General features: G+C 46.8%; 3 protein-coding genes and 1 long non-coding RNA gene across 8 annotated transcripts; 2 read left to right on the top strand and 2 right to left on the bottom strand.

The window, feature by feature from the left end:
- Positions 1-2495: 2495 nt before the first annotated feature.
- Positions 2496-4611, bottom strand: COX5B (cytochrome c oxidase subunit 5B). The gene is made up of 4 exons (XM_005891622.3): positions 4454-4611; positions 3860-3933; positions 3585-3684; positions 2496-2694 (listed from the first exon to the last, which is right to left on the bottom strand). The coding sequence occupies exons 1-4, from the start codon at positions 4554-4556 to the stop codon at positions 2582-2584; spliced, it is 390 nt and encodes a 129-aa protein (XP_005891684.1). The 5' UTR covers positions 4557-4611; the 3' UTR covers positions 2496-2581.
- A 14956-nt stretch (positions 4612-19567) lies between these two features.
- On the bottom strand, positions 19568-29302 carry ACTR1B (actin related protein 1B). Of its 4 annotated transcripts, none has more exons than XM_070380004.1 (12): positions 29042-29116; positions 26470-26534; positions 25496-25705; positions 25251-25326; positions 24158-24297; positions 23495-23619; positions 23053-23269; positions 22844-22936; positions 22590-22764; positions 21133-21194; positions 20862-20902; positions 19568-20667 (listed from the first exon to the last, which is right to left on the bottom strand). In XM_070380004.1, the coding sequence occupies exons 3-12, from the start codon at positions 25496-25498 to the stop codon at positions 20565-20567; spliced, it is 1035 nt and encodes a 344-aa protein (XP_070236105.1). In that variant the 5' UTR covers positions 25499-25705; positions 26470-26534; positions 29042-29116; the 3' UTR covers positions 19568-20564. The 4 variants fall into 4 exon arrangements, with proteins under 4 accessions (XP_070236105.1, XP_070236107.1, XP_005891685.1 ...); XM_070380006.1 differs by having other exon boundaries at positions 24158-24283; positions 29042-29107; XM_005891623.3 differs by lacking the exon at positions 25496-25705 and having other exon boundaries at positions 24158-24283; positions 29042-29301.
- Positions 29303-29459: 157 nt separating this feature from the next.
- Positions 29460-69142, top strand: LOC138990012 (uncharacterized). The gene is made up of 4 exons (XR_011466203.1): positions 29460-30139; positions 50066-50128; positions 62499-62582; positions 69049-69142. It is a non-coding gene; the product is annotated as an uncharacterized lncRNA (long non-coding RNA).
- A 33132-nt stretch (positions 69143-102274) lies between these two features.
- On the top strand, positions 102275-141958 carry ZAP70 (zeta chain of T cell receptor associated protein kinase 70). Of its 2 annotated transcripts, XM_005891624.3 has the most exons (13): positions 102275-102403; positions 122438-122885; positions 123643-123803; positions 130482-130620; positions 130721-130802; positions 130883-130929; positions 131141-131192; positions 132159-132351; positions 132854-133060; positions 134801-134993; positions 135083-135223; positions 135323-135435; positions 139929-141958. In XM_005891624.3, the coding sequence occupies exons 2-13, from the start codon at positions 122484-122486 to the stop codon at positions 140050-140052; spliced, it is 1854 nt and encodes a 617-aa protein (XP_005891686.1). In that variant the 5' UTR covers positions 102275-102403; positions 122438-122483; the 3' UTR covers positions 140053-141958. The 2 variants fall into 2 exon arrangements, with proteins under 2 accessions (XP_005891686.1, XP_070236104.1); XM_070380003.1 differs by lacking the exons at positions 102275-102403; positions 122438-122885 and adding an exon at positions 123204-123329.
- The last annotated feature ends 250 nt before the right edge of the window (positions 141959-142208 follow it).

Raw genomic sequence — 142208 nt, 5'->3', positions numbered from 1 at the left:
TCTCCCACCCTCCTGCTGGGCCTGCCCACAGGATCTGCCAGTGTGTAGAAGGTGCTCAGGGTTTAGGGAGCCCCAGAGTCGGACACGACTGAAGCGGCTTAGCAGCAGCAGCAGCAACAGCATGGGATGGTGAGGACCAGGGCGGGCCTCGGTGGGATGTTCTGACCAGCTGGGCTGGGTGGTACTGGCACCTGTGAGGCTGTAGCAGCAGGGGGCGCTGTGCCCTGACCAGAACCAGGCAGAAGGGGTGGGGTGGAGGAGCTTTCTTGCCCAATCTCTCCCTTTCCATCCTCCTCCCTGCCCCGCTGCAACCAGAGGGTAAGAGAGTCCCTTGATGCAAGCCATGAAGGTCAGTTCCCCAGGCAGAGAGAGGGGTGGAGGGTGGATCTGGAGGATAACGTAGAGAGCGACCAGCCTGCTTCTCCGGCTGGGACAGCCCGGTCAGATGGTTCCACCAGTCACTGACATCCTCAGTTCCTTTCTCCCTTGCCCAACATTAAACTTGCCCAACCATTTGCCTTCTATTTTCCTGCTTCCAAGGTGGCTGGAGAATGTCATACACTTGGACAGGCTTGTGGCAGTTGCCCTTGGCTGAGCCGCTGGTGTTGGAAGCTTGGCAGTTCTCTCGCTCATTGCCCTGAAGCCCCAGCCCTGCCTACTTGTATTTCACTAAGCCTCCCTTCCCTCCTCTTTGACCCTCCCTTCTCCCCTTCCCTCTGGTCTTGGAGAAACTGGGTCTCTCTCCAGGGCTCTTCCTCCCCTCTGCATTGGGCACCCTCGGCTGGCCCTCAAGGATGCTCAGACAGGAGTCTTTTTCTCACACGGTGCCTCTGTGCACTCAATCTGTCTGCTCAGGCAAGCTGCCTCTTCCCCTTGTCTGCATCATCAGCAACCACTTGCACGTGTTCTCACCCAACCGGCCTTCCGACTGCACTGTGCCGAAACTGTCACCCTGTAGGCCTCCTATATGCCAAGCCCCAGCCTCTCTTTACAATCTTGTTTTGATAAGACACCTTCTTGTTGTTAACCCTTCTCCTTGCCTCCCCAAATTAAGCTTCCTCGACCTTGCCTTTCAGCCTCTTGGCTTTTCTCCCTCTGCTGGAGGTTGGATCTCAGCTCCATTTCCATCACTCAAGTCCCACTGGAGCCTTCTGCTTCCAGCCAACTCTCCCCAGCTAACCTGTCCATCCCAATATGCACCTCATGATTCTTTAGGGCCTGCAAAATCAAGTTATCCAGACTCACCTTTCTCCTCCAAGTGTCCCCTTCCTCTCCTTGTCTTCTCTGCTAACATACCTTCAGGGACTCCCCTTCTCCCAGATAAATGAAGGCCAAATACCCTTGCAAGTCTTTGGCATTCCAACCACAACTTATTCTTTGCTGTTTTTCCAAAGGCCTCTCTGCTTTTTCCCTTTGGAGATTTTAGGACCAGTCCTGACACCTGCCTCCTGGGGTGGGAAGTTAATCGTTCTCCCCATCATGTATTCTCACAGCACTTTTGACAAATTCTAAGGAGCTGGGTTTGGATCCGGTGTTTTTATTAGCTCTGTGACTGTGGCCAAATAGCTTAACCTCTCTGAACCTCTGTAAGGTGATAATCTGAGTCCAGAAATAACCTTATACGTTAGTGGTCAATATTCAACAGGGCACAAAGACAACGGGAAAAATAGTTTTTCAACAAATAGGAAATGTCCAGAATAGGCAAATTCGTAGACAGAAAGTAGGTTAGTGGTTGTCAGGAGCAGATGGGAAAGAGAAGAGGGGGTGAATGCTAATGGGTACTGGCTTTTGAGAATGTTCTGGAATTAGTGATAATGACTGCAAAACTTTGTGCATTTACTAGAAACCACTGAATTGTACACTTCGAGAATGAATTTTACAGTATATAAATTATATCTGAATTTTTAGAAATTAAGTACACAAAGAAAGAGAAAGGTCCATTTCACAGGGTAGTTGTGACAGTCAACTGATGCCAAGTATGGGAGTGCCTGTGCTGCCTTTAATGCTGAAAGGGTGGCTGTGTATTCACCTTTCTCTCCCACTAGAGCGTCAGCTAGGCTTCTCAGGTGGCTCAGTGGTAAAGAATCTGCCTGCAATGCAGGAGACCCGGGTTCGATCCCTGGGTCAGGAAGATCCCCTGGAGAAGGAAATGGCAACCCATTCCAGTATTCTTGCCTGGAGAATTCCATGGATAGAGGAGCCTGATAGGTTACAGGCCATGGGGTCACAAAGAAGATACAATTTAGCTCCCAAACAACAACCCACCCTCAGAGAACATGATCCCAGTGACAAAGCTAGAAGATGAAGCCAACATTACAAGTCCAGTCAGCCTGACTGTTTTCCCCATACCGACTGTCATCACTGCATTAGGGATCGACAATCTCAGTGTACAAAAGCAAGGGGATAGGAAGCTAATATTAACAGATAGCTATTTCTGACATAAAAATTATCCACACTTCCCCCAAAAACACAGGAAAAAAATAAGACCAGCCAACTATGGGAGGAGAAGCCAATGTAATGGCTAGTCTTTACTGGAAAGAAGAAATTCCACATCATATTCTGAGTGCATTAGTGCAGTGGCTCAGTGGGCCAGCTGGTGTGGCACCAGCTTGTAATGGGTTCCACAGCTGGGGCATCGCTGGGCCTCGCCTTTGTGCAGCCAGAACCAGATGACAGTACTGTTGTCTTCTTCACCTGAAAGAAAAAAGGTAGCTGAAGGCCATGCAGCCTAGAAGAAGGACTTTCACTGTTAACCTACTGCCCTCAGACACCTCTGAGATGCAAATAGTTATGGTTGACACCTTAAGGTCAGTTCAAGCTGATCCCATTTTTCAGATGAAGGAACTGAGGCCAAGTTTACCTCTGAGTAAACTGACCTCTGACCAGTTCCTTATTAGGTCCTCACAGTTTCCTGCCTGTGTAGAACCCCAAAGCCGGGTCCGTTTTGGCATGTACAGCTAGTGCCTGACGTGGTGTCTGGCAAAGAGAAAGTACGGTATTTTCTAGATGAATATTTCTGCACGCCACCTCTCCACTGAGGCAGTATTATTCATGTTCCAGGCCTCTTTACAGTGAGGGTGACCTACTTTGGCAAAAGGGCCTGAGGGTCAAAACCTTTAAAACATTTATCCACGTATCTTTACACATATACACTCGTGGACAACAGATGTGAAAAAACTAGTAGACATCTTCCATACTAAACAGATATTAAATTAAACAAATGGGTGAGACTTCCTGGTGGTCTAGTGGCTAAGACTCCATGCTCCCAATGCAGGGGGCCTGGGTTCCATCCTTGGTCAGGAAACTGGATCCTGTATGCTGCAACTGAAAGATCTCACACGCGGTAACAAAGATCCCGAGGGTCACAACTAAGACCTGGCAGAGCCAAATAAGTAAATGTTAAAAATAAGTAAATACATAAACAGAGACTTCCCAGGTGGTTCAGTGGTTAAGATTCTGTGCTTTCAATGCAGGGGCCGTGGGTTCCATCCCTGGTTGGGGAACTATGATCCCACATTCTAAACAGCCAAAAAATAAATAAGCAAACAAACAAAAGGGTAAGAAAATAGTAGAGAAGCACTTACAGATGCAGCCCACTATCCGCTTGTTGGTGATGGAGGGGACTAAATTAGGGTCCTCCTTGGTACCTGAGGTTGCCTTTGGGGCAAGTATATTGTATGGGTCCTGAAAAAAACAAAATAAAGGGTCTATTATGCCAAATGATTCCTACCCTCTAGGGACTACCAATACTGTTCCCAAAAGCCAGGTTTCCTGGAGGGAAGGCTCCCCAGAGAGAAGGCTGCTCTGATCCCATCCAAGGCAATGAACTCTCCCAGAAGGCATGGAACATTCTTCTCACCTGTCCCTTGCGAGCAGCCAGCATGACCTCCCTCTCTAGCCCAGTCGCCTGCTCTTCATCAGTAGGAACACCACCTAAAGGAAAATAAAATAATGATGTCGGCTGAAATGATAAAGAGGGAAAACGCACATAAGTCAATTTTTGCTTACAGTCTTAGCGGGCCCAGAGGCTCCCACAGTCTACCAATAGCCACTGTCCCTTAAGAACCAGTCACGTTACCCAAAAGTGGAACACGGGGTGATCTTATCTTCCTTCAACCACGGAGGCCGATTTTTCTGCCTTTTTTTTTTTTTTTCTAAAAGCAGGTTAATCAACATCCAACTGGAGACGGGCGCAGGTCTGAAGGGCGGCTTGGCCCCTTCACGCCCCGGTTGCAAACCCTGCCCACCAAGGTCACCCGGCAACTCCGTTTAGGAATTTTTCGCAACCCGGTCACTTTGGTGGTCAGCAGCAGCTGCGGTCGAGAATAACAGGGAGAGGTCCGCAGAGCCTCAGGGCTTTGGGGCCGAGGAGATGAAAGGCCTCCCCCACCCCGGCCTTTGCTGACCTAACACCAACCGCGGGAGGGCAACGGCGCACGTTGCCGGCGAGTACCTCCAGACGCCATAGAGCGCACCACGGAGACTCCATTTGGACCCCGGGCCCTCAGGGCCTGGGACGCCAAAGCTCCAAATCCACGGAGTAACCTTGACGCCATCACGCCCGCTACAAACACCAGCACTTCCGGGAGCAGGCTCCTGAAACAGAAGGGATTTCCGGGGGAGGGCTTTTTTCCCCTTCCGCTTCCTTCCGGCCCAGACTCCGCCTTGTTCACGTGATCTTTCAGGGGCGGGACATCAGGAAAGGCTGCGCCTGTGCACCTCTGCCTCATTGCCCACTCCGTGCAGCCGGCTAGGGGCGGGGCTAGTAACGGTTTCAGTTGTGGGCATCTGGACACCTGCCGTTTGCTAACGCTGAGGTTGGGTGGAACTTGTTTTGCGCCTGTGAGACTCAGTGTCGTCGTCCGAATGGGGCAACCCCACTGTAGTTCATATGCTTTTTGGCTGACAATTGTGCTCGGGCGACGTGGAGGCTGCTGATGGAAGACATGAAGCCAGTGCCCGTCAGGATACTTGCCACACATCAAGTGGTCCCCATTTAGCAGTAGCGTCCCAAAGGCCACAGTATTAATTGTGATGGAGACAAATTGTGAGGCTGGGTCTCCTGGCAGTGTGACAGCCACTGTGAACGTGGGGCCCGACTTATAAGAACTTGGACAGAATCTGCCGGCAGACCTAGCATCATTTTCCTGTAGCTGTGGCTTTGAGGTGGTGAGATCCAGGTCTGAGGCGAGGCTGAGGAAGGGGGAAAAGGTAGGGCCATGTTGTGGGCCCGTCCCAGAACCAACCCTGGAGGAGGGCACGGCAACCCACTCCAGTATTTCTTGCCAGGGGAATCCCATGGACAGAGGAACCTGGTGGGTGGCAGTCCATAGTATCGCACGGTCGGACACGACTGAAGCGACTTAGCACACCCAGAACCAAAACCCTTGGTGATGTGAGGTAAAGGGCTGGCTACCTCCGGAAGCTGTTAGCTAAGAAGAGGATAAACAAGATTCCCCCGTGGGAAGCGGAGTTGTTACTGGTAATGGAGTCCCAGAATGTACTAGGACGAGTTCCCCGTTGAAAACTGGAAAGATCTTCCATAGCTCCCCCCGCCCCCACTTAACCACGAGCTCGGGTGTGCAAGTTTCTTAGGGTGGGCTTTGTAACACTGCCTTCCATGGGCTCCTAGGCCCTAATTCCCATGGTCAGTATAGCCCTGTCACAGTCTGGCTACATGCAGTGTCTGTTTCCCTACCTGATTTAAAAAACAAAACAACCCTTTAGAGCAGAAATTATGTTCTATTCATCTTTGAATTCTCAGTGTCTTGCAGAGGCTCAGCATGTAAGAGGATCAAGGGAACTTTAGTAAATTTATTTCTTGGAGAGAATCTACAGAATCAGTTTTGTAGGGCTTCCCCTGCCCCAAGGAGATAAACTTGAGGTAAATTTGGGAGGGTTGAAGTCCCAGGTGTTCCCACCTGCCCTGTGCAGGTTATATTTTCAAAAGGATCAGGTGGAGCATCCCTTCACATGAGCACAGTCTTCATGGGTGCCTCTCCATCAAGGAGAAAAAAACATCTCTAAGACCAAAAATGTCTTGATTCTATTGAAAGGCAAGTTTTGCTTTGAATGACTTCCACCGTTCTATCTCCCTTGCCCCCACACCAAATTAAATTGGAAAAAAAATCCCTTAAGTCCTAGAATGTTTCCCAAGAATTTGATTTGTAACTATGGTGAGATGTTTAATGCTGGGGTGGGGAGAAGCAGTGGTCTAAAAAACAAGTGTTCTGAGTGAAACCCACCAGCCAACTCAGTCACTTTTTGTTTTGGCCACCATTTCCTAATCTGTAAAACTATCACTAGACTAGGTTAGTATTTCCTGAAGTGTATTCCATGGATTCTTGGTTTCAGAAGATGCTCTCAGTTTAAAAGACTTGGTTAAGATAGGGAGGGCTTCCCAGATGGCTCGGTAAAAAATCTGCCTGCCAGTGCAAGAGATGCAGGAGACGAGGGTTTGATCCATAGGTTGGGAAGATCTCCTGGAAGAGGAAATGGCAACCCACTTCAGTATCCTTGCCTGAAAAATTCCGTGGACAGAGGAACCTTGTGGCTATAGTCCATGGTGTCGCACAGAGTCGGACACGACTTAGAGTCTGAGCATGCACTTTGTGTGAAAGAGAGGGAAGTTCTGCATTTGATAACTGCCCTTTTGGGGATGAACACACTACTACGTTAAAGACTCTGATTAGACCTGCAGCAGAGAATGCTATTTTCGTTTTTCCACCTTAATTGACCATTCTTTGCCAAGAAACACCTGCTAATTCAACTCTCAGCAGACCAGGGAGAAATTCCCTTCTGATGTGTTACAGTTCTTGATCATAAAATGGTTTATTCAAGCCTATAAAATGGAAATAGAGTTGAGGCTTGTTTCTCCCTCTCACAGTACGCTTTCCTAATCATAGGAAATTTTTTTCAGGTCCCTATTCAACTCACAAAAGCACTGGGATTGTTCACTCTAAGCTGGTGAGCTCCAGTGTCAGGGCCAGGCTCCAGGGCATCCCCATCCATCCCCTCCTGCCTCCAGCTCTCATTACCCTCAGTTTACACTCCTGCCCCTAGATCTCTTTCTGAGAAACAGCTTGGCTTGGGCAACAGTCTCCCACTCCTTCCTGCTCCATTGTCTTTGCCATAAGAATAAACTTTTATTTGAGTATTATTTTTTATTTTTATAGGATAATTCTTAGAGGTCAAAATAAATGCTCATTGTAATAAACCAAATGACATATAGGTTTTAAGGAACAAGTTGATTGTTAATAGTTTCGTGTTTATCCTTTTTCTTTTCTCTATGCCAGGGTTTCTCAACTTTTGTGCTGTTGACATTTTGGACTGGAAAATTCTTTGCAGGGTGTTGAGGGGGGGAGGTGCTTTCCTGTGTGTATTGCAGGATGTTCAGCATCTACACCATTAGCGCTCCCCAGTGGTGACAACCAAAAATGCCTTCATAGTTCACAGTGAAGTTGCTCAGTCGTGTCCAACTCTTTGCAACCCCATGGACTGTAACCTACCAGGCTCCTCCATCCATGGGATTTTCCAGGCAAGAGTACTGGAGTGGGGTTCCATTTCCAAAAATTCCTTCAGCCATTACCATATGTCCCCTGGAGGGCAATGTTGCCCCTGATTGAGAATCTCTACTCTGTGCTCCTATGGTCATACTCAAGCACATGCACATATTGAGATATTTCTTAAAAATGTACAGACATGTAAATGAACATAAAATAGAAAAATCACTACTATACAAATTATAAGTTGCTTTTTATTTTGTGGGCATCACAGATCAATACAGAGGTCTAACTCATTTTATGTAATTACTACATAGTAGTCCCTACTATCGGAGAAGGCGATGGCACCCCACTCCAGTACTCTTGCCTGGAAAATCCCATGGATGGAGGAGCCTGGTAGGCGGCAGTCCATGGGGTCGCTAGCAGTCGGACACGACTGAGCGACTTCACTTTCACTTTTCACTTGCATGCATTGGAGAAGGAAATGGCAACCCACTCCAGTGTTCTTGCCTGGAGAATCCCAGGGACCGGGGAGCCTGTTGGGCTGCCGTCTTTGGGGTCGCACAGAGTCGGACACGACTGAAGCAACTTAGTAGCAGCAGCAGCAGTCCCTACTATGAGAGTAATACCTATGAATTTACCTAATCATTTTCTGCTTGATGGATATTCAGATGGTTTATACATTTTTGCCTCTCAAGCAATGCTGCACTGCACATCTCTAGTACATGCAAAGTTGCTTCAGTCATGTCCAACTCTTTTCAACCTTATGGACTGTAGCCCACCAGGCTCCTCTGTCCATGGGGATTCTCCAGGCAAGAATACAAGAGTGGGTTGCCATGCCCTCCTCCAGCGGATCTTCCCAATCCAGAGATCAAAGTCTCTTATTCTCCGGCATTGGCAGGTGGGTTCTTTACCAGTGCCACCACCTGAGAAGCCCAATTATATAGCCATAAATTCTGGAGCCTTCATTTCTGAGGAATAGGATCAGAATTCTGAGGAATTGTGTGCATCAAGCATAACAATAAGTTCTGTCAAAAATTTTAAAAATTACTGCAAAATATAATATAAAAAATACTACAAACATTTCTGTACAGGGTAACAAATCTATGTGCTTCCAACCAGGTCAAGAGCTTTGATAGTATCTGTACACCTTTTTTTTTTTTTAAGAAAGCTTTGAAGAAAATATGACAAAATATTAATAACTTAAAAATCTACATGGTGATTAAAAAAAAAAAATTCTGCCAGACTGTGTTCCCAAAAGTTTGGAGCAGTTCCTGCTCCTGCCAGCTGGGTATGTGAGTCCTAGTTCCCAACTCCACATGTGAGCGTTACCCATGCTGTGCCCTGCTGTGTTGTCACTTCAGTCGTGTCAGACTCTTTTCAGTGGTAGCCTGCCAGGCTCCGGGCAAGAACACTGGAGTGGGTTGCCATGCCCTCCTCCACATGTGAGGGGCACCCACCTTTTGCCGAATCTGTCCACTGTTGGATGAAAACTGAGATGCTGCTGGAGTCTGCGTTTCAGTTCCCTGACCTCTAAGAGAGCTGGACTTATTTTCATAAATTTAGTGAGTATTTGCATTTCATCCACATCTTTGTCAAACTAGTTATTTGTGGCCTTGTTGATGACAGCCATTCTGACATGTGTGAGGTGATATCTCATTGTGGTTTTGATTTGCATTTCCCTGATGATTAGTGATGCTGAGCATCTTTTCATGCATCTGTTGGCCATCTATATGTCTTTGGGAAAATGTCTGTTAAGGTCCCCTGCCCATTTTTTAATTGAGTTTTTTTTTTTTTTTTTAATGTCGAGTTGTATGATTTCTTCAAGTACCTTGGATATTAACCCCTTATTGGATATGCTGCTGCTGCTGCTGCTAAGTCACTTCAGTCGTGTCCGACTCTGTGCGACCCCAGAGACAGCAGCCCAACAGGCTCCCCCGTCCCTGGGATTCTCCAGGCAAGAACACTGGAGTGGGTTGCCATTTCCTTCTCCAATACATGAAAGTGAAAAGTGAAAGCAAAGTCGTTCAGTCGTGTCCGACTCTTTTCGACCCCATGGACCGCAGCCCACCAGGCTCCTCCATCCATGGGATTTTCCAGGCAAGAGTACGGGACTGGGGTGCCATTGCCTTCTCTGCTTATTGGATGTATCTTTTGCAAATATCTCCTCCCATTCAGTGGGCTGCTTTTTATTTTGTTGATACAAACCTGTTCTATTGATCTGTATGTCTGTTTTTGTGCCAGTACAATACTGTTTTGATTACTATATCTTTGAAGTATAGATTAAATCAGGGAGCATGATGCCTCTGTCTTTATTCTTTTCATGATTGTTTTGGCTATCAGGGTATTTTGTGGTTCCATAAAAATTCTGGAATTATTTGTTCTAGTTCTGTGAAAAATGCCTCTGGTATTTTGATAGGGATTGCAGTAAGTCTGTAGATTTAAGTACCCCTTCTTTTTCTCTGTCTTTTAAAAATTTTAACCAGTTTTCCCTTAAGAAGAATCTCCATACATTTCCAGACTGCAGTAGCTGAATACTGGTTCCCCAAGGATGTCCAATACTTTGCCCATGTGGTGCAAAGAGCTGACACATTGGAAAAGACCCTGATGCTGGGAAAGATTGAAGGCAGAAGGAGAAGGAGGTGGTGGAGGATGAGATGGTTAGATAGCGTCACCGACTCAATGGACATGTATTTGAGCAAACTCAGGGAGATGGTCAAGGACAAGGGAAGCCTGGTGTGCTGCAGACCATGGGGTTGCAAAGAGTCAGACGCGACTTAGCAACTGAACAACAACAACAAAAACGACAAAGATGTCCATGTCCTAATTCCAGAATCTGTGAATATGTTAAGTTGAACGGTAAAAGGTTATTAAGGTTGCAGATCCTTAATTCCAGTTAAGGTTGCGTATCAACTGACCTGAAAATAGGGAGAGTATCCTGGATTATCTAGGTGGGCTCAGTAATCACAAGGGAGGCAGAAGAGGGTCAGAAGGAGATGTGACTGTGGAGGAATGTTCAGAGAGATGCAATGTTACTGGTTTAAAGATGGAGGAAGGGGATCACAGGTCAAGGAATGCAATTAACCTCTAGAAGCAGGGAAAAGCAAGGAAAAGATTCTCCCCCAGTCTCCAGAAAGAAACACAAACTTGGTTGTCATAGTGATTTCAGCCCATGAGACCCAGGTCAGACTTCTAAAGAACTGTAATGCTTCCATGGCATCAGTAGATCAGTTAACTCCTGTATCCTGGGTTAGTGGGTCTCAAATTTAGCTGCACATTAATTAGAATCACCTGTAGCCAGTACTTTGGCCACCTCATGTGAAGAGTTGACTCATTGGAAAAGACTCTGATGCTGGGAGGGATTGGGGGCAGGAGGAAAAGGGGACGACAGAGGATGAGATGGCTGGATGGCATCACTGACTCGATGGATGTGAGTTTGAGTGAACTCCGGGAGATGGTGATGGACAGGGAGGCCTGGCGTGCTGCGATTCATGGGGTCGCAAAGAGTCGGACACGACTGAGTGACTGAACTCAACTGAACTGAACCGGAGCTCTTTCTGTTCCCAATACCCAGATCGTATCCAGACCATCCAAGCAGAATTTCCAGGGGTGAGATCCAGGCATTATTACTTTAAAGTTCCTCAGGTATTTTCAACATGCAGCCAAGGTAGAGAACCTCCACCTCAGGCTAACCAAAAAAGCATGGAGAAGCTCTTTTTCTTCCCTCTTGGTAACTGGGACCCTGGGGTCAGAGAGGAAGTGTAAAACTACCGCCCCCCCCCCAACCCCAACTAAGAATACCAAACGTATACTTTTGGATAGAAATGGGCTCCATTTGAACCTTTGGCCATTTAGTAGCTTAGAAATTGGATCCCATCTCTCCTCATTAGGCAAGAATGCAGATAGCTCTCTCTTTTCATATTTATTATTCATTTTTGGCTGCCCTGGGTCATCATGGCTGCGCACGGCTTTTTCTAGTTGCAGTGTGGGGGCTTCTCATTACAGTGGCTTCTTTTGTGGAGCATGGGCTCTAGGCACACGGGCTTCAATAGTTGCAGCATGCAGCACACTGGCTTAGTTTCTCCATGCCACGTGGAATCTTCCTGGACCAAGGATTGAACCCACGTCTTCCAATCCACATTGGAAGGCAGATTCTTAACCACTGGACCTCCAGGGAAGTCCACAGGCAGCTGTCTGATGGTATTTATTAAACAATCTGCAAAGACAGAACAAAGATTTTTTTTTTTTTCCTGGAACAATTTGAGCAAGTCACTGATCGGATGCCCCATCACAGGAGAATGGGTGTTTCCTACAGACGTTCTCTTGTGTAACTCCAGTATGACTATAAAACTCAGGATATTACAACTTGTACTTTTTTTACCATTTAATCCTCAGAGCCTATTCAGGTTGTGCTAAATGTTCCAAGAATGTCTTTTATAGCAAAGATCCAGTTTGTGGTGCCTTTAGTTGTCATGTCCCTTTAACCTCCTTCACACTGGAACATTTCTTCAGCCTTTCTTGATTCTTATGACCTTGACACTTTTAAGGGCTTCCCTTGTGGCTCAGTTGGTAAAGAATTCGCCTGCAATGTGGGAGACCTGGATTCAATCCCTGGGAAGATCCCCTGGAGAAGGGGAAAGCTACCCATTCCAGTATTCTGGCCTGGAGAATTTCATGGACTGTATAGGAGATACCCCACGTCCAAGGTCAGGAGCGGCGGTGGCAAGGAGATACCCCATGTCCAATGTAAGAGAAACCCCTCTAAGATGGTAGGTGCTGAGAGAGGGCATCAGAGGGTAGACAGACTGAAACCACAATCATAGAAAACTAGCCAATCTGATCACATGGACTACAGCCTTGTCTAACTCAATGAAACTAAGCCATGCCGTATAGGGCCACCCAAGAAGGTCAGGTCATGGTGGAGAGTTCTGACAAAATGTGGCCCACTGGAGAAGGGAATGGAAAACCACTTCAGTATTCTTGCCTTGAGAACCCTATGAACAGTATGAAAAGTCAAAAAGATAGGACACTGAAAGATGAACTCCCCAGGTCAGTAGGTGCCCAATATGCTACTGGAGATCAGTGGAGAAATAACTCCAGAAAGAATGAAGGGACGGAGCCAAAGCAAAAACAACACCTAGTTGTAGATGTGACTGGTGATAGGAGCAAGGTCCGATGCTATAAAGAGCAATACTGGACAGGGACCTGGAATGTTACATCCATGAATCAAAGCAAATTGGAAGTGGTCAAACAGGAGATGGCAAGAAAGAACGTCAACATTCTAGGAATCAGCGAACTAAAATGGACTGGAATGGGTGAATTTAACTCAGATGACCATTGTATCTACTACTGCAGGCAGGAATCCCTTAGAAGAAATGGAGTAGCCATCATAGTCAACAAGAGAGTCTGAAATGCAGTACTTGGATGCAATCTCAAAAATGAAAGAATGGTCTCTGTTTCCAAGGCAAACCATTCAATATGGTTTGTAATCCAAGTCTATGCCCTGACCAATAATGCTGAAGAAGCTGAAGTTGAACATTTCTATGAATACCTAACGACCTTTTAGAACTAACACCAAAAAAGATGTCCTTTTCATTATAGGGGACTGGAATGCAAAAGTAGGAAGTCAAGAGACACCTGGAGTAACAAGCAAATTTGGCCTTGGAATACAGAATGAAGGAGGGCAAAGGCTAATAGAGTTTTGCCAAGAGAATGCACTGATCATAGCAAATACCCTCTTCCAACAACACAAGAGAAGACTCTACACATGGACATCACCAGATGGCCAACACTGAAATCAGATTGATTATATTCTTTGCAGCCAAAGATGGAGAAGCTCTATACAGTCAGCAAAAACAAGACTGGGAGCTGACTGTGTCTCAGATCGTGAACTTATTGCCAAATTCAGACTTAAATTGAAGAAAGTGGGAAAAACCACTAGACCATTCAGGTATGACCTAAATCAAATTCCTTATGATTATACAGTGGAAGTGACAAATAGATTTAAGGAACTAGATCTGATAGAGTGTCTGATGAACTATGGATGGAGGTTTGTGACATTGTACAGGAGGCAGGGATCAAGATCATCCCCAAAAAAGAAATGCAAAAAAGCAAAATGGCTGTCTGAGGAGGCCTTACAAATAGCTGTAACTAGAAGAGAAGCAAAAAGCAAAAGAGAGAAGGAAAAATACACCCATTTGAATGCAGAGTTCCAAAGAATATCAAGGAGCGATAAGAAAGCCTTCATCAGTGATCAATGCAAAGAAATAGAGGAAAATAATAGAATCGGAAAGACTAGAGATCTCTTCAAGATGATTAGAGATACCAAGGGAACACTTCATGCAAAGAGGGGAACAATGAAAGACAGAACTGGTATGGACTTAAAGGAAGCAGAAAATATTAAGAAGGGTGGTAAAAATACACAGAAGAACTGTACAAAAAAGATCTTCATGACCCAGATAATCACGATGGTGTGATAACTCACCTAGAGCCAGACATCCTGGAATGTGAAGTCAAGTGGGCCTTAGGAAGCATCACTACGAACAAAGCTAGTGGAGGTGATGGAATTCCCAGTTGAGCTATTTCACATCCTAAAAGATGATGCTGTGAAAGTGCTGCACTCAATATGCCAGCATATTTGGAAAACTCAGCAGTGGCCACAGGACTGGAAAAGGTCAGTTTTCATTCCAATCCCAAAGAAAGGCAATGCCAAAGAATGCTCAAACTATCGCACAATTGCACTCATCTCACATGCTGGTAAAGTAAGCTCAAAATTCTCCAAGCCAGGCTTCAGCAATACATGAACTTGAACTTCCAGATATTCAAGATGGATTTAGAAAAGGCAAAGGAACCAGAGATCAAATTGCCAACATCCACTGGATCATGGAAAAAGCAAGAGAATTCCAGAAAAACATCTATTTCTGCTTTATTGACTATGCCAAAACCTTTGACTGTGTGGATCACCACAAACTGTGGATAATTCTGAAAGAGATGGGAATACCAGACCACCTGACCTGCCTCTTGAGAAATCTGTATGCAGGTCAAGAAGCAACAGTTAGAACTGGACATGGAACAACAGACTGGTTTCAAATAGGAAAAGGAGTACATCAAGGCTGTATATTGTCACCCTGCTTATTTATCTTATATGCAGAGTACATCATGAGAAACGCTGGTCTAGATGGAGCACAAGCTGGAATCAAGATTGCTGGCAGAAATATCAATAACCTCAGATATGCAGATGACACCACCCTTATGGTAGAAAGTAAAGAACTAAAGAGCCTCTTGATGAAAGTGAAAGAGGAGAGTGAAAAAGTTGGCTTAAAGCTCAACATTCATAAAACTAAGATCATGGCATCCAGTCCCATCACTTCATGGCAAATAGATGGGGAAATAGTGGAAACAGTGGCTGACTTTATTTTTGGGGGCTCCAAAATCACTACAGATAGTGACTGCAGCCATGAAATTAAAAGACGCATACTCCTTGGAAGAAAAGTTATGACCAACCTAGATAGCATATTAAAAAGCAGAGACATTACTTTGTCAACAAAGGTCCGTCTAGTCAAGGCTGTGGTTTTTCCAGTAGTCATGTATGGATGTGAGAGTTGTGGACTCTAAAGAAAGCTGAGTGCTGAAGAATTGATGCTTTTGAACTGTGGTGTTGGAGAAGACTCTTGAGAGTCCCTTGGACTTCAAGGAGGTCCAACCAGTCCGTCCTGAAGGAGATTAGTCCTGAGTGTTCATTGGAAGGACTGATGTTGAAGCTGAAACTCCAATACTTTGGCCACTTGATGTGAAGAGCTGACCCATTTGAAAAGACCCTGATTGAGGGCAGGTGGAGAAGGGGACTTCAGAGCATGAGATGGTTGGATGGCATCACCAACTCGATGGACATGAGTTTGGGTAAACTCCGGGAGTTGGTGATGGACAGGGAGGCCTGGCGCGCTGTGGTCCTCGGGGTCGCCAAGAGTCAGACATGACTGAGCGACTGAGCTGAACTGATAGTCCATGGGATCGCAGAGAGTTGGACATGACTGAGCAACTTTCACTTTTGACACTTAAAAAATTACAACTTGGGTTTGTCTGCTGTTCCCTCATGATTGGATTCAGGTTATGTATCTTGGGCAGGAGTAACAAGAGGCGATACTGGACCTGTCTCAGTGGGCATGCAATGTTGGTTTGTCCCACTGCTGATGAAGGGGCTTTCCTGGTAGCTCAGCTGGTAAAGAATCTGCCTGCAATGCAGGAAACCCCCGTTCAATTCCTGGGTCGGGAGGATCCCCTGGGGAAGGGATAGGCTACTCACTCCATTATTCTTGGGCTTCCCTGATGGCTCAGATGGTAAAGAATCTGCCTGCAATGAGGGAGACCTGGGTTCTATCCCTGGGTTTGATCCCTGGGTTGGGCAGATCCCCTGGAGGAGGGCATGGCAACCCACTCCAGTATTCTTACCTGGAGAATTCCATGGACAGAGGAGGCTGGCAGGCTACCGTTCAGGGGGTCGCAGAGAATCAAACATAACTGAGCGACTAAGCACAGCATTTTGCTGATGAGGTGTCCCCTTTGGTCACTTGACTAAAGTAATGTCTGCCAAGTTTCCCCACTGTGAAGTTGCCTTTTAATTATTATTATCAGAACTTAAAAAAATACTTATCTATTATCTATAAATAGTTATTTATTTACATATACATATATCCACTTTTTCAGAGAAGGCAATGGCACCCCACTGCAGTACTCTTGCCTGGAAAATCCCATGGATGGAGGAGCCTGGTAGGCTGCAGTCCATGGGGTCGCTAAGAGTCGGACACGACCGAGCAACTTCACTTTCACTTTTCACTTTCATGCATTGGAGAAGGAAATGGCAACCCACTCCAGTGTTCTTGTCTGGAGAATCCCAGGGACAGGGGAGCCTGGTGGGCTGCCATCTATGGGGTCGCGAAGAGTCAGACAAAACTGAAGCAACTTAGCAGCAGCAGCAGCAGCATATCCACTTTTCAGATTCTTTCCCCACATATCCCATTACAGAGTATTAAGTAGAGTTCCCTGTGCTATGTTTTATATATAGTAGTGTGTATATGTCAATCCTGATATTCCAACTTATCCCTCCCCCATCCCAATAAACATGTTGGTTTTCTACATCTGACTCTACTTCTGTTATAATTAAGTTCACTGTAGCCTTTTTTAAGATTCCACATATACGCAATATCTCATTTTGTCTTTCTGTGTCTGACTTACTTCACTCAATATGATAATCTCTGGGACCATCCATGTTGCTGCAAATGGCATTATTTTGTTCCTTTTTATGGCTGAGTAATATTCCATTATATATACATACCACATCTTCTTTATCCGTTCCTCTGTTGATGGCCATTTAGGTTGCTTCCATGTTCTGGCTATTGTAAATAGTGCTGCAATGAACACTGGAGTACAGGTATCTTTTTTATTTATGGTTTTCCCTGCCCTTTAATTATTAATAAGTATCTAATTGGAAAAGACTCAGATGCTGGGAGGGATTGGGGGCAGGAGGAGAAGGGGACGACAGAGGATGAGATGGCTGGATGGCATCACCGACTCGATGGACATGAGTCTGAGTGAACTCCTGGAGTTGGTGATGGACAGGGAGGCCTGGCGTGCTGCAGTTCATGCAGTCGCAAAGAGTCGGACACGACTGAGCGACTGAACTGAACTGAACTGAATGGGGTAATACTTTGAGATGTCAATATCCTATTCTTCATCAAACTTTCAATTTATTAACCTATGTCAGTATAGACTCATGCTTTTATATTGTATTCAATAAATCATAATTCATAACTGTCATTATTTTTTGAAGTTTAATTTGTTCCAGATTTGACCACTGGAACATCTTCAGGCTGGCTCATGGTCTTTTGACAGGTCCCTATCAGTCTTGTAGCACTTCTTCTATCCTCTGACACAAAATGTCCCAGGCTGTTAATAAACCCATGAGGTAGGTGCTATTATTATCATCCCCACGTTAGAGATACAGAAACCTAGGAGCAGCTCAGGATTATGCAGCTAGTGAGTTATGGTAGCAGAATTGTGAATCCAGACCATTTAGCTCAGGCCTGAGTTTTTCTCCCTAACTTTTTATTCTGAAATAATTTTAGGCTTACAGAAATGTTGCAAAAATAGTACAGAGTTCCTGACTACCTTTCACCCAATTTCCACTGACATTAACCTGTGACATTAACACACAGTGCTGTTAATGGAAACCAGGAAATTCATGTTGATGCATTACTGTTAAGTGATTTTGCCAGCTTTCTCAGTAAGGTCCTTTCTGATCCACTGCATTTCATCATCACAGCCTCTTTTGTCTCCTCCAACCTGTGACAATTCCTTAGTCTGTCTTTATATCTTGTCACTTTTGAACAAGACACCTGGTCCATTCATTTGTAGAATGCCCTCAGTTTGGGTTTGCCTGCTGTTTGTTCCTCGTTAGACTGAGGGTATCCAAGAACACACAAGTGACATTGCAGCCTCTTAATTTATCACATCAAGAGAGTGACTCATTACCTGGGATGTAAACTTGGATAATTTGATTAAGGTGATATTTACTAGGTTCCTCCCCTGTATAGTTACTACTTTTTCCTTTTTAAACTAGTAAGTACCTCACGGGTATATACTTTGAGATAATGCAAATGTCCTTACTTTTGCTTACTAGTTTTTGGATCCATTTCTGCCTGCACCAGTGGTGACTGGGATGTTTGCCTAAGGGTGATTTTCTTTTCCTACCATTCCTTCTACATTCATTAACTAATTTAGTAAGAATGAACTGCCCCTGCTCCCCTGTGTATCTATTTATTCAATTATTTTTCTCAGACTAGACTCATGATTAATGACTTACCATCCATTACAGACCTGACTACTGGTTGCTCCTTCAAGTTGGTCCCTGAGTCCTTTAGACAAGCCCCCTCTTTTCTGAGCACTTTGCTTCCACAAGATATCCCAGGTTCAGATCTCTGCCCCAGATCTGCAATTTGTCCAAGGAGCTCTGACTCCTTCCTTTGAAGAATTGTATTTAGAAACCAAGACCTGGGTATTTTATGTGCTTACTCCTACTGGGGTGTCACTGCCTTCAACATACATCTATGGTAACCATGCACCCCCAGCTGACTGCCCATCACCCAAGACACTGCTAAAAGCCCTCTCAAGAGCCCTGACACGCTCGCTCCAACTTACCCCTTTGGTTTACCTCACATCATGGCCAGACCACTCACCCTGCCCTGCTGCTCTGGCATCACTCTGGTCCTTGTCTTTTTTTCTAGCCCCATGGGCCCCAGGCATTTCTTTGAACTCTTACCTCTCCCAGGAACATGCCCTGTTTACCTGGCTAACCCCTCCTGGATAAAAGCAAGTCAGCCTGCCCCACCTCCTGGCTTAGACATAGCAATTCTGTACTGAAACAGGCTGTTTACCTTTCTTCCCTGATATGTATGTTTTGGGGAGCAAAGATATGTCTTGTTTACCATTGGCTCCAAACACATAACACTTCCTGGACCTACTGTATGTGTTCAAGTGTTTGATGGAGGCGGAAGAGGGCAGTCACTCCAAACTCACTTCTCACGGCTCCCTCCTCCTCTACCGCCCTTCCTCTCCATGCTGCTCAGCTTCTCCCTTCAGAACCCAGCTCATTGGCACAGCCGTCTACATCTCTCCCATCACCCGCCCTTCTTGTCTGAACTGGGAACTTGCATCAGTGTTGGTGTGTCGGCCTCAGCTTCATCGCAGCCAGGCAGCAGAGGTGCTCCAAATAGAACAGGTGAGAACACGGGCCCACTGAGCCCCACCTGCCACAAGGCCCCATCTGGGAATAAGGGGGAGGAGGGCAGCATGCCACCTGCTTCTCCTGGTGCACTGCAGCAGGCGTGTAAAGAGCCTGGGGAATTGTGCCACCAGGCTGAGAGCCCAACCTCCGGGGCCTCCCGTGCTGCGTCGCCCCACCAACCGCTGAGGCTGCAGGCTTCTGAGCCGCCACCAGAGCCCCACTGCTTTGGTCCCCAGGGATGTGTAAGCAAACAGTGCAAAGAAACACATGAAAACAGAGCCGTGCGCTGGGCCTTTTCCATAATTATTACTATAATGACTTACAAAAAAAGTTTTTTCAGGCAACTGTGTTGAGTTATTGTACATATGTGGGAGAGGGAGATGGGGGTCCTGGCCATAGGGTAAATGAAGACCTCTTTCGTGGGAGAAGGAAATGTGCCTCCCCTCTCCCCCACTAGGTCTGACTCCTGATTAAGTGGCTTCCCCTCAACAAATGAAGACCATTAACCCTTCCTGTCCCAGGTACTGGGGTAGAGGAGAGGGAGCAGCAAGTCCATGAAGTGCTTTGATGGGGAGAAAGCACAACCCGCTGTGGCTGCCCAAACCCCATGCATCCTGTCCTGGTTCCACAGGGCTGGACCCTGGCCCACACCCCCTCACTGGGGTCAGAAGACTGCCCAGAACTCAGTCTACACCAAAGCACCCACCTGGGAAGACAAGAGGACAGAGCGTGAGGGGGTCAGGGACGCCAAGGTGTGGCCTTCTGGGCTGCCCGGTTGGGTCAGGATAAGGATGTGGCACAAGGAGCGGTCACACAGCAGAGGGAACTGCTGGTGCCCACCCCCCAGCCCACCCCCCCCGCCCCGACCCCGCCACTCCCCAGGGCTAGTCACCCAGGCATCCAGGCACTCTCGGAGGGGTTCTGTCAGAGGCAATGGGGGCGTTCCGGTGTCTGGCCTTGGAGCTTGGGGAAGCAGAGAACCATGGGCCTAACTGGCTCTGCCAAGGGGGACACCCAGAACCATCCAAAGCTGGGCCCCTCAATTCCTATCTTCCAGCTCCAGCCTCCCATCCATGCAGCTAACTGTGACCGTGTGTGTGTATGTGTTATGTGTGTGCACGTGTGCACATGTGTGTAGGGGAGGCTTAGGGAAGCGCTGTGGCACCACTTGCCCAGGGTTCAGGGCGTGCAGGGGGTCCAGGCCTCATCTGTGAACCCAACCACAGAGGGTTAAGGACTCTGGTTCCCCCTTCCTCCCAGAGCTACGCCTTCCTCCTTGGCCACTAGAAGGTTTTTCGATGAATAGCCCGGGAGCCGTCCTCTTCATACTCCTTTTTGGATACCCACATCTTCTTAAAAGTGTCCAGTGAGGCCAGGATAGAGCCCCTGTGAGGAGGGAGGGACAGCATTCTTGGGGACCTGAGGGCTGAGCCAGCCACCCGCCCTGGGCGCCCAGGACTCCACTTTTCTAACCTGCGGGGGACATCCCCCCGCCTCCACCTGGCCTGGACCAGCCCAGGAAAAAGTGTCCAGAGCACAGCGGCCTCCTCCTAGGGCCTCGGCTCTGGGTCCCGCCTTACCCGATCCACGTGGAGTACAGCCGTTCCTGAGGGGCTGAGATCTGGAGGGAACAGCACAGTGTAACTGCCCTGCCCTCCCAGCACCCCCATCCCAGCCTTGGGGGCATTTCCCCCAGTGCCTGCAGCGAGGCCTCAGCCAGGAGCCGGAAGGGCAGCAGGGCTGGGCTGGGTGTGAAGTCAGAGGACATCTAACAGTGCTTCTTGCCCTTCCCTCCCCAGGTCAAAGTTGCCCAGCACCCCCATGCCCTACAGGGACTCCACACAACCTCACCTTGATTTTGACGTCCTTTGGGGCAAGCTTCTTTACTTCACTTAGTAATCGATCACCAAAGCCTGTGAACACAAGGCTGGCTGAACCCAGGGTTCACATCTGACCTTTCATCACTAGCTCCCTCACATCCAACTTCTGGTGCCTCAGCCCCAGCCACTTTTTTTTATTTTTTAAGCTACTATTTTATTTTTTGGCCATGCCATGCAGCATGTGGGATCTTAGTTCTCTGACCAGGGATCGGACCCATGCCCCCGGTAGTGGAAGTGTGCAGTCTTAACCACTGGACTGCCAGGGAAGTCCTTGTTTTAGTCATTCTTGCCAGGAGTAAGGGTGGAGAGAACCACACCAAAGGCAGAAAAGATCCAGCAGTGTGCCTGCAGGTGGGCCCGCTTCCCTCTTCAGGAAGGAAGGCAGCAGGAGATGGGACCCCGAGTCACCCACCACTGCCTGACCCCTACCCTCTCCCCCTTGACACTCCAGAGCCAAAACCACCAGAAGCAGTCAAAGGCAAATGATGAGTCAGGAGAACAAGCAGTCACTTCCATCCAGTAGACAGGCAAACGTCTCGCACAGTGCTGGGACGGGGCTGGGGGACTGCCGTAACTGGGGGAGCCTCTCAGGAGGGAAACTTGTGATATCTACCAGGTATCAAGTGCACACATGTGTACCCTCTGACTCAGCAATTCCATCCCTAGGATTTATCTTTCAGGTATCTTCCCATTACGTGAAATGATAGTGCATGCAATCACCCAGTGGAACATTTTTGTGATGAGAGAGAATTTCACCACCTCCAAGGCCATCAGCAGGTTAATGGTTCAATGGCACATCCAGCCCTCAGGGCCAGATAAAGAGAACCTACACAAACATCTGCCGTCTGTGGAGCAAAATCAACAACACAGGAGCTGGAGAGTATGCTCGTGTTCCTGCTCTGTCGCTAAGTCAGGTCTGACTCTTGAAACCCCATGGACTGTAGCCCGCCAGGCTCCTCTCCATGGAATTCTCCAGGCTAGAATACTGGAGTGGGTTGCCATTTCCTTCTCCAAGGGATCTTCCTGAGCCATGGATTGAACCCATATCTCCCGCACTGGCAAGCTGATTCTTTACTACTGAGCCACCTGGAAAGTCCAGAGAGTAAAGTCCAGGGCTAAGTAAAAAGGATGCTTTATCTAGGCACAGATGTTACCTGAGAAACTAACAATAACTGTGGGGAGGGAACTGGGTGACCAGGGCAATAGAAGGCAGACTTCATCGAATACATTTTAGACCTCATCAAACTTACCATCTATTTGTAAACAAAATTTAATTTCAAATCTATCCCTTAAAAAAAAAAACAAAACTCACTGAACATCAAAAAAACCCACAGAAAATGGGCCATGTCCCAGGATTTCAGGAATTGGGGTGCAGTCTGAGGGCCACACTACCTGTGGCCTCCAAGCCATACCATCCCAACTAGGTACCTTTGAAAAGCGTGGAGCCACCAGAAAGCATGATGTTGGCAAACAGCGTGCGGCGCAGATCCATGTCAGACTTGTGGATGGCGAAGACCAGCACCTCATGGAGTCCCTCACTCTCATCCCCTATCAGGTCTGGCTGGAACAGCAGCTCAGGGGCCCGGAACCGCGCTGGTCCCACCTTCGGAACACAAGATGAAGTTAGTCCCGCCTCCTCCAGTCCCGGCATCATCACCCGCCTGCGTCCGGCCTGAACTTACGTTGAGCGTGCTGCCGTCTGGCAGGGTGTACTGCACCTTCTCTGTCTCCAGAGCCTCATCCTTCTGCGGGTTGATGGACAGGTAGCAGGCCCGCTGCGGTGGGCAGAGACAGGGCTCTCAGGAGGTGGCCACAGGGACCTGCACACCCAGGGCTCAACCTCATGCTGGGTCCGACCACCCCCGCTTCCCCACTCCCTGCCCCGAGTCACCTCTTTGATGGTCCGGACGACCTCAAACTCAGCCGAGGTGTGAAAGTCCGCCCCCTCCTTGCGCAGCAGCAGCCGGAGGTAGCGGGAGACGTCGCGGCCAGCAATGTCCACCCGCATGATGGAGTGGGGCATGGCGAAACCCTCGTAGACGGGGACGGCGTGTGTGACCCCGTCCCCCGAGTCCAAAACCACTCCAGTCGTGCGTCCTGTGGCGTACCTGTCACCAGGTCAGCATCCCTTCACCTCAGCCACTGAGGCACTGGGACCTCCGCACCCCTGGAAGGGACCCCGGGGCGTGTGCATTATCTGGTCTGAGAAAGGGACCCACAGGCCCCCCAGTAGGGATCGTCATCGGAAGGCTGTTTGTACAGGGAAGTCAGGCGCCACGGCATCCCAATCAGGAGGCCAGAGATGCGAGGACCAGGGCCAAGGGAGCACTCACAGGCTGAGCACGGCCTGCATGGAGATGAACAGGGCCGGCACGTTGAAGGTCTCAAAGAACACCTCCGCCGCCTTCTCCCGGTTCTTACTCGGGTTGAGCGGCGCTTCCGTAAGAAGAACAGGATGCTGCAGGAGACGGCAGGGTTGCGGGCAGGTGCAAAGGCAACGTGCAGGCCCCGCCGGGATCTTTCCAGAGAGCCACCTACCCGGGAGCACACAAACCTGCCGTCTCCCATCCCTCCCGAGGGCGCCAGCACGTCATCTGCCAGCAGTGAGTCTTCCAAAGACCCAGCGCCCCCTGTAATATTCTACCTGGCAGCCGCTAGCTGTGTGGACCCACACCCACACAATGCGGGGCGGCAGGGACCCACACCCACACAATGCGGGGCAGAGGGGTGGCAGGGACCCACACAATGCGGGGCGGAGGGGCGGCAGGGACCCATACCCACACAATACGGGGCAGAGGGGCGGCAGGGACCCACATCCACACAATTTGGGGCGGAGGGGAGGCAGGGACCCCCACCCACACAATGCGGGGCAGAGGGGCGGCAGGGACCCACACCCACACAATGCAGGGGCTTCATGCCAGACAAGAGCCAGAGAAAGTGTGGAAGCCTGACGCAGACGCCGCAGGCGGGGCAGGGAGAGGGCGCCGCGGCCCCACCTCCTCCGAGAAGGTCTGCAGCTGGTCCTTAGAGTAGACGTACTGCCAGATCCGCTCCATGTCGTTCCAGTCCCTCACCACGCCGTGCTCCATGGGGTAGCGGATGGCCAGCAGCCCCCGGTGCTCCTGCAGACCGGAGGCTGGAGGTGGCAGCAGACACTCACCCAGCAGCTGTTCTCTGCCCTCCGGGGGGCCACCCCTTCATCCGCTCACCGGGGGTCCCTGTGCCCCTTACATCCTTAACCCGGCATGGGTTCATCTGCCCAGTTGTTTCCCTGGCTCTGAGAGTCCAGTCCAGGACCACAGAGGGTGGTGGCATGCTCCCCCGAACCCCAGAGTGCCCCCATTCCTTTCCCCACGGCCCGTGTCCTCTACGGTCACTACTAGCACATCCTTCCCTTCCAGCCTCACACACAGCCTGACCTCCAGCTCCACCGCCACTTCAGTTCCTGTCCTCATCAGCGCCAGGAGCCTCTGTGACGGCCGATCCTACGACAGCCATCCTATGTGGCCCCTCCTGCGGCCACGTGCTGCCACCTCTCCTCCCAGCTCTTCAGCCAGTACAGGTGTGTCTCGCAGAGACCTGCCCTTCAACGTCCCCCCACAACGCGGTCCTTCTGTCCAGTACCATTCTCTCACCCACAGCTGCGGCTCCTGCTGACCGCATTTTCTGGGTCCTCAGCACCCCTTCCTGTCTTCCCCAGGTGCCTAAACTGCACTTGCTGGTCAGTCCCTGCCACCCCCGCCCCCACTCGCTCCTCCTCCCAAGGGCCTCACCTGGCTGTGCAGTCCCTTCCCCACCCCCTCAACCCCCCAGCTGGAGCACAGAGCTGGCCTTCTCGATCAGTCATCAGTCCAAGTGACTCATTTAACCAGTTCTTTCCTCTGTGGCTTCTAAAGGAAGGGGCAGGAAGTAGTCTTACTGTGTCGCCTTACACAGGAACCCTGGACCATCTCACAGAGCAAATGGACCACAGTGCTTATGACACCCAGTAGATGGTCCCAGAGAGGGCCCAGGGCCCTCTGACCACCAGTCAAGGCTCCTAGGACAGAAGACCTCAACCCAGGCACAGACAGGCACCACAGATGTTACCTCTGCTTTTGGTCCGATAAAGAGGTCTCCTTCCAGGGCTCCAGCCATCACCCGCATGTGCTTGGGGCGCCCGACACTGCAGGGACAGAAAAGTCAGGGAGATGGGCAGGGGCCATAGTCGAGCCTAGTCCAGGAAAACCAAAGTCCGACTCCAATGGTCAGAAGCTAGGCCTACAGGCCATGGGACCACAGAGCAGGCCTTGGAAGGACAGAAGACTCAGGGTCAGAAGAAAAGGGGTTCCCACCATTTCCCATCAGCCCTCCCAGAGAGGGCCAAGAGGTCTGGAATGTCAGCCCTGGCAGAGGGTCTGCTTCTGCAGCCATGATGACTCAGCCCTCACTGTGGATTTCACGGGGGTAGAACAAGGTGGGGTGGCCCCAGGAAGCAGGGCCATGGCTCCTTCGTAGACCCCTCTCTCACTCAGTCAATCCCGTCCTTCTTCCTGCCAGGGCTTCTGAAACACAGATGCAGCTCTTGGCAGAGTGGACGAGCTACCATTCCAAAATCTCACCCAACTTCCCTGCACATCAAGAGGAACCTTTAATTACACTCCAGGTGAGTTCAGAAAGGACAGCTGAGGCCTGGATACCCCATGCAGGCTTTGTCTTGACATGGCCAGTTACTTCAGGGGCCTGAGGACTCCCCTACCCTGGCTTTGGCCACTAAGCTCTAAGGCCCGCAGGATTTGAGACAAAAGACCATCAAGGGAAAACTTCCCAATGGGCTTGAGCGGCCAGTGGAGTGCCCCCAAATTTCCCTGGGTTTCACTCCCCTCTCTCCTCTGCCATCACTGGCATCATGCAGGGAAGGATTCCCCCTGACCGCACAATGTATCTTCTAGAGTCTGAAAATAAATGAGCCCTGAAGAGAGCATTTCCTGGGGGGAAGGAGCAGCAGTAACTCCCCATTCTTTCTCCTCTGGGTTTAGGTCTCTCTTGTGTTCTTGCTGCTGCTACCATGCCCTGTTCCCAGGGGAATGCTGGTGGTAGCTCCTCCTTTCCAGCTCCAGGAGGGACCAAAACCAGACTCAAGAGGGGTGGGGGAAGCCCAGAGCACCTGTCTTCTTCCATAGCCCTTCACAGCACCAGCTTCACAAATCTGGTGCTTTCCCTTACAGGCAGGGGCAAGAGTTAGCCTCAAAGAGAGTTGTGACACAAGACCCATGTTCTCCCCAGAAGCAAACCAAAGGGTTAGGAATACTGCCTGAGCAACACTTACTAGTTCGGAAAACAGTATTTGGGAATCTGGTCTCCTGCAAAGCCAGCCTTGATCACCCCGGAACCCTGCAAAGAAAAACAGCAGCTAGATTCCAACATTCATCTCCAGATGAAGGTGGTGCCCTGCTGTGGAGAGGGCTTCCCCCGACAGTAGCCTGGGAAGGAAGCCCGAGATCCTGCCAAGAGGGCAAGGCCATTTACACATACACCAGTGGTTCAAAACTAGGGGCAACTTTACATCTCATCCCCCTAATTTGAGGGCTTCCCAGGTGGCTCAGTGGTAAAGAATCTGCCTGCCAATGCAGGAGATGTGAGGTCAATCCCTGCGTTGGGAAGATCCCCTGGAGAAGGAGATGGCAACCCACTCCAGTATTCTTGCCTGGGAAATCCCATGGACAGAGGAGCCTGGTGGGCTGCAGTCCATGGGGCCGTAAAGATTCAGACACAACTTAGCAATGGAGCATGCATGCAGCCCCAAATCTGACAATGTCTGAAGACTGGGGGCAGAGGCTGTTATTGCCATCTAAGTGGGTAGAGGCTAGGGATGCTGCTAAACATCCTACAGAGCACAGGACACATCACTAAGCATTATCCAAGCCGGAACATCACCAGTGTGGAGATGGAGTACACCCTCCTAGGCACACTTGTGGGTCGGCTCCAGGCAGGAGGACTCCTTAGCAAGAAGCAACCCTTAAGGTTGGTTGCTTATGGGTTTTTTTCCAGATGTTTGAAAAAGCACGGCCCACTCCCCTCAGCAGCTATGGACCACAGACAGGACTGGCTGGGGAAGATACTGGGTGCATGGGGACCAACTAGCACTCCTCTTCAAGTGGCTTCCCCAGAGACAACAGGAGGAGAGCTTGGTCCTGCCACTGCTCCAGCATGGAAGCTGGATGGAGACTTTTAAAGGGATCCTGGTATCTAGAAACCTCCCACCCACAGCAGGAATCAGCATCTCAACCTCTCTCTCCACCACCCATCACCACCCCTGGGGCCTGGAGAGCAGAAATAAACATCCCCTAGAGTTTGGGGGAGAATGGATACATGTGTACATATGGCAGAGTCCCTTTGCTGTTCACCTGAAACTATCAGAACATTGTTTTTTAATTGGCTATTCTCCAATACAAAATGGGCTTCTTGTGTGGTGTTCATGGTAAAGAACCCGCCTGCCAAAGCAGGAGACAGAAGAGATGCAGGTTTGATCCCTGGGTCAGGAAGAGCCCCTGGAGGAGGGCATGGCAACCCACTCCAGTATTCTTGCCTGGAGAATCCCATGGACAGAGGAGCCTGGTGGGCTACAGCCCATAGGGTCACAAGGAGTCAGAAATGACTGAGTGAGTGAGCACGCAGGCAATACAAAATAAAGTTTTTTTTTCAAAATAAAGTTTTTTAAAAAGAGAAAGAAACAGCCCAGTGGGACCAAGCAGGTTGTTCTCAAAACTCAAACTTGTTGAGTAGCCTGCCAAGAAAGGAAGTGGCTGATCCTTCCTGAAGCCTGATGGAGAGCATCCCCAAGCCCAGCTTCAGCTATCTTATTAAACACCCCTGCTGTGACTCAGGGCCCTCACATGGTTACTCCAAAACAGACAGCCATTCAGAGATTACATGGGGATCATGTGCAAGGGAGACAGATCCCAGAAAGAGCAGTGAGTCATTATTAAAAACTCCAAGGCCCACTGTTCAGAGGTAGACACTCAGCTAGGGGCAGATCCACTGATCCCTGCCCTTTATCTTCTTCCTATAGACCAGAAAGCATGCTGAGCTGAGCTACGGTGCTGAAGGACAAGACCACGATGGAGCCAGGCAACTTTCCTCTGAGGTTTCCAAGCCAGACCCCCAAACTGCTTACAGGTCCTGGGAAGAGTGGTCCTGAATTCTCTCCACTGCCCTCCCAGCTGTGGAACATCCCCTTGGCTCAGGGAGCACTTAAGGAAAGGGTCAAAGCAGGCGAGTGCCCAGTCAGGCAGCGGCGGGTATATGGTTGGCAAAACTTAACGTGCATTTCCGCAGTCCCAGGAAAAGGGCGTAGTGGGGCCTGCCTACCCTGGAAGTGCTGCCTCGGGGTGCAGCACTTGGGAAGAGCTATTGTAGAGGCCCGCAGGTTAAGCGTCCCCAAAAGATGGGGCCAGCAGTGTGCAAAGGGGCAAACACTGTCTTTCCTCCAGTAGGAGGGCAGCCAAAGCCTGAGGAGAGGTAACGGGGCTGGGGTCGAAACCCATCCAGTGAGCCTACTCTCCACCGAGAAGGGTCCGGGGTGAGTCCCCGGGCCTGGCATATCGGTGCATCGGTCGGTCGCCCGGCTGTACCCCGGCTCTCTAGATGCTGATCAAGCGCTGCCAGACACATGGGACCCCTTCCTCTCCCGACCTCCCCGCCTGCTCAGGGAGCGCTGGGGCTGGGGTTCTGCCACGCTTGCGGGGGGCTGGTCCCGCGGCTCGGGATACAGGGCCAAGTGGGGACAGCCCGCAGGAGTGGCGGGCCGGCAACGAGCCGAGGACCAGGCAAGACGGGCGGGGGTCCCTGCGGACCTCGACTCGTCCACCCCGCCCTCCCCCCCGGTTGCCAAGCCTCACGTTGTCGATGACCACGGGCTGGTTGGCGATGATATCGTAGGACTCCATGGCCGGGCCGGGCCGGCCCTGCCCAGCAGGCGGGCTGCAGTAGTAACCAACGGCTGGCAGGCAGGCAGGCGGGCGGACCGGGACCACCGCGGCTCCTGACGCGCTGCTGCGCCCCTCCCACCCCAAGCACGCAGCCTACGCGAGCCCGGCGGAGAATTTCAAGAGGGCGGGCCCCGCGGCCAGTCACCGCTCCCACCTAGGCAGATTGACACCCGGAGCCGGGGGCCCGCGAGGGCAAAGGGGCGGGGCCGTCGGGTGCTGGCCAGCCAATGGAGGCGCCGGGAAGAACTGCCTGGGCGCCTCCAAGGTAGGCTGCAGCGCGTGCGGGTGACGTCATCGCTCCGCGCTTAAAGAAGGCGCGGTCGGAGCCGGCGGGCTGGTAGTTTACTCGTCCAGGACTCTTGTTTCTTCAGCGAGCAGTCCCCAAGGAGGCCGGCGGTGGATTTTTCACACAAAGCATTTCTTTATTGAGCACTGAGGAAGATCCTTTTCCTTATAAAAATGATAATTTCGTGATAACGGTAGCACGTTATCACGTGAAGTGAATGCAGCACCAGCTTAGTGCTTGCGCAGCACTTCTGCTCATTTTACATAGATGATTATATTACACCCTTGCAATTACTTAGGTGTTATTTTCCGATTTTACAGATACGGGAACCGAGGAGCCTCAATGCGTGTGTACCTTGCCCAACAGTTATCCTGTTGGCAGCAGCTGGGAAGAGCACGCGGGGAGCCTCCAACGGCTCAGGGGTCCACAGGGCAAGAAGATACTCAGTCCTGAATTCATTGAGCAGACTGAGCTATAGTTATTTGCCGCTCTATAGAACTTTCCCACTAGACTATGAGATTAAATTTGGCCAAGTTGAAGCACAACATCATACAGGAAAGTGCAGAAATCGTTAAGTGTACATTTCAATGAATTATTAACTTGTGAACACTGAGCTTAAAAAACAGCATGAGCAGCACTCCAGAAGCCTCCCACCCCTCTTGCTCACTGCCCTCTTCTTCCTCGAAAGGGACTGCTATCCTCCAGTCTACAGGTCACCACAGGTTAGTTTAGCCTATTTTGGAATTTTATGCAAGTAGAATCATAGTTATGTGTTCATTTGTATCTGGTGTCTATGCGTTCATAAAATGGGTCAGCGTGCAACTGTTTAAAATAAGGAAGGAGTTCTATATAATCTGATATGAAATACATCAGGACATATGGCTAAGTCAAAGCAAAGAAAGGCAGTCACACTGTCCAGAAGGTTTTATGTGTGAATGGCTCTGAAGAATGTCTGAGGAACCTTCAAGACTTTTTAATATGGGGAAGGGGGACCACTGGCAAAGGTGGGGGAATGAAGAGCAAATTCTTTGTACAATGTGAACTTTTATTTTAATTTTTTAATTTGTTCATGTATTTGTGCATGGGTGCTGGGAAGCCTGGTGGGCTGCCGTCTATGGGGTAGCACAGAGTCGGACACGACTGAAGCGACTTAGCAGCAGCAGCAGCAGCAGCAGCTGAGTTGCTCAGTTGTGTCCAGCTATTCTGTGGCCCCACGGACTGTAGCCAGCCAAGCCCCTCTGTCCATGGAATTTCCCAGGCAAGAGTACTGGAGTGGATTGCCCTTCTCTTTTCCAGGGGATCTTCCTGACTCAGGGATCGAACCTGCATCTCCTGCGTCTTCCGCATTGCCATGCAGATTCTTTACCACTGAGCTACCTAGGAAGCCCCTGTTCATGTATATATTACTTTTTCCTTATTTTTAAGTTGTGGTAAAATCCATGCAACATACAATTTACCATCATAACCCATTAAATTCTCTTAATTTCGGGTATAGTTGGTTTGTAATGTGCAGTTTCAGGTGTACAGCAAAGTGAATCTGTTATACATATGCATATATCCACTGTTTTTAAGATTCTTCTTAACTCATTTTAAAGTATATGGTTCAGCAGTATTAAATAACATTTGTAATATTGTGCAACAATTATCACTATCCATCTCCATAACATTTTTCACCTTATAACACTGAAATGCTGTACTCATTAAACAGTAACTTCCCATTTCCCATGTGACAGAATTTCCTTCCTTTTTATGGCTGAAGTATATCCCATTGTATGTACATACTATATTTTGCTTATCCATTCATCTGTTGATGAATTCTTGGGTCTCTTCCACATTTTAGCTATTGTAAGCAATACTGTGAACATTGGTGTATAAATACTTCTTCAAGACTCTGCCTTCAATTCTCTGGGATATATAACACGATATGGGATTGGACTGGATTAAAGATTTACTGAGCATGGCCCCACCCATCAGAGCAAGACTCAGATTCCCCACAACTAGTCCTTCCCATCAGGAGGCTCCCATGAGCCTCTTACCCTTATCCATCAGAGGGAAGATAGAATGGAAACCACAGTTACAGAAAACTAACCAAACTGATCACTTGGATCACAGCCTTGTCTAACTCAATGAAACTATGAGCCGTGCTGGATAGGGCCACCCAAGATGGATGGGTCATGGTGAAGAGTTTTGACAAAACGTGGTACACTGAAGAAAAGAATGGCAAGCCACTTCAGTATTCTTGCCTTGAGAACCCCATGAACTGTATGAAGAGGCAAAAAGATATGATACTGAAAGATGAACTCCCCAGGTTGGTAGGTGCCCAGTATGCTACTGGAGAAGAGTAGAGAAAAAGCTCCAGGAAGAATGAAGAGGCTGAGCCAAAGCAAAAAAGAACACCCATTTGTGGATGTGACTGGTGATGGAAGTAAAGTCTGATGCTATAAAGAACAGTATTGCATAGAAACCTGGAATGTTAGGTCCATGAATCAAGGTAAGTTGAAAGTGGTTAAACAGGAGATGGCAAGAGTGAACGTAGACATTTTAGGAATTAGTGAACTAAAATGGACTGCAATGGGTAATTTAATTCAGATGACCATTATATCTACAAGTGTGACCAAGCATCTCTTAGAAGAAATGGAGTAGCCCTCATAGTCAGCAAAAGAGTCCAAAATGCAGTACTTGGATGCAATCTCAAAAATGACAGAATGATCTCTGTTTGTTTCCAAGGCAAACAATTCAGTATCACAGTAATCCAAGACTATGCCCCAACCAGTAATGCTGAAGAAGCTGAAGTTGAATGGTTCTATGAAGACCTACAAGATCTTCTAAACTAACACCCCAGCATATGTCCTTTTCATCACAGGGGACTGGAATGCAAAAGTAGGAAGTCAAGAGATACTTGGAGTAACAGACAAATTTGGCCTTGGAGTACAGAATGAAGCAGAGCAAAGGCTAACAGGGTTTTGCAAAAGAACGCACTGGTCATAGCAAACACCCTCTTCCAACAACACAAGAGAAGACTCTACACATGGACATCACCAGATGGTCAATACCGAAATCAGATTGACTATATTCTTTGCAGCAGAAGATGGAGAAACTCTATACAGTCAGCAAAAACAAGACTGGGAACTGACTATGACTCAGATCATGAACTTATTGCCAAATTCAGATTTAAGTTGAAGAAAGTAGGGAAAATCACTAGACCATTCAGGTATGACCTAAATCAAATCCCTTATGATTATACATTGGAAGTTTCAGATAGATCCAAGGGATTATATCTGATAGATAGAATGCCTGAAGAACTTTGGACAGAGGTTGGTAACATTGTACAGAAGGCGAAGATTAAAACCATCCCCAAGAAGAAGAAATACAAAAAGGCAAAATGGTTGGCTGAGGAGGCCTTACAAATTGCTGAGAAAAGAGCAGAAGCAAAAAGCAAAGGAGAAAAGGAAGGATATATCCATCTGAATGCAGAGTTCCAAGAATATCAAGGAGAGATAAGAAAGCCTTCCTAAGTAATCAGTGCAAAGAAATAGAGGAAAACAATAGATTGGGAAAGACTAGAGATCTCTTCAAGGAAATTAGAGATACCAAGGGAATATTTCATGCAAAGATGGGCACAATAAAGGATAGAAATGGTATGGACCTAACAGAAGTAGAAGATATTAAGAAGAGGTGGCAAGAATACACAGAAGAACTGTACAAAAAAGATCTTCATGACTCAGTTAACCACGATGGTGTTATCACTCACCTACAGCCAGACATCCTGGACTGTGCAGTCAAGTGGGTCTTAGGAAGCATCACTACGAACAAAGCTAGTGGAGGTGATGGAATTCCAGCTGAGCTATTTCAAATCCTAAAAGATGATGCTGTGAAAGTGCTGCACTCAGTATGCCAGCAAATTTGGACAACTCAGCAGTGGCCACAGGACTGGAAAAGGTCAGTTTTCATTCCAATCCCAAAGAAAGGCAATGCCAAAGAATGCTCAAACTACTGCATAGTTGCACTCATCTCACACGCTGGTAAAGTAATGCTCAAAATTCTCCAAGAAAGGCTTCAACAGTATGTGAACCGAGAACTTCCAGATGTTCAAGCTGGATTTAGAAAAGGCAGAGGAACCAGAGATCAAATTGCCAACATCCGTTGTTGGATCATAGAAAAAACAAGAGAATTTCAGAAAAACATCTACTTCTGCTTCATTGACTATAGCAAAGCCTTTGACTGTGTGGATCACAACAAACTGTGGAAAATTCTGAAAGAGATGGGAATACCAGACAACCTTACCTGCCTCCTGAGAAATCTGTGTGCAGGTCAAGAAGCAACAGTTAGAACTGGACATGGAACAACAGACTGGTTCCAAACAGGGAAAGGACTACATCAAAGCTGTATATTGTCACCCTGATTATTTAATTTATATGCAGAGTACATATAAATGTGGAATGCTGGACTGGATGAAGCACAAGCTGGAATCAGGATTGCAGGGAGAAACATCAATAACCTCAGATATGCAGATGACACCACTCTTATGGCAGAAAGGGAAGAGGAACTAAATAGCCTCTTGAAGAAAGTGGAAGAGGAGAGTTAAAAGATGACTTAAAATTCAACATTCAGAAAACTAAGATCATGGCATCCAGTCCCATCACTTCATGGCAATAGATGGGAAAACAGTGGAAACAGTGACAGACTATATTCTGGGTTCCAAAATCACTGCAGATGGTGACTGCAGCCATGAAATTAAAGGACGCTTACTCCTCGAAAGAATAGCTATGACAAACCTAGACAACATATTAAGAAGCAAAGACATTACTTTACTGACAAAGGTCCATCTAATCAAAGCTGTGGTTTTTCCAGTAGTCATGGATAGATGTGAGAGTTGGACCATAAAGAAAGCTGAGTGCCAAAGAATTGATACTTTTGAACTGTGGTGTTGGAGAAGACTCTTGAGAGTCCCTTGGACTGCAAGGAGATCAAGCCAGTCAATCTGAAAGGAAATCAGTCCAGAATATTCATTGGAAGGACTCATGCCACCCATGCTTTGGTCAGTTTGTGAACAACTGACCAATCGAAAAAGACCAAGACCATGATGCTGGGAAAGATTGAAGGCAGGAGGAGAAGGGGATGTCAGAGGATGAGATGGTTGGATGACATCACCGACCAGATAGACATGAGTTTGAGCAAGCTCCAGGAATTGGTGACAGGGAAGCCTGGTGTGCTGCAGTCCATGGAGTTGCAAAGAATCGGACACGACTGAGCGACTGAACTGAACAGACTGATGGGATTGCTGATTTATATTAAAATTCTGCTTTTGATTGCTTTAAGAACTGCCAAGCTCTCTTCCATAGTGGATATGTTATTTTTCATTCGCAACAACGGTGCACAAGGATTCGACTTTCTCCACAGCCTCATCACGGTGGTTATATTCGGTTTTTGTTTTGTATTATAGCCATCCTAATGAGTATGAGATTGTAGCTCATCATTGGTTTGATTTGCATTTCTGTAGTGATTCATGCAGAGAAGGCAATGGCACCCCACTCCAGTACTCTTGCCTAGAAAATCCTATGGATGGAGGAGCTTGGTGGGCTGCAGTCCATGGGGTCGCTGAGGGTCGGACACGACTGAGCGACTTCACTTTCACTTTTCACTTTCACGCAATGGAGAAGGAAATGGCAACCCACTCCAGTATTCTTGCCTGGAGAATCCCAGGGACAGGGGAGCCTGGTGGGCTGCTGTCTATGGGGTCACACAGAGTTGGACACGACTGAAGTGACTTAGCAGCAGCAGCAGTGATTCATGATGTTGCATAGCTTTTAATTTTCTTATTGGCCACTTATGTATCTTCTCTGGGTAAATGTCTACTCAATTCCTTTACCCATTTTTTCAAGTTTCTTTTTAAAAATTGTTTCCTTGTTTGTTTATTATTTTTGGCTGTGCTGGGTCTCTGTTGCTGTGCGCAGGCTTTCTCTCTTTGCGGCGGGTGGGGGCTACTCCCTTGTTGCAGTGTGCAGGCTTCCCATTGTGGTGTCTTCTCTTGTGGAGCATGGGCTCTAGGTGTTCGGGCTTCAGTAGCTGCAACACAGGGGCTCACTAGTTGTGGCTCGCAGGCCCTAGAGCGCAGGCTCAGTAGTTGTGGCTCGAAGGCCCTAGAGCGCAGGCTCAGTAGTTGTGGCACACCGGCATGTGGGATCTTCCTGGACAGGGGATTGAACCTGTGTCCCCTGCACTGGTGGAGATTCCTAGCCACTGTGCCACCAGGGAAGTGCTTTTGATATGTTGCTTTTTAAAATGAAATATGAAATGGAAATGAAAAAGTATTTGCATACCAAACCTCTGAGCTTTAGAAGTGCCAGGGTCCAGCTTGTGAAGAGTCCTCAGGACTCTTGTCAGCAGGACAGTGGTGCTGGAGAAAGAGTGCCTGAGGCAGGGCCCCCAAGGTACATTCTGTTAAAGGTCATTTGGCACCTTTGTTAGTTATTAGTTGACCTCGTGCGTATGGATTTATTTCTGGACCCTCTGTCCCATTGATCTGTATGTCAGTACCACATGGTCTTATTCATAGTAGGTTTCTCTATCTTGAAATCAGATAATGTTAAGTCCTCTTTTGTTCTTTTTCAAATTGTTTTGAAAAATCTGGATCCTTTGACTTCTGCACAATTTGGGGATCAGCTTCTCCATATCTTCGAGGAAGCCTCTTGGAATTTTGATTGGTTTTGCATTGAATCTATAGGTCAGTTTGAGGAGAGTTAACATCTTAACATAATGTCTTCTGATCCATAAGTGTGTCTCTTCTCATATTAGATCTTTTAAATTTTATTATTATTATTATTGAAATATAATTGGTTTACAGTGTTGTGTTAGTTTCTGGTGTACAGCAAAATGACTCAGTTATATATACATATATGTACATATAAAGAAGTATATATTCTTTTCCAGATTCTTTTTCATTGCAGTTTATCACATGATATTGAATATAGTTTCCCGTGCTATACAGTACGACCTTGTTATTACTTTATAATAGTAGTTTATATTTGCCAGTCCCAAACTCCTAATTTATTCCCCCCTTTCCCCCTTTGGTAACCATAGGTTTGTTTTGTCTTTCTGTTTTGTAAATAAGTTACTTTGTATTATATCTTAGATTCTACATATAAGTGATATCATATGATATTTATCTTTTGTCTGAATTACTTAATATGATAGTCTCTAGGTTCATCTGTGTTGCCGCATTATTTCACTCATTTTTATGGCTGAGTAGTATTCCAGTGTGTGTGTGTGTGTGTGTGTATATGTGTGTGCGTGTGCTCAGACATGACTGACTCTTTGCAACTCCATGGACTAGCCCTCCAGCTCCTCTGTCCATGGGATTTCCCAGACAAGAATACTGGAGTGGGTTGCCATTTCCAGCTCCAGGGGATCTTCCTGATCCAGGAATCCAACCTGCATCTCCTATGTCTTCTGCCTTGCAGGTGGATTCTTTACCACTAATGCCACCTGGGAAGCCAATATGAAGCAAAAGTGAAAGTCATTCAGTTGTGTCCGACTCTTTGCAACCCCATGGACTATACAGTCCATGGAATTCTCCAGGCCAGAATACTGGAGTGGGTAGCCTTTCCCTTCTGCAGGGGATCTTCCCAACCTAGGGATTGAACCCAGGTCTCCCACCTTGCAGACAGATTTTTTACCACTAATGCCACCTGGGAAATCTATATGTATAGGACCAAATCTTGATGGATATTTAGGTTGCTTCTGTGTCTTGCCAATTGTTAAGTAGTGTTGCTGTGAAGATTGGGATGCATGTTACAACATTATTTCTGTTTTATGTTTTTTGGTGTTTTGCCCATGAGGCATTTGGGATTTTAGCTCTCTGACTAGGGATCAAACCCATACCCCCTGCCTTGGGAGGTGAAGTCTTAACCACTGGATCACCAGGGAAGTCCCTGTGATCCATATATCTTTTCAAATTAGAGTTTTCTCTGAATGTATGCCCAGGAGTGAGATACATTTTATTACTTTTGAAAGTTTTTGGTGTATAGATTTTAGAGTCTTCCATCAGGTTTATCCCTAAATAATTCCTATTTTTTATGCAAGGATCAATAGTATTGTTTCTCTAATTTAAACTTTAATTATTAATTGTCAATAGGTAGAAATAAAATTGACTTAAAAACAATAATAGATTTTATAGTTAGAGCAGATTTAGGTTTACAGAAAAATTGTGCAGAAAATACAAAGTTCCCCTATACCTCCATAAATGCCCACCCTTCCTTGCTGCAATTTCCTCAGTTCTTAACATTTTGCATTACTGTATGCATATGTTGCAACTGATGAACCAATATTGATACATTATTATTAACTAAGGCCTATAGCTTACATTCGGAGAAGGCAATGGCACCCCACTCCAGTACTCTTGCCTGGAAAATCCCATGGGCAGAGGATCCTGGTGGGCTGCAGTCCGTGGGGTCGCTAGGAGTCGGACACGACTGGAGCGACTTCACTTTCACTTTTCACTTTCATGCATTGGAGAAGGAAATGGCAACCGACTCCAGTGTTCTTGCCTGGAGAATCCCAGGGATGGGGGAGCCTGATGGGCTGCCGTCTATGAAGTCGCACAGAGTCGGACACAACTGAAGTGACTTAGCAGCAGCAGCAGCATAGCTTACATTGTTTCCCCTGTGGCTTAGCGGTAAAGAATCCACCTGCCAATGCAGGATATGCAGGAGACGGGGATTGGATCCCTGGATTGGGAAGATCCTGGAGGAGGGTATGACAACCCACTCCAGTATTCTTGCCTGGAAAATTCCATGGACTGAGGAGCCTGGTGGGCTACAGTCCATGGGGTCACAGACAGTCAGACACAACTGAGCGTAGTGACTGAGCACAGTGTAGCACATGGGTTACATTAGGGTTCACATTTTGTGTTTTACTTTCTGTGGGTTTTTGACAAATGCATAATGTATCCACCATTACAGTATCATTCAGAATAGTTTATGGCCTTAAACAAATTCCCTGTTTCCACATATTCATTGTTCCCTTCCTCCCCCTCCTTTTTTTTACTGTCTGTATGATTTTGCCTTTATACATAATGTCGTACAGTTGGAATCATGCAGTGTGTAGTCTTTTCAGGTTGGCTTCTCTCACTTAGAATTACAATTTAAGGCTCCTCCATACCTTTTTGTAACCCGATAGACTCATTTCTTCTGTTGCTGAATAGTATTCCATTGTCTGGATGTATTGCATTTTTTTTCTTCGCTGCACCCCTCAGCACTCAAAACTTCCCTAACCCAGGATCGACCTTGTGCCCTTTGTGTTGGGAGCACAGAGTCTTAACCCCTGGACCACCAGGGAAGTCCCTTGCAGTTTGTTTATCCGTTCATCTATGGATGAACATCTAAGTTGCTTCCAGTTTTCGGCAATTATGAGTAAAGCTGTGGTAAACATCCATGTGCAGATTTTTAGGTGGACATACAATTTCAACTCATTTGTATAAGTACCTCAGAATATAACTGATGGATGGTAAACCTATGTTTAGCTTTGTAAGAAACTGCTAAACTTCGTTGCAAAGTCGTTGTACCAGTGTTGCATTCCCATCAGTAATGAATGAGAGTTCCTGTTTCTCCACATCCTCTACAGCATTTGATGTTGTCAGTGTTTTGGACTGTAGCCATTCTAATGGGTGTGTAGTGGCATCTCGTTGTTTTAATTTGTAATTTCTTAATGACATATGATGTTGCACATCTTTCATATGAATATTTGCTACCTATATAGTGTAGGAAATATGGTGAGGTGTCTGTTCAGGTTTTGCCCATTTTTTAATTGAGTTGTTTTCTTGTTGAGTTTTAAGAACTCTTTGTAAATTTTAGAAGCAAGTCCTTTATTACATGTGTATTTGCAAATATTTACTCCTGGTTTGTAGCTTGTCTTTTCATTCTCTTAGTACAATTGGTTTTAAAAACGTTTAGCTACCCTGCTAAACTCACTTATTTTTTCCTTAGGAATTCTTAGATTTTTTAACCTAGATAAATCAAGTCAACTAAGAATAAAGACAGTTTTACTTCTTCCTCTCTAATCTGTATGCCTTTTATTTCTTTTTATTGCCTTACTGCATGAGTAGACCCTTTAGGACAAAGTTGAATGGGAGTGGTAAGAGTGGACATCCTTGTTTTGATACTGAACTTAGGGAGAAAACATTCAATCTTTTACCATCTTGTTTGTGATGATGTTACTTTAGGTCTTTCATAGATTCTCTTTATCAAACTGAGAAAATTCTCTTTGTTTTCTAGTTAATGGGAGTTTTATCCTAAATGGATGTTGGTTGGTTTGGTTGGTTGATTTAGTCACTAAGTCGTGTTTAGTTGCTAAGACTATTGCAACCCCATGGACTGGAGCCTGCCAGGCTCCTCTGTCCATGGGATTCTCCAGGCAAGAGTACTAGAGTGGGTTGCCATTTAGCTTTCATCAAGTGCCTTTTCTTTAATATGGGGCTTTTTTCTTTTTTAAAAAAGATAAGTGCTTTCTGTCTTACATTACTATTAAGGTTATTTATTTCTTCTTGAGGAGGCTCTATTAGTTTGTGTTAAGGAATCTGTACATTTTATCTAGTTGTTGAATCTATTGGCAGAAAGTTTTTTTAAAATAATTGTACACTTATCTTCCTTTAAATCTGTAGAATCTCTAGTAATGTCTACTTTCTCATTCCTGATATTGTTAATATGTTTTCTGTCTTTTTCTCTGATCAGTCTGGCTACAGTTTTGTATTTTATTGATTTTCTCAAAGAACTAGCTTTTTGTTTCATTGATTTACCACCCCCCGCCCCAGTTGTTTTTATGTTTTAAAAAGGTTATAAAAAACAACAGCAAAGGAAAAACAAACATAGTCTGCAAAACTTGAAATATTTTCTATCTGGCTCTTTACAGAAAAGATTTATTGATTCTTACTCCATACTTGGATGAGTATGTAAATATAGATGTTGTTGAACTGAAAGTAGACTGCTGGTAATTTCTCCAGGAAAAAAGAAAAAAAGAAAAGGGACTTATTTTGGGATCCACAGAGAATTCCAATCTGGGGTCTTCAATCATGGTGTGCTACGGTTAAGTCCCTGCACGGCAAGAGAGGGAGAACTCTTTTATAAAGGAGAAAAGCAAGTTGGGGGCGGCTATAGCAAACAAAGAATCCACAGCTTTTCACTGGCGGAGCCCTTGCTGGAAATGAAGAGGAACGGTTTCTTCTTCCTGTTGGGCTCTGAGAGTAAGAGCTCCCCCTTGTGGTCTCTCAACTCTAAATAGAGCTGAGGTTTGTGTTCATTAATTTCTTACAATATTTTTCTGTCATACCTTGGTACTTAACAGTTCTGCCTGGAAATAAGAGAATCAGGGAGGATAAAGTCTGTTGATCATGTAAAGGCACCTGGTAGAGCACACATTGTGTCCTCAGGTTGCAAAGCAGCCCATATTCTCTTCCTCCGGTGATGTGAGCACATAGAAGGGAAAGGAGGGGTAAGTGGGAGAGGAGGTGGTGAAGACTTTGGGAATGACCTGTTGGGATCAACAGTGGCCTCTCATTTCACCCGCACTGAAGTGAGGATGGGATGCTGCTGGCTGGTGTCTGCTGTGGCAGTAGAGGTGAACCAGCTGGCCAGGTTTGGGGACGTATTTGACAATCAGAGGATTTGCTCATGTGATGCGTGGTGAAAGAGAAAGAGGAGAGTCTGGGGTGTACTCTGGATTTGGGCCTGAACAAGTAGAAGGATTCATTTGTTGCTGAGATGGGGGAAAGTGGCAGGAGTGGGCTATAGGACTTGAAAGACGGATGCTTGTGCATCTGGAATTTGAAGCTAGCCATTGCTTTGGTTTTCTTGACCCTCAGCATTGTGTGAAATCTCCTTGGTTACAGTCCCCCAGAGGACTCCATCTCCAACCTACTTCCAGCCCACGCCCAGGCCCTTCCAGGGTCTTGCTTGATTGAAGCCTCCCCAATCTCTTGCCCAGGTCTTTTCCACCTCTGGGAATTTAAGTAAAGCCCAATTCTGTAAAGAGCAATATTGCATAGAAATCTGGAATGTTAAGTCCATGAATAAAGGCAAATTGGAAGTGGTCAAATAGGAGATGGCAAGAGTGAAGATTGACATTTTAGGAATCAGCGAACTAAAATGGCCTGGAATGGGTGAATTTAACTCAGATGACCATTATATCTACTACTGTGGGCAAGAATCCTTTAGAAGAAATGGAGTAGCCATCATAGTCAACCAAAGAGTCTGAAGTGCAGTACTTGGGTGCAGTCTCAAAAACAACAGAATGATCTCTCTTCGTTTCTAAGGCAAACCATTCAATATGGTTTGTAATCCAAGTCTATGCCCTGACCAATAATGCTGAAGAAGCTGAAGTTGAATGGTTCTATGAAGACCTACAATACCTTCTAGAACTAACACCCAAAAATAGATGTCCTTTTCATTATAGGGCACTGGAATGCAAAAGTAGGAAGTCAAGAAATACCTGGAATAACGGGCAAATTTGGACTTGGAGTACAGAATGAAGCAGGGCAAAGGCTAATAGAGTTTTGCCAAGAGAATGCACTGGTCATAGCAAACACCCTATTCCAACAACACAAGAGAAGACTCTACACATGGGCATCACCAGCTGGTCAATACTGAAATCAGATTGATTATGTTCTTTGCAGCCAAAAGATGGAGAAGTTCTATATAGTCAGCAAAAACAAGACTGGGAGCTGACTGTGGCACAGACCATGAACTCCTTATTGCCAAATTCAGACTTAAATTGAAGAAAGTAGGGAAAACCACTAGACCATTCAGTCAGTCAGTCAGTCAGTTCAGTCACTCAGTTGTGTCCGACTCTTTGCAGCCCCATGAACCGCAGCATGCCAGGCCTCCCTGTCCTTCACCAACTCCCGGAGTCTGCCCAAACCCATGTCCATTGAGTCGGTGATGCCATCTATCCAGCCATCTCATCCTCTGTCGTCCCCTTCTCCTCCTGCCCTCAATCTTTCGCAGCATCAGGGTCTTTTCAAATGACTCAGCTCTTCGCATCAGGTGGCCAAAGTTTGGAGTTTCATCTTCAACATCAGTCCTTCCTATGAACACCCAGGACTGATCTCCTCTAGGATGGACTGGTTGGATCTCCTTGCAGCCCAAGGGACTCTCAAGAGTCTTTTCCAACACCTATGACCTAAATCAAATCCGTTACGATTTTACAGTGGAAGTGACAAATAGATTCAAGGGATTAGATCTGATAGAGTGCCTGAAGAACTGTGGATGGAGGTTCATGACATTGTACAGGAGGCAGGGATCAAGATCATCCCCAAGGAAAAGAAATGCAAAAAGGCAAAATGGTTGTCTGAGAAGGCCTTACAAATAGCTGTGACTAGAAGAGAAGCAAAAGGCAGAGGAGAAAAAGAAAGATGCACCCATTTGAATGCAGAGTTCCAAAGAATAGCAAGGAGAGATAAGAAAGCCTTCCTTAGTGATCAATGGAAAGAAAGAAAGGAAAACAATGGACCGGGAAAGTCCAGAGATCTCTTCAAGAAAATTAAGGGATACCAAGGGAACATTTCAAGCAAAGATGGGCACAATAAAGGACAGAAATGGTTTGGCCCTAACAAAAGCAGAAGATATTAAGAAGAGGTGGCAAGAATACACAGAAGAACTATACAAAAAAGATCTTCATGACCCAGATAATCACGAGGTGTGATCACTCACCTAGAGCTAGACATCCTGGAATGCTAAGTCAAGTGGGCCTTAGGAAACATCACTACAAATAAAGCTAGTGGAGGTGATGGAATTCCAGCTGAGCTATTTCAAATCCTAAAAGATGACGCTTTGAAAGCACTGCACTCAATATGCCAGCAAATTTGGAAGACTTAGCAGTGGCCACAGGACTGGAAAAGGTCAGTTTTCATTCCAATCCCAAAGAAAGGCAATGCCAAAGAGTGTTCAAACTACCGCACAGTTGCACTCATCTCACATGCTAGTAAAGTAATGCTCAAAATTCTCCAAACCAGGTTTCAACATATGTGAACTGTGAACTTCCAGATGTTCAAGCTGGATTTAGAAAAGGCAGAGGAACCAGAGATCAAATTGCTAACATCCGTTGGATCATCAAAAAAGCAAGAGAATTCCAGAAAAACATCTATTTCTGCTTTATTGACTATGCCAAAGCCTTTGACTGTGTGGATCACAACAAACTATGGAAAATTCTTCAAGAGATGGGAATACCAGACCACCTGACCTGCCTCTTGAGAAATCTGTATGCAGGTCAAGAAGCAACAGTTAGAATTGGACATGGAACAATGGACCGGTTCCAAATAGGAAAAGGAGTATGTCAAGGCTGTATATTGTCACCCTGCTTATTTAACTTATATGCAGAGTACATCATGAGAAATGTTGGACTGGATGAATCACAAGCTGGAATCACGATTGACAGGAGAAATATCAATAACCTTAGATATGCAGATGACACCACTCTTATGCAGAAAGCAAAGAAAAACTAGAGTCTCTTGATGAAAGTAAAAGAGGAGAGTGAAAAAGTTAGCTTAAAACTCAACATCCAGAAAACTAAGATCATGGCATCCAGTCCCATCACTTCATGGCAAATAGATGGGGAAACAGTGGAAATAGTGACAGACTTTATTTTTGGGGGCTCCAAAATCACTGCAGATGGTGACTGCAGCCATAAAATTAAAAGACTCTTGCTCCTTGGAAGAAAAGTTATGACCAACCTAGACAGCATATTAAAAAGCACAGACATTACTTGGCCAACAAAGGTCTGTCTAGTCAAAGCTATGTTTTTTCCAGTAGTCATGTATTGATGTGAGAGTTGGATTATAAAGAAAGCTGAGCGCAGAAGAATTGATGCTTTTGAACTGTGGTGTTGGAGAAGCCTCTTGAGAGTCCCTTGGACTGCAAGGAGATCCAACTAGTCCATCCTAAAGGAAATCAGTCCTGAATATTCATTGTAAGGACTGATGTTAAAGCTGAAAGTCCAATACTTTGGCCACTTGATGCAAAGAACTGACTCATTGGAAAAGACCCTGATTCTGGGAAAGATTGAGGGCAGGAGCAGAAGGGGACTTAAGAGAATGAGATGACTGGATGGCATCACCGACTCAATGGACAAGAGTTTGAGTAAACTCCAGGAGTTGGCGATGGAGAGGGAGGCCTGGCATGGTGCAGTCCATGGGGTCACAGAGTTGGACACGACTGAGCGACTGAACTGAAGCAGGACATACTTGCAGCATTTGCGTTCATAGGGTGAGTGTTCTCTTTCTACAGGAGATTTTAGGTCATTTGGGGGCCATTGTGTTTCCTCTCCACCAAGACATGTAGCAGAAGCCAGAGAATCAGTGCCTGGGCTTAGGACTTCTTTTTACATTTACCGGAATTTGAAGCTGGACATGTTCTGTCTTCCAGTTATGCTGAGGATGTGAGTTTTGTCTTGTGGTATATGTTATTTTTGTTGTTTTTGTTTTCTTGAAGATATTTTAGGGAAGTAACATTTTTGCTGCTTCAATTACCTCCTGTTATGGGTTGAATTCTGTCCCCACCCCAGATGTATATGTTGATGTCTTAACCACCAGTAGTTCAGAAATGAGGTGCATTAGGGTAGACTATAATTCAATATGACTGATGTCCTTATAAGAAGAGAAACTTTGGACACAGGTGATTGTGGAGGGAAGTCACAAGGAGAAGACAGCTGCCTACAAGCCAGGTTGAGAGGCCTCAGAAAGAACCAACTCTGTCTCAGACTTCTGGTCCCTGGAACTGTTAGATAATAGACTGATGTTGTTTAACCTCACCATTTTGTGGAACTTTGTTAGGGCAGCCCCAACAATCCAGTACATCTGAGCTACTCAGAATTCGACTCTATAACTTTTTCTGTAACTTCTCCCTCCATCCCATCCCCTCCTCAGATTTCTTTCACCCTGTCACTGCATACAAAGCAGGACTGGCTACATAACTTGTAGGACACAGTGTATAATGAAAATACAGGAAGGAAAAGTACAGTTAAAGGTGCTAAAATATAAAGACATTTTCCCCCTTTGGAAATACTTTAATCTTATGAAATGTAATAGGGGAAATAGTGACATATGAGTGACAGCATCAACTTATATTTTTATTTATAACATTTTTGGTGCTATACTTCTGTTAAAGAAGAGGGCAGCAGAGGATGAGATTTAGGTAGCATCACGGACTCAATGGACATGAGCCTGAACAAACTCCAGGAGATAGTGGAGGACAAGGAAGCCTGGTGTATCATAGTCCGTGGGGTCGCAATGAGTTGGACACGACTTAGGGACTGAACAACAACAACAATTCTATTATGTGATGCAATAAATAACGATACTTTTGTAATGTGATATGTTGATTTGTCCTAAGATTTTTCTGGCTATTCTAGCTACTTGCAGTTCATTTAAGTTGATTTAATTGAGTTTTTGTCAGTTGCAATAGAAGAGTTCTGGTTGCCTCCAGGAGGCGGTGCCTGGGGATGAAGGAAGGCAGTGCAGAGCCCAGGAAAGTGAGTGGAGAGGCTGTTGCCTTATGGCGGCCTCTCCCTTTCCGGTCCTGGCCCATAGACACCGCCCCCTCCTTCCCACCGTGCACCTGCCCAGCCCCTCGCTTCCGTTTCCGGGCGTGACGTCACAGACTGTGGGTTCTGAAGTATCCTGGAGTTAAAGGCTGTTGTGTCTGAAGTGTTTTGGGAGATTGCTCCTCTGTAATGGTACACAGACAATGGCAAAGAAGAGGGAAGCAGAGGCCCTCTTCTTTGTTCTCTTCCTGGATTACTGGCAAGGTGCAGAGCCACCCCCCCCGCCCCCACCTTTCCATCTGACCAGAGGCGCCACCCGAGGTGTATTGTGGCAGGTGGAGATGCGCGTGAAGACTCACCGTGAGCCTGAGTCAGGCAGGAGACGGCGCTTGCCTCCCATGGGTGCTGGAGTGAACGCAGGGTTTCTCCTCGCTCTACCTGCTTGACCTCCCCGGATTTATCTTAGGGATTCTTTGCCAAGGAGAAAGGAGAAACGTTAACAGTATTCCTAACTTTGCACATTACTCAAAATCCAGAGCTCCGTGCGAGAGTAGCATACTTGCACATTTTAACTTTTCCTTGTGAAAAATTTCAAACAAACAAAAAATTCAAACATGTACAAAAGGAGAGAGATTAGTATTAATATAGTGAACCTATATGTGCTAATCAGTCACATCTTGTTTTGTCTATCCCCTCATATACACACACACACACAGTTTTATTTTTTAAATTTTTATTATTTTCACACTATTTTTTTTCCTTAATTTACTTACCTTTGATTGAAGGATAATTGCAACATTATGTTGGTTTCTGCCATATAGCAACATGGATCAGCCATAAGTCTACATTTGTCCTCTCCCTCTTGAGCCTGTCTACCACTTCTCATCTCATCCCACCTTTCTAGGTTGTCCTGGAGCCTGAGTTTGAATTCCCTGAGTTTTATAGCAAATTCCCATTGGCTATTCACACACTGTACTTTAAACAACAGCTTGATATATTGGTCACATAACACAAAATACACCCTTTACAGTGTATATTCATGGGGTTGTGAGCCACCACTATCTAATTTTAGAACATTTTCAGCACTCCCCAAAGTAATATCAAACCCACTTGCTACCAATCCCCATCCCCCATTTTCCACAGCCCCTGGCAACCACTAACCCACTGTCTGTCCTACGGATTTGTCTATTCTGGGTATTTGTATATGGAATCACACACGATATGGTCTTTTGTGACTGGTTTGTTTCATTTAACACGTTTTCAGGGTTCATCCACATGGTAGCATGCCTCAGGAATTCATTCCTTTTTATGGTTGAATGATATTCCATTGCATGGACTTACCCCATTTGGTTGATCCATTTATCAGTTGATGGACGTTTGGGTTGTTTCCACCTTTTGACTATCTGAATAGTGCTGTTATGAACATCTTATGAGTGTGGCTTTTTCAAAGTGAACATTAGATTTCCATGCTCCACTTTTAGGATCTTATTGCAATTGGAAGCACTTGTGCTATTTACTAAACTGATTGGCTGACCACATTCTGGGACATTCTCTCAATGTAAAGAAATTGGGTCTGTGGAGAAAAGCAGTAGACACAATCCTTATGATGGAGGAAACTACAGTACTGTTTTCCAAAAATGCAGTAGACCAAGAGTACAAAACAGTGTCATCTGTCATGAAGGACAGAAGTACATTATACAGCAGTCAATCAGGGGTGAATTCAAGGAAAGGGAAGATAGTAACTCCTCTTGTTCTTGTTGTTGTTCAGTCATTAAGTCCTGTCTGGCTCTTTGTGACCCCATGGACTGCAGCACACCAGGCTGCTCTGTCCTCCACCATCTCCCCTAGTTTGTTCAAATTTATATCCATTGAGTCGCGCATACTGTCTAACCATCTCAATCTCTGCCAGCTCCTTCTTTTGCCTTCAGTCTTTCCCAGCATCAGGGTCTTTTCTAATGAGCCAGCTCTTTGCATCAGGTGGCCAGAGTATTGGAGCTTCGGCTTCAGCATCCGTCCTTCCAATGAATATTCAGGGTTGATTTCCTTTAGGATTGACTGGTTTGATCTCCTTGCAGTCCCAGGGACTCTCAAGAGTCTTCTCCAGCACCACAATTTGAAAGCAACAGTTCTTCAGCGCTCAGCCTTCTTTACTGTCCAACTCTTACATGCATACATGACTACTGGAAAAACCATAACTTTGACTATAGGGATCTTTGTTGGCAAAGTGATGTCTCTGCTTTTATTTTTTAATGTCCCTGCTTTTTAATACACTGTCTAGGTTTGTCATGGCTTTCCTTCCAAGAAGCAATCATCTTTTAACTTTGTGGCTACAGTCACTGTAAAGGGTTTTTGTGAACAAATATTTTAATGCATGGGCTTACTTACACTTCCACCTTAGTGATTCTTAGTGATTCACAGCTGTCTCAGCAAGAGGAAAAATTTTGTTCCCTTCATTCACCAAAAAGCCATCATATCCACGCACTATTAACCACTAGTCAGCAATTTCCCTGCAGAGTGGGGACCTGTCATGTGCACATACTACTCAATGTCTTTTCAGACTGTGAGGAAACCATGAGGTAGAAGTTCAGATTCTTGAGGAAACTTCATAAATACTGTGTGGAACTCAGAACGGGGTCAGGGGGTTGGGCACTGTGCCCTAAAACACTTTCATTAAAGCACAAGTTTCTCCTTCCTGATGGGTTTGCCCACTCCTTAGGGGCCAGACGGAGAAGGTGATGGCACCCCACTCCAGTACTCTTGCCTGGAAAATCCCATGGACGGAGGAGCCTGGTGCGCTGCGGTCCATGGGGTCACTAAGAGTCGGGCACGACTGAGCGATTTCACTTTCCTTTTCACTTTCATGCGTTGGAGAAGGAAATGGCAACCCACTCCAGTGTTCTTGCCTGAAGAATCCCAGGGACAGAGAAGCTTAGTGGGCTGCTGTCTGTGGGGTCACACAGAGTTGGACACGACTGAAATGACTTAGCAGCAGCAGCAGCAGCAGGGGCCAGAAAAAGGGGCTGACCTTGAATCAGGAAAGTATGTCACAGACATCATGACCTCCAAAAAGAAAAGCCTGATATTGTGCTCAAAGGGCTTCCACAGTGGCTCAGTGGTAAAGAATCTGCATGCAATGCAGGAGACGTGGGTTTGATCCCTGACTTTGGAAAATTTTCTGGAGGAGAAAATGGGAACCTACTCCAGTATTCTTGTCATAGAAATCCCATGCACAGAGGAGCCTGGAGGGCTACAGTCTGTAGGGTCGCAGAGAGTGGAACATGACTGAGGGACTGAGCACACACACGCATAGCTCAAAATCTCCCCAGGCTGTTACAGTCTTTTTGCACCATTAATTCATGTCCTTGACGTAGCCACATGTGGGTCAACAGGAGTCTTAACACCCATTCATGCTGTCCCAGGGGAGATGGCTGACCTGGTCCATCTCTGGTTGCATCTTCATTTTTTCAATCCTGAATGACAACATCAGGAATTCCTTGTATTTATCAAGTCAAATTAGGATAACCTTAGGCCCTTAAGCCCCTCCTAAATACAAAATCCTCAGGATCAGTGCAGAGTATGCAGCAGGATTGTTCCCTTTATTCCAAAACAAGAAAGCATCACATTTCCAGAATGGTCAGGCACTGCCCATTGACCTCATTACTTGTGGAGGGGAGACTTTTTGTTGAATATCTCCTGAGACGTGTGTCCATTTGTCTCCGTTCCTCCCACAACTGAGTACTGAGCATACCCTTGCTTGGAACCAGCTCTGTTTACTGTCGTCCATCATAGATAATAGCACAGAGTTGGGATGAAGGGTGAGCATTCTTAGTCTGAAGGTCACATTGGTGAATTTCCTCCCCCTCCGCACAGCCCTCCTGTGGTCCGTAGCTTTCCCTCCAGCCTCAGAGGAGAAAACCACATCCCACGGAACCTCACTGCCCAAGGTCATGCAGTGTTCAAATGTCATACCAGAACCCAAGTCCAGTGCTCTCCCTCTAGAGCAGGCCAAGTGCAGGATGCTCCTCTCAGAATACCATCCCAGAGAGTGACGATTTCAAAAGAATCACATGCAGCTCCTAAGTGAAATACTGACTCACAGCTGAGGCTTATTTTCCCCACAGGTTCAAATGCTGAATCTTCATCACATTCAAAAATTTTGGACAAAGGACTGGCTAAACTCTTTGGTAAGTACCTCTCTCATGTGAAATGGTCAGGCTGTATTTGAAGAGTCTCATGCTTGTCCGTGGTGGTCTCCTGGATAACCTGCCCCTGCTGCTGCTCTGATGGGAAGGAAAGTGCTTTGCCTTGAGGCTAGAACAGATTTTCTAGATGTCAGAATCTCAAGATTTATTTAATCTCAAATTAAATAAATCATTGAAGATAAATAGTTGGAAAGGATTGTGCTCCTTAAAGAAGGGTCTATGTAGCAGTAGCAGGGCCCCCATCAGGGAACTCTACTGGAAATGCAGTGTCAGACCCCAGCTGAGACCAGCTGCGTCCATCTGTTCAGAGGATTTTTGCTTGTGTTAGGGATGGGCAGGGCTCCCTAGGTAGCACAGTGGGAAAGAATCCATCTGCCAAGCAGGAGACATAAGTTCAATCCCTGGGTTGGGAAGATCCCCTGGAGAAGGAAATGGCAACCCACTCCAGTATTCTTGCCTGGAAAAATCCCATGGACAGAGGAGCCTGGTGGGCTACAGTCCATGGGGTCACAGAGAGTCGGACGCAACTGAGCACAGCACACAGGGATGGGCAAGGCCCCACGGCTAAGATAATCCTCCTTCTAGGTACTCAGCCCTTACTGCACATGAGAATCCTCTGGGGAGATTGGTAGAAAGGGACACCCAGGCCCACCTCCAGTGATCAGATTCCTTGGTTTGGGGTGAGACCCTTTCATGAGTAGTTTTCTAAGCTCTTCAAGGGATTCTGTGCTGGGACTTACTGGTCTACTCCAAGCCTCTCACTTAATATTAGAGAAAATCTGAGGTTTAGGGAAGTCATCTTTAGCAGAGCTGAGACTGACGAAAAACACTAAAAATCACAGTCCTCTGCTGAAAGAAGCCGTCTAGATTCTAGAGAAATCTTTCCTCTCTGGCAGCTGTGTCATCATGAGTGGACACTGAGAGTCGTCTCTGGTCTGAGAAAGAGCTCCCAGGTGTGTAAGTGTTGATGCTTCCTCTGGGTTAGGAGCTGGGAAGGGGGACTTCTGTCTACACGAGATGTGGATTGTTTTTCCTGTCTCATGTCAGGAATTCTAAGTTTGGCCTTTTCCCATGTGTGCTATTACAGAAGCTTCATTAAATCTTCACTGTCTGGCTGATTGATCGATGGTCTGTGACCATGATTGAAGGGCTTTCTCCATGGCTCAGCGGTAAAGAATTCGCCTGCCAATGCAGGAGAGGGGGGTTCAATCCCTGGGTTGGGAAGATCCCCTGGAGGAGGAAATGGCAACCCTCTCCATCTCCAGTATTCTGGCCTGGAAAATCTTATGGATAGAGGAGCCTGGCGGGCTACAGTCCATGGGTTGCAAAAGAGTTGGACATGACTTAACAACTAGACAACACCATATATGTACATATACACACCCTGTAAGTTAGGAATATGGAATTAACAGATACACACTAATATATATTAAAATAAATAACAAGGATTTACTGTATAGCACAGGGAACTATTGGACTAGGAAATGGCAACACACTCTAGTAGTCTTGCCTGGAGGATTCCATGGACAAAGGGCCCTGGCGGACTACAGTCCATGGGGTCACAAAGAGTTGGATATGACTGAGCGACTGAGCACGCACACAGGGAACTATATTCAATATTTTGTAATAAACCTATATGGAAAAGAACCTGAAAGAAATATGTATAACTGAATCACTTTGCTATGTACCTGAAACTAACACAATATTATAAATCAGCTATACTGCAATTAAATTTTTTTTAAAAGGGAAGGAGAAATTAATGTATTTCCAACATGTAGCTATGAAAGAGTACTAACACTTTATAACTGTGGGGACTAAGTAGGGGCTGCCGTATCTGACTGATACCTTATGTCTATGGACAGGAGAGACCTTGAGGGGGACCTTATTAAATATTGTTGTCAGCTGGATTCAGAGCTCAGCCTGCCGGACAGGGCCCACTGCTTTCTCCTGCAGGCCACTCAAACTCGCGTCTGTCCTCTGCTGCCTTGGCTGAGCTGACTTTCCTCTCCCATGTGCTGCTGACCCTTGTCTCATTGCTCTTGGGTGGCTGCGTTGGTGTGTCTGGGCTTGTCTCTGTGTATTTATGCCTCTCCTTCGTGTCTGAGTGGCTCAGGGACACAGACCAGGAGGCAGATCTGTCCTCTTTGTTTTGTTTGCTTTAAAATATTTTATCATTCATTCAGTGCCTACTATGTATGTTATACAGAGTTTATTTGTCCAATTTATTTTCTTATTCTTTTTAAAACATTAGCCATTTTATATGTATTTTTTTTTAATTTATTTACTATTTATTTGGCTGCATGGGGTCTTAGCTGTGGCATGTGGAGTCTTCCATCTGCGTTACAGCAGGCGAACTCTCAGCTGCAGCACACGGATTTAGTTCCCTGACCAGGGGTTGAACCTGGGCTCCCTGCATTGGGAGTGCAGAGTCTTAAGCACTGGGACACCGGAGAAGTCCTATTTGTACAATTTAGATTTCAAATGTTTATTTTGACCTTGTTAGTTTGAAGTTAGACCACATTTCACCTCCAAACAGTGCTACTAATAGTAAGCCATTTCCCATGTAGGTTCATAAACAGACAATCACCTTATGCACGTCCAGCTTTATGAGCTATAACTGATACATAGTATCATGTAAGTTTAAGATGTAAATGTGATGATTTGATACATTATACATTGCAAATTCAGTAACACCATAGTGTTAGCTAATTCTTCCATCATGTCACATAATAACTATTTCTTTTTTTGTGGTGAGAACATTTAAGATCTACTGTCTTGGCAACTTTCAAGTATCTGATATAGTATGATTAACTGTAATGACTACACTGTATTTTAGATCCCCCAAACATACTCATCTTATCACTGGAAGTTTGGACTCTGACCTATATCTTGCCATTTCCCCCACCCCTGACTCCTGGCAACCACCATTCTACCTTCTGTTTCTGTGAGTTCGACTTTTAAATTCCACCTATACATGAGATCACATAGCATTTGTTTTTCTATCTAACTTATTTCACTTAGCATAATACCCTCAAAAATCCATTCAGGCTGTTGCAAAAGGCAGGATTTCCTTCTTTCTCATAGCCGAACAATATTCTATTGTGTTGTGTGTATAAAACATATTACCTCTTCTTTATCCATTCATCCACTGATAGACACTTAGATTGTTTCCGTATCTTGGCTATTGTGAATAATGCTGTAATGAGAGTGAAAAAGTTGGCTTAAAGCTCAACATTCAGAAAACGAAGATCATGGCATCTGGTCCCATCACTTCATGGGAAATAGATGGAGAAACAGTGGAAACAGTGTCAGACTTTCTTTTTTGGGGCTCCAAAATCACTGCAGATGGTGACTGCAGCCATGAAATTAAAAGACGCTTACTCCTTGGAAGGAAAGTTATGACCAACCTAGATAGCATATTCAAAAGCAGAGACATTACTTTGGCAACAAAGGTCTGTCTAGTCAAGGCTATGGTTTTTCCTGTGGTCATGTATGGATGTGAGAGTTGGACTGTGAAGAAAGCTGAGCGCCAAAGAATTGATGCTTTTGAACTGTGGTGTTGGAGAAGACTCTTGAGAGTCCCTTGGACTGCAAGGAAATCCAACCAGTCCATTCGGAAGGAGATCAGCCCTGGGTGTTCTTTGGAAGGAGTGATGCTAAAGCTGAAACTCCAGTACTTTGGCCACCTCATGCAAAGAGTTGACTCATTGGAAAAGACTCTGATGCTGGGAGGGATTGGGGGCAGGAGGAGAAGGGGACAACAGAGGATGAGATGGCTGGATGGCATCACCAACTCGATGGCCGTGAGTCTGAGTGAACTCCGGGAGTTGGTGATGGACAGGGAGGCCTGGCATGCTGTGATTCATGGGGTCGCAAAGAGTCGGACACGACTGAGTGACTGAACTGAACTAAACTGAACTGAACATGGGAGTGCAGCTATCTCCTTGAGATACTGTTCTCATTTTCTTTGGATGTATACCCAGAAGTGGGATTACTGAATTAAGATAGTTCTATTTATAATTTTTGAGAAACATCCATATTGCTTCCCACAGCAGCTGTACCAATTTACATTCCCACCAACAGTGCACAAGAATTCCCCTTTGTACACGTCCTTGTCAGCACTTGTTATGTCTTGTCTTTTTGATGAGAGCCATTCTAACAGGTGTGAGGTGACATCTCATTGTGGTTTTGATTTGCATTTCCCTGATGGTTAGTGGTGTCAAGCACTGTCTCATGTATCTGTTCATCATTTGTATGTCTTCTTCAGAAAAATGTGTCCCATTCCTCAGCCCATTTAAAAGCTAGATGGATAATTTTTTTTGCTATTGAGTTGTATAAATCCTTTATATATTTTGGATATTAGCCTCTTAACAGCTCTGTGATTTTCACATATTTTCTCCCACTCTGTAGGTTGCCTTTTCATTTTTTTGACGGTTTCTTTTGCCGTGCAGAAGCTTTTTAGTTTGATGATGTCTCATTTACTAATTTTTGCTTTTTTGTTGCCTATGCTTTGGATATATCCAAAAAATTGTTGCCAAGACCAATGTCAAGAAACTTTTATTCTCTGATTTCTTCTAGATTTTAAAAAATGAATGAATGAATGAATGAATGAATTTTTGCCTGCATCAGATCTTAGTTGCGGCATGCAGTATCATTTGCTGTAGCACTTCATCGTGGCACTCAGGCTTCTCTTTAGTTTGGCATGGGCGCTTAGTTGCCCTGTGGTTCTTTAGCAGCTATATAGTTTTAGTTCCTTATGTTTAAGTCTTTAATCCATTTTGAGTCAAATTTTGTGAGTGGTGTTAGTGATCAAGTTTCATTCTTCTGCGTGTGATTATCCAGTTTTCTCAACACCATTTATTAAAGGACTGTCTTTTCCTTGGCTCCCTTGTCAAATATGAGATGACTGTATACGCTAGGGTTTATTTTGGCTCTTGATTCTGTTCCATTGGTCTCTGTGTCAATATGTATAATAGTACCATACTGTTTTGATTGCTAGAGCTTTATAGTGTAGTTTGAAATCAGAAAGTGTGATGCCTCTAGCTTTGGTCTTACTTCTCAGGATTGTTTTCGCTATTTGAGAGCTTCTATGGTTCCAAATGAATTTTAGGATTGTGAAAAAATGCCACTGGAATTTTGATAGGGCTTGCATTGAATCTATAAATGGCTTAGGGTTGTGTGGACAATTTAATAATGTTAATACTTCTCATCCATCAACACAGGATATATGTCAATTTGTTTGTGTCTTTAAATTTATTTCATCAAAATCTTGTACTATTCACTGTATAGATAGATCTTTTACCTTCTTGGTTCATTTATTCCTAAATGTTTTATTGTCTGTGATGCTGTTGTGAATGAGACTTTTTCTATATTTCTTTTTCAGATATTTCATTGTCAGTGTACTGAAATGCAACATAATGTTGATTTTGTATCCTGCAACTGTATTGAATTTGTTGATTAGTTCTAACAATTGTGTGTGTGTATACGTGGAGTCTTTAGAATTTTTCTGTATATGATCATGCATGCTAAATCGCTTCAGTCATGTCCAGTTCTTTACAACCCTGAGGACTGTAGCCTGCCTGTCTCCTCTGTCCATGGGATTCTCAGGGAAACATACTGGAGTGGATTACCATGCCCTCCTCCAGGGGATCTTTCCAACCCAGGGATCCAATCTGTGTCTCTCACAGATGCATTGACAGGCAGGTTATCACTAGCACCACCTGTCAACTGTGAAAAAGGAGATAATTTTACTTTTTCTTCTATGATTTGGATGCCTTTTGTTTCTATTTCTCGCCTGGTTGCTCTGGTTAGACTTCCAGTACTATGTTGAGTAGGCACGATAAGAGTGGCCACCTTTGTCTTGTTCTTAATCTTAGAGGAAATGTTTTCAACGTTTCATGGTTGAATATGGTATTAGCTATGTGTTTGCCACATAGAGCTTTTATAATGTTGAGATATGTTCCTTCCATACACAATTTGGTGAGTGTTTTTATTGTGGGATGATGATGTGTTTTTTCAAGTGGTTTTTCTGTATCTGTTGAGATGATCATGCAATTTTTGTCTTTGATTCTATTAGCATAATATATCATGTTTATTGATTTACATATGTTGAACTATCCTTGCATCTCAGGGATAAATCCCACTTAATCCCCTTGCTTGATCCTTTTCATTTGCCATTGAATTCAGTTTAATATTTTGCTGAGAATTTGACATTTGTATTCATTCATCAGTGATACTGGTCTATAGTTTTGTTTTTGTTTTGTAGTATTCTTATCTGGCTTTGGTATCAGAATAATGCTAGCCTCATAACATAAGTTTGGGAGGGTTCCTGCCTCTTAAATTTTTTGTAATATTTTGAGGAGGATTGGCATTATTTCTTCCTTGTTTGGTAAAATTCAACAGTGAAGCCATCTGGTCCTGGGCTTTCCTTTGTTGGAAAGGTTTTGATTACTGATTCAGTCTCCTTATTCATTATTTGGTCTATTCAGATTTTCTATTTTTTTCATGATTCAGTCTTAGTAAGTTTATTGCTAGGAATTTATCCATTTCTTCTACGTTCCAGTTGATATATATTGTTCATAGAGATTTCCTATTATTCTTTGCATTTCTGTTGTATTAGTAGTAATTACTACATTAGTAGTAATGTCTCCTCTTTTTTGATCTTGAGTCTTCTCTGTTTTTCTTGGTTGGGTTAGCCAGAGGTTTGTCAGTTTTGTTTATCTTTTCACCAAACTGACTCCTATTTCTGGTAAAATTTTCTGTTATTTTTCTGGTATCTATTTCATTTACTTCTGCTGTAATCTTTGTTATTTCCTTTCTTCTTCTAACTTTGGGCTTACCTTGTTCTTCTTTTTCTAGTAACTTAAAACATTTTTTTTAAATTATTATTTAAAACTATTTTGGCTGTGCCATGTGGCTTACAGATCTTAGTTCCCTGACTGGGGATTGAACCTGGGCCCCTGGCAGTGAAGGGCTAACTCTTAACCAGTGGACTGCCAGGGGATTCCCCTTTTCTAGTTTCTTGATATGTAAAGTTAGGTTGTATTTCATTTCACTTTATGTCATTTCCACTTTTATGGAGATATAATTGACACATAGCGCTGTATAAGTTTAAGGTATAGAGCATAATTATTTGATTTACATGCATCATGAAGTGATTATCATAAGTTTAGTGAACATCCATCATTTCATAAATACAAAATTAAAGAGGTAGAAAAAAATTTTTTTTCTCTTCATGAGAACTCTTGGACTTCCCAGGTGGCTCTGTGGTAGAGAATCTGCCTGCCAATGCAAGAGATTCAGGAGACAGGTTCCGTCCCTGTGTCGTGAAGATCCCCGGAGAAGGGAACGGCAACCCACTCCAATATTCTTGCCTGGGACATTCCATGGACAGAGGAACCTGGCGGGCTATAGTCCATGGGGTCTTGAAGAGCTGGCCACGACTGAGTGACTGAGCACAATCTGTATATATGTATGCACACACACTATACCTTCTTTATCCATTTATCTACTGATCGGCACTTAGGTTGTCTCCATGTCTTGACAATGAACATAGGGGTGCATTTATCTTTTCTCATTAGTGCTTTTGTTTTCTTTGGATCAATACCCAAGTGTGGAGTTGCTGGATTGTATGGTAGTTCTGTTTTTAATTTTTTCCCATACTTTTTTCTGTAGTGACTACACAAATTTACTTTCCCATCAACAGTGTATGAGGGTCCTTTTCTCCACGTCCTTGCTGACACTTGCTGTTTGTTGTCTTATTTATTTGGCTGTGTTGGATCTTTGTTGCTGCGTGCAGACGTTTCTCTAGTTATGGCAAGCAGGGGCTACTCTCTAGCTGTGAGCAGGGACTTCTCACTGTGGCATAGCACGGGCTCCAGAGCTTTCAGGCTTCAGCAGTTGCCTACGTGGGCTCAGTGGTTGCAGCTCCCAGGCTCTAGAGCACATGCTCAGTAGTTGTGGCACACGGGCTTAGTTGCTCCGTGGTATGTGAAATCTTCCCCGACCAGGGGTCAAACTCGTGTCTCCTGCATTGGCAGGCGGATTCTTTACCACTGAACCACCAGGGAAGCCCTTGTTGTCTTTTTGACAATAGCTGTCCTGACACGTTGAAGTGATATCTCATTGTGGCTTTGATGTGCATTTCACTGACGCTTAGTGATGTTGAGCATCTTTTCACATGTCTGTTGGTCATCTGTGTGCCTTCCTTGGGAAAAAAATCCAGTCAGGTCCTCTGCCCATATCTGCTCCCAGGACAGGAGGTAAAGGAGTGTGGAAGTGCAGCCCCAGCATTACCTTTGCATCCATCTGAAGGTCTAAGAGTCTTCCAGGGTCCCAGGGGTCTTTGGAGGAGATGTGCATGTCCCACTGCCCTCCCTCCTGCCAGGGAGGGTGGAAAGGAAGTGTTTTTCTGAGGTCTGGTTCCTTTGGCTCTAATCATAATTAGGCATGAAAGGAGGTGAAAGTGGCTGGTGATGGAATGCTGTGGAATCTGTGGCAGATATCTCTTTTTTCTGTCACATACTAACATCTTTGTTTTCTTTGTGTTTTATGTCTTTCTTCTTCCTGCATATCATTCCACTTGCACAGGGTTCCAATGAGCAGAAAGCAAGCAATTAATACTAGCTGATCTGGGCAAGGGGGGGGTCTTTTTTTTTTTTTTTTTTTAAGTTTTATTGATTGATTTTTGCCTGTGCTGGGTCTTCGTTGCTGTGTGGGCTTTTCTTTAGTTGTGGAGAGTGGGATTACTCTATAGCTGTGACGTGCAGGCTTCTCTTTGCAGTGGCTTCTCTAGTTGCGGAGCACAGACTCTAGGGTGTGCGGGCTTCGTTGGTTGTGGCACCTAGGCTCAGTAGCTGTGGTTCCCGGGCTCTAGAGCACTGGCTCGGTAGTTGTGGTACATGGGCTTAGTTGCTCTGCGGCATGTGGGATCTTCCCAGATCAAGGATCGAACCTGTGTCTCCTGCATTAGCAGGTGGGTTCTTTACCACTTAGCCACCAGGGAAGCCCTGGGGGTTCTTATAAGTAAGATGATGATCAGTAGTTTCCAAATACTTGGGCTTTGTTGCATGGTCCTCACACTGGCACTGTGTGTTAAGTGCTTTTACAAACATCGTTTTATTTACTTTTCACAAACATTCTATGTATTAAGTGATCATGTGCCCATCCTTCCAGTGAAGGAATAGAAGCTCAGAGAGGTGGAGTTATTTGCCCAGGATCACATCTTGGTAAACAATAAAATCAGGATTTGCTTCTAGGTCTGTGCCAAAAAGGGTCTCACTGTGAGAAGGTTTCTGGGAGAGGCATTAGGTTTCAGTGGCAGAAAATGATGTGTATCTTGTGGAAACAGGGAAGAGTTTGTTCTTATAAAGGGACAGCTTGGGGACAGTCTTGGAGGAGGGGAGAACGGCAGCAGCAGGAGCAAGAAGAAAAACTATGACATTAAATATAATGAAATCCGGGGCAAAATTTGTAGTTGCATATTTACAGAGGATAGTGTTTCCTGAATCAACCATCTAGTGTAATCACAATGATTCAGAAATGCTTTAGATAGACCAAGTTCCCCTTTTTAAGACAAGGCATTGTGTTGCATTTGCATCATTTATTCACCATATTTGTAGACTACTTGAGGTACTTACAGAACAGAATATGCTAATCCCAGATTACTGGTATTAACATACCTTTCTTTGCTTCACTTGAGATGAAATTCTACTGCAAGTGTTTTCCAAAGTTCCATTAGAAGAAACAAGAAGAACAGCAGACAGATCAATTACAAAGAGAGACATGCAAGAAAGCAAGTATATGTCTTTAAAACTCTAAGTACACACATTTCTAAAGGCTGATGTACCGGCCAGACCTCTTATTATTGCGCTGTGCTTTACTGCTTTTGGCACATACTGTGTTTTTACAGATTGAAGGCTTGTGGCAACTCTTCATTGATCATGTCTCTTGGTGCCATTTTCCCCAACAGCACGAGCCCATTTAGTGTCTCTGCATCACATTTTGGTAATTGTCACGATATCTCAAACTTTTTCATTATGATTGTATCTGTTATGGTGGTCTGTAATCAGTGGTCTTTTATATTATTACTACAACTCATTGAAGGCTCAGATGATGGTTAGTATTTTTTAGCAATGAAGTTTTTTAAAATTAAGTGCATGATTTTCTTAGACAATGCTACTGCACACTTAATGGATTACAGTGAAGACATAACTTTTACACACACTGGAAAAAAATCCTGGTGACTCGCTTTATTATTACATTAGCTTTATTGAAGTGGTCTGGAATAATTCAACCTGCAATGTCTCAAGGTGTGCCTGTATTGTATTATTTTTACTCCTCTAGCATTTTAGCATTCCTTAAACCGGGTAGGTATGGGGCAAAAACAAATTGAGATACGGAAGAAAGAATTGCTGCCTATGGAATTTATGGTCTTAAGTATGAATCGCCTTGTATTTAGGGGTGATCCCTGAAGTTTAAAAGTCAGACAGGTTCTCTCACTCTGGAGGCTGTTCAGGGGACAGGAACTAGACTTTCTAGTGGTGTCCTTTATTTCTGGTAGAATTTGTAATGACTCTATTCAGCAGCCCTTCATAGTTTAGGGCGCATGTGCTCCACTCACTGGCTTCTGAGAAGGAAGCCCTCCCACATCCCTTCCCATCACTGCCCCCATTGTAGCCACTGGAAAACATTTGCACTGAGAAGCCAAGCTGATTTCTCTGTTCACACTGATGCTCAAATGCGAAAGCTGAGGGAAAGAAGCTGGTCACAAATGCCCAGAACATGGACATTAGCCCAAATCAGACAAGGGACTGAGAAATCCTTTAAGGTGACACTATGTGCATTAGGATAATATTAAACTTAGGTAATATTTATTGGAATAAGCCAGGCATGCATGCCATGTTGAAATTGCAAAGCTGTTGGCAAACCTGTTTTATAACTAACACCCCTCCTGGTGCATTTTATAAACCACATGATTAAATCAATGAATTTGTACTGTGTAATAGTGATGGTGTGTCCCGCACAATATCTTATTATGCCATTGACTGACACTGTGTGTTAAACACATTTTAGAAAGTGCTTGAGTGTGTCTATTCCTAGTAATCACCAGTGTCTCATGAACAGAGATATGGGCATTTGTCATTCACTGGATCATAGTAGTCATACTTTAATCATTTGGCATGCATGAGGTAGGCCTTCCTATTGATTATTTCTTTGTAGAGTTGAAAGTTGCCATGTGCACAGATTACTCAATGGCTATGCAGATTATGAGGAAACCATGAGAAAACTGGTGTTATCGCTGGTTTTGAGTTAAAAGTTCATATTCTTGCAGACACTTCATGAATGCTCTGCGGCATTCAGAATAGATGGCTTCTGTGGCCTGAAACACCTTCATGAGGGCACAAATATAGCCTCCCTGATAGGTTTGCCCTCTCCACAGGGGCCAAAGAAAAGGATTGACCTTGATCTTGAATCAAGAAAATGTGTTCAGACCCTGAGACATCACAACCTTCATTAAAAAAGCTTGATAATATAGCTCAAAATCTCCACAGGTTGCTATAGTCTTTTGGCACAATTAGCTCATGTCCTTGATGTAGCCACATGTGGGTCAGTAGAAGTCTTAACACCCATCCATGCTGTCTTAGGGGAGATGGCTGACCCAGTCCATCACTGTTTGCAACTTCATTTTTTTCAATCCCAAATGACAACTTCAGGAATTCCTTGTGTTTATCAAACAAGTCAAGTCTGGATGACCTCAGGCCCCCAGGCCCCTCCTAAGTGTAAACCTACAGTGAGGTTTAGTACAGAGGATGCAGCAGGATTGTTTTCGTTCTTCCAAAGCAAGAAAGCATCACATTTCCAGAATGGTCAGACACTGACTGTTGGCCTTATTGCCTGTGGAGGGGAGAGTTTTGGTTGAAGAGCCACTGAGACGTGTGTCCATCTGCCTCCCTTCCTCCTACAGCTGAGCACTGAGCATACCCTTGCTTGGAACCAGCTCTGTTTACTGTCGTCCATCACAGATAATAGCACTGAGTTGGGATGAGGGGCGAGCACCCTGAGTCTGACGGTCACATCGGTGTATTTCCTCCTCCTTCCCACAGCCCTCCTGTGGTCCACATCTTTCCCTCCAGCCTCAGATGAGAAAGTCAAATGCCACAGAACTTCACTGTCCAAGGTCAAACAGTCTTCAAATGTCATACCAGAACCCAAGTCCAGTGCTCTCCCTCTAGAGCAGGCCAAGTGCAGGATGCTCCTCTCAGAATACCATCCAAGAGAGTGTCGATTTCAAAAGAATCACACACAGATCCAGCAAAAGATTGACTCACAGCTAAGCTTTATTTTCCCATAGGTTATCCTTCACGAAAGAGCTCAAGAGAAACCGACTTTGCACTGAGTTCAAATAAGCGAGATGAACATTTGGCTAAATTGTTTGGTAGGTATCCCTCCCATGTGAAATGGTCAGGCTGTGTTTGTAGAATCTCATGCTTATCTGTGGTGGTCTCCCAGATAACCTGTCCCCGCTGCTTTGATGAGAAAAAAAAGTGCTTTGCCTTGAGGCTAAAACAGGTTCCCTGGATGCCAGAATCTCAAGAAATTAAGCAAAACATAGAAAATAAACAGCTGAAAGGATTCTGCTCCCTGAAGAAGGTCCCATGTAGCAGTGCAGGGCCACCATCTGGGAGCATTGGAAGTGCAGTGTCAGACCCCAGCTTGGACCCGCTGTGTCACACCAGTCTGGATGAGGTCCCCGGGTGACTTCTGCACATGTTAGAGATGGCAAGGCCTTGAGGCTGAGACAGACTTTCTCCCAGGACCCTAACTGAGCATGAGAATCTCCTGGGAGATCATTAAAAAAGAGACAAGTGATCAGGTTACTTGGGGTGGGATGAGATGTTTGCTTAAGTAATTATTATAGCTCTCCAGGTGATTCTAGTCTGGTACTTATTGATCTCTTCCAAGCTCCCCTGTAACATTTGAGAAAAACCAAGGCCTAGGTAGAAGATTGGAGAAGGCAATGGCAACCCACTCCAGTATTCTTGCCTGGAAAATTCCATGGACAGAGGAGCCTGGTGGGCTGCAGTCCCTGGGGTCATGAAGAGTTGGACACGACTGAGGGACTTCACTTTCACTTTTCATTTTCCTGCATTGGAGAAGGAAATGGCAACCCACTCCAGTGTTCTTACCTGGAGAATTCCAGGGACGAGGGAGCCTGTTGGGCTCCCGTCTATGGGGTTGCACAGAGTTGGACACGACTGAAGCGACTTAGCAGCAGCAGCAGATAGAAGATGGTGGGGGTAGGAAGTTCTAGGAATACATCTCTTAACCAAAGCTACACCTGAGCTGGGAAGAGCTATCTTAAGCAACTAATTTGGAGCTGCTGCTGCTGCTAAGTCGCTTCAGTCATGTCTGACTCTGTGCGACCCCATAGACGGCAGCCCACCAGGCTCCCCCGTCCCTGGGATTCTCCAGGCAAGAACACTGGAGTGGGCTGCCATTTCCTTCTCCAATGAATGAAAGTGAAAAGTGAAAGTGAAGTCCCTCCAGTCGTGTCCGACCCCTAGCGACCCCATGGACTGCAGCCTACTAGGCTCCTCCATCCATGGGATTCTCCAGGCAAGAGTACTGGAGTGGGGTGCCATTGCCTTCTCCAATGTATGAAAGTCATAAGATATCAATTGAACACTTGCATTGTCCTGAAGAGCCTAATACATTTTAGTGAATTTCAGTGTTCCATGTAGAGTCTACCATTCTCCACCCTCCAGCCCCATGGCAGGTACCCAGGTGGTTGGCAGCCCACATTCTCAGTGTGCTTGCTGGTGCCAGAATGGGCAATTGGGAACCTTTTCCTTCAAAAACTTGAGTGTATGTTGATCACTGCCTTTGATCACTGAGGGCTGGCACTGAGGCTTGTAGTCGTTTCCCTTTCATGACCTGAAGAGGCTTCCAAGAAACTCTGTCAAGGATGAAAGAGATGGTGTTTTTGTTTTTCTCCTTTGGAAATACAGACACTTAAGGCTAGCTTTGTCAGGTCACTGAGTGACAGCAGACACAGGGAGCTGGAAACTCGGAACCCAGACACAGTAAGGAATACACACTTTGCCGGAACAGTTCAGAGAGGCCAAACTAAGCCTTAGCCCAACTAAGGCTGTAGCCCTTGAAAGCAGAAACTGGCCATCCCTGAGGACTGGGAGAGGTAGATTTCCAAATTTATCAAAATATAATACTCAGCGTGTTTAGCTCTCAACAAAAAATTTTACAGAACATACAAATAAACAGGATAGAATGGCCCCTTCACAGGGTGAAAAAAAAAAGAAATGGATAGAACTCATCCCTGAGGAAGCCTAAAAATTGGAATTATTCATCAAAGATATTAAATTAACTGTCTTCCATATGTTTAATGAGTAAAGGGAATGATAGACAAATAACTTGCAGAAACCAGGAAAACAATGTTTGAACAAAGTAGGAATATCAATAAGCAAATAAAATTATAAAAAAGAGCCAAATAGAAATCTGAAGTTGAAAAGTACAGTAACTGAAATGAAAAACTCACTGGAGGGATTTGACAGCAGATTTGAGCAGACAGAATTAAGGATCCTTAACTTTGACCTGGGACATTTGAAATAATCCAGTCTGAGAAGGAGAGAGGAAAAGATGAAATGAATAAACGGAGCACAAGAGACCATGAGACACCATCAAGAATACCAGCATACATTAATACACCTTAGAAGTCCCAGAAGGAGAAGCGAGCAAGAGACCAAAAATGTCAGGAAGCAATGCTCTAATAAAGCTTCCCAAATCTGATGATTATTCACATTCAAGATGCTCTACAAACTCCGGGCTGGGTAAATGGAAGAGAGCCACGCTAAAGCACCTTATAGTCAAATTGTTGAAACCAAAAGACAAAGAGAATCTTGTGAGCATCAAAGAGAGAAGCGACTCATTATGTACAAGGGATCCTCAATAAGATTAATGGCTGACTTCAACACAAACATCTTGGAAGCACGAAGCAGAGATATGACATAACTGAAGTCCTAAAAAAAAAGTACTGTCCCCCAAGAATTCTGTATCTAACAAAACTATTCTTTGATGATGGAGGGGAAATCAAGACATTTCTGGGTAAACATAAGCTAAGAGATCTGCCCTGATAGAAATACTAAAGAGAGTGCTTCAGAGTGAAATGAAGGAATACTAGACAGTAACTCAAAGCCATAAGGAAAAAATAAAGAACGCTGGGAAAGGTGACTATATAGGTAAATCTAGAAGCCAATGTTATTGTCATTTTGGTTTGGTTTGTGACTTTCCTCTTTTTCTAGTATGATTTAGAAGACAAGTGGGTAAAACAATCTATGTAATAGATTTATAACAAATGTTTGTGACAAGATTTATAACAATCTATGTTAATAGGCATGCAGTGTCCATAGATGTAATCTAGGATAATAACAACATAAAAGGGGAGGGATAAAGATGTATTAATATATGAGCAGTGTGTTTGTATGCTATTGAAACTAAGTTGGTACTTTAGGTTGTTATAAGTTTAACATCTTAATTGCGAGCCTCGAGGTAAATATGAAGAAAATTTAAAAATACAGAAAAAGGTATGAAGGTGCAATCAAAACGTAACATTGCAGAAAACCAAAGAACTCCCAAAGAAAAGTAGTAATGGACGAACTGAGGGATAAAAAATATATAAGTGGAAACAAATAGTTAGATGGCATTAGTAAAGTCTTCCTGGTCAGTAATCACATTAAATGTAAATGAATTAGATGCTCATTAAAAGGCGCAAAGTAGCAAACTGGATAGAAAGAAAGGATCTCTTTGCTGTCTACAAGGACTCAGGGCAAAAGGATACAAAGAGGTTGAAAGTAAAACAATGGAAGAAGGTATTCCATGCAAATATTCACCGAAATAATATAGCTGGAATGGCTAAAAACAGATTTCAAGTAAAAATGTTTACAAGAGACAAGGAAGCACATACACTGATAAGAATTTCAGTACAGAAAGAGGACATAACGGTCATAAACACATATGTACACAGCAGCAGAGCCCCCAAATATATGAACCAATAATGGACAGAATTGAATGAAGAAATAGTTCTACAATAATACTTGGAAACTTTAATATCCAAGTTTAAATAATAGATAAGACTAGATAATCAATAAAAAATAGAATACTTCCCTGCTATAAGCTAATTAGACCTAACAAACTTATACAGAACATGCCACCCAACAACAGCAGAAAATACATTCTTATCAATTTCGTATGTAATATTCTCCAGGATAGACCATATGTCGGCCACAAAACAACTCCTGAATACATTGAAAAAGATTAAAATCATATAAAGTATCTTTCCTGATCACGTTGGAATGAAACTAGAAATTTATAACAGAAAATTGGAAAATGCACAAATATATGAAAATGAAACAATGAAAAATTGAAGAGGAGGGAAAACTTCCTAACTCATTTTAAAAGACCAGTATTACCCTGATACCAAAGCCAGATAGAGACACTGTAAGAAAACTACAGAGCAATATCACTTGTCCATATAAATGCAAAAAAATAAATGCAAAATTCCTCAACAAAATGCTAGGAAACGGAATATAATCCTATTAAAAGGATTATACACTAGACCAAGTGGGATTTATTCCTGGAAGTTAGAACAGTTCGGGCTTCCCTGGTGGCTCCCTGGTGCAGAGGTAAAGAATCCTCCTCCAATGCAAGAGACGTGGGTTCGATTCCTGGGTTGGGAATGTCCCCTGGAGAAGGAAATAGCAACCTACTCCAGTATTCTTGTCTGGGAAATCCTAGGGACAGAGGAGCCTGGCCAGCTACAGTCCACAGGGTCACAAGTGTCCCACGTGACTTAGTAACTAAACCAACACCAAAACAGTTCAACATAGGAAAATCAATCAATCAATGTAACATACAATTATACATTAAAAGAATGAAATAAAAAACCACATGATCATCTCAACTGATGCAGATAAAGCATTTCAGGAATTCCAGGTTTGCCCTTATTTCGTGTGTGAGATAAGGATCAATAAGTCTGGCTAATTGATCGTTGGTAAGTGACCATGATTGAAGGATTGAGTAGATGCAGATAGCTCTTGGAGTCACTGTATCCAGGCTTTCAGAAATTCCCATCTAGGAATGAGAGCACATTTCTCTTCTTAGCAGTTCCCCTGTGTCTCTGAATCCAGCCCCGCCTGTGTGAAAAGGGAGTGGGTGCATCTGAAGACGGTGTCTGGTGCAGAGTTTGGAGGGGTCCCATCTCCCCCTTGGGTCGACTGACATGCCCACTGCCAGGCCAGTGTTGATTTTGGCATTGGTGAGCCACCAATAAACTTGCCAGTCTCTCTGAGCAGTCGTTCAGGAGCCGGTAGGTCATTGCATTCATCAAGGAAGGGGCTGTGAGAACTCATCATCTTGAATGAGTGCATGTGATGGCTAAACCTGGCATCCTTATTGTAAGCATTTAGCCCATCAGGTGAGTAGACCCCTCACCAATGTACCAATAGCTCTTGAAAAAGGATTCAGAATATACACAAAATAAACTGAATTTGTGATAACTATTTTCTGTGGCTTTGCAAAGTCAACCTAGAAGGACAGACAAAGCTGCTGTCCCCAGGGAAAAGTAGAAGACGGGAAACTTTTAAAAGGGTAGGAGAGGGACTTCCCTGGTGGTCTAGTGGTTAAGAATCTGCCTTGCTATGCATGGGACATGGGTTGGTCGCTGGTTGGGGACCTAACGTCCCACACGCTGAGGAGCAACTAAGCCCATGCTCCACAACTAGAGAATCCACCTGCCGCAACTAAGACCCAGTGCAGCCAAATAAATATTGTTTAAAAAATAAGGGGACTTCCCTGGTGGTGCAGTGGATAAGAATCCACCTGCCAACGCAGGGAGCGTGGGTTTGATCCCTGCTCTGGGAAGATTCCATATGCCATGGAGCAACTAAGCCCATTCACCCCAACTACTAAACCTGTGTTGTAACTACTGAAGCCTGCATGCCCTAGAGCCTGTGCTCCACAATAAGAGAGGTCACTGCAGTGAGAAGCCTGTGCACCACACCAAAGAGCAGCCCCTGCTCGCTGCAACTAGAGAAAGCTCTTGAGCAGCAACGAAGACCCAGCACGGTCAAAAATACATGAGTAAAAAATTTAGGAAGTGAAATGTGTTAGTCACTCAGTCGTGTCAAACTCTGTGACCCCCATGGACTGTAGCTCGCCAGGCTCTTCCGTCCATGGGATTCTCCAGGCAAGAATACTGGAGTAGATTGCCATTCCCTTCTCCAAGGAATCATCCCAACCCAGGGATTGAACCCAGGTCTCCTGCACTGCAGGCAGATTGTTTACCATCTGAGCCACCAGGGGAGCCCTAAAATGGAAGAAGAAGTGCATATATTAAAAAACTGTAACGTGAAAAGTTAGGAACAGTTTATAAACAGATTTCTTTTAAAAAACTTTTTATACACAGAGAGGTTTTTCTGGCTTAAAGATCTATTCTGCTTTATTTTTACCCTCCAGACTTCACCCATTTTTATGTGCTGTCCTGGGGAAAGTGTCAGAGGTGGGTCAAAATGACAACAAGAATAAGAAGGAAAATTATGACTCCATATTATGAGATTTGGGAGAAAGTTTCTAGCCACATATCTTTAGTGGACAATTTTTACTGCCCAGGACATCTAGTGGAATCACAATTTTTCAGAAATGATTTATATCATTAGAAGTTCCCTTTCTAACAGAAAGACTTTGAGAGTGTAATTTCATATATTTGTTGAGTTTGTATTATTTATTCACTGTATTAAGAGAGAAAAATTGTAAAATTTTTTTACAAAATTTTTACAAAAAATTATAACACCACTGCTGATATTAATACGCCTTTATTTACTTCTCTTGAGATGAAATTCTACTGCAAGTATTTTCCAAAGTTCCATTAGAAGAAACAAGAGCAGCAGCTGGCAGATCAATTACAAAGAGAGACACAAAAGAAAGCAAGTATACATGCTTAAAACTCTTAAGTGTGTGTTTTTCTGTTGGCTTATATTCTGTGTTGGAGGCACTGTGCTATCATCTTACCGTTCTTTAGAATAGCTACTTGTGCGGCAAAGACAAATTGAGATGTGAAGGAAAGAACTGTCTGAAATTTTCTCTATAAACCTCCGAGATGAAAGCGTGACTATCCCCCTATTTGGGGCAAATCCCTCAAGTTCATGGGCCAGACAAGTTCTTACTTTCTGGAGGCTGTTCAGAGGACAGAGACTGGAATTGCAAATGGGGTTTACCGTTTCTAACTTTTTGCTGAACACGCTTCATACTTCCACGTGCGTGACATGGCTTGAGGGAAATCCCAGGCCTGGGTGAGAGCTGGTGCAGTCGTTAGAGCCTCATTCCATGGATAAGATCAAGGACAAAAATCACTTGCCCTAGGGACATCTGTAGAAATAACAAAAGTGTAAAGCAGCTTCATAACATTATTATTTTTGAAGGAACACTTTGAGGATTAAGGCAGATCACAGGTCACAAGGACGGAATTGTGTGTCAGAAACTGCCAGCAGGGCCTGGCAGCGGAGGAGTGAGTGCTGTGTTGAAATTTTTGCATAAAGATGTGAACTTCGATTTCTGAGGTTCCATTCCCATGGCCTCTGCACTCAGCAACTAGCTGGTGCTTCTCTCCACAATAACATACAAACTTCCAAACACACATTCCAAGTACAATTTGCTTTCTACATTAGCATTAGCATTTGCTTTCTACATTAGCTCCCTGGATTGGGAGCTGCTTGGGATTAGTAGATGCAAACTAGTATATAGAGGATAAATAAAAACAAGGTCCTACGGTATGGCACAGGAAACTACATTCAATATCCAGTGATAAGCCATAATGGAAAATAATATGAAAAATCCTTTTTAAAAAAACACTGAAAATAGGGGCCTGAGGTGCTTTTAAGGATATACTGATAAATTTTTTTCAATTTTTTTCATGTGTTTCATCATCACAGGAGCAACTGTTGATGGGAATTCTCATGAACCAGAATTTTTCTTTGACAGCACAGGCAGAATGTCCAATAACGGTAAATGCAGATGGATAAAATTGGAGTTAGGGGTCAGTAAGTGATACCTCTTCTTCCCGTTGCCCAAGTTCAGAACAGAGTGTGAAGCTGAAACTAAGCTGAAGCTCCAGCAGATGGAGCTCAGACCATCTTCTCCAGGAATACTTGGCTGGCTGATGGGGTGCTTCCCCTGGAACCAGGAAGAGTGCTGTGACCACTGCTAAGGTTTGGGATACCCTTGCCTTCTCCAGTTCCCCTCCGCGAGAGATGTGGCTTTTGTAAAACTCATAGCATAGAGGAGCAGATCAAAATGTTTGCTCTCTGCAGAGAGACAGAGGCAGAGAGCTAGAGAGAGAGGGAAGGAGAAAGGAGCCAGTCACAAGCCCCTGAATCCTCCCAAACTTAGTAGTGAAGTCCCTCCTCTACCCCGGGGGCAGGGCTAGTGAGGGGCTGAGCACTTCCTGGAAGCGGTACCCGGAGGGCTCTCTCGATTCTTCAGAGGATGAGCAGACTCATCTCAGATCCAATTAGGATGAACGCAAAACGGGATGAAGACAGGATAAGGAGCTAGAATCCCACGCAGCATTTCTTCCCTTGACAGATTTAAAGATTTAAAAGGAAAAATAAGGACTTCCCCTGGCAGTCCAGTGGTTAGGCTCAGCACTTGCAGGGGCACAGATTTAATTCCTGGACAGGGAACTAAGATCCCAAAAGCTGCATGGTGCAGCCAAGAAAGAATCAAAAACAAAAAAGGCTAAATATGTCACTGTCTGAGCTGGCAACTCTGTAGTCTTTCCTGGGTGCAGAAATAGAAACTAGGTCAGTGGTTCCCAATCCCAACTATGCATCAGCCACAGGGAAGAGGCTGTGGAACGGAAAGAGCTTGTTCAATATCCTTCTTCTGGGACTTTCCCGGTGGTCCAGTGGTTAGGACTTCCGCACTTCCAATGCAGGGGATGAAGGTTTGATCCCTGGTCAGGGAACTGAGATCCCACATGCCGCCCCCGCCTCCCCCTGCCAAAAAAAAAAAAAATCCTTATTTCCAGAAAGTAGAAAGTGTTAGTGGCTCAGTTATGTCTGGACTCTTTGTGATCCCCTGACTTGTAGCCCGCCAAGCTCCTCTGTCCATGGGATTTCCCCAGGCAAGAATACTGGAGTGGGTTGCCATTTCCTTCTCTGGGAGATCTTATTTCCAGAAGTGACCAGCAATCTCTAGAAGTGGAGTCCTGGTTCTGCACATCTTTTCATATTCTCTGAGTGACTTGGCTATAGTTGGTTAGACACCAGCCCCTGGCATTTGGAACCATTGGCTTAGATGGTTTTCGAAGATCGATTTACCACAGAATTCTCTTTAAAATAAATAGTTCTAATATCCCTGAATTTGCCCTACACATTTCCTTCTGTAAATTGCTTGATAGTCATAAATTAGATATGGTCGGGCATCTCTTTGGTACCTGGGTCTCCACTGAAAGCAGCGAGAGGATGTCTTTGTGCTGAGGACCACACTTGGGCGAGAGTGGCCTTATCGACACAGTCCACGTCATCCTGTTTTTCTGTGAAATGACTACCCAGGGTTCCTTTTAAGGACACCTGGGAGAACTTTTAGGTAAAAGAGTTTCACAGACACGACACTGAGCAGTGATTTGACATTGCTCGAGTCCTTACATTTTCTCACTAGACTAGCTGCCCAGTATCCCCAGGCCAGGACCTCCTTCTGTCTTCTGCTGAGTGGGCTCCCCCTGCTGGAAACATTACCAGTGGAGAACAGTGAGGGCAGCGTTTTCCTTTCAACTGATTGCCATGTGAAAGAACTGTCAGATGCAGACCCTGACAGTGAGCACTTGCTGCCTCCCTGTTATGACACAGGAGTCCCTGGTGCCCAATTAAACTTGGTCCCCTGGGAAAAATGTGCCGCCCCCTCAGACATTTGTGGCATATCCCTACTGGTCCTGTTGGTAGATTTCAACTTTTGTGTATTACCAAAAATGACATCACCTCTAAAACTGTCGATCGATCATCAGCTTTATTGCTTTTTCTCCTTGAGAAGAGCTTGACTGGATGTTTGACCACTTTCTAAGTACAAAATGGACTTATTTTCCTCTCTTTTCCCAGATCCCCAAGGTGTGCAGTGATCGATCTAAACTTGGTGTGAAGCCAATTCTGTATTTTCTTTGTAAACAAAGGATCACATTACAAATTGATCATCACATTTATCTTGCTAATCCTTAATGTTGGGTTTCTAGGAGTCTCAAAATTAGAAGAAATATGTAGACTAGAAAACTTCCCTTGGGACTCTAATGTTAAGTTGAATCATTTGAACTTACTGTTTTTACAGGTCAAAAATTGTCAAAGATCTCCGGTTTCATGCGGTTCAATCTAATATCTTGGGAATCCTTCAGGGGTCTCTGCTTAATGGTACAGGTTGTATACCTAGATCCTGGCTTCCTGCAGAGTATAGACGCCTCTGTAAGGATGTTACTTCTCTCCATCCACAATTCTTACACCAAACCAGAGGCAGCTGATTAACATCCCCATTTATATAGACACAAGTGAATGTTCCTTTTTTGTTCAACGGTTTTCCTTGGAATTTCATTCTTACTGTGATTTTAGGTAGAGCAGTGATAGGAGACACAAGAGATGCAGTTTCAATCCCTGGGTGGGGAAGATCCCCTGGAGAAGGGGATGGCAACCCACTCCACTGTTCTTGCCTGAAGAATACTGTCTCCCATGGACAGAGGAGCCTGACGGGCTACAGTTCATGGGGTCACAAAGAGTCACAAAAACTGCAGTTTTAAAATATGTCCATAAATTTTTTGATACCCCTCCCTTCAAAAAATGGAGCTTCATCTCCATTCCCTTGCTTGTGGGCTAAACGTAGTGACTTGCCTCTGATGACTGAATATGGCAGAAGTGATGGGCCACTCTTGAGATTAGGCCATAGAAGACATTGGGGTTTCCGCCTGGCTGTGTCTGGGATTGACTGGGGGTAAGTTGGCTGTCATGTTGTAAGGACACTCCAGCAGTTCTAAGGGGTCCCCTGTGATGGGGAGCTGAGTCCTCTTGCCTACAGCTGGTGCAGAGGTGAGACCTTCTGCCAACAGCTGTGTGAGCCATCTTGGAAGCAGAGCTTCCAGTGCTTTTCAGCCTTCAAATAACTACAGTCTGGGCCAACAAGACAGGCATAACTGGTGGCTCTGGTTCAGTGTCTTTCACGAGGTTGCTTGCAGTTGCAATCTCAGTTAAGACCTACCTATTGCTCTCCTTGGGAGAAGGCAATGGCACCCCACTCCAGTACTCTTGCCTGGAGAATCCCATGGACAGAGGGGCCTGGTGGGCTGCAGTCCATGGGGTCGCTAAGAGTCGGACATGACTGAGCGACGGCCCTTTCACTTTTCACTTTCATGCAGTGGAGAAGGAAATGGCAACCCACTCCAGTCTTCTTGCCTGGAGAATCCCAGGGATGGGAGAGCCTGGTGGGCTGCCGTCTTTGGGGTCGCACAGAGTCGGACACGACCGAAGCGACTTAGCAGCAGCAGCAGCATTACTCTCCTTCTCAGTGGTCAGCATTGTGCCAGGAATTGGGGATTGGAGGGGGCATTTTTGTCTTCCAAAAGCTCACAGCTAGTAAGAGAATCAGTGTCATTAATAATTCCTGGACAGAAACCTGCTATAATTGAAGGTATTTAAAAAATGTTTTAGGGACTTCTGTGGTGTGAAAGTGCTGCACTCAATATGCCAGCAAATTTGGAAAACTCAGCAGTGGCCACAGGACTGGAAAAGGTCAGTTTTCATTCCAATCCCAAAGAAAGGCAATGCCAAAGAATGTTCAAACTACCACACAACTGCACTCATCTCACATGCTAGTAAAGTAATGCTCAAAATTCTCCAAGCCAGGCTTCAGCAATATGTGAACCGTGAACTTCCTGATGTTCAAACTGGTTTTAGAAAAGGCAGAGGAACCAGAGATCAAATTGCCAACATCCGCTGGATCATGGAAAAAGCAAGAGAGTTCCAGAAAAACATCTATTTCTGCTTTATTGACTATGCCAAAGCCTTTGACTGTGTGGATCACAATAAACTGTGGGAAATTCTGAAAGAGATGGGAATACCAGACCATCTGACCTGCCTCTTGAGAAATCTGTATGCAGGTCAGGAAGCAACAGTTAGAACTGGACATGGAACAACAGACTGGTTCCAAATAGGAAAAGGAGTACGTCAAGGCTGTATATTGTCACCCTGCTTATTTAACTTATATGCAGAGTACATCATGAGAAACGCTGGACTGGAAGAAACACAAGCTGGAATCAAGATTGCTGGGAGAAATATCAATAACCTCAGATACGCAGATGACACCACCCTTATGGCAGAAAGTGAAAAGGAACTAAAAAGCCTCTTGATGAAAGTGAAAGAGGAGAGTGAAAAAGTTGGCTTAAAGCTTAACATTCAGAAAACGAAGATCATGGCTTCTGGTCCCATCTCTTCATGGGAAATAGATGGGGAAACAGTGGAAACAGTGTCAGACTTTCTTTTTTTGGGCTCCAAAATCACTGCAGATGGTGACTGCAGCCATGAAATTAAAAGACGCATACTCCTTGGAAGGAAAGTTATGACCAACCTAGATAGCATATTCAAAAGCAGAGACATTACTTTGCCAACAAAGGTCTGTCTAGTCAAGGCTATGGTTTTTCCTGTGGTCATGTATGGATGTGAGAGTTGGACTTTGAAGAAGGCTGAATTCAAAAGAATTGATGCTTTTGAACTGTGGTGTTGGAGAAGACTCTTGAGAGTCCCTTGGACTGCAAGAAGTCCAATCAGTCCATTCTGAAGGAGATCAGCCCTGGGATTTCTTTGGAAGGAATGATGCTAAAGCTGAAACTCTAGTACTTTGGCCACTTCATGCAAAGAGTTGACTCATTGGAAAAGACTCTGATGCTGGGAGGGATTGGGGGCAGGAGGAGAAGGGGATGACAGAGGATGAGATGGCTGGATGGCATCACTGACTCGATGGACGTGAGTCTGAGTGAACTCTGGGAGTTGGTGAGGGACAGGGAGGCCTGGCGTGCTGCGATTCATGGGGTCGCAAAGAGTCGGACACGACTGAGCAACTGAACTGAACTGAAGTGTGGTGGTCCAACGGTGAAGAATCCGCCTTCCAATGTAGGGGACTCAGGTTCTATCCCTGGTTGGGGCAGGGATCCCTCATGCCCATGGGGCATCTAAGCCTGCTTGCCACAATTAGAGAGAGGCCCTTGTGCCACAGCAGAGACCTAGCACCACACACTCCCTGCCACCTAAACAAGTGTTTTCGGTTGTACTTGCATGGGACTTTGGAAGGTCAAACGAGAAGCAGGTCTGCTTCCTAAGGTGTTTCGAGTAGGGGGGTGTGAAGAAAGAAGGGGTCTGAGGAGCCCCTGCGGACAGTGGAGAAGGTGACACCCCACAAGAAAAGGAGGCTGACTGGACCCCTCTTGAGAGGCCAGGAGCCACTCTGGGCTACTCTGTGGGGACCAGGAAATCCCAGACCACACTGTCCGAATCTCTTCCTTAGCAGACCTTTCAAAAAACCAGAATTAATGGTAAAAAGTAAGACAGCTGGCTAGGAAGAGGGATGAAGAAATTATCCTTTTGAGAAGTGAAGTGTCTTGGAAAGAGTGTGCCCAGGTTTGTGGAGAGTTCAAGCCCTTAATGATTAGTAGTAGCTCCACTGAAGTGAGTTTAGTCTTCAATAACAGTGTAGCAATACATTGTTAACACAAGCAAAGGCTCATTTCTATGCAAGAGCCTCCTGAGAGTAAAACAAACGAAACCCAAAGAAATTCTAAAGATGTAAAACTTCAGCTTTTCCGTAAGGACAAAGTCAAAATTTCTTGGTTCTGGGCTCGTTCAAGATGATTTTTACCAGGTCTAGGATGTTACTGATGGACAGCTTGGATCAAGTCTCCACCGTGGAAATGCGGCCCGTGGGGCAGGGGGAGGGGGGGTTGTTCCTTGTACTTGCTCTTGTAATGGATTGCTGCTTTTCTCACAGTTAATGGCTTTCTAAAGTTGAAATAGAGCTTGAAAATTGACTGTATTTGGCGAACCTTGGTAATCGTGCTTATTTTTTGTCTCACAGAAAACAATCCAGCAGATGATCAGAATCACAATCCACCACATGTGGAAAACATCTCCCAAACTCTCCGAAGATCGTCAGGTAAATGAGAATTTATGACCATATTGGTGATAAGTGTAGATTGTGGCTCCTGATTCTGCTTTTTGTTTTTGTGTTACAGAGACAAGGAATGTCAAAATTTGTGTTTAAGTGGCAAGTCCATCTTTTTTTTTTTTTTTTTTTTTAACAACGCTATGGAAGAGCAAGGCAAACACAACCCCTTAGTAGATTAAATCTATGTTATCCAGAGTTTTCTGTCTGTAGTGGTTAATTTCTCAACTCTGATTGGACAAGCTGGCATTTCCAAAGTCAAGTAATTACCAGTCATATCAATCTGCACATTTTCTCTCTTTTTCTAAGCCAAATTGAATAAAGAACAAGTTTCTTTCTTTCTCCAGAAATAATTTAACCATGTGAGGCTGTTATCACATACTTCCTGGACAGATTCATCTGCAGAGTTAGCTGTAGATTTTCAACCCTGTCTGTTTCTATTAAACCATTCTGTGGTCCCTCTACCAATAAATGAATATTTGGGTGTATTTAATCTTCTGCATTGCCCTTGCAATTCAAGAAACATTCTTTTTAAAATTGAAGTATAATTGACTTAAAATAATCATATTAGCTTCAGGTATAAAATATAGTATTCCAATATTTTTATACATTACAAAATGATCACCATAAATTTAGTTATTGGGCTTCCCAGGTGACTCAAGCGGTAAAGAATCTGCCTGCAACGCAGGAGACCCAGGTTGATCCCTAGGTTGAGAAGATACCCCAGAGAAGGGAATGGCTACCGACTCAGGTATTCTTGCCTGGGGAATTCCATGGACAGAGGAGCCTAGCAGGTTATAGTCCATGACATCGCAAAGAGCCAGACGTGACTGAGCAACTCACACTTTTCAAGTTTAGTTGCTATCTGGCACCACACAAAGTTGCTACAATATTACTGACTATATTCCCTGTGCAGTGCATTACATCCTCGTGACATGTTTATTTTATAACTGGAAGTTTGTTCCTCTTAATCTCCCTCATCTGTTTCACTCCTCTGTTTGTGTGTGTGTGTGTGTATGTGTGTGTGTGTGTGTGTGTGTGTGTGTGTGTGTATTTGTATTATTTTTTACATTCCACATACAAGTGAGATCGTATAATATTTGTCTTTGTCTGTCTGACTTACTTCACTTAGTATTATAATCTCTAGGTCCATCCATTTGCCACAGATGGCAATATTTCATTCTTTTCTTCATACAAATTTTAGAATTATTTGTCCTAATTCCTTGAAAAACGCCATTGGTATTTTGATAGGAATTACACTGAATCTGTAGATTCCAAGTGTTTATTTGAATTCCTCATTTTTTTTTTTCTTGTCTGGTTTCTCTGGCTAGGACTAATACCGTGCTGAATAAAAGTGGACAGAGTAGGCATACTTGTCTTTTTCTGATCTTAGAGGAAATTCTTTCAGCTTTTCACCATTGAGTATGATCTCTTAAGTTCGAATGCATTCTGATAGTCCTGCATTTCCACTCCTGCATCCTCGCCGTATTTAACGTTTTTGACGTCAGATTTTACACCTTTTTGTTCTGTGTATCCTTACTTTTTGTGGCCGTAGATGATTTTACTACTTCTGTCTTTTAACCTTCCTACTAGCTTTATAAGTGGTTATTCCACTACCTTACTGTATGTTTGCTTTTACCAATGAGATTTTTCCTTTTGTAATTTTCATATTTCCAGTTGTGGTCTTTTTTTTCTTTCCCTGCTTAGAGATGTCCCTCTAAGTTTTCCTGTAAAACTGCTTCAGCGCAGCCTTCGCATGTCTGTAAAACTCTTTATCTCTTTCTCAAATCTGAGTGATATTTGCGGGGTAGACTATTCATGGTTGCAGGTTTTTTCCTTTCACCACTTTGAACGTCGTGCCACTCCCTTCTGGTCTGCAAAGTTTCTGCTGAAATGTCAGCCGATAGCCTAATGGGAGTTTCCTTATACATGACAAATTGCTTTTCCCCTTGCTGCTTTGTGGGTTTCCTCTTTATTTTTTTCTTTTAAAATTCTTTTTATTGGAGTATATTCTTTATCTTTAATTTTTGCCACTTTAGATCTTGGCGCAGACCTCTTTGGATTCATCCTGTTTGAGACTGTGCTTTTTGGACCTGGATGCCTGTTTCCTTTCCCCGATTGGGGAAGTTTCAGCTATTATTTCTCCAAGTGAGTTCCCTGCCCCGTTCTTCACTCTTCTCCTTCTTGTTCTCTGCAGTGTGAATGTTAGTTTTCTTGATGTTGTCCCAGAGGTTTCTTAAACTATCCTCATTTTTTGGAAACATTTTTTAATTTAATATACATATTAATATATTCCAGGCTTCCCTGGTGGCTCAGTGCTTACAATGCAGGAGACCTGGATTTGATCCCTGGGTTGGGAAGATCCCCTGGAGAAGGAAATAGCAAACCACTCCAGTATTCTTGCCTGGGAAATCCCATGGACTTGGAGTCTGGTGGGCTACAGTCCATAGATTTGCAAAGAGTTGGACATGACTTAGTGTACACAAACACATTAGTATATATTAAGGGCTTCCCTTGTGGCTCAGCTGGTAAAGAATCTGCCTGCAATGTGGGAGACCTGAGTCGATCCCTGGGTTGGGAAGATCCCTTGGAGAAGGATATACACACTAATATATTAGCATATTATATTTAATTTAACACAATATATTAACATGTTATATTTTAAAATTTACTATCCTCATTTTTTGAAATGTTTTTTAACATAGTATTAATATATTAACATATCCTCATTTTTGAAATATTTTTTATTTAACATACATATTAATATATTAACATATCCTCATTTTTGGAAATATTTTTATTTTACTTTACTTTATTTTTAAAAATTAATTAATTTATTTTAATTGGAGGCTAATTACTTTACAATATTGTGGTGGTTTTTGCCATACATTGACATGAATCAGCCACGGGTGTACATGTGTCCCCCTGTCCTGAACCCCCTCCCACCTCCATCCCCATCCCACCCCTCTGGGTTGTCCCAGTGCACTGGCTTTGAGTGCCCTGCTTCAGGCATCGAACTTGGACTGATGATCTGTCTCACATATGGTAATATATGTGTTTCAATGCTATTCTCTCAAATCACCCCACCCTTGCCTTCTCCCACAGAGTCCAAAAGCCTGTTCTTTACATCTGTGTCTTTTTTGCTGTCTCACATATAGGGTCATTGTTACCATCTTTCTAAATTCCATATATATGCATTAATATACTGAATTGGTGTTTTTCTTTCTGACTTACTTCACTCTGGGTAATAGGCTCCAGTTTCATCCAGCTCATTAGAACTGACTCAAATGTGTTCTTTTTAATAGCTGAGTAATATTTCATTGTGTATATGTACCACAGCTTTCTTATCCATTCATCTGCTGATGGACATCTAGGTTGCTTCCATGTCCTGGCTATTATAACAGTACTGCAGTGAATATTGGGTACATGTGTCTCTTTCACTTCTGGATTCCTCTGTGTGTATGCCCAGCAGTGGGATTGCTGGGTCGTATGGCAGTTTTATTTCCAGTGTTTAAGGAATCTCCACACTGTTCTCCATAGTGGCTGTACTAGTTTGCATTCCCACCAACAGTGTAAGAGGGTTCCCTTTTCTCTGCACCCTCTCCAGCATTTATTGCTTGTAGACTTTTGGATCGCAGCCATTCTGACTGGCGTGAGATGGTACCTCATTGTGGTTTTGATTTGCATTTCTCTGATAATGAGCGATGTTGAGCATCTTTTCATGTGTTTGTTAGCCATCTGTATGTCTTTTTTGGAGAAATGTCTGTTTAGTTCTTAGGCCCATTTTTTGATTGGGTCGTTTATTTTTCTGGTATTGAGTTGTATGAGCTGCTTGTATATTTTTGAGATTAATTCTTTGTCAGTTGCTTCATTTGCTATTATTTTCTCCCATTCTGAAGGCTGTCTTTTCACCTTGACTAGAGTTTCCTTCATTGTGCAAAAGCTTTTTAAGTTTAATTAGGTCCCATTTGTTTATTTTTGCTTTTATTTCCATTACTCTGGGAGGTGGGTCATAGAGGATCTTGCTGTGATTTATGTCAGAGAGTGTTCTGCTTATATATTCCTCTAGGAGTTTTATAGTTTCTGGTCTTACATTTATATCTTTAATCCATTTTGAGTTTATTTTTGTGTATGGTATTAGAAAGTGTTCTAGTTTCATTCTTTTATAGGCAGTTGACAAGTTTTCCCAGCACCACTTGTTAAAGAGATTGTCTTTTCTCCATTAACATTAATATATTAACATATTATATTCAGTTTAACATAACATATAAACATTATTTAATATAACATATGAATATATTATATTTTTTAATTTGCTATCCTCATTTGTTAAAATTCTTTTTTCCCTTTTATGCTCAGCTTGGGTGACTCCCACCCCTCCATCTTCCAGTTTGTTGACCCGTTCCTCTGTATCACCTAATGTACTGTTGGTTCCCTCTAGTGTATTTTTTATTTCAGTTATTATTCTTCAAGTCTGTTTGTTTCTTCTTTATATTTGCTGACTCTTTGTTAAACTTCTCACTGTTCATCATTCTCCTAAGTTCACTGAGCATCTTTATGATCCTCCCGTGACCTCTTTTATCTGCTAGGTTGCTTCTCTATACTTTGCTTAGTTCTTTGGGGGTTTTGTTTTATTCCTTCATTTGAAATATCTTCATATGTCTCCACATTTTACATAATTGTGTTTATTTCTAAGTGTTAAGTAAATCAGTCATGTTTCCTTTTCTTAGAGAAGTGGCCTTATGTATGAGATTTCCTAGGGGGCCCACAGCCCACTTCCCTATGGTCTCCCAAGCTATGTGCTCTAGCAGTGCCTGCTCTGTGGGCTTGATGGGCTCTTTTGTTGTGACAGGGCTGGCTACTGTGGGTGCTGGTAGATGAGGTTGGCCCTTGACTTAGTTGGCTGCCAGGCCCTGCTGGGCCCTCTGGTGTTGCGGCACTGGGTCCTGGGGTGGCTGGCTGCAGAGCCCAGGAGTCGTGGGACTGGTGCCAGTCCAATGGTGGGAAGGCAAGCCCCCAGCACTGATAGACTAGAGGGAGGACTCAAAGACTCCACGATGGTGCTTGCCAGTCCCAGAGTCCTTGTGGAAGAGCAAGTCCCCCAAAATGGCTATGCCAGCGTCCGTGTTCTCAGGGGGGTCCCTATTGCGTCCTCCCTCTCTGGGAGCCTCTCTGAGATCAGCAAGGGGCTCTGACCAGAGTCCTTTCAAATTATTGCCTCTGTGCTGGGACTGAGATTTTGGGTGTATTCTATAAGAGCAGAGTCTCTGTTGGTTTTTGTTTATTTGTTTTGTTTGTTTTTTAATATTTATTCATTTGGCCGCACCAGGTCTTAGTTGTGGCAGGCGAGCTCTTAATTGTGGCATGTGGAATCCAGCCCCCGACCAGGGATCGACCTTGCCTTCCCTGCACTGGGAGCGTGGAGTCTTAGCCACTGGGCCGCCAGGGAAGTCCGTGGTTTTCTACAACTGTTTATCTCTTCTGTTTGCAAACCCTGCTGGTCTTCAAAGCCAGGAAGCTCATCTTCCTGGTGCAGGAGCCCTGGGCTAGGGAGGCCAAAGTGGGGTTTGAACCCCTGCTCCTTGGGGAGAATATCCACGGTTGTGATTATCCTCCTGTTTGCAGATCACCTTGCCTGCGGAGTAGGTCCTGATTATACCCTGTTTCACCATGGTTCCTTCTTTACATCTCCAGTTGTGGGAAATCTTTTCTACTGGTCTTCAGGTCATTCTCATAGATGGTCGTTCTGTAAATAGTTGTAATTTTGTCATGCTCGTGAGAAGAGATGAGCTCAGGGTCTTCCTATTCTACCATCTTGGCCACATACCTCAAGAAACATTTTTTAAATAGTATTTTGTGGTTATGAATTGTTTTCACGAACATCATACTATCAGGGAGATAGGTCTTATTATCTCTTGTTTTATACCAGTCGACCCTGGGGTCAGAGAGGCTCGGCAGCTAGTCGAAAGGCTCTTGCTAGGTCCTGTAGGTGTGGTCCCTGACCAGTAGCACCAGCATCACTTGGGGTGCCACACCCCAAACTTACTGAATCAGAAACTCTAGGGTGGTGCCCAGCAGTCTGTGTTCTAACAGGCCTCCTGGTGATTCTGATGCACACCCCAGAGTGAGAACCACGGCCTGGGTCTATCCAGGAATGTGTTAGATTAAAAAAATAAACAACGCACGCTCTGGAGCCTGTGTGCCTCATTAGAGAAAGCCCACACGCAGCAACTAAAACCAAGTGCAACCAAAAATGAATAAATTTAAAAATCCCAAAACACTGATGTACATTTTGACCTTTCTCCTGACTCCTCACTTTGACTCTGGAGGCATTAACTTTCATCATGAAAACAGAACTAGTCAGAGGCTGCTGGTTGTTTTCAGATGAACACGTTTTGTGTTTGTGTTTTGCAGATCACATTGCAGAGGAGCAGAGGGATCAAGAATCCTCTCTATTCAACAGGGATGTGAGTGATATGCAGTCAACGACCATCAATAAGGGGACACTTCAAGAAGCAGTCAGTCCAGGTATTAATAATAATCTGCACAGCATGAGCTAAAAAAGATGCCTCAGTATGGATGTCTTCAGAAGGCATCTGTTTGCCCTTCATGGTATTTTAATGGAACAGACTAAATGTCAGCACACCTTTAATTTACTCACAAAAGCATACAGACAGCAGTTAAAATTATGAATTGAATTAACTCCAGGAAATTAAAAAAAAAATCTGTCTTTTGGCCATGCCACGAGTCATTCGAGACCTTAGTTCCTTGACCAGGGATTGAATCAGTGCCCCCTGCAGTGGAAGCACAGAGTTTTAATCACTAGACTGGTACGGAAGTCCCTAACTCCAAGAATTTGCCCCTACCCTTTCAAAAAGATGGTCTTCCACGGTGGCTCAGATGGCGAAGAATTCTGCAATGCAGGAGACCTGGGTTCCATCCCTGGTTCGGGAAGGTCCCTTGGAGAAGGGAATGGCAACTCATTCCAGTATTCTTGCCTTGAGAATCCCATGGACAGAGGAGCTGGTGGTCTATAGTCCGTGGGGTCGCATGAGTCGGTCATGACTGAGTGAGCAACATTTTCACTTTCACTTTCAAAAAGATGCTACTCTGATGTTGTTTCTACACAGCTAGGGTCACTCATAACATAGGCATCATGTTCACAGTCCTTGACATTACTGAGCACTGATGCTTTCTAACAAGCAGGAGGGATTACATGCCAAAGGTTAACCTAGTCCTTGATCTTCACCTTGGATAGCCTGAGCTGGGTCCATTCAGAATGGATAGAAACTTACCCATCATGGCAGTGTGCTGGTACCAAGCCCAGGATACTCCCTTCACATAGCCACCCACTATCAAAATCATAGCTGGTTGTCACTTCCTAACTCTCAGGGATTAAATGCTGAATCATCCCAGCAGAGCCCTTAGAGCTGCTTGCTGCTGCTGCCTTTTGACATACAGCTGATGAAGGTGGGGAGTTGGCGGTGCCCCAGTTGACTCCCTGTATCCCAAGAAGGCCCTTGGCCAGCATCCTCCTGCCTGCATCACTAAGCTCCCCTCAGCAGCTCTCCACATCTGACTCCTATCACTCTACCTCTGTGCCCCATTTCCCTGGTTCCTGTGTCTGTTTTGGGTCACGTTACAAATGGGGTAACCGAAGCTCTGAGTCCCCAGTGTCAGCTGGGACACCTTCCTTTGAGCTCTAGCTAAGATTGCCTTGTAGTCCCCAGCCCACATGCAGGGACATTCCAAATCTACCCTCAAGCTTTCTGCAAGTCCTCAAGAGTCGAAAGAGCTTGGCATCATGCTTGCCTTATGTCATGAAATTCCCGCAAACCCACACACACACAAGGCAGATAGTGTGCATGGCAGAATTTCCTGAAGCTGGGAGTGGCAGGCAGCAGAGAAGAGACTGTATCTTTGCCCTATGAAAGCCTCGGACTGAAGACTTGACTCTGTTTTTCTTTTTTTGTTGATTGAGGTATAGTTGATTTACAATGTTGTACCAGTTTCTGGTGTACAGCAAAGTGATTCAGGATATAAACATATATATATACACACACACACACACACACGCACACGCACACACACGCACACATATTCTTTTTCAGATTCTTTTTCACTACGGTTTGCTATAGGACATTGAATATAGCTCCCTGTGCTACACAGTAGGGCCTTGTTGTTTATGTAGTTCATATGTAATAGTGTATACCTGCTAATCCCAAACTCCTGATTTATCCCTGCCCCTCCTTGGTAACCATAAAAGTTTGTTTTCTACTTCAGTCTGTTTCTGTTTTGTAAATCAGTCCACTTGTATCATTGTTTGTAGATCCCACATGTGAGTGGTAGCATGTGGTATTTGTCTTTCTCTGTCTGACTTATTTCACTCACTGTGATCACCTCTAGGTCCAGTCATGCTGCTGGGACCAGCATTATTTCACTCCTTTTCTATGGTTTGGGCTGTCTTTCTTAAAAGCCGTCGCAGCAGGACTTTGACCTCCTATGGTGGTCCTACCTCCTCCCTCCGTCTTCACTCTCACCTTTTTCTCTTCCTCACCTCCTCCAAACCGGCCGCTTGGCTCCTCGCTAACTCGTAGCCTCAGCATCTCACCTTCACCACCAAAGAGGTCATGAATGTCTTTCCCTAAACATAGCCCATTTCTTCCCCAAGAGGACTCCTGGAGCCAGCAGCTGAGGTTTTCATCTGGGTTCCAAGCAGAACCAACAGGCTGTGCTCTGGGTGTGTATGGGACGGCCGCTGTCTGCTGACTCGGCTCTGTGTCTTCTCACATAGATATTCCGAGCAGGGGCATGCCGTGCTCACAGCTTCTGCAGTTCCTCCAGAAGAACATCATCGTCGCTGCCGTCTCAGTGGTGGGAATCGTCACGGCCACGGGGCTGCTGCTGCTGGCACTGGTCATGTACATCAGGAAGAAACAGTCACTGTGAGTGGCTCTCAGGGCCCGCCTTCCTCCCAGGAGCCCACAGGTGTTTGTGCCGGCGTCGGCCCGGAGTGTCCTCTGACCCCGGATCCGGAGGAGGGCGGGGCCTCCGAGCCTGGCTGTGTGTCCGCACTGGTTGGCGTGCGTCCTGGACACCCTGCCTTTGGTTCCGATGCACAGCTAGGTTTGGGGTTTCCTGGTCTGGGCCGTCCTGGCCTCTGAAGGCCACCACAGCTCAGGCCACACCGCTTCTTATACTGAGGGCCACTGAAAGAGGAGACGGGACAGCCTCTGGCAGAAAGGTCAGAAAACAGGAACGTGGGGTAGAAAGGAATGGAAAGGCCCAGCTCCGGGATTGTGGGGAGGGAGGCTCCGGAGGAGAGGAGAGGACGGCTGACGTTCAGCTAGCTCACGCTCCTGCAGCAGCGCTGGTTGTTAGAATATTGAAATATGCCTCTGCTGGTTGGTAAACAGCCCCTTCCCAGGGACCTCCCCAGACTTCCCAGTTCCCCATGAGCCAGCAAAGGAAGGATTAATGTCTGGCACATCAGGGAACCCTCCAGGACTCTGTTCCAACTGTGGCCGTCTTGACTAGTCAGTTTCCTCCTGTGCTACCTGTTAAATCCCTGGTTATCCCCCTGATGGGAGAGCTCAAGCACAGTGGCTCTGACCAGAAGCAGGCGTGACAAAGGGTTTACAACCTTATGCATTTGCAGTAACGGTACCTCGAAATTATCTGCCTCAGTCTGCATCCCTTGGGACACACACGGGGAAGATCAGCTCCCTAGGGCCGCTCAGGTCCTGCCCACCACTGTGTTGGATACTGAGCCTGTCCACAGGGAAAAGAGGGCCATGGTGTGTGGTGACCCCACCCGCCCCCATCACTGCAGTATTTACATTTCCCTACAACAATGGCATGGCTTTCCCTAAAAGTGTCCTTTAAAATGCCAAGGCTCCCAGGACCAATAACCCTTTCAGGCCAACCACCACCACCTCACACCCAGCAGTGGGTCCCTTGAAGTGAAAGAGGAGCCCTGAATATGGCAAATGTTAAGAGAGAAGATTTAAAGAGCTCCTGGGAATAACTTGACCCGTTTCGTGGTTCTGACCGGGGCCTGTCCATCAGATTCGCCATTTCCCTCCTGGGTCTTTCAGAAGTATCAAAAGAAGTAGTGAAGGCTGCGGCTCCATTCCAAAGACAAGAAGCAAAGCTGTGAAGAGCCTGGGTTGGTTATGAGAAAGTTGAGGGTCGGGGGGGGACATTTCCAGAGGCTCCATAATTCCCAGAGGCAAAATGAATTTCACATGTGACACACCTTCCTGACGGGTAGTACTCAGACTCCTCCCCGCTCAGAAATGTCAGCCTCTGTTGCCTCCCAGGGAATAGACCTTAGGAATTGCTACATATTTAGTTGTGGAGTACAGCTTCTGTGTGTTTTCTTTTAGACATTCTCCGGCAGACATCACATACAATATTTTTATAATGAATGGAAAGACTTGGTGGCAGAAGTCTCAAGACAAGAAGACCAAAAAGCATGCAGGAAAACAGAAACGGTTGAAGTTAAATGCCGGTATCTAAGCCAGGTGGTGAGCCCAGCCACCAGCACCTAAAGCTGTGACGTGAGGTGCTTCTCCATCCAGACGCGTGGAAAGGCATTTGGATTTCTGGCTGTGAGGTGCACCCTAAAAAATGTACCTTTTCCTCTCAATTTTGAATGGACCAAGAAAACAGTTTTGACCACAGATTGCTCATATGGTAACAGCATTAATGGCTAATACAGGAGGCTTAGCATGTTTCCCCAGAGACTAACCTGACAAAATAATGGATTGATTTATTTATTAAAACATTGGTTCGTTTTTTTCAGCCATTCATTGAACAGATATGAATTGAACAACTAATATCCAGGTGGTATTAAAATACACGAGGCAGTCAGAAGTATTTGAATCAGGCATGGCTATCACAGGTTTCTGAAGACAAGCAAACAGCCAGCTGAAGCTCTCTGGTAGTCAATTTATGCCTCTGTGTCTCCACTGCTGAAGGGGCCAAGGGTCTGAGGCTTGGGGTCCAGAGAAGAAAGGAGGGGAGAGGAAACTTATGCTGGTCTTTCAAGAGCAAGAGAGTGGCCATTATAGCTCAGGCTATTCTTGCCCCTACATTGGAAGGCAGGGGCCGGAGAGAAGGATGCTACCTTCCTGTCTCCTGGAAGGGGGTTCCTGAGGCTGGAGGAGGTTGCCCTGCAGCTGCGTGTGTGACCACAGGGGTCCCTCAGGTGCTGTCCATGCCTTCCCATGTCACTTGAAGGGGACGCACACCTTACGTCTGGGAATGTGAAAGGGGCGATGGAGGAGCCCAGCCAAAAGCACACTCTTGGGGTTGGGTCTTAGTCATTCTGGGAAGGACAAGGACAGGAACGAGATCTGAGGTCAGAGGTTCAAGAAAGGGCTGTGGCCTAAGCAAAGTTCCCAATCAAGGGATGAGGGGACCTGGCCCAAGACATCTATGAGGAGCATGTTATTTGTAGACATTTTAATGACGGCCATTCTGACCGGTATGAAGTGGTACCTCGTTATAGTTTTGATTTGCAGTTCTCGAATTAGCCATGTTGAGCATCTTTTCGTGTGCCTGTTGAAAGTGAAAGTGTTAGTCACTCAGTCATGTCCCACTCTTTTCGACCCCATGGACTATAGCCTGCCAGGCTCCTCTGTCCATGGAGTTTTCCAGGCAAGAATACTGGAATGGGTTGCCACTGCCTGTTGGCCACATGTGTTTCTTTTTTTGCAGAAATGTCTACTTAGATCTTCTGCCCAATTTTCAATTCAGTTGTTTGGTTTTTTGTTGCTGAGTTATATGAGCTGCTTATATATTTTGGAAATTAAGGCTTTATCAGTTGCATTGCTTGCAAATATTTTCTCCCATTCTGTAGGTTGTCTTTTCATTTTATTTATGGTTTCCTTTGCTGTGCAGAAGCTTTTAAATTTAATTAGGTTCCATTTGTTTATTTTTGTTTTTATATCTATTGTCTTGAGAGACCTAAGAAAACATCGGTACAATTTATGTCAGAGAATGTTTTGCCTATGATCTCTTCTAGGAGTTTTATAATGTCATATTTTCGGATTCCCAGGTGATGCTAATGGTAAAGAATCCTCCTGCCAATGCAGGAGATGTAAGGGACATGGGTTCAATCCTTAGCAGGATCCCCTGGAGGAGGGCATGGCAACTCACTCCAGTATTCTTGCCTGGAGAATCCCATGGACAGAGGAGCCTGGTGGGTTGCAGAGAGTTGGACACAACTGAAGCAACTCAGTACGCACCTTATATTTAAGTCTTTAAGCCGTTTTGAGTGTCTTTTTGTGTATGGTGTGTGGGAGTGTTGTAACTTCTTTGATTTACATGTGGCTGTCCGACTTTCCCAACACTACTTGCTGAAAAGACTTTTCTTCCATTGTATATTCTCACCGCCTTTTTGAAGATTAATTGACCACAGGTGAATGGGTTTATTTCTGGGTTCTCTAGACTGTTGCATTGATTCACGTCTGTTGTGCCAATACCATGCTGTTTTGATTATTGTAACTTTGTAGTGTTGTCTGAAGTCTGAGAGAGTTATGCCTCCTGTTTTATTGTTTTTCTTCAGGAGTGCTTTGGCAATTCTGGCTCTTATATGACTCCATATGAATTTTAAGATAACTTGTTCTAGCTCTCTGAAAAATGTCATGTATAATTTGATAGGTATTGCATTAAATCTGTAGGCTACTTTGGGTAGTATGACCATTTTAGCAATCATTATTAATTCTTCCAATCCAAGAGCATGAGATTTCTTTCCATTTCTCTGTTCAGTTCAGTGCAGTTCAGTTGCTCAGTCATGTCTGACTCTTTGCAACCCCATGGACTGCAGCATGCCAGGCCTCCCTGTCTACCACCAACTCCTGGAGTTTACGCAAACCCATGTCCATTGAGTCGGTGATACCATCCAACCATCTCATCCTCTGTCATCCCCTTCTCCTCCTGCCCTCAATCTTTCCCAGCATCAGGGTCTTTTCAAATGAGTCAGTTCTTTGCATCAAGTGGCCAAAGTATTGGAGTTTCAGCTTCAGCATCAGTTCTTCCAATGAATATTCAGGACTGATTTCCTGTAGGATGGACTGGTTGAATCTCCTTGCAGTCCAAGGGACTCTCAAGAGGCTTCTCCAACACCACAGTTCAAAAGCATCAATTCTTCAGTGCTCAGCTTTCTTTATAGTCCAACTTTCATATCTATACACGAATTCTGGAAAAACCATAGCTTTGACTAGATGGACCTTTGTTGGCAAAGTAATGTCTCTGTTTTTCAAAATGTTGTCTAGATTGGTCACAACTTTTCTTCCAAGGAGCAAGCGTATTTTAATATCATGGCTGCAGTCAGCATCTGCAGTGATTCTGGAGCCCAAAATAATAAAGTCTGTCACTGTTTCCCCATCTATGTGCCATGAAGTGATGATGGGACCAGATGCCATGATGTTAGTTTTCTGATTGTTGAGTTTTAAGCCAACTTTTTCACTCTCCTCTTTCACTTTCATCAAGAGGCTCTTTAGTTATTCTTCACTTTCTGTCGTAAGTGTGGTGTCATATGCATATCTGAGGTTATTGTTATTTCTCTCAGCAATTTTTTTCAGCTTGTGCTTCATCCAGCCCAGTGTTTCTCATGATGTACTCTGCATATAAGTTAAATAAGCAGGGTGACAATATATAGCCCTGACATACTCCTTTCCCTATTTGGAACCAATCTGTTGTTCATGTCCCGTTCTAACTGTTGCTTCTTGACCTGCATATAGATTTCTCAGAAGGCGGGTCAGGTGGTCTGGTATTCCCATCTCTTTCAGAATTTTCCACAGTTTGTTGTGATCCACACAGTCAAAGGCTTTGGCATAGTCAATAAAGCAGAAGTAGATGTTTTTCTGGAACTCTCTTGCCTTTTTGATGATCCAGCGGATGTTGACAATTTGATCTCTGGTTCTTCTGCCTTTTCTAAATCCACCTTGAACATCTGGAAGTTCACGGTTCACATACTTTTGAAACCTGGCTTGAAGAATTTTGAGCATTACTTTACTAGCGTGTGGGTTGGGTGCAATTGTGCAGTAGTTTGAACACTCTTTGGGATTGCCTTTTTTTCAGATTGGAATGAAAACTGACCTTTTCCAGTCCTGTGGCCACTGCTGAGTTTTCCAAATTTGCTGAGTCATCTTTAGTTTCCTTTATTAATATTTTATGGTTCTCAATGTATAAGTCTTTCACCTCCTTGGTCAGGTTTATTCCTAAATATTTTATTTGTTGGGGTATGATTTTAAAATGTATTTTTTTAAAATACTCCCTTTCTGATATTTCATTGTTGGTGTAAAGAAATGTGACTGATTTCCATATGTTAATCTTAAATCTTGCTACCTTGCTCAATTCATTGTTCAGTTTTACTAGTTTTTGTGTGGCTTCTTTAGGATTTTCTGTATATAGTATCATGTCATCTGCATATAATGACAATTTTACCTTTTCCTTTCCAATTTGAATACTTTTTATTTCTTTTTCTTGTCTGATTGCTGTGGCTAGGAAGGACTTCCAATACTGTGTGAATGGAAGAGGTGAGGGCATCCTTGTCTTATTCTAGATTTTAGTAGGAGGGCTTTCAGCTGTGAGCCATTCAGTATTTTATTGGTAATGAGTTTGTCGTAAATAGCTTTTATTGGTATATGTTCCCTCTGTACTCACTTTGGTAAGAGTTTTTATGAATGGATGTTGAATTTGGTCAAATGCTTTTTCTGCATCTATTGAAATGATCCTGTGGTTTTTGTCTTTTGTTTATGTAGTGTATCGAATTTATTCACATATGTTGAACCATCCTTGTGAACTTGGGATAGATCACACTTGGTCATGGTGTATGATCTTTTTTATGTGCTGTTGGATTCAGTATTTGCTAATATTTTGTTGAAAATTTTTGCATCTATAGTCATCAAATTTAGTGGTATATAATTTTTTTTTGGTGGTGTCTTTATCTGATTTTGGTATCCGTGTTATGGTGGCTTCATACGATGTCTTTGGAGAATGTTTCCCCCTCTTCATTTTTCTGGGAAGAGTTTGAGCAGGATCAGTATAAGTTCATCTTTGTATGTTTGGTAGAATTTGCCTGTGAAACCATCTGGTCCTGGACTTTTGTCTGTAGGAAGTTTTAAAATTACAGATTCTTTTTTTTTTTTTTTTTTTATCCACAGTGCATGGCTTGCAGGATATAAGTTTCCTGGTCAGAGATTGAACCCAGTTCAAAGCAGTGAAAGTGCCAAGTCCTAGCCACTGGACCACCAGGGAATTCCCTACTTACAGATTCTGCTTCACGTCTAGTGATCAGCCTGTTCAAATTACCAGTTTCTTCTTGATTCAATTTTGGTGGGCTATTTGTTTCTAGAAACTTATCCTTGTCCATTTCTTCTAGGTTGTTGAATTTTTGGCATATAATTGTTCACAGTATTCCCTTATGGTTTTTTGTATTTCTGAAATATCAGCTGTTATGTCTCCTTTTTTGTTTCTCATTTTGTTTATTTGAGTTTTCTCTTTTCTTCTTGGTAAGCTGGCCAGAGGTTTGTCAATCTTGTTTATCTTTTAAGCATGATAGTCCTCATCTTATTTAGAGAAAAGGAAAACCCAGACAGATAAATTCACTAGCTAGAGGTCATATGGAGAAGGCAATGGCACCCCACTCCAGTACTCTTGCCTGGAAAATCCCATGGATGGAGGAGCCTGGAAGGCTGCAGTCCATGGGGTCGCTAGGAGTCAGACACGACTGAGCGACTTCACTTTCACTTTTTACTTTCATGCATTGGAAAAGGAAATGGCAACCCACTCCAGTGTTCTTGCCTGGAGAATCCCAGGGACGGGGGAGCCTGGTGGGCTGCCGTCTATGGGGTCACACAGAGTCGGACACGACTGAAGTGACTTAGCAGCAGCAGAGGTCATATAGCTAAGGGGGTATCCTGGCCTCTAATCTGGATCCAGAGTTTGTGCTGTAACCATTGAGTAGCCCAGCCCCTGTCATCTCCTGAGTCTCCAGAAGGACCCTTGGGACCTGCTGAGGAGGAATGGATAGGAAGGATTCTGATCTCCTTTTTTTGGGGAGGCAGAGTGGGTGAAGCAGCCCCAGGGGAACAGAGGTGGTTCTGAAAAAGCAGGCCTGGTAGATGGTTTTCCCAGCTCTGTGGTTTTCCTCATTTGCCCTCCAAAACTGGGGAAGCCCCCGAAGCTATGAGCCACGGGGAATGGGGGAGGGTCAAGGCCAGGTTGGGTATGAGTGGGACATTCTTGGCACCTGTGTCTCTCCAGTGAAATATCAGCCCACTTTCTTCTCTCTGAAGCCTACTGGGGCTGCCCAGGCCTTGGCCTCGAGGATGGACCAGCTCAAGGAGTCATTGTGACCCTTTAGGTCCAGGTTAATATCTCTGGATAAACTCCACTGACTTCAGCTATGGGAGAACTCTTTAGACTCTCTAACCTACATCTCAGTCCAGTCCCACAGGACTTCCCTTTGGTAACTGGGATCGTCTGTCCTCTTTAAAAAAAAGGTTACAAGGAAGCACCACCCATGTAACCCTCCCTTTGAATCTGATCCACCCAAGCTTTGAGAACTTGGAGTTTGACCAGTGACTGTAAGAGGGGACCCTTCCAAAGACAGTCCCTGAGTGAAACCGGCTCATGGTAGGTTTGCTGGGTTTTCTTCAGATCTGCTCCATCCCCCCTGTTCCAAAGAGTCCCTGATTTCTGCCCCCTCATGCAAGGCATTTCTTGGCTAAAATCTCAGCCTGGTTTTCTGACTTCACTTGGCTGGTGTCCCCCCGAGCAGTTCTAAAAATGTTAACCCTGCCTCAGATCCCACTTTTGGCAACTCATTCAAAGACCTGACTTATCCCAGCTCTGCCTTAGGCCCCCTCTCCACAGAGAGGCCGGAGAAGGCAATGGCACCCTACTCCAATACTCTTGCCTGGAAAATCCCATGGACGGAGGAGCCTGGTGGGCTGCAGTCCATGGGGTCGCTAAGAGTTGGACACGACTGAGCAACTTCCCTTTCCCTTTCCCACAGAGAGGCACTGTGGTGTAACTAGATAAACCTTGGCCACTCTAGGAGACCTCACCTCACCTCCCCTCTGTGGGCCTTTCCTCTTCTACACAATGGACAGCCTGAGGTTTGCCTTGTTTACACTGCAAAGCTGAGACAGGCAAGTGTCAGAGTCAACATAAAAGTCCACATTGCCTAATATGAGTAATAATGACCACATCTCTGTGGATCGGACCTAGGCCTGGCACTTTACATCTGTTAGCCAGTTTGCCTTGCTAAGTCACTTCAGTCGTGTCCGACTCTGTGCGACCCCAGAGACGGCAGCCCACCAGGCTCCCCCGTCCCTGGGATTCTCCAGGCAAGAACACTGGAGTGGGCTGCCATTTCCTTCTCCAATGCATGAAAGTGAAAAGTGAAAGTGAAGTCGCTCAGTCGTGTCTGACTGTTTGCGACCCCATGGATTGCAACCTACCAGGCTCCTCCATCCATGGGATTTTCCAGGTAAGAGTACTGGAGTGGGGTGCCATTGCCTTACCCAGCCAGTTTATAGATAGCAAATCATTTCCCCCTTTGCTCTTAGGGACAGAAGATGTTTCTTCAGAAGATAAAAGAAAGACTGAATTCAGTATGGTGCAATACCCACTGCGTGTGCCAAGCTGTCTGTGCTTGGGCTTCTTGCCCCCTTGAAAGCCCCTCTCTTTTTTCTGGGTATCTTAGTATTATCATCAGTGTTAGGGTAACCAAGGCACAGAAAATGCTTGGGGGTAGCTTCAGAATTCTTTAGAAATTCATTAGAAGGCTCAGTGGTTACCAACCAAGTTAGGGTCAGCAGTAAGCATGGAATGACAATTAGGTATAAATTGTTCCAGAGTTTGTCTCTCACCCAGCCCTAACCCCACTGGCAGCTGCTCAACATTTGTGAATAAAGGAAATGAAGTGAGATTTCAACAGCTGCTCTATCTCCCTTTCAAGTTAACATAATTCTAGCTTGGATATAGCCTGAATATGTTTGAATGGTGATCCCTAAAAAGATATGTCCACATCCAAATGCCTAGACCCCTATGAGTATTCCTTTCTTTGAGAAATGGATATTTATAGATATAATTAAGTTAAGGGCCTTACTAATTTTTTATTGAACTATAATTGATTTACAATGTTGTATTAATTTTTGCTGTACACCAAAGTGACTCAGTTATACATGTATATACATTCTTTTTTATATTTGTAATTAAGGATCTTAAAATGAGATAATCTGGTTTGCCTGGGAGGGTCCTAAATCCAAAGACAAGTGTCATAAGAGACAGAAGAGGAAAGACAGACAGGCAGAGAAGACAGAGGCAGAGGCTGGAGTGATGTGGTCACAGCTGGGGAAGCCAAGGACTGCTGACAGCCACCAGAAGCTGGAAGAGGTAAGGCAGTAGGTCTGCTCTAGAACGGGGGTCCCCAGCCTCCAGACATGGACCAGTCCCTCCTGTCAGATCAGCGGCAGCTTCAGATTGGAAATAAAGTGCACCATTAATATAACGCGTTTGAATCATCCCCAATCCATCCCCATAAACCGGTCCATTAAAAAATTGTCTTCCACGACATCGGTCCCTGGTACCAAAATGGTTGGGGGACCAATGTCCTAAAGCCTCCAGGCTCACTGTGGCCCTTTTTTCTTAAAAAAAAACTGACTGGCTGGTTGTGCTGGGTCTTCGTTGCTGCTCAGGCTTTTCTCTGGTTGTGGTGGGTGGGGGCTGCTCTCTCGTTGGGTGAGCAGGCTCCTTGTTGCATGGCTCAGGCTTTTCTCTGGTTGTGGTGTGTGGGGGCTGCTCTCTCGTTGGGTGAGCGGGCTCCTTGTTGCGTGGCGTCTCTTGTTACAGCTCCCGTGCTCTAAGAGTGGACTTGAGCAGTTGTGCCACAGGAACTTACTTGCCCCGAGACATGTGGGTTCTTCCCAGACCAGGGATCCAACCCATGTCTCCTGCATTGGCAGGCAGATCCTTTACCACTGGGCCACCAGGGAAGCCCCTGATGACACCTTGGTTTTAGACTTGTGGCCTCCAGAATGTGATGATAAATTTGTGAGGTTTTAAACCACGCAGTTGGTGGTAACTTACTGTGACACATACATGGCCATGCACACTGTCTCTGATACTTAAGTCTTGAGGGCCCGTAAGACTGGCCTTGGGGGCCCCGGGGGATTGAGGCGGTGAGGAGCATGCAGCGCTGTGTTCAGGGCAGCCAGGAAAGTGCACGGTGGTGGCACAGACTCTGCAGTGGTGGCCGGCAGGTTTGATGTTTCCTGGGTTTGGCTGGAGGGGAGCCCTGGGCCCATCCTCTGCTGGCCTGGGCAGCGTCACCCCAGCCCCCCAAAAGTGTCACCACAGGGAGGGAGGAAGCAGGGAAGGAGGAGAGGGGAAGGCGCTTCCTGAGGGCCTTCCATGAAGACTCCCTGCCGCCAGGCCTGGTGCCCCGGAGGGTTGGGAGGGGTGGGCATGGGCAGAAGAACTGGGTGCGAACAGGATGGGAGAATAAGGTGGGGAAGGGCACAAGGCAGAACAGAGTGGGGCGCGGGGGCACTGCTGGGGAAAAGGAGGGTTAGGGAAGAGTGATGGGGGGAGGGGAGAAAAACAGAGGGGGATAGGGGAGGAGAAAGGAAGATTGGGGTGCAGGGGAAGAGTAAAGAAATGGGGTGATGGAGGAGTTTTATTTAACTTGTATATTGTCAGGGGTAGTTTGAATGGAGGAGTGTGGGAGCAAGGAGGGGAAGGAATAAGGAAAGGGAGACAGGAAGAATCGGGGGTGAACACAGCAGAGGGGTGGGGAAGGGGCTGTCCCTAGTTGGCATCAGCAGCACCATCAACAGCAATATTATTTATTGAGCACTTGTCCCCATCGAGCAAGCGTACAGCAGGCACCTCCCGGTGCCGGACACAGTTCCCTGGCGGCAAATACCCCTGACTCCCCCGTGCTCCCAGAGCTCATGCTGGATATGGCGTGGCCCTGGTCTTTGTCTCAGTGAGCTAGCCCTTTCATCACGGGTGGGTGTGATTGTTCCCATTTCACAGACAAGGAAACTGAGGCCAGGGAGGGGAAGAGCTAAAGTTTAGTGAGAGCGGGGCCCAGGTTACCCCACAGGTCTCTGGGTGCCTGGCCAGCCACTTCTACCTGATGTCCATCTGCCCCCAGACCTCACCGCTCCAGCATTTCCCGAACATGCTCCCCTGGGAAGCGGGGCCCAGCTGGACCCCCGTACTGGCCCCGCTTTTACCTTCTCTGAGCCTCAGTTTCCTCATCTTGGCAATGGGGTACGAATTTATCTCCTTTACGGGGCTGTTGGGTAGTTCGTTCAGCAGCACATATTTATTACCTCCCTCCAGCACATATTTATTACCTCCCTCCATGTGCCGGTTGCTGTGTGAGGCTGGGTGCTGGGGATGTGGGGAGAGCAGGTGGATTGGTTTCCTAACAGCAGGCTCCCAGTGCCCTCCTGAGCTTGGAAGGAGGTGTGGCTATCAGGCTTGGGTATACAGCAGGCACTCGGTAAATATCAGATTCTTCCTGAGCTCCCAACAGGTTGTGCCCCTGCGCTCATCCCACCCTCATCCTGACCTCTCGGGACCCCAGCCCGGAGAGGCAGCCCACCCTCCCTCTGGCCTCCTCCCCATCTGCACTTCGGTTTGAGAAATGAGTTGGGGTCGCATGCCTCTAGCTGTCACCAGCAGCCTCCCCATGCCTGCGGGCCCACTGGAGCCTGCCTTGCACCATCTCTCTCCCTCTTTCTGTGCCAGAGAGCCTGCTCCCTTTGTGTTCTCAGTCTGCTCAGGGCTTCCACCTCCAGCTCAGAGGTTGGCCCAGCCAGCCTGGCCCTGGCGTGATGGGGTGTCAGCAGACAGCACCGGGAATTTCAGAGCAGAGCCTTGGAGAAGCTCTGGGAAAACCTCAGGCTCTGCCACTTTACTAGCTGTGAGATCTCAAGCTTCAGTTTCCTCTTGGCCTCAGTTTTTCTATCTGTAGAATGGGGCTAACCTGCTTTGTGGGGCTGTTGTGAGCATTAAATGCACTTTCGTTGGGTCAACACACGGCTGTGCCCAATCCAAAGAAATAAAGAAATCTTAGCTGTTAAGATTTGTAAAATTTGTGTTTGTTTTTGACTGCCTTGGGTCTTCATTGTGCAAGAGTGCTTGTCTCTAGGTGCGGCAGTGGGGGCTGCTCTCTGTGGTGGTGGGGGCTGCTCTCCGCAGTAGCTTCTCTTGTGGAGCGCGGGCTGTGGGCCGTAGGCTTCATTAGTTGTGGCTCACGGGCCTTAGAGCACGAGCTGTTATGATGCTTCTGCGAAACTTTGACTCTTCACCTGTCTAGCATCCTTCCAGTCATAGCCTCCAACTTTCCTCTGGGTTCTTGCCCCAACCTCAGTGAGGTGTGGATGGGCTTTGTGACCAGTTCTCAGTCAGTCCATTGGTTTCAGGGGTTGACTAGGGGAGGAACACGAGATTCACTCAGCCATTGAGCATTTGCTCAAAAGGGGTTTTGCTGGCAATACTGAGAAACAGATGTTTGCTCCTGAGTGGGATTTGAGGCTGAGTTGCTATCTTGGACCACAGAGAGAAAGCTGTCTGAGCCAACAGGTAGAGGAGGTGATAACCCTGAGAACATCATATGAGCCTTGAGCAGGTTGTTCCTGAGGTCCATACCTGGGCTTTTCATCCACCGTGCTGTATTTGTTCAACTCTGTTATGTGCCAGCTGCCATTCCAGTTGCTGGGGATGTAACCAGGAACAAGACACTTCACCTCACAGAGGTCCAGTCGCCAGTGCCCCAGGGCCCTTGTGCCTGCTGTTCCCTCTGCCTGGAATGCTCTTCCCCCAGTATCTCCATGACTCCCGCCTGCACCTCCTTCTTCAAGTCTTGACTCAGAGATTATCCCCTTGGCGAGGCCTGCCCTAGCTTCTCTGTTCAAAATCACACACTTGTGCACCTTTTCTACCCTTTTCTGATTTTATTCTTTTTCTGATTGATTTTATTCTTTTTCTGATTTATTTTATTCTATAGAATACTTGATTATTTTGTAACTTCTCTGTCTCCTCCACTAGAATGTCAGCCTCATGAGGGAAGGGGTTTTCTTTTTTTTTAATTTTTAAATTTATTTTTAAAAGCTTTATTTTGTATTGGTTATAACCAGTTAATGTGATAACTTCAGGTGAACAGAGTAGGGACTCAACCATACAAATACATGTCTTCTCCTCCAAATCCCCTCCCATCCAGACTGCCACGTAGCACTGAGTAGAGTTCCCTGTGCTGTATAGCAGGTCCTTGTTGGTTACTCGTTTTAAATATAGCAGTGTGTACATGTCCACCCCAGACTCCCTCACTGTCCCTCCAAGGAAGGGCACTTCTACCTGTGTTGCTCACAGCAGCTCCATGGTGCCTCGAACAGAGCGTGCCAGAGGGTAGGTGCTCAGTGTTGAGTAAGTAGGGAGCCCCCAAAGACTGATCTAAAGAGATGATGCTGTCATTGTGGTTTGGTTGTTTAATAAGAAGGAGGCATCTATTTGCTGACCCTCAGAGGAGGGCAGAGCACGTGGCTGCTGTAGCAAATTGATTCTCTTCTGTTCCTGAGTGGTTCAAATGGTAAAGAATCTGCCCGCAATGCTGGAGACCTGGGTTCGGTCCCTGGATCAGGAAGATCCCCTGGAGAAGGTCATGGCAAGGACAGAGGAGCCAGGACAGAGGAACCTGGTGGGCTGCAGTCCGTGGGATCGCGAAGAGCTGGACACAACTGAGCGACTAACGCGTTCTGACTTAAGCCGGACTGGATTGATTTTATTGGGCGGGTGTGTTACTTTCACCCTTAGAATCCTAAATTTCTCGGAAGGATGCTATACTCAAGAGTCCCTGGAGGGCGCAAGGAAATCCCGTCCTTGCCCTTGGACATGCAGTCACTAGCGCACTCTAGAGACGCAGGTGGTGATGCGGATGAGGACGACGGTGATAAAGTAGCATTTGCTTTAGTGCTCACGGGGTGGGTGCCATTATCATCCCTATTCCCGAATGAGGAAACCAAGGCACCAAGAGGCCAAAGAACTTGCTCAAGGTCCCTCAGCTGTAAGTGGAAGAACCAGACATGAGCAAGTAGATAAAAGTCATGTTGTCTGACCACCCAGAGGAAAGGAGCGTGCTGCACGGCCGAAGACACCCAGGAGGGAGGGCGTTCAGGAGGGGCCCCGGGAGGACCACTGTGCTGAGATGTGAGGCTTCTCTGGCAGCCTGAAGCCTCCGACCCACAGCCTCCCTGCCGGATGTCCCCTCCACCCCCGCAGTGGCCTGGTGTCCTTTTAGGTGTGGAACTAAATTTGGTGGGCTCAGGGGCAGGTGAAACCAGCACAGTCTCATACCACTCAGTCTGAGGAGGAGGGAAGGCTTCCTGGAGGAAGCTGCACTTAATCAGAGACCTGGAGGAGGAGTCAGGTACGGGAGAAGAGGTCAGGAAAGAGAGTTCAGCCGGGGACACGGCTGGCCAAAGGCCCCAGGGAGTGTGAGAGTGAGTGATCAGCTTCTTCCGAGCTCTTCACACACCTCAGGTACATGTTTACCCAAACCCACGCGGCAAACGCACCGCAACTTTCCCAGCCCACATTTCCATCCGTTCACTCTTTCCTCTGCGTGTTCAAAAGATGCATCCACCGCCCTGCACTTTGGCAAAACATGTGGTCTTATCTGCAGGCCCATCTCAGAACTGTCTGAGCACCCAGCTGGCCTGGGCCCCTCAGGACGTGGTCTCTGGGACGGAAGGGGGTGAGCGGGTGGCTAAGCCAGTGCCTTTCTGAGGCCGGGAGCCCCTTTCTCAGGCCTTAAGACCCTGGAATCTGGAAGTCCCAACTGCTGCCTCCCCTCGGGTGCCCCACGGGCAGGCTGCACACCTTCCAGCTCTCAGGGGGGCCGGCCCCACAAGAGCTGCTTTACAGCCAAGCTTCCCTCCTCCTGTGTCCATCATCGCCTAGGCTATGGGGCCAGATCGCCCTGCTCCATCACCTCTGGCCACTTGGAGTTGGTGGTTTAACCTCTCTGGATTTCACTTACCTTATCTGGAAAATGGATTCATTCAGTGATATGGCACATAGTAAGTGCTCAGTAGGAGTTACTATTATTGTTGTAGATCATGTGGTTCTGATGCTGTAATTTCGCTCCTTTCCAGTTCTCTGGGGTGTTCTTTCCTCACTACCCCGGGAAAAGAACATGCAGGATGGAAACAGAGAGTCTTTCTGCATCCTGAATTTCACCATGTCCCTGGGGAAAGGGGAGCCTTCTAACAAAAACAGTTTTAGGGGAACTCTATGGGTGGGGGTGCTTCCCAGGTGGCTCAGTGGTAAAGAATCTGCCTGTAAATGCGGAAGATGCAAGATGGGTTGGGGAGAGCCCCTGGAGGGGGAAATGGCAACCCAGAGCTGTATTCTTGCCTGGAGAATCCCATGGACAGAGGATCCTGGCAGGTACAGTCCATGGGGTTACAAAGAGTCTGACACGACTGAGTACTGAGCGCACACACATATGTAGGGGAAGCTGGAGCTTAGAGAAAAGATTTCCTGAGTGGGGAGAGTGGGGCTTAGGGAACTGGGAGGTAGTAGAGATTGTGGAGAGGGCCCCAGGAAAGGAGACCTGGGGTGAAGCGTGGAGGAAGCGCCAGGCCTGTTGGGGAGCTGCACCCAGCCCTGCTCTGGCAGGGCTGAGGCACAAGAGAAGAAGGGTTCCTGGGGTCTCAACAGCGGGCCTAGGACGGCCCCACACAGGTCCCTGAGGCCCCAGGGTGATGGCCCACTGAAGAGGTCCCCACCGTGCAAGAAGGCAGGGAGCTGTGGGTGAGCAAGCCCTGAGGTCTCGGGGCACCAAGGGCAGATGGGGCAGAGTGGATACCAGGACGGACTCAGCCTTGCTGCCCCACAGCTCTGCGGGCCGAGGGAGCAGATGTGAGGGTGGTCACGTGGTCAGAGGGCGGGCTAACATGGGAAGAAAGGGTGAGAAGAGGCTGTGAGCAGCGCAGGAGGTGGTCAGCGGCCAGGTGCGGGCCGTGGGGCCGGGCTGGGATCCGGGGGGCGCGGGGGACACGCTATCTCCCAGACTTGACAGCACAACCCATCCCTCTGAGAGTCTGTCCCCTCCGGGGGGCGCGGGGGACACACTGTCTCCCAGACTTGACAGCACAACCCATCCCTCTGAGAGTCTGTCCCCTCCGGGGGGTGCTGGGGGGACACGTTATCTCCCAGACTTGACAGCACAACCCATCCCTCTGAGAGTCTGTCCCTAGCACTGGGCTGCATCGGGCTCCGCTGTGTACACAGTGCCTAGGTTTCTGCCCTCCCAGCTCTGGCCTCCCTGGTGACTCGGCTGCCCCCTCCTTGAGCCTGTGAGCCAAGGGCAGGGACAGGGCCGTCATTGTTGGCCTGATGGCTGGCACACAGGAAGTGCTCTGAACCTTTGCAGTCTGGACCTACTTCTTAGGTTTCTCCTCTCTCCAGCTTTCACCTGCGTATGGAATAAATAACTCACATGAGCAGTTCAGCCATGGTCAGGCCCCAGGTCCACACCTCCTTGGGAGGGGAAAGTAGGGCTTTCTAGTTTCTAGCGAGTCTGGGGGATCCCTTTCCCTTTGCCACTACCCCAGCGCTTCTCCAGCACACAGCCTCCCTCTTCTCCCCTCCCCAGGTTTGGGAGATGCTGTTGGAAGCACCCTACTAGTGTAAGCCCACCTGTGGCTCGCCCCATTCCTCCCACTGCTGGGGGGGCTCTGCTCAGCCCGGGAAGTGCCCTCTGCCCTCCCCGGAGCACGTGGCCTCGCGATTTTCCTTGAACGCAGCACTTTGTGACTTTGACGTAAACTTCAAACACGGCCCCGTTTCCTACTCGCTCATCAAGGAAATAGGCCGAGTTTCACAGAAGAGGGCTTCCAAGAGCACACCAGGCCTTCCGGGCCGTCCCTGCCCCGCTCGGGCGTGCTGGTCTTCTGGGGCATCTAGGTGAGTGGCTGTCCTCTGGCCTTCTGCGTCCAGCACGGCCACCGACTGCAGGGCCTCCTGGGGCAGCTGGGAGAGGGGGACTCAGGTTCCGCACCCCCCGATCTGAGTGAGAAACCCTAGTGGGGTATGACCTCTTTACACCGGGCCGGGCTGTATGAGGGGGTGGTTAGCTGGTGGGGGCCTGGGCTGGGCGCTCGGGCTGCAGAGAAGCCCGAAGTGGTTTCTCGGATCCCAGTTCTTCATCTAGAACCAGTTATCTGGTGCCTTTGGAACCCGCCACCTTGCAGGTGGCCCGGGCCTTGGCGTCCATCAGCACATCCCCAGGTAAGTCATTCTGGATGAAGCAGCAGCTAGCCGCCATCTCTAGGGGTGGCCTGGATCTGGTGGAGGAAGGAGGAGGAGAGAGTCAGGAAGAACTGGAGTACCAGAAGGGCTGTGGGGCTTTCATGGGTGGTGTCCTACAGGAGAAGGAAGCAGACGTGGCCTGTGACCATCCTGAGGGAAAGAGGTCTCTCTCCAGAGCGCCAGCTGAGTGGCCATGGACGTGTGTATTCAGGGGCCCCACAGATGCCGGCTCAGTCCCTAGCCTCCTGCAGGGCCCCGTCAGTGAGACAACCTTAGTTCCAGGAAGCAGAGAAATGTCCAGAGAAAAACATGCGCTCTGTCCCCCAGGCTCAGGAATATGAGGGAGCATCAACGGGGCCGTAAACAAACATCCAAATGCCGGATGGTTTGCGTGAGGGGGCCCAGGGCAGGCTCCAACCATTGGTAGGCAGCTCAGGTTAAAGGGGAGATAGAGGTGAAGGAGTAAACAGCTTGAATCCTGCTCAACTGACGTGTGTCCTTGGCAAAGGACTGGCCTCTCTGAACTTCAGTTTGCCCATCTTTTAAATGCAGAAGCAAATTTTGGCGCCTAGTATGTGCTTGGCTCTTTGGCTCCTGACTGTTGGGTGAGAGGTTGGGAAAGCTGTCCCAGGCAGGGAAGGGTCTTGGCAGGAAGGAACAGGGGTTCGTGTGGTGAACAGCTCAAGATGAGCTTTGTTTCTTTTTTAAAATATTTGTTTATTGGCTGCCTCAGGTGTTAGTTGCAGCAGGCACTCGAGATTGTGCTGCTTCATGTGGGATCGCTCGTTGCCGCGCACAGACTCTAGTTGTGGCTCTTGGGCTCTAGAGCAAGCAGGCTCAGTAGTGGCCGCGTGAGGGCTTAGTTGCCTCTCAGCATGTGGGGGGCTTTGTTCCCAGACCAGGGATTGAACCTGTGTCTGCTGCATTGCAAGGCGAGTTCTTAACCACTGGCCCACCAGGAAAGTCCCTGAATGTTGTTGCTGTTGTCTCAGCCAGGGCGGCCAGTACGCCGTAGGTGCTTAATAAAGCTTTGCCGAGAGATTAGGGCCTGCGTCCTATGACAGTAAGTCCCTGGGTGTCACCCGCGGGGGCTCTTCCCCTGCCAGTGCTGTTTCCTGTCGCCGCCCGGCCTCCAGCCTTGTCGGGGACGGGGACGCGTGCCGGGCAGGCAGATGGTGTTTTGTGTGCACTCTGGAGCCAGGAGGCCGATTCAGGGCCCGACTCTGCCGCCCGGACTGTGCGTGTGCCATGTGACCTTCGGCTGGTTCCTTCTTCCTGTCCCTCCTTCATGTCCCAAACCCACGAATTCTCCACACGCAGTGTTCTCGTCAGGATTAGGCGACCGAATTGCTCTCGAGTGCCTGGCATGCTGGAGGTGCTGTATATGCATAATGTTACAGTCTTTATTCTTATCACTAGTTCAGGGTGGTCTCATGGCTCCTGGAGGGTCTCCTAAGGGGCTGAGCAACCAGCCTTTTCCATGCTGGCTGCTCCCCACCCCACCCAGAACATAGGGTCAAGGAAGTGCTTCTTTTTAAAAAAAAACATTATTATTTTAAAAATTTATTCATTTCTCTATTTGGCTGCACCAGATCTTCATTGCTGTTCTCAGGCTTTCTCTAGTTGTGCCAGTTGGGGGCTACACTCTAGCTGTGGTGTGGGGCTTATGGGGGTTTCTTGCCGTGGAGGCATCTCTTGTCGTGGAGCATGTCTTAGGGCACGAGGGCTTCCGTAGATGCGGCCCACGGGCTTAGTGGTTGTGGCCCATGGGCTTCGTTGCTCCACGGCATGTGGGATTTTCCTGGACCAGGGATTGCACATGTGTCTCCTGAACTGGCAGGTGGATTCTGAACCACTGGACCCCAGGGAAGTCCCAAGGAAGTGCTTCTTAACCGGAGCCAATTTTGCCTCCCCCATCCCCACTGGGAGCGTTCAATACCGTCTGGAGACATTTTTGGTCACGACTCAGTGGGTGTTACTGGCATCTAGTAAGACAGAGGCCAGGGATACTGCTAGACACGCTGCAATGCATGGATAGCATGAGATCTCACAGTCAGGCTCTGTTGTCCCGACTCATCCCACTCTTTCCATCCCCTAAGCTTTTTCCCATCTCCCTTTTACAGTCACAGAGCCTGACACCCAGAGAGGGCTAGCTCCTTGCTCTAGTTACACAGCCCTTAGAACCCTGGCAGCAGAGGTTGGAGTTGGTGGGGAGTGGTGGTGGTGGAGAGCTGGTCTTGGAGGCGTTTGAGGTCTGAGGACCTGCCTCCAACCCCACAGCAGCCCAGCAGTCTGCACCCTGACAGTCATAGGCAGCTCAGAGTGCAGCAGCACCTGGGCCAGGCACGCATGGGAGCCCTGGAGACCCAGCTCAGAGTGGCGGATGCCGTTTCCTTATGGCCATGCACTGGAGTGGCTAGTACTGGCTGCTGGGTCAGAGGAACCTGGGTTCAAATCCTGACTGCCTCTCTTAGGCCACATGACCCTGAATATGACATTACCCTCCCCAAGCCTCAGATTTTTTAGCTGAGGAATGGGGATAAGTGAGGATTAAACAGATCATGCTTACAAGAGGTGTCATAAAGTCTTTAGCACACAGGCTATTGTTATTGTTGCTGATTTGACAAATATTCATTGGGAGGCAGTGGGAGCTACGATGAAAACCAGACAGGTGTAGGCTCTGCCTTGGGGAGCTCAGGCTGGTCAGAGATTGTGGGGCAAACGGAGACACTGATCATACATGGCCATCAGGGCTATGATGTGGGAGGAATGGGGGCCCTGGGAGAACAGAGTAGGTGACTCAGCGGGGGGAAGGAAGGGGGAATCATGGAACATCTCTGCGTGGAAGGGACAGCTGAGGGGACCTGAGGCACGTGGCTAGGAGAAACATGTGGGTGGCTTCCCAGGTAAAGAATTCACTTGCCAGTGCAGGAGACCCAAGACATGTGGGTTTGATCCCTGGGTTGGGAAGGTGCCCTGAAGGAGGAAATGGCAGCCCGCTCCAGTATTCTTGCCTGGAGAGTCCCGTGGACAGAGGAGCCTGGCAGGCTATAGTCTATGGAGTCACAAAGAGTCAGACACGACTTAGTGGCTGAGCATGCAAGCTGTTCCAGGCAGAGGGAACAGCCTGTGCAAAGTCTCCTCCAGTGGGTTGTCCCCTCTTCCACCATCTGTTAGTGAAGGAAGCCTCTAGGTCCTCCACTCCCTCTCCTCTCCTAGGGAAGCCCCCATACCTCTCCACCCTCATCAGACTGCTGAGTTCCAAGAACCTGCAAAGGCGTCCCCACCCACCACAGCAGGCTACATACCCTCTCAGGTACCTGGTATCAGAGGGTAGCCTCTGCCCATCACCAAAGTTTACTGGGCACCTACTCTGTGCCTGGTTGGCACAAGCAGGAGAACAAGACAGTCTCCACTTTCCTCAGGCTTACATGCTAGCAGGGGACAAAGGCCTTGTGTCAACAAGTTGATAGAACATCACAATTTCCATGGTGAGGAACAGTAACACTGGGTCAGTGATAGAGAAGGGGAGGTGACTTTAGACAGAGGTCAGCGAGGGCCTCTTGGAGGCTGAGACCCGAATGAAGTGACAGATGTTGAGGGAATGGTGTTCGGGCAGAGGGAACAGCCAGTGCAAAGGCTCTGAGGTTGGACCAGGCCCAGGTTGTTCCAGTTTTCTCAACAAGTAACATAAGGAAGCCGGTGTGGCTGGTGGGGAGTGAGTGAGGACAAGAAGGTGGCAGGGCAGATTGTGCACGGCCTCAGGGGCTGCTGTAAGGACCTGGGCTTTCAGCCGGAGTGAGGCGGGAGTCCTGGAGGGCTGCAAGCAGAAAAGGAGGCGGTGGAGCGAGTGGGCTAGGCCCGTGCTCAGCGCTGGGCAAGCCTTGCCTCATGGGGTCCTCACAGCCCCCCAGCACTGGGCACCATCGCTGGCCCTGTCCTCCAGGTGGGTCTTGGCGAGTGTACCTCCCCCCGAGATCCACATTGCTGCTACCCATAAATCTGTGATCCCATGATCGGATCGCACGCCATGGTGTCAGAAAAAGAGGGGAGCCCGTCGCCATCCACGGCACAGTGCTCACCACTGTCGTGGGGACTCGGAATGGAACAAAGTTGGCGTTTTGTTAGTTGACAAATGCCTGTGCTGCCTCTGTTGTTGGCCTGTGGACTGCTGCTGCTGCTGCTAGGTTGCTTCAGTCATGTCCGACTCTGTGCGATCCCATAGACAGGGGCCCACCAGGCTCCCCTGTCCCTGGGATTCTCCAGGCAAGAACACTGGAGCGGACTGGGGAGCAGGAAATGTGGCTTCAGGGGGGACTTGGCATCTCGGGCAGAGGACTGGGGTCTGTGAGAGGAGGCCTGGGCAGTTGGGGCTGTGCCTCCATTCCAGCAGCGCCGTGGGTGGGAATGCTGTTGATGCCGGGCTGTGGGTGGCACACAGGGCCTCCAGACCTGACTGCTGCCACTGCCCCCTGCCTCCCTGCCAAGTCCAGTTGGATCATCTCATTCTGTCGGCAGCCTGATGCCCTCAGTCTCCCCTCTGCTGTCTCAAGGTAGGCATTTAACTGGGGCTTTGGACGCCCAGAGCCTGTTCTGTGCAGCAGTAGTGCTTCCAGGCTCTGCTACTTAGGTGTGGGGCTTGTTGTTGTTGTTGTTGAGCCTCTAAGTCATGTCTGACTCTCTGCAACCCCATGGACTACAACACACCAGGCTTCCCTGTCCTCTACCATCTCCTGGAGTTTGCTCAAATTCATGTCCATTGAGTCATTGATGCTGTGCAACCATCTCATCCTCTGCCACCCTCTTCTCCTTTTGCCTTCAATATTTCCTTCCCAGCATCAAGGTCTTTTCCAATGAGTGGGCTCTTCTCATCAGGTGTGGGGATTAAACAAAAGGGTCCTTCCTGGCAGGTCTTTTCAGGGCCTTTAATATGCTAATATATTCCCTACAACTTTTCAAAATGCAGTTGGTCCCTTGACCTTTTTTCCTTTGAAATATATTTGGGCATCCTGTGCAGAGAAGGCAATAGCACCCCACTCCAGCACTCTTGCCTGGAAAATCCCATGGACGGAGGAGCCTGGTAGGCTGCAGTCCGTGGGGTCTCAAAGAGTCGGACACGACTGAGCGACTTCACTTTCACATTTCACTTTCATGCATTGGAGAAGGAAATGGCAACCCACTCCAGTGTTCTTGCCTGGAGAATCTCAGGGATGGCGGAGCCTGGTGGGCTGCCGTCTATGGGGTCACACAGAGTCGGACATGAATGAAGCAACTTAGCAGCAGCAGCACCAGCAGTGCCTGGAACAGATAGAGTTTAACCCTACCTTGCCCCAGAAAGGAGGCTTGAAGGGTGGAATTTCAGATAGAGCTGTTTAGCCAAGGATCATGGTTTCCTCCCCTCCCCACAGGGCCTGGGCTGTGAGAAAGCCTGGTGGTCTCCTGATGGAGCTGCAAACTCTGGGAAGGCCAGATGAGCATCTTTGAGTTCACGAGGAGCTCGCAAGCTCAAGGGGAGCCTGGGGGGAGTCAGCCTGGGCAGGAGTGTGGTGGGAGAGTATGGTGGGCGCATCTCCTGGGAGAGTCATGCAGTCTGTGGGGACTTGGCTCAGGACAGAAACATCTGGTCCTCCAGGAAGCTGCAGACTGGCCAGGCCCTTCTGGAAGCTGCTGCGGTTACTGCTGTCTTTGTTATTTACAAAGAGACAGGGAAGTGGGGATAAAACTGAGGATGCACGGGAAGGCTCCAGCCTCTGGGACACCTTGGACTCAGGTCCGAGGTGGGCCATCACAACTTCTGGCCCTGGACAGGGTCCCCAGGGCCGGACTCTCCCCGCTCCCGCCTCTGCACCGACCTGCCTCTGGCTACCCAGGCTGCACCTGCGGCCCCGCGGGGCGGAGCTTCTCAAACCGTGTTGTTGACAGTTTCCTGCCGCAGCTTCCGGCCCCAGAGGCCAGCTTCACCACCCCCACCCCTCCCCGCTGTCCCTGGACGAACCTCCACTTTGCTGCATTGTCTCAGGTTCTGATCCCCTTGAGGAGCAGGGCTGTGAGTCTGCCAGGCTGGGCTGGCTGGACCGGGGGAGCAGAGAGGAGTGGGGAGGAGGTACCCAGTGGCGGGCACTGCATGGATTCAAGCATGGAAGTGAATTTGAAGAAATTCACTTCAAATAGCACAGCCTCGCTGGAGCAAAGGAAGGGCCGAGGAATTCAGTTATTAATAGATTCAATGATGTAGGCAGGAGGGAGCCACTGAAGGTCCTTTTTTATTTTTTAAAAGTTGTTTTGTTTTGTTTTTGATGTGGGTCATTTTTAAGTCTTTACTGAATTTGTTACAACATTGCCTCTGTTTTATGTTTTGGGTTTTTGGTCCCTGAGAGATGTGGGATCTTAACTCCCCCAACTAGGGACTGAACCCACACCCCCTGCATCAGAAGGTGGAGTCCTAACCACTGGGCCACCAGGGAAGTCCCACACAGTAGCTTCTTGAGCCAGGGAGGCCCTGGGGGAGAACTACCTAAAAGCAACTTGCAGACCCCAGAGCTTCAGCTCGTGTGGGAAACAGACTGTGGGGTTTAGCCAACCACAGGCACTACGTGAGTTAGATCTGGATCTCAGGTTTTATTAATAGTAAACAGCTGGTGCAGATCAAAGGCGGTGATAGCAGCAGAAACAGACCACAGGGGACGAGCTCTGGACTAGACAGGTGGGAGCAGCTGCGTGGGCAGGCAGAGACAGAATGGCCTGAGTTGGGAACAGAGGATGGAGAAGGAGAGAGAACAGGAACCATCAGAGAGGAAGGAGGCAAGCCGGGGGGTTGGTGAAGGACTCAAGAGAGCCGCGATGCTCAAGCAGGAGCGGGAGTGGTCACAGTGTCCATCACTCAGGGGACCCAGCCTCGAAGAGGGTGCCTGGTGCCCATCAGGTGGTGATACCTTGGCAGCTGGAGGGCAGCCAGGTGGAGGTGGGGGGAGCAGATAATGACAGGCGTGTAGACAGCCTGCTCTTTTCCCTTTTTAATTAATGTTTTTAATGCCTGGTATGTCTATATGTGGGCTTTCCAGGTGGCGCAGGGGTAAGGAATCCACCTGCCGATGCAGGAGGCGTGTAGATGCAGGTTCAATCCCTGGGTCTAGAGGATCTCCTGGAGGAGGAATGGGCAGTCCACTCCAGTATTCTTGCCTGGAGAACCCCATGGACAGAGGAGCCTGGCAGACTACCGTCCACCAAAGAGTCAGACGCGACTGAGCGCATGCGCACATCGTGTCTATAGTTTCCTGCTGCCTCTTCTCTTTACATAAAGTATCATTTACATACAGTAAAATTTACCCCTTTTAGTGAAAAACTGTAAGATTTGACAAAGGCATACAGCTGAGAAACTATCTTAAGATACAGGCTGTTCTTCTGAATTCCCTCATCCCCCTCTGTAATCAGTCCATATCCTGACGCCCCCACTTCCCAGCTGGTCTGCAGCCTCAGCAGCCTCCACCTGTTCTGCAGCTCCGAATGGAATCAGATGGTTTGTAGCTTTTTGAGTCTGGCCCTTTGCTCTCAGCATGATGCCTTTCAGGTTCATTCATGTGTATGCAGCACCATGTCCTTCCATTTCATGATAGAGTAGGATCCCACGTGGGATGTACCCCCACTTTCTTCAACTGCTGGAAAACGTTGATTTTCCCAACCCAGGGATCGAACCTGGGTCTCCCTTACTGTAGGCAGAATCTTTACCATCTGAGCCACCAGGGAAGCCTTTGAGTTCTTCCTACATGTTGGCAATCGTGAGCAGAGCTGCTGTAAACACTCCTGTGCAGGTCTTTGTGTGAACCTGTTTCCATTTTTCTAGGATGAATACCTAGAAGCCATCCTGACTCTATTTTTTTTTTCAAACGTTAAACTTTTTATTCTGTATTGTGGTGTAGGTGATTAACAATGTTGTGGTAGTTTCAGGTGAACAGTGAACAGTTTCAGCCACACATATACATGTATCCATTCTCCCCCAAACGCCCCTCCCATCCAGGCTGCCACATGATATTGGGTAGAGTTCCCTGTGCTGTAAAGTTCCATGTCCTTGTTGGTTATTAATTTTGAACCAACGCTTTTTATTTTAAAACTTTTATTATTTATTTATTTGGCTGTGCCAGGTCTTAGTTGCTGCAGGATCTTTAGTTGAGGCATGTGGGATATAATACCTCGACCAGGGATCAGTCTCGCTGCCTTCTCCCCCCAACCCTGCATTGGGAGCTCGGAGTCTTAGCCACTGGACCACCAGGGAAGTCCTCCGATTCTTTAAACACTCTTAAGGGATGATGGGAGCTTTTCTGGTGGCTCAGTGGTAAAGAATCTTCCTGCCATTGCAGGAGACACAGGTTTGATCCCTGGGTCGGGAAGATCCCCTGGAGAAGGAAATGGTTATCCACTCCAGTACTCTTTCCTGGAGAATCCCAAGGTCAGAGGAGCCTGGCAGGCTACAGGGCATGGGGTCAAAAAGAGTTGGACATGACTTAGCAATTCAACAAAAACAATAAATGGGATGGTGACTGCATTTCCTGGTCCCCAGTTAATCACCTGCCTGTAACTATTGGGACATCCAGGGCCTGCCCCCCACCCCCAACTCTGGCCCTCCCAACCCCAGTGTCAGAAGCCGTCTGGTTAGAATGCTGCTTCTGGCCCCTCTTCCTGAATCCAGCTGCCTTGATTCAAGCCTCAAATGATTCTCACTCAGTCCCAGTGCCTGTCTTTGCAAGTCCCTGAACACCAGGGAAAGGCAGCCTTTCTCAGTCCACAAAAGCTTTCTTTCCACCCCCTGCTTATAATTGCTGAACTAAAAAGGGTGCCCGAGGACCCTTCCTTGAATGCAAAACTATGTCCGGGTGGCCTTAACTGGACTCATCTTAGTAGAGAAACAACCAGAAACTGTTATGGGCATAATTTTTTCGACATTATATAAAAACTTAAAAACATACAGAAAATGAGAACAATTCGTTGTACAAATTATCTACCTCTTAGATTTTACAGTGGAATTTTGCTATATTTGCTTCATAACATGTACTTGATCCTCATTATTATTGGATTCTGTATCTCCCAACTCGCCTGCTTGCTAAAATTTATTTGTAAACTCCAAGCTTATGCTCGTTGCACTTTCACGGTCATTGGAGGGCATGTGCAGAGCGGTGTGAAATTTGAGTCAACCCACATGCTGGTTCCTGCAGAGGCTGAACAACGCAATGCTTTGCCTTCTCGTTTCAGCTCATATTGTAAACAAGTCTCTTTCTCACAGTCTATTTGGTACCACATTTTTGTGCTATTTGTCCATAATTTCACTGTGTAAATGGTCCCCAAGGGCAGCACTGAGGTGCTGTTTAGTGTTCCTAAGTGCAGGAAGGCTGAGCTACGCCTCCCAGAAACAGTACGTGTTGAATAAGCTTATAGGGCTGTTGGCCAAGAGTTCAGTGCTAGTGCATCAATATAATTATGTAAGGTGTTTTTAAACAGAAGTAAATAAAACAAGGTTATATACTGATCTGTTGATGAAAATTGTGTGACCAGAGACTTAAAGGAACTTAACCCCGAATTTCTTCTAGAAGCAATGGCTTAGTACTTCCTCACTCAATACCTTATAGAAATATTGCAGACAGCAAGACTCAACTATATCAATCTATTTATCCATACATCAACTTTTGCTTTTGGATGCCTTCCTTTCAAAATAAATGACAGTCATCACTACACTACCCATCACACCTAAATATTTCTGCACACAGATCATTGACTGGGGTTCAATATTTTATGGTGCCTTTAAAAAATATATTTTAAAATTTATTTTAAATTTGGCTGCATCGGTCCTAGTTGTGACAGGCACTCAGCATCTTCATCGTATAATGAGGGCTCTTGCACCGCGGTGCATGCTCTCCAGTTGTGGCACTTGGACTCCAGAGTGTGTGGGCCCAGGAGCTGTGGCGCAGGGGCTAGGCTGCTCCACGGCGTGTGAAAGTTTAGTTACCTACCAGGGTCCAGCCCTGGTGGATCCAGGGAATTTGAAGGGGACACGGCTTCGGCGATCAGGATACAATAGAATTAAAGATATAAAGAGTGGTTAGATAGGGATAGCTCAGCGAAGAAATTCAGTGAAAAGAGGCTGAATAACTTGGTTTACGTGGAAAGCCAATAAAACTCCAAGACAAGGAGTTTGCGTCACCTACGTAGGCCACAGGCATCCTCCCGTTCTCCTGAAGGAGAGGAGACACTAAGGTCTCCCCGGTCAAATCTTAAAAGCCCAGGCAAAATTAGTAGGCATGACGAGCCTCCACGCTCCAGATGGGAATTCAGCCAGAAGGTGAGAGAAAGAATGATATGGGGAGACCAAGCTTCAGTGAGCAAGGCCCGCACTTTATTTTCCAAAGTAGTTTTTATACCTTAAGTTATGCATAGAGGATAATGGGGGAAGGGGTAGAGTCATGCAAGGTCAGCAGTCCTTGATCCTTATCAAAGCAAGGCTTTCTTCCTGCAAACTTATCATATGCAAAAGTTTAGGTGATTTACATCATCTTCTGGCCAGGAGGCCTGTTAACATTTTACGACCCTTTCTTCAGAAAACTTATTTTTCTCTAAAGCTGATTATTCTAAAGTCAGGCGCCACCCTCCGAAAGCATTAAAGTTGCATTCCTACAGGGCAAAGGTGTGGTAGGCTATAACAAGAAAAGTATTAACTCAAGGGTCCAAGGTTACAAAAATTAAAGCTACTACTTACATTCCTATACACCATTTATATTAATCAGTACACTCCCAGGGACACAGTAGGTAAGGGATATGGAAACTTAGTAGCAAACATTGGCCCAACAAGTGAAAAACCCTTCACCAATACAATGGCAACCCACTCTGGTGTTCTTGCCTGGAGAATCCCAGGGACGGGGAGCCTGGTGGGCTGCCGTCTATGGGGTCACACAGAGTCGGACACACTGCAGTGACTTAGCAGTAGCAGCAAGGATATAAAGAGTGGTTAAATAAGGATAGCTCAGTGAGGAAATTCAGTGGAGAAAAGAGGCTGACATAAGGATAGCTCAGTGAGGAAATTCAGTGGAGAAAAGAGGCTGAATAATTCAGCCAGAAGGTGAGAGAAAGAACGACATGCGGAGACCAAGTTTTGGTGAACAAGGCCCACACTTTATTTTCCAAAGTCGTTTTTATACCTTAAGTTGTGCATAGAGGATAATGGGGGAAGGGGTAGAGTCAGGCAGCAAGCCAGGCTTTCTTCCTGCAAACTTATCATATGCAAAAGTTTAGGTGATTTGCATCATCTTCTGGCCCGGAGGCCTGTTAACATTTTAAGACCCTTTCTTCAAAAACTTATTTTTCTCTAAAGGTGATTAGTCAGGCGCCACCCTCCAAAAGCATTAGATAAAGTTGCATTCCTACAGAGCAAAGGTGTGGTGGGCTATAACAAGAAAAAGAATTAACTCAAGGGTCCCAGGTTACAAACATTAAAGCTACTACTTACACGAATTACAGTAATCAATACACTGCCAGGGACACAGCAGGTAAGGGATATGGAGACTTAGCAGCAAACATTGGCCCAACAAGTGAAAAACCCTTCACCAATACAATTTCTAATCAATCTTTTAACTGCTCAAAGGAGTCTGTATTTAGACAGTTTAGAACATCTCATGCCTCTCACAGTTGGGAGGCTCTGAACAATCACATGTGGCTGGAAAAACCTATTCAAGCAGGCTAGAGGACTTCCAAAGGAGTTTGTAGGTTAAACACTGTCACACCCAGGAATTATTAACTGGAGCTGTAAGTTAACTCTTTTTTCAGAGAGAGGTAGTGGGGACAGCCCCCCGTAAAGTCAGAGGTGTAGGTGAGAGTCCAAAGCAGAAAGTAGGCAGACTCTGGTTTTGGGGGTAGATGCTCGAGAATTTCCAGGGGGACTCCCGAGGCTTGATCCCGCCTTTGCGTATGCCGAGCCTCCTTCCTCATGACCTTTGCCATGGGTGGAGCTCCTCACGCTGGCTCCCGGCATCTCCGCCTTTTTTATTTCTTAAAACAGCCAGATGCAGCTCACTCGAGAGCTTCTGAATGTTCTGCCGAAGAATCCTGACAATACAAGGAAGAATGATTCTGAGAAGCAAAATTAAAGCACCAGTAGCGACGTATCCAAGGATATTAGACAGAATGTTTTTTCCTGAAATGAAGTTAGAGAAAGTGTGAAAAAAGTCATTAGCTGCTCCAGCGGCGGTAAAATCCAGTCGAGAGTGTTCCAGGGTCTGTATTTGATTATGAAGTTTCCCTAAGTCCAGGCCAATGTCAGAGCTGTTCCAAACACCTGAGATATGATTTTTGATTTTTTTCCCATTCGTAATCTGTCTCGTTTACCTTTAAAGATGTCACACATATCCACCGGTAATCAGCGTGGCAAGACAGAGCCATTTTCACTTTTAAAGCCTGTAACTCAGTCACAATATGCATTATTGCCTCCTCTAAAGCATCTACCCTCAGCTCTAATTTCCTATCTATAGCTTCCTGGGTTGCTAGAGTTAAAGAAACACTTTTAGACATGGTATCAACATATTGGGCAGTATGCACTTGTTGAGTCAATGATATTGCTGCCACAGTAACAGAACTAATTGCTGCTATTAAAGCTGATATTCCTAAAATAAGTAAGCCCACAAACCATCGCGATCGCATTAAATCCTGTAGTTGTTGTAATACAGCAAGACCAAAATTATCATATCAATAAGTGGTTACATCATAAGATAAGGTGGACGTTGTAACACTACAAAGAAGCAAACATATCGAGGGTTTAAACAAGATGAGAGCATACATTGTTCACAAGTTACTACATTGGGTCCACCAGTGAAAGTCATATGTACATTAAGTTTTCCAGAATCGTTGGTAAAGAGAAAAACATAAGGAGAGGGTAGACAAGCCAAAACAGAATAAGTAGAATTATTTTTTGGCTGGAGTTCGCACTGCAGCAGCCCCGTCAGTCTCGCCGGGATCTCGATGTTTATCTTGCCTCCCCTGTCGGCGGGCGCCGCCCCTGCTCCCTCGCTGAACCGGCCTCGGGCTCAGCAGCGGCCAAGCCGGACAGACAGACAGTAAGGCCAAGCAGACAGACGCTGGCGGGGCTATCGGCTGCGAGCGCTGTGCGCTGGGCCCCGGCAGCCAGGCTGGTCCGGCCCGGCTCCCGACGCGCGGCTGTTCTGTGCAGAGGAGTGCCCCTCCTCTTTTATGATCCAAGCAATGGGGGAACTGGATGTCTGGGGGACTGCAACATGGCGAATCAGCCTGTCCCGGATCTAAATTGGAGAATCTGCGTCCTGTGGAAAAATACAAGCACATCCTCCACCGCTAGTTAATAATGGGTCAGGACCCTTCCATTGTCCTGAGAGGAGGTCCTTCCATTTGACTAATGGCTTTGCATTTAATTGCTCCAGGCACCAATGACATAGCATTGCAGTAGTTCTGGCCAGATCAGTATTTAGAATATTTATTAGGAAAAGAGCATGTTGCAAGATTTGATGGGGAGAGCTATACTTAAACTCCCCTTCTTTTAGTTTTTGAATTTGGATTTTTAATGTTTGATGTGCTCTTTCAACAATGGCCTGTCTCTGGGGATTATAAGGGATGACAGTATTATGTTTAATCTGAAACTTTATACAAAATTCCTGAAAAGACTTAGAAGTGTAAGCAGGAGCATTGTCAGTTTTCAGAGCTTTTGGCAGGCCCAAATATGAAAAACAAGTAAAGAGATGTTGTATCACATCTTTAACTGCCTCCCCGGTACGAGCAGTTGCAATAATAACGTGAGAAAAGGTATCTACAATTACATGAACAAAGGGCAGTTTTCCAAATGAAGAGACGTGAGTTACATCCGTTTGCCAGAGTACGTTAGGTTTGAGACCCCGAGGATTAACTCCCATAGGTAGACTACTATAAACAGTGGGGCAGTGTAGGCAAGAACGCACAATCTCTTGAGCAGTCTGGGAATTTGGAATTGATATCTTAAGGCAGTAGCATTTTGATGATGAAGTAAGCGAGAGGCTCTGGCCTCCTCAATCACAGTAGCCACTGTATTTCTGGTTAATAAGTCAGCCAAATCATTAAAGGCATTTAAAGGGCTGGGCAATCCAGAATGAGCCCAAATGTGTCCAATGAAAAATATTTTATTTCTTTTCCAAATTTGTTGCTGTAATTTAGTTAACAAATGAAATATGGTAGTTTTATTTTCAGGCAAAACTGCAGATTCAATATGTGGAAACAGCTTGACTACATATTGAGAATCAGAATAAAGGTTAAATTCCTCATCTGCAAACATATCAAAATCCTCTATGACTGCTGTTATTTCAGCTCTTTGAGCTGAAGTTTCCTGTGTTTCTAAAACCTTTTGGTGATTTTTAGTAACTATGGAGGCTTTACCGTTTGCTGACCCATCAGTAAAGGCTATCTGAGCATTTGGAATAGGAGACTGCATCTGACAGGAAAAATAACTGGATGTTTGGACATAAAATTGAGCAAAACATGCGAGGGTAAATGATGCAAAATTTGACCACAATAATTTCCTATGGCAATCTGCCAATCCTCGAACATTAGAAGAGCATCAAGTTGTTCTTTATTATATGGAATTAAAATTTCTGATGGCTCTTTACCAAATAATTCAATGCTCCGCTTTTTTCCTTTAATATCAAAGTAGCTATCAATCCTGGATAAGAAGCCGCTACTTTTTTTTTGGTTTGAGCGGGAAGATGGACCCACTCTAGGGGGCCGTTTTGCAATAAAACCAATTTTTTGTCTGGCTACCCCAATTACACCTATGGGGGTTTTATGGCAAAGGAATTGTCAAGCAGTTGTCAATTTAATTTTTTAAAGTTTTAAAATTTACATTTTAACAACATAAATTTAGGGATATGTTAATTTAGGTCTAATGTTTAGTTTAGGTCTCTGTATAAATTTAAATAATAAATGTATAGCCTCCTTATCTCATTTTGGTATACAGATATACCTAAATGCAAAATGTATTTATATATGTATTTATATATGGCAACAAGTATAAACTTATTGACATATAATATATATAAATCAATATACTTGAACTAATCTTTATAATTAATATATTAATTAATATATATTACAGCAATACAACACGTACACAGCTAATACCAACCAAAACAAACCAATGTACTGCAATAATACTTGTCACACATATATAATATAATTATACAGTATATAGAACATATATCATCACAGCACATCAATCCATACCAATTAATATCAGCCACACACACATTATATTACTGCAATACATATTTAATTATACAGTATATATATAATATGCATATATAGTATACATATTAATTTATATACAAATTAAGTATAGATCTATAAATAGAATTAGGTATACCTTTATTATATCCATACCTAATTAGGCAAACTGTAATTAGGCAAATATATTTATATTATGTATTTATAACAATATATAAAGTATTGTTAATTGTACCGCCTGTTGACAACTAAGAAATTGAGAAAACCCTTCTCTGAGTATCTCTTATTTGAGACAGCACGTCCCTCCCCCATAGGGTAAAGGGGAGCGTAGGAACTACATAGGGTTGGAAAGTTCCACAGGTATCCTCAAACTGCCAATCTAACATTTTTGAACTTTTAACTACTGTGGGGGCTTGAGGGCAAATGAAACAAAATTTGACCCCTGAAATGTATCAGGGCAACTTGCCAATCATCACTATTTTGTAAAAGACTTGTAGTTGATCCTTATTGAATGGAATTATTATATTTGCTACTTCTTTTCTAAAAAGTTCCACATTTCTTTTTTCCTCCTTTTATAATTAACTGTGCCACCAAGCTGGGATAAGATAAAAGTATTTTTCTTGGGGTCACTGGTAGATGGGACCAATGGGCCTTTTTGACACAATCACCCTGTAGGTGTATGTTTTGTGGCAAGAATAATTTAATCTCATCTTTTGGTAATATTAATCCTAATTAACTGATCATTTAAAGTCTCATCTACTTTAACAAGAGCCTATTCTGTCTCATTAGTCAACTTTCTCTTAGAACTGGAATTAGGATCGCTTTTTAAGCAATCAAACAAAGGCTTTAAATCTGCAGTAGTCAGTTTTAAATGTGGGCGTATCCAATTAATGTCCCCTAATACTTTTCAGAAATCATTTAAAGTTAGTACTCTCCGCAGCTTCAAAGGGGCATTATCAGTTTTCAAAACTTTTGGCAGACCTAAATATGAGAAGCAAGTAAAGAGGTGTTGCACAACATCTTTATAAGCTTCTCCAGTTATTGTTTTATAACCTAAATCTGGTCTATAGCTTTTTAGATGACAAGCAACCATCTAATCTTTGCTTGAATATTTCCAGCAACGGGGAACTCACTACTCTTCAAGGTTTTAAACTCTCCCTCACCTTTTTCTCTACAGCATTCCCACCCCGCATACCACTGTCTCTTATCCCACCAACTCATTTTCAGTAATATGTGTTGGCCAGGAACTGGGCTGGTCTTTCCCAGCAATGTTAAGAGACGTCTGTTCCTGTGTCTAATAGTCCTGACACTTTATTTTCTTGAATTAAAAAAAATTTTTTAAAGGCCTAGAAGCTGTAATTTCCTGTACCCAAAAAGCTAGATCACTAGATCTAAATGCTCTATAGCTCTTAGCTTGAGAAGTCAAGTTTTATCCTGTCTGATAAGGTAAAAGCAAAAGCGGTGTTACTCTTAGACCTTTATTAATTTGCACAGTTTTAGTAGGCAGCAAGGTCAAAAACTTTAATTTCTCAATATAATCAGAATCTACTACACTATGCACCACCGAAATTCCTTGAAAAGAAAGCAAGCTACGCCCTAGCACGAGTCCTACAATGCCCTCAGGTAGGAGGCCAGCCACTCCCATTGGAATTGGAGCAACCAGCAGGGGTTAATACTGTTGCTAAATCCCCTTACCGTTCTGCTTGGTCATAAGAGAAACACTTTTTATTTGTAGAATCTTTTTCTATTACGATTATTTTTCTTTCCTTTTTTTTTGCTTGGGTGGGCCCCCCTGAGGGGTTTTTCTGCAAGGAGCAGGCTCTGTATATTGTGTATTCTTTAAAAGCTCCTTTGTTTAAAAGAAAAAAAAAAATTTTTTTTTAAATCTTTTTCAGCCTTAGGCAATGCTCTGGGAGGCTTTGGATGTAAACTGGGGAATTCCTAGGCCCTGGGAGGTGCAAGCGGAGGTGGGGTAGTCGCCTTAAATCAGAAATTGTTGGCTAAATTTTTAAAGGTTTGTGTAGAGGGGGAGGGGGCTCACCAGGGCGCCAGGCCGCAGCGTCCTGTAAGCCCTCTCCTTCCTCCAGAGGTAGAGCACAGTCTCCCTTTTCTTCGTCAATGGCAGAAAATATGATCTGCGCAGAAGGTGGAGACCCACTACCATCCACCGCTATAGCCTCTCCCATAGGCTATCCAACAGCCTCATGACGGGGGTCCAGAACATTTTTAATCATATTTATAGGATAAGAGTTTAGTTGTTTTTTTACCTTCACCTAAGTATCTAAATTAACAGTACCCTCTTCTGGAAACCAAGGACACTATTCTTGTACAAATGAAAAAAATGATTGAATGGTAGATTTTTTAACTTTGATTCCTCTCTTACTTAATAACTGCAAAATTACTCCTATAAAGAGCTGTCTTTCATTTGATTCAGTGTTATCCATGTCAGAAAATTAAGTATAGCAGAATATTTAGGTTTAGTTTTCAAAGATCGGGTTTATTTCAACCTTTTAACTCTAGAAACCGGGTTTTCTCTCAAACCACTTTGACACTTTCAATAAAAACCGGGTTTCCTCTCAAACCCCTTTAACACTTCCCACCATTACTCGCCCTGTCTGTCCTACAGTGGGACACCCTGGGTGCGGGCCTATCAGTCCCGTAAATTCAACACTTTCTCAACACTTTTTCTGAGGTAGCTACCTTCGAATTAGCCTGTTGTGGGCGCCACTTGCCGGGGTCCAGCCCCGGTGGATCCAGGGAATTCGAAGCTGGGACGGCATCGGCGAGGATCAGGAAACAACTGCTTAATTAAACGTTAATTAAGGACATAAAGAGTGGTTAAATAAGGATAGCTCAGTGAGGAAATTCAGTGGAGAAAAGAGGCTGAATAATTCAGCCAGAAGGTGAGAGAAAGAACGACATGGGGAGACCAAGTTTCGGTGAACAAGGCCCGCACTTTATTTTCCAAAGTCGTTTTTATACCTTAAGTTGTGCATAGAGGATAATGGGGTAAGGGGTAGAGTCATGCAGTAAGCCAGGCTTTCTCCCTGCAAACTTATCATATGCAAAAGCTTAGGTGATTTGCATCATCTCCTGGCCCGGAGGCCTGTTAACATTTTAAGACCCTTTCTTCAAAAACTTATTTTTCTCTAAAGGTGATTGGTCAGGCACCACCCTCCAAAAGCATTAAAGTTGCATTCCTACAGGGCAAAGGTGTGGTGGGCTATAACAAGAAAAAGAATTAACTCAAGGGTCCCAGGTTACAAACAATAAAGCTACTACTTACACGAATTACATTAATCAATACACTGCCAGGGACACAGCAGGTAAGGGATATGGAGACTTAGCAGCAAACATTGGCCCAACAAGTGAAAAACCCTTCACCAATACAATTTCTAATCAATCTTTTAACTGCTCAAAGGAATCTGTATTTAGACAGTTTAGAACATCTTATGCCTCTCACAGTTGGGAGGCTCTGAACAATCAATCACATGTGGCCGAAAAAACCTATTCAGGCCGGCTAGAGGACTTCCAAAGGAGTTTGTAGGTTGAAACACTGTCACACCCAGGAATTATTAACTGGAGCTGTAAGTTAACGCTTTTTTCAGAGACAGGTAGTGGGGGACAGCCCCCCGTAAAGTCAGAGGTGTAGGTGAGAGTCCAAAGCAGAAAGTAGGCAGACTCTGGTTTTGGGGGTAGATGCTCTAGAATTTGCAAGGGGACTCCTGAGGCTTGATCCCGCCTTTGTGTATGCCGAGCCTCCTCACCCTGGCTCCCAGCAGCAAATGGTCAAGCTCCTTTGGTGAGCAAAGGTTGTTCCAGCTGCAGGGCCTTTGTACTTGCTGTTCCCTCTGCCTGATGTTTTTTGAGAAGTGGGATCCTCTTTAACCTTCAGATCTCAGCTCACATGCTACCTCCTCAGAGATTGTGACCATTCTGACTACAGCGGCTTCTTTCTTGGTCTCACTCTATTTCCTTTAAAACACTGACCTCAATCTGTAATTATTATTTTTGTCTCTTCTTTGTTTATTGCATCCTCCCTCCCTCACTGTCATCTCGGGGAGGGCAGAGACCATGTCTGTCTTATTCACCCGTATCTCCAGCCTGAAACACTGTAAGAATCCAACACGTGTTTGGGACATAGATGTGCCCGGTGCGTGTGTGTGTGCAGGCCAGTGAGGGGTGCCTGGGTGCTCCGGACTAGGTCTGAAAAGTCGAAGGCTGGTTTAGGACTCCCCAGTCTGAGTCCAGCAGGGTAAGGCGCCTTTCCAAGTTGACTCCGGCACAGATCAGTTTCTGCACGACTGGCACACACAGCTGTGCTGCACGGATGCCCTTTAACAAGGGGTCTCTCCTCCTATCTCTGGGTCCAATGGATGGGTTCAGGAAGGGAAACCAAGGCCCTGACGTGCCCTCAATCCCGTTTTGAACCCACAGGGTCTGGAGAGGCGCAAGGCCACGCACCCTGCACAGGGCGGCGGCGATGCCGGACCCCGCGGCGCACCTGCCCTTCTTCTACGGCAGCATCTCGCGCGCCGAGGCCGAGGAGCACCTGAAGCTGGCGGGCATGGCCGACGGGCTCTTCCTGCTGCGGCAGTGCCTGCGCTCGCTGGGCGGCTACGTGCTGTCGCTCGTGCACGAAGTGCGCTTCCACCACTTCCCCATCGAGCGCCAGCTCAACGGCACCTACGCTATCGCGGGAGGAAAGGCGCACTGCGGCCCGGCTGAGCTCTGCGAGTTCTATTCACGCGACCCCGACGGGCTGCCCTGCAACCTGCGCAAGCCGTGCAACCGGCCGTCGGGGCTCGAGCCGCAGCCCGGGGTATTTGACAACCTTCGCGACGCCATGGTGCGCGACTACGTGCGCCAGACTTGGAAGCTGGAGGTGAGAGCGCGGGGTGCGAGAAGCGGGCCCTGGGGGAGCTTGGCCAGAGTGCAGCTGTTTCAGGAGGGGGCAGGTCTTTGGTGGACGGGGCTGCGGAGGGGCTTGGGGCGGAGCCAGATGGGCGGGCCTTGAGAAGGTGGGACCGAGGAGGGCGGGCCCTGGGGCCGAGGGAGCCATGGGAGTTGGTGAGAGCTGCAGTCTTCGCCAGCCTGCGCTGGGCTTTGCTGCGTCCATTTTAGATGCTAGAGGGGTGGGGCCTGGTTGGGGGCAGGACCTGGGAGGAGACCTCGGAGGCAGGGGCCTGAGCGACGCTTTGGTGCTTATCCGAGCAAAGCGTAGTCGGGGAAAGTTGAGGTCGCTCTGAGTCCGGAACGGACGAGGTCGGGAGCTGGGCTTGGGCTGGGAGCGGGGTCCAAGAACGGATGGTGGGAGCAGTGCCCTGGGGTAAGTTGGCCGGCAGGGGCAGTGGCTTGTGGTCTTCGACAGCCTGCACTGCCTGATTACCCGTGTCAGGTCTTCAAGTGGGAGATGGGAGTGGGGCCTATTAGAAGGCGGGGCCTGGGCCGTGGCCCGTGCGCGGGGCCTGGATGGATGGGAGCGGGACCATAGAGATGAGAGGAGGGGTGGCTGTCCTCATCAGCCTAAAAGACTTACGTCCTAGGCGTGCCTGAGTTGGGAGTGTCCAGGAGATGGAAGAGGGGTCCTGTGGCGCGCACTTAACGACACTTACACGTCTTCTTCACCCTCCCTTCCCCAGGGCGAGGCCTTGGAGCAAGCCATCATCAGCCAGGCACCCCAGGTGGAGAAGCTTATTGCCACGACAGCTCACGAACGGATGCCCTGGTACCACAGCAGCCTGACGCGCGAGGAGGCTGAGCGCAAACTCTACTCGGGCTCCCAGACCGACGGCAAGTTCCTGTATGTGGGACTTGGGGCTGGGGTTTTGGGGGGGTGAGGCTGGGGTGGACCTCAGTGTGCAGGTGGGTAATGAGGGGGTGTGCCTGTGGTCACAAGTGCGAGTGACTCCAGAGTTGGGTGGCCTGGGTTGAAAGCCAGCGTCTGCTACTTGCAGCTGGGCTCGCTGGGCAAGTATCAGAACTGCTTGCTTGCATTAACTCTTCTGCATTCACCAAATATTTGCTGAACGCCTACTATGTGCCAGACACTGTTCCAGGCATTGAGGGCGTGGCAGTGCACAGTTCAGATCAGATCAGTCGCTCAGTCGTGTCGGACTCTTTGCGACCCCATGAATCGCAGCACGCCAGGCCTCCCTGTCTATCACCAACTCCCGGAGTTCACTCAGACTCACGTCCATCGAGTTGGTGATGCCATCCAGCCATCTCATCCTCTGTCATCCCCTTCTCCTCCTGCCCCCAATCCCTCCCAGCATCAGAGTCTTTTCCAATGAGTCAACTCTTTGCATGAGGTGGCCAAAGTACTGGAGTTTCAGCTTTAGCATCATTCCTTCCAAAGAACACCCAGGACCGATCTCCTTCAGAATGGACTGGTTGGATCTCCTTGCAGTCCAAGGGACTCTCAAGAGTCTTTTCCAACACCACAGTTCAAAAGCATCAATTCTTCTGGTCTCAGCTTTCTTCACAGTCCAACTCTCACATCCATACATGACCACTGGAAAAACCATAGCCTTGACTAGATTGGCAAAGTAATGTCTCTGCTTTTGAATATGCTATCTAGGTTGGTCATAACGTTCCTTCCAAGGAGCAAGCGTCTTTTAATTTCATGGCTGCAGTCACCACAAGACAGACCCAAATCCAGTGTCCTTACGGAGCAGGCAGACAAAAAACGAGGAATCACTAAAACATAGAGTATGTCAGATGGTGGCAAGTGTCGTGTGTGGAGCTGGGCAGGGGGAGCTGGACAGGGGGTTGCAAGCTGAGCTTAGGTGGCCAGAGAGGGTGACTTTTGCGTAAAGAACCGAAGGAGGTGATAAGTGGGCTGTCAGCTCTTTGGGAGGTGTTTCTGGCTAGTACTCAGACCAGGAGGAGGTTCTTGGCATGTTCCAGAAGCAGTGAGGCCAGTGTGCTTGGAGCTGAGTAAGTGATACCTGGAGTGGGAGGGCTTCCCCGGTGGCACTAGTTGTGAAGAATCTGCCTGCCAGTGCAGGAGACATAAGACACCTGGGTTCGATCCCTCGGTTGGGAAGATCTCCTGGAGAAGGAAATAGCAATCCACTCTGGTATTCTTGCCTGGAGAATCCCATGGACAGAGGAGACTGGCAGGCTACAGTCCATGGGGTCACACAGAGTTGGACACAACTGAAGCGACTTAGCACCCATGCATGCATGGAGTGGGAGAGGGTGAGGCCAGGGAGGTGACTTTGGCTTTGATCCTGAGTGAGGTCAGAGCCCTGAGGGAGCATTGAAACTGCTCTGTGGATGACGATAGTACTAACCCAAGGATCTGTTAGGGGAATGCACCAATTAATATGTGTTAAGCAGTCTAAAACAGAAGAGGGCGACAAAAGACGAGATGGCAGGATGGCATAACCGATGCAATGGACATGAACTTGGGCAGACTCTGGGAGATGGTGAAACAGGGAAGCCTGGTGTGCTGTGGTCCATGGGGCTGTGAAGAGTCAGACGTGACTTGGTGACTGAACAACAAGTGAAAGTCAAGGATCTGTTATATACTAAAAGCGCACTGAATGTTAGTATATGTGGGTAAATGCAATGTCTCTGCCTGAGCCTGAGCCATGGCTGAACCATGTGGCTGTCTGTGAGTTAGTTACTATGAAAGAGTCGGTCTAAAGCTGTTTACAGCCCTGTGCTGGGGCTCCTGCTTTCCGGTCAGGACCTGGGCTCCTCTCTCAAGCAGGTGTTATCCAGATGTCAGCTGAGGTCACTCTGGTCCCGAGACATAGACAAAGTTGGTGCCTGTCTCTTTCCTGTGGCCTCAGGAAACGCAGCATCCTCCCCTAAGATGTGAATTCTTGAGGGCCTCCCTTCTCATGGTCTCTTCTTGGCCTGAGATCCTGCCTGGCTGAATCCTTGCTCTCACCTACCTCCCCTAGGGCTGTTCCTCTCCCAGGGCCATCCCTCTTGGAGGAACTGACCTTTTCCCCTTGATTTACCCTCCCCTTTGAGGCCTGAGCATGTGCACCAGATTATCTGCAGGAATCCCTCTACAAGATTGTAATAATAATAAAATATTATTGTCAAATAATACAATTTTTTTTCCACCCTGCTTAAGGGGATGACAGAGGATGAGATGGCTGGATGGCATCACTGACTCGATGGACACGAGTCTGAGTGAACTCCAGGAGTTGGTGATGGACAGGGAGGCCTGGCATGCTGCGATTCATGGGGTCGCAAAGAGCCGGACACAACTGAGCGACTGATCTGATCTGATCTAACAAAGCTAGGCTGTAAATTGAAGTAGAGTTTGCCAAACTTCTGAGGGAATTCTTGAATGCATGTTATAGATAATACTCAGCTGCAAAGATGGCTTCTGAACAACTTAAGGCTATTTTCTAAGACTGAGGCTGAGGGAGCTATGATCTGATACAGTATAGACTGAGGCTGATGCTGGGGTTCAGAAACAGCTGGGGCAGTGACATTATGAGGGACATGACTCAGGGAGGGAAATGTTGAGACCAAGAGCCGCTACAGTGAGCCAGACTCCTGGACAATTAGGCAAGGCATGCTCTGGACAGAAGCTGTCGTAGGCTCTTCTTGTGGTTCCTGTCATCAATAACTGCTTTCTCAATATGTGGATAGTTAGGGACTGAAGGTCAAAGCTGTAGGCACAAAAATCTCATGAAGGAACACCCACAGTTCATCATGATGCTGGGGATAAGCCCAGGACTGGTCTAGTTCTGCAATGAGGGTGCAGGTGTGATGGAAAGTCACAGGCCCCTGTGGCCAGGAATCAAGACCAGGGCCATACTTATCACCGACCACTGTTCAGAGCTGCTGGCAAATGGATGGAATTATACCGAATGCTTTGCTGCCAAAGCTCACTTCCTTTCTGCCTATTTAGCATTTGTGGTCCTGATTGATTCAACTGAAAAAGACACCTGAACCCTGGAAAGGGCCTTCAAGACTATATATCATTAAGTGTTTCTTAATGGACCACAGGCCCCTTTGGGAATTGTACTGAAGCTGAATACTACTCATAATCCCCAATACATGTTTACCCCCAAAGATTTTGCAGACAGTTATATGAGATCATGGGCTTCCCTGGTGGATCAAACAGTGAAGAATCTGCCTGCAATGCAGGAGACGCAGGTTCGATCCCTGGGTTGGGAAGATCCCCTGGAGAAGGGCATAGCAGCCCACTCCAGTATTCTTGCCTGAAGAATCCTGTGGACAGAGGAGCCTGGCGGGCTACAGTCCATGGGGTCACCGAGTGGATCACACTTACACGAGATCATGGTTAATCCTGAACCTCATTTTTGGATCCCTTTTCAGGATAAGAACGTCTGAGTTAGCTCTGTTCTTTCATTTTACATGTGAGGAAACTGAGGTTCACAGAGAAGAAGCACCTTGCTGGAGGTGCACGGAGAATCTGTTACAGGGCTGGGTGTCAGTCCCGCGTAGCAATCAATTGTAGGGTCAGAAATGGGTTTACATCCTGGCTCCATCCCAAACCCACTGTGGAGCTGAGGCAAGAGATGTAATCTCCTTGAACCTCAGCTTCCTCATGTGCAAAATACGGGTAATTATAGCACAGGGTGGGTATCTTGTGGAGAACGTGGTGAAGATGAAAGGTCAAATATTGACAGATTGAGCAAGTATATTCATAAATGGCAGCTCATTTTTATCACCAGGATCAGGTTCCACGTATTATTTTGTAAATATTTATCTATTTTTGGCTGTGCTGGGTCTTTGTTGCTGCACGGGCTCTTCTGTAGTTGCAAAGAGTGGGGGCTACTCTCCGCCGTGGCGCGTGGCCTTCTCATTGTGGTGGCTTCTCTTGTTGCGGGGCACAGGCTCTAGGGAGCCTGGGCTTCAGTAGTTGCGGCGTGTGGGCTCGGTATTTGCAGCTCCCAGACTCCGAGCACAGGCTCAGTAGTTGTGGCACATGGACTTAGTTGCTCCGAGGCGTGTGGGATCTTCCCAACTCAGGGATCAAACCTGTGTCTCCTGTATTGGGCAGGCGGATTCTTTACCACTGAGTCACCTGGGCAGCCCTCTATATTTTATTTTAAAAGTGGAGATAGACGTTGATGTGTTAGCCTGTACCTCGAGTTTTTAAGTTCAGGTTTGAACTTCAAGGACAGAGAACTGCCACCAACTGCTGGATTTTAGTAAACAAAGTAGAATTTGTGGTATTGAAATGTATTTGGTGAGCACACCAGTGTCTTTGCCTATATGGGACTGGTGGCTGCTCTTTTGTGAACGCTCTTGTCTCGTCCCAAAGACAGAGTATCAGTCGGCCTTTGCTGTGCAACAAACCAACCTAGTGTGCTGTAGCTTAAAACACCAGTTGTTTATTCACGCTTGGTTCAGTGGGTTGGCTCTTTGGACTTAGTTCAGCTGGGTTTCTTTTGCACCTGTTTGTGTGGTCACAGCTGGAGGGTTGACTGGGGCTGGAAGGTGTGGGGTGGCCTCACTCACCAGTCTGGCAGTTGGCAGGCTGGGGTGCCTTGGTTCTCCTTTGTGTGGCCCTCCCAACAGGCTAGCACGGACTCATTCCTGTAGTGGTTGCAGGGTTGCCAGGAAAAGCAAGCAAGGACAGGCAAGCCCCAGTGCTCAGCCACTTTTCAAGCCTCTTACTCTGTCCTGTTCGCTAATATTTTATTGGCTGCAGCAAGTCATGTGGTCAAGCCTTGATTCAAAACATACAGAACTAGAGTCCATCTGTTGATGGGAAGAAATGCCTAATATTGTGGCTGTATTTTTTTTTTTCCCTAATATTCCACACATGTTTGTGGGTGAGTGGCTGGGCATTGAGTCTGTTGTCGGTTCAAAAATCTTAAGAGTTTGAACTTACGAGGTATTTTCACTTCTCAAAAGGAGAGAACTAGAAATTAGAGGCCAACACGACTGAAGCAACTTAGCAGCAGCAGCAACGCCCGGCCCAGCCTACCAGTCTAGTTATGGAAGTGCCTTTCTTTCTGGGGGACATTTGCGTTTCTCAGTTTGTTGTAGGATTCTCTTCCTTGACTTTGGTGCCCCCCTCTTGCCCCCAACATACCCTGTTTCCTGTCTCTCCAGGTGTCCCCGAATGTTGTGAGTTGGCCTGGGAACCATGTCAGCCTTCACTGAATTGTTCTTTTGGGAACTTGCTATCTAGGAATGGATGGAATATTCACAGTCACCCCTCCATTCTTCACTCAGGTTTTGCTATGGAGATTTAAGGGATATTTCTCTGTCCTTTGGCCTAAGAAAGGGTTGCAAGGTGAACTCGCATCTGTCTTGTTCACCACTGGACTCCTGCCCTTAGAACGGTGCCTGGCATGTGCTCAACACTTAGTAAATACTTGTCCACTGAATGGCTGTCCACGGGCAGGACCCAAGCCCTGGGAGTGTGCGGTCTAAGGGCACCCACATGGGTTATCCCGTGACTGTTTCCTCCTGCGTGCTGCTGGCCGACTCTCGCGTAGCTCAGCTCAGTCCTCTAGATTATTGGTCAGTTGTCTGCCACTTCCATGGTGCCGGAGGCCCCAGGAACAGCTGCCCTCCCCCCTCTGCTGGAAACCTACACTTAACCTTGGAATAGAACCTTGTGCCAGGATGTTGACTAGTTTTACCACGGGATGGGAGGGTGCGGGGTGCCCTAAACTGGCCTGTGTGTCTGTGTGCATCCGTGCACATGTGCATGGTTGGACAGGTTCTTACTGCATGAAGACACCACCTTTGAGGGGCTCCATTCCCATTCAGAGACATGGAAGAGTTTAACATTTTGGCAAATTTCCGGAAGAGTACAATCAAGGGTCTCATGCTGTTAAAGGCCATCTGTTATAATTATGGGTCTATTGTGATGATGAGGTGACTTGTTCTGATTTGTATGAAGGTGCCCTATGACCTAGCCATGGACCTGTGCTTACCTTTATCGCTCAATGTATAGAAATAGCTTTGCCTCCCCAGGAGAATGGTCTTAAGGCTGTGTGTCCCCCACGAGTGGCTCTGTGTCCACCACAGATGGAAAAATATCCCGCCATGAGTGGCCAGCTGTCTCCCCCCACCCACTTGTGGCCATGGGTGGCAAGACGTTGCCATGGAGAACCAGGCGTCCCCAGTGTATAGCCGAGTGTTGCCCCCTGAGTGGCCAAGTATCCAGCTGGGGGTGGCTGAGTGTTAGGCTATGTAGGGCTGAAAATCCACCACAGGCAGTCCAGTATTCCCCTGTGGATGGCCCCCTGCCTGTGCTTGGACGACTATGAACATGGTTCTCCTCTTCTCTGGTCGCCCCAGTGCCCCTTCCCCCAGCCCCACCCAGAGTCTGTTACCAGTAGGTCTGGAGGTCAAGTGGGGCCTGACCTTGGTTCCCACAACCCCTGCCGCTTCTCCATGAGGCTCTGGGGTGCAGAGCCCATAGGGTGTATGTGTGGGAACTGAGTTCCATTAGGAGGGAACCACCAGGGGCCCAGGTGGTTGTTGGGGTGACACCCCCTCCTCCTCCTCCTGCCAGGCTGAGACCCCGGAAAGAGCCGGGCACATACGCGCTGTCTCTGATCTATGGGAAGACTGTGTACCACTACCTCATCAGCCAGGACAAGGCGGGCAAATACTGCATTCCCGAGGGGACCAAATTTGACACACTCTGGCAGGTAAGCCGCCCACCCGCCCTGTTGTAGGGGAGAGGCTGTTTGGGGGTGCTCAGGCTCCTGGGGAAGAGGGGAGTCCCAGCCCTGACCCCACCCCCCATAGCTGGTGGAGTACCTGAAGCTGAAGGCTGATGGACTCATCTACTGCCTGAAGGAGGCCTGTCCCAACAGCAGCGCCAGCTCAGGTGAGTGGGGCGGCAGTGGCGGGAGTGGGGGACCGGGAGACCATGGCTCCACCTCCTCACTGTCCCTTCGGCTCCCCCAGGGGCCGCTGCTCCTACACTCCCTGCCCACCCGTCCACATTCACCCAGGTGAGTCAGGGGCCTCCCAGAGGTGGGGCCTTGGGGATGGAGCACAGTGGGCGATGAGTCCTGTTCCCAGGGTAGGGCTTGGCAGGGAAGAGTGGGGCTGCCATGGAACAGAAGAGGGGCCCCCAGCACTCTGGGAGTCCTCAGAGGATGAGGGCCCATGAGAGGAGCTGGGTGCCCCCGACTCAGGCCCTGCTGACCCCATGACCTTTAGCCTCAGAGACGGATCGACACTCTCAACTCAGATGGATACACCCCTGAACCAGGTGAGCCGGCAGAGGTGAGGGTGTGTGGGGGTTCGTGTCAGGCTGAGATTGGGATCCTGGCTAGGCCCTGGGCTGTGTCAGGGGAGGCCTAGGCCAGGCCTGACCTCGGGCAGTGGGCTGGGTTGCCCTGGGCACAGAGTGAGCCTGCAGGTGTCCACGTGGGCATACGCATCACGCCCGCCTGCACGCATGTGCCTGGGGGCATGCTGACACACAGGGGGCTACACCTGGCCGTGCCCAGGCAGCCTCGGGTGTAGAAACACATCCATTAAGCACCTACTGCGTGCCATTCATGCTCTAGCACACTGAGTGTATGAGCTTTGCAGAATCCTTTAACAAACCACAAGAGGCGGTCATGGTCATTATTCTCATTTTACAGAAGGGAGAGGAGGGCAGGAACTGTCAGGTCGCACAGCGGGCCAGGGGTGGAGCTGGGATTTGAACCGAGGAAGACAGACTCCACAGCCCACATACCTAACATGCCTGCCACAGACTCTCGAGTGTTTCATGTATGGATGCAAGCCTGTGCACACAGATTCACCTGGAGTCCTTGTACACGTGGCTCTGTGGTTCATACGTAGACAAAGGTGGGCACGACACGTGTGCACACATGTCAGTGCACACACACACAGATGTGCACACTGCAGCTGGCACACTAATGGTTGCTTGTGTAGACACACTTTAGGACCCCTATCACACACCAAGACATGGGTGAGAGAGTTTGTGGGCGCACATGTGTGAACACGCTGCACACGTGTTACACCTGCACATTAGATGTGGCTTCACAGCTGGTGTGACCAGGAGCACCCACAAGTGCACATGCGCACGCACACACATGCTCTGCACAGTGCGACTCGTGCCTTTGGCGCGTGTGCCTGGTGGGTGCCAAGGCTTTCCTGTGCTCCTCCCACCCCTGTCCGTTTCCCTGCTCCTGACCTGGGAGTGCACACCTGTGTGTGTGCCCAGCGCGGTTAGTGTCCTCAGAGAAGCCGCGAACGATGCCCATGGACACCAGCGTCTATGAGAGCCCCTACAGCGACCCTGAGGAGCTCAAAAACAAGAAGCTCTTCCTGAAGCGTGAGAACCTCCTCATGGCTGACATCGAACTTGGCTGCGGCAACTTCGGTTCAGTTCGCCAGGGCGTCTACCGTATGCGCAAGTAAGCTCCCGCCTTGGCTGGGGAACCACTGTTGGGTGGGGCACAGGGGGCATGGCCTCTCCAGGCCTTGTGGAGTGGAGCCAGGATGAGACTTCAGATTGACTGTGAGGGGGGCTTACCTGGGAGAGTTCAGGACAGTCCCGAGAGGGAGTGAGAGGAGCTGGCCAGGGGCAGGGAGAGTTTGGGCTAGCTGCAGTTGCAATGGAGTCCTTGGCTGATTGCAGGGGAGCTGCAGAGGGGCCAACCCTCGTCTCCTCCATTGATTAGCCATTGGATACACGCAGGTCATTGGATATAGGCTGCCCCCGGGGAGGGTGAAACTGAACCGGTTCTTTTTGGTGAGGGGCTTGGCTGTGAGCTCTGAGTGATGGGGCGGTCTAGGCGGCAGACCACGCAGCCACTACACAAGTCAGGGGAAGAGAAGCAGGTCTGGTGGGGATGAGGGAATGAGTGGTCCAGGCCAGTGCGGGCTCAGGCGGTGCCCCTCCCTGTGTCACGGCAGGAAGCAGATCGACGTGGCCATCAAGGTGCTGAAACAGAGCACGGAGAAGGCGGACAAGGACGAGATGATGCGGGAGGCACAGATCATGCACCAGCTGGACAACCCCTATATCGTGCGGCTCATTGGAGTCTGCCAGGCCGAGGCCCTCATGCTGGTCATGGAGATGGCCGGCGGCGGGCCCCTGCACAAGTTCCTGGTCGGGAAGAAGTGAGCCCCTGGGCTGGCGGGGCGTTTGGGACTGGGGGCTGAGCCTGTCCACCCAGAGGTGTGCTCCACACTCATTTCCCCACATTAGACACATTTACACCTGCTGCCCACACTTACATCCCTGACAGATCTGATCTCAGGTTTGAGTTTCAGCGCTGTCACTCACTCTTGTGACTCCAGGCAGGTCTCTTAATTCTGTGTCTCAGTTTCTTCATTTGAAAAACTGCGATGCCCCCTCCAGGGGCCCTTGAAGTCAAATGAGTTGATATTTATAAAGTGCTCAGAACAGGGCCTAGCACTCCTTGTAGGAGCTTTGTAAGTATTAGCTCTGTTGCTTCTGCCACCCCAGGTCTCTCCATCAATTCAAGATCCACTGTGATAGTTGATTGTGTTTGACCTAAAGCAGGGTCAGAAAACTGCAGCCAGGTTTGTTTTGTATAGCCTGGTTTTCCATTTTCAAAGGTCTCAAAAAAAAAAAAAAAAGGACCATGTGACAGAGACCATATGTGTCCTGCAAAGGCTGAAATACTTACTCGCTGGCCCTTTAGAGAAAAAATTTGGCTGACCTCTAATACAAAGAAATTGCAGTTCCATTTGGTTTCCTCATGCCTCAAACTCTTACCCTTATGACAGAATCTTTTACATTCATGGAGGCATGTGACCTTTAACCCGAGCTCTTGCTGGAGTGCGTGCCTTCACGGGTCCCAGCTCAGGTACTCAGTTATTCCACAGGTGTTTCTGGGCAATTTCTCTGTGTTGGGGACTATTACCAACACTTGAGATTATCACTGAAGAGAGAGACAAAAGTTCTTTGCCCTTATTCTGGTTGAGGAAGAGAGGTTTTAATAATAATTATAATAAAGTGTATAGTGTCAGGCTGGGAGGTGAGAAGTGAGAATGTGAGGTTTCTGCAAACCGAGGGAGGCAGCCAGGTGCAGCTGTGGGGGAAGAGTGGGCGGCTGGTGCAAAGGCCCTGAGGTGCCTGGACTGGTGGAGGGGCCGTGAGTTCCGGCCCTGAGGGTGACGCAGAGTGCAGGAGGCGGGGGAGGTGATATGGGCAGGGGTGTGACAAGGTGGATGATGCATGACCTTGCTGGCTATGGGGAGGACTCGGACATTTTCCCTGAGTGAGGTGGGAGCTGTGGGGGCTGTGAGCAGAGGAGGAGAGGCAGAGCCTGTGTCCAGTGTGTGAAGGACAGGCCGTGGCAGGTGAGGACAGAGGGGGCTGTTCAGGTCTAGGCTGGTGATGATGGGGGCTGGTCCAGGTGGCAGAAGCAGGCGTGGAGAGAAGTTGGGGAATACTGGAGGAATTCTGAAGGCAGAGCTGCCAGGGTTTGCTGATAGATTGACTATTGTGTGTGAAGAAGAGGAGCTGAGGGCAAGGCTTGAGTATGTGAAAAGATGAAAGGGAAGTGTGTGTGCACATACCTGTGAACAGTCAGGAGTTTGACTTTATTATTTTAGAGATGCCCATGAGACTCCCTGAGGGCACACAGGGGATACAGGCAAATGTATTAAGTTTGGGGATCACGGTGGGTAGAATTTAAAGCCTGAATGAGGGCAAACGTTTGTGCCTGTTTTGTTCACACACTGGGTGTGTCCCCGCCCCATGCCTAGCACACAGCGGGTGCATAATTAGCTCCTGTTCAACAGAAGCTCAGCTGGATCAGACTTGTGCTTTGCCCCCTTGGGGCCTTGGGCATCCTCTCCCAGCTGCTCCCTTCTTCCCCCTCACCCTAGGGAGGAGATCCCTGTCAGCAATGTGGCGGAGCTGCTGCACCAGGTGTCTATGGGGATGAAGTACCTGGAAGAGAAAAACTTTGTGCATCGTGACCTGGCGGCCCGCAATGTCCTGCTGGTCAACCGGCACTACGCCAAGATCAGCGACTTCGGGCTCTCCAAGGCCCTGGGTGCCGACGACAGCTACTACACCGTGAGCCCCCGGCCCTGGGATGCCCAGGTGGAGGGGGCTTGCGGGTGGAGGCCCCGAGCCCTCTCTCAGCATTATCTCCCGGCTCCCAGGCCCGCTCAGCCGGGAAGTGGCCGCTCAAGTGGTATGCGCCCGAGTGCATCAACTTCCGCAAGTTCTCCAGCCGCAGCGACGTCTGGAGCTACGGAGTCACCATGTGGGAGGCCTTCTCGTACGGGCAGAAGCCCTACAAGGCAGGCGTGGGCAGAGGCGGCTGGCTGGCTGGGTGGGAAGGGGGACTGGGGGAGGGAGCCTTGATTACTCACACGTGCACTTGACTTTGGCTTGAGCAGAAGATGAAGGGCCCGGAGGTCATGGCCTTCATCGAGCAGGGCAAGCGGATGGAGTGCCCACCAGAGTGTCCCCCTGAGATGTACAAGCTCATGAGCGATTGCTGGACCTACAAGTGAGTGCCAGCGGGTGGGAGGGTACCTGGCTGAATTGTCACCTGGGCCTGGGGCAGGAGGTTGTGGTGTCCGACAGCCAAGCATCACTCTTCACACCCAAAGACCCACGCAGTTCATGGCCTTTCCAACCCACAGTACCTTTACTCCCCTGTCTCTGTGCTCAGCTCTTCAACACATTGACCCTACGATGCTCTAGCACCCCAACACCCTACCTGTGGACACCAGGGCTCCAGCATCTAAAACCTCAGTCCCCCTCAGCCAGCACTCAAGCAATCCTACAAGATTCAAACAAGTCAGTACTGTTACCCAAAATATGACACCAGTACTCAGGGCATGGGGTAATATTCCATTGTGTAATATAATTCCTTTTCCCCTTCAGCCAACACATAGTTACCCCTTCAGGTCAACAATGAAGCCCCCGAATATTCAATATCCCCCACCTCCATCTGCTTGAAGTCCAGTGCTTGAACACCCTAACCCCCAACATCAGCAGTATCTCCACTTCCAAGCACAAGGAACATGCACCCACACAAGCTGTCACCCTTCACTAATCACGCAGTGCTTAGGCATTCCAATATTTGACCCCCTTACTGTCCCAATGTCAGTTATCCCACAGGACAGCACCTGTCACACTGACACCCAGACATCCAAGCAATCCAGTAAATCAGTTCAGTTCAGTGGCTCAGTCATGTCCAACTCTTTGCAACCCCATGAATCACAGCACGCCAGGCCTCCCTGTCCAACACCAACTCCCGGAGCCTACCCGAACTCATGTCCATTGAGTCAATGATGCCATCCAGCCATCTCATCCTCTGTCGTCCCCTTCTCCTCCTGCCCCCAATCCTTCCCAACATCAGGGTTGTTTCCAATGAGTCAACTCTTCACACGAAGTGGCCAAAGTATTGGAGTTTCAGCTTCAACATCAATCCTTCCAATGAACAGCCAGGACTGATCTCCTTTAGGATGGACTGGTTGGATCTTCTTGCAGTCCAAGGGACTCGCAAGAGTCTTCTCCAACACCACGGTTCAAAAGCATCAATTCTTTGGCACTCAGCTTTCTTCACAGTCCAACTCTCACATCCATACATGACTACTGGAAAAACCATAGCCTTGACTAGACAGACCTTTGTTGGCAAAGTAACGTCTCTGCTTTTGAATATGCTATCTAGGTTGATCATAACTTTCCTTTCAAGCGTCTTTTAATTTCCTGGCTGCAATCACCATCTGCAGTGATTTTGGAGCACAAAAAATAAGGTCTGACACTGTTTCCACTGTTTCTCCATCTACTTCCCGTGAAGTGATGGGACCAGATGCCATGATCTTAGTTTTCTGAATGTTGAGCTTTAAGCCAACTTTTTCACTCTACTTTTTCATGTTCATCAAGAGGCTTTTTAGTTCCTCTTTACTTTCTGCCATAAGGGTGGCGTCGTCTGCATATCTGAGGTTATTGATATTTCTCCTGGCAATCTTGATTCCAGCTTGTGCTTCCTCCAGCCCAGCGCTTCTCATGATGTATTCTGCATATAAGTTAAATAAGCAGGGTGACCATATACAGCCTTGACGTACTCCTTTTCCTACTTGGAACCAGTCTGTTGTTCCATGTCCAGTTCTAACTGTCGCTTCCTGACCTGCATACAGGTTTCTCAAGAGGCAGGTCAGGTGGTCTGGTATTCCCATCTCTATCAGAATTTTCCACAGTTTATAGTGACCCACACAGTCAAAGGCTTTGGCATAGTCAATAAAGCAGAAATAGATGTTTTTCTGGAACTGTCTTGCTTTTTCAGTGATCCAGCAGATGTTGGCAATTTGATCTCTGGTTCCTCTGCCTTTTCTAAAACCAGCTTGAACATCTGGAAGTTCACAGTTCACGTATTGCTGAAGCCTGGCTTGGAGAATTTTGAGCATTAGTCTATTAGCGTGTGAGATGAGTGCAATTGTGCGGTAGTTTGAGCATTCTTTGGCATTGCCTTTCTTTGGGATTGGAATGAAAACTGACCTTTTCCAGTCCTGTGGCCACTGCTGAGTTTTCCAAATTTTCTGGCATATTGAGTGCAGCACTTTCACAGCATCATCTTCCAGGATTTGAAATAGCTCAAAGGGAATTCCATCACTTCCACTAGCTTTGTTCATAGTGATGCTTTCTAAGGCCCACTTGACTTCACATTCCAGGATGTCTGGCTCTAGATGAGTGATCACACCATCGTGATTATCTGGGTCATGAAGATCTTTTTTGTACAGTTCTTCTGTGTATTCTTGCCACCTCTTCTTAATATCTTCTGCTTCTGTTAGGTCCATACCATTTCTGTCCTTTATCGAGCCCATCTTTGCATGAAATGTTCCCTTGGTATCTCTGATTTTCTTGAAGAGATCTCTAGTCTTTCCCATTCTGCTGTTTTCCTCTATTTCTTTACTCTATCAGATCTAGTCCCTTAAATCTATTTCTCACTTCCACTGTATAATCATAAGGGATTTGATTTAGGTCATACCTGAATGGTCTAGTGGTTTTCCCTACTTTCTTCAATTTAAGTCTGAATTTGGCAATAAGGAGTTCATGATCTGAGCCAGTGTCAGCTTGTTTTTGCTGACTGTATAGAGCTTCTCCATCTTTGGCTGCAAAGAATATAATCAATCTGATTCTGGTGTTGACCATCTGGTGATGTTCATGTGTAGAGTCTTCTCTTGTGTTGTTGGAAGAGGGTGTTTGCTATGACCAGTGCGTTTTCTTGGCAAAACTTAGCCTTTGTCCTGCTTCATTCTGTATTCCAAGGCCAACTTTGCCTGTTACTCCAGGTGTTTCTTGACTTCCAACTTTTGCATTCCAGTCCCCTATAATGAAAAGTACATCTTTTTTGGGTGTTAGTTCTAAAAGGTCTTGTAGGTCTTCATAGAAATTTTCAACTTCAGCTTCTTCAGCATTACTGATTGGGGCATAGACATGGATTACCGTGATATTGAATGGTTTGCCTTGGAAGTGAACAGAGATCATTCTGTCCTTTTTGAGATTGCATCCAAGTACTGCATTTTGAACTCTTTTGTTGACCGTGATGGCTACTCCATTTCTCCTAAGGGATTCCTGCCCACAGTAGTAGATATAATGGTCATCTGAGTTAAATTCACCCATTCCAGTCCATCTAGTTTGCTGATTCCTAGAATGTCGACGTTCACACTTGCCATCCCCTGTTTGACCACTTGCGATTTGCCTTGATTCGTGGACCTGACATTCCAGGTCCCTATGCAATATTGCTCTTTACAGCATCGGACCTTGCTTCTATCACCAGTCACGTCCACAGCTGGGTACTGTTTTTGCTTTGGCTCCATCCCTTCATTCTTTCTGGAGTTATTTCTCCACTGATCTCCAGTAGCATATTGGGCACCTACGGACCTGGGGAGTTCCTCTTTCAGTATCCTATCATTTTGCCTTTTCATACTGTTCATGGGGTTCTCAGAGCAACAATACTGACGTGGTTTGCCATTCCCTTCTCCAGTGGACCGCATTCTCAGACCTCTCCACCATGACCTGCCCGTCTTGGGTGGCCCCACGGGCATGGCTTAGTTTCATTGAGTTAGACAAGGCTGTGGTCCATGTGATCAGATTGACTAGTTGTGCGCTCTCACAACACCTACTGTCTTACTTGGGTTTCTCTTACCTTGGACGTGGGGTATCTCTTCACGGCTGCTCCAGCAAAGCGCAGCTGCTGCTTATTACCTTGGATGAGGGGTAGCTCCTCTCGGCCGCCGCCCCTGACCTCGGACATGGGGTAGCCCTTCTCAGCCAATCCAATAAATAGATACCCTATTTATGTTGGGTGATGGTAAAGGACAGGGAAACCTGTGTGCTGCAGTCCACGGGGTTGCAAAGACTTGGACAGGACTGTGTGACTGAACAACAAATTTATGATAGATTAATAAGAAATGATCAGATCATTCCTATTCCAATATATATTAAGCCAGCCTCTATCAGGAAATGCTCAATACACCAACACCTCAATATCCAAAGAGACTAGTGTCTAACATTCCAACACAATTCATGGATATTTCACACATGATAACATTAATACCTGGAATCTCCACTAGATGAACCCACCCCCCTCCACACTCCAGTGTTCCTTTCCATCCCGGGCAGCATACTTGCATCCCTGTGAGCCCACAGCTAGCACCCAAGTACCTGCCCAAATACACATGCTCAGTACTTCAGCACTCAGTGTCCCAGCTTCCTGGAGTCAAGTCGTCACCCCAACACTCAGTGAGCCGTCATTGCTAAATCTTCAGCAGTCAGGACTCGTGTCCATCCTGTATGTCGGATGTCAGTCCTTCTCTTATGCCAGAGGGCAACCCCTGAATCGCAGTTGTCTACACGCAGGAGATCCCCCCACGCCCCATCACCCAATAACCCCTGCCCCACTGCTTTCTGAGCCTCATGCATGCCCGTGCACAAGCTGAAGTTCGGTCCTGGGGGTGTAGCCAGCCGCCTGGATCTCCACTACCCTCACAGGTGGGAGGACCGCCCGGACTTCGCCGCAGTTGAACAGCGCATGCGCACCTACTACTACAGCTTGGCGACCAAGGCAGAAGAGCCCGCCGCTTGTGGAAACGGGGTTGAGGCTGCGTGTCCCTGAGCTCCACCCGGCCCAGGGCCTGAGGCCCCACGCCCCCAGCTTTTCTTCCTGTGCCCTCAGCTCTCTCCCGGGACCTCCAGGCTGGGCCCGGCTCAGTTTCTCTCTCGCCCACGCTGGTCTAGTATTCCCAGCCCGGTCACCCGGCCCCTCTGGCTGGGGGAGGAAGCAAGACCTGGGGAAGATGGTCCTGGACTGGAATCAACGGGGGAGCCCTGAGCTGAGGGGGGTTGCTTACAGCCGGGACCCTCCTTCCTCTGGGTCCAGAAAGGCAGACTCTGGGAGTCCTCAGGCTGCGAGACCTGGAATCATTGGAATAAACTCCAGCTTCTCCCTTGTTTGGGATCCCTCATCTTTCTGGGGTGGGGCTGGGAGGACCAGGAAAGGGGTCCTTGAGAAGTGCCTGAAGCAGCTGTTTTTGTGTGGGTTTGGGGGGCCGGTTTTCCCACCCCTCTGCCCTGGGAACAGGGCAGTTCCTGTGAGTCTGGGAGCTGAGGGGCCAGGGGCATTGCTGACCCCAGCTTCCCGACCTTGGGCGTGAAATAGGCGCTGCCCGCGTTCACTGCGTGTGAGCCATCACCTGCAGAGACTTAAACACCCTGCTGACACCTCCCTCGGCCACGCCCCACGACTGAAGCGACTTAGCAGGAGCAGCAGCAGCAGCAGCAGGTGATTCCAGCATTTTGTCCCGCCTGCTCAGCTGCCTCCCCTCTTCCCTGGGCCCAGGCAGTCGCAGCTGGGACTTTTTATCAACCTGATGCCCCGTGTACGGACTCAGTCCCAGCTCAATCCCGCTCCAGAGAAGACCCGTCTCCAAGCCCTCGCCGCCTCAGCTTCCCCGCACGGAGATTTGGAGTGCTGGAGCTCAGAATCCACCCGGGTGGGTGAAACAGAGCCAGGTCCCTGTCTTGGCTTTTCTGGACTCACTCCCCCTCCTCTTTAGCTGAAGTTGGCCCCGGGCTCAGTTCCCTGGCCTCAAAGAGCTGAGGGCTCCAGGGGGCCATGAGTCCCCCTCAAAACCAGGGAGAGGCCAGGAGATTTTCTGCAGCTTCGGGGAAGATAGATTTTCTTTTTGTTTGTGGAGCTCTAGAAAGTCAGAGGTTTTTTTTTGTAGAACTATAGGCTGCAGGTGGGGGGCTTTGGGATTGTGTGGAGGCTGAGCACGAGACCTGGGTGGTGGGGCGGGCAGGAGGCACCCAGGAGGAGGCCCCGGAACCGGGTGATGTGGGTGCATCGTTGAAACCAGGAAATTGATGTTGGGATTATTAACTTAGGTATAGACCTCACTCTGATTTTTACCGCTTATGGAGTTGTAATGATTTATGTGTGAGCTTCATGTTCGCATATTATTTCATGAACTTTGCATTCTACCTGCAAGGTAGTTGAGAGAATCCCCAGTTTTACAGTCATCCCCAGACACACAAACTCTCAGCTCTGTGTTTGTTTGGAGAGTAAATCTGTCATCGTTTGGAATTGTTTGAGGGCTCCCAAGCCCTGCCAGACTGTATCTTCCTGCAAAGATTGACAGCAGACGAGGAGAGTGCAGCAATTGTAAAGATAAAGACACAAACTTGAATTACCTCCATTTTGTCATTTTGTGCAGCCACTTAGAGATTTTTGTCTTTAGAATTTAAACCTGTGAAGGCTTGCAAACCATGCGATATAGTCTTTTATTTGGTAAATGTATATTTTAGTTCATAAACTGTATTACTGACTTTAACACCATTAAAAAGCAAAAATTGTTTTTTAACTTTTCAAATGAATGAGCAAATGAAGAAAAGTTACGTCAATAGTGCTGTTCTGTGGCTTCCCAAGGTGCACTGTTTGCTGGTATTTTAGTTTTATTATTTGTTTACTTTTTATTCCTGGATAATTATTTACATTGTTACATAAAGTATTATATCACAAGGGAAAACACTTTCGCTGTCTGCATTTCTTTTATGGTCATTATTATTGTTTCATGTTGTAATTATTACTGAAAATACTTTATGGGGAGGAGGTGTTTAAAGTGATGGCTTTGGGTGTCAAATGCAATGGAGAATGCTGTTGTCGTTCAGTTGCTGAGTCGTGTCTGACTCTTTGTGGCCGCATGGACTGCAGCAGGCCAGGCTCCCCTGTCCTTCACTATTTTCCAGAGATTGCTCAAACTCATGTGCATT

This window comes from Bos mutus, chromosome 11, assembly GCF_027580195.1.
Source record: "Bos mutus isolate GX-2022 chromosome 11, NWIPB_WYAK_1.1, whole genome shotgun sequence".
NCBI classification, from domain to species: domain Eukaryota; kingdom Metazoa; phylum Chordata; class Mammalia; order Artiodactyla; family Bovidae; genus Bos; species Bos mutus.
Note: the sequence above shows the minus strand (reverse complement) of the source record. Positions and strands in the feature narration are given on the sequence as shown.

What these genes read in the sequence shown, in the direction of transcription:
- COX5B (XM_005891622.3), bottom strand. Translation starts at nt 4,556, where the DNA reads ATGGCGTCAAGGTTACTCCGTGGATTTGGAGCTTTGGCGTCCCAGGCC. An exon ending in GCGCTCTATGGCGTCTGGAG is followed by an intron (nt 3,934 to 4,453) that starts GTACTCGCCGGC and finishes ATTTTCCTTTAG; the next exon opens with GTGGTGTTCCTACTGATGAA. An exon ending in TGGCTGCTCGCAAGGGACAG is followed by an intron (nt 3,685 to 3,859) that starts GTGAGAAGAATG and finishes TGTTTTTTTCAG; the next exon opens with GACCCATACAATATACTTGC.
- ZAP70 (XM_005891624.3), top strand. Translation starts at nt 122,484, where the DNA reads ATGCCGGACCCCGCGGCGCACCTGCCCTTCTTCTACGGCAGCATCTCG. An exon ending in CAACAGCAGCGCCAGCTCAG is followed by an intron (nt 130,803 to 130,882) that starts GTGAGTGGGGCG and finishes CGGCTCCCCCAG; the next exon opens with GGGCCGCTGCTCCTACACTC. An exon ending in AGCGATTGCTGGACCTACAA is followed by an intron (nt 135,436 to 139,928) that starts GTGAGTGCCAGC and finishes CTACCCTCACAG; the next exon opens with GTGGGAGGACCGCCCGGACT.
- ACTR1B (XM_005891623.3), bottom strand. Translation starts at nt 29,089, where the DNA reads ATGGAGTCCTACGATATCATCGCCAACCAGCCCGTGGTCATCGACAAC. An exon ending in AGCCCGTGGTCATCGACAAC is followed by an intron (nt 26,535 to 29,041) that starts GTGAGGCTTGGC and finishes TTTTCTTTGCAG; the next exon opens with GGTTCCGGGGTGATCAAGGC. An exon ending in TTATCGGACCAAAAGCAGAG is followed by an intron (nt 24,284 to 25,250) that starts GTAACATCTGTG and finishes TCCGGTCTGCAG; the next exon opens with GAGCACCGGGGGCTGCTGGC.